Source organism: Medicago sativa, chromosome 1 (assembly GCF_051527215.1).
Source record: "Medicago sativa cultivar Bolivia chromosome 1, Bolivia_mono, whole genome shotgun sequence".
Lineage (NCBI taxonomy): Eukaryota > Viridiplantae > Streptophyta > Magnoliopsida > Fabales > Fabaceae > Medicago > Medicago sativa.
Genome location: NC_140749.1, coordinates 70,997,567 through 71,132,500, shown reverse-complemented (window position 1 = coordinate 71,132,500; position 134,934 = coordinate 70,997,567). Strand labels below are relative to the sequence as shown.

At 30.7% G+C, this 134,934-nt stretch overlaps 7 protein-coding genes, 1 long non-coding RNA gene and 2 pseudogenes across 10 annotated transcripts; 8 read left to right on the top strand and 2 right to left on the bottom strand.

The window, feature by feature from the left end:
• The first annotated feature begins 43,155 nt into the window (after positions 1 to 43,155).
• LOC146956970 (F-box protein PP2-B11-like) lies at positions 43,156 to 46,012 on the top strand. The gene is made up of 3 exons (XM_085722319.1): positions 43,156 to 43,416; positions 44,594 to 44,712; positions 45,489 to 46,012. Exons 1-3 carry the CDS (start codon positions 43,156 to 43,158, stop codon positions 45,889 to 45,891), a joined length of 783 nt encoding a protein of 260 aa, XP_085578445.1. The 3' UTR covers positions 45,892 to 46,012.
• A 23,322-nt stretch (positions 46,013 to 69,334) lies between these two features.
• LOC146956969 (F-box protein PP2-B11-like) lies at positions 69,335 to 73,208 on the top strand. The gene is made up of 3 exons (XM_085733097.1): positions 69,335 to 69,679; positions 69,785 to 69,903; positions 72,513 to 73,208. The coding sequence occupies exons 1-3, from the start codon at positions 69,410 to 69,412 to the stop codon at positions 72,928 to 72,930; spliced, it is 807 nt and encodes a 268-aa protein (XP_085589223.1). The 5' UTR covers positions 69,335 to 69,409; the 3' UTR covers positions 72,931 to 73,208.
• Positions 73,209 to 75,809: 2,601 nt separating this feature from the next.
• On the top strand, positions 75,810 to 86,713 carry LOC146956968 (F-box protein PP2-B11-like). The gene is made up of 3 exons (XM_085722305.1): positions 75,810 to 76,070; positions 76,473 to 76,588; positions 86,174 to 86,713. The coding sequence occupies exons 1-3, from the start codon at positions 75,810 to 75,812 to the stop codon at positions 86,574 to 86,576; spliced, it is 780 nt and encodes a 259-aa protein (XP_085578431.1). The 3' UTR covers positions 86,577 to 86,713.
• A 10,833-nt stretch (positions 86,714 to 97,546) lies between these two features.
• LOC146956967 (F-box protein PP2-B11-like) lies at positions 97,547 to 100,810 on the top strand. The gene is made up of 3 exons (XM_085733089.1): positions 97,547 to 97,942; positions 98,075 to 98,193; positions 100,165 to 100,810. Exons 1-3 carry the CDS (start codon positions 97,673 to 97,675, stop codon positions 100,571 to 100,573), a joined length of 798 nt encoding a protein of 265 aa, XP_085589215.1. The 5' UTR covers positions 97,547 to 97,672; the 3' UTR covers positions 100,574 to 100,810.
• A 201-nt stretch (positions 100,811 to 101,011) lies between these two features.
• On the top strand, positions 101,012 to 101,845 carry LOC146956966 (F-box protein PP2-B10-like). Its single transcript, XM_085749903.1, has 2 exons — positions 101,012 to 101,077; positions 101,348 to 101,845. The coding sequence occupies exons 1-2, from the start codon at positions 101,012 to 101,014 to the stop codon at positions 101,843 to 101,845; spliced, it is 564 nt and encodes a 187-aa protein (XP_085606029.1).
• A 961-nt stretch (positions 101,846 to 102,806) lies between these two features.
• On the top strand, positions 102,807 to 105,389 carry LOC146956965 (putative F-box protein PP2-B12). Its single transcript, XM_085733043.1, has 3 exons — positions 102,807 to 103,134; positions 103,258 to 103,376; positions 104,560 to 105,389. The coding sequence occupies exons 1-3, from the start codon at positions 102,838 to 102,840 to the stop codon at positions 105,071 to 105,073; spliced, it is 930 nt and encodes a 309-aa protein (XP_085589169.1). The 5' UTR covers positions 102,807 to 102,837; the 3' UTR covers positions 105,074 to 105,389.
• Positions 104,557 to 108,635, bottom strand: LOC146956963 (uncharacterized). The gene is made up of 2 exons (XR_015021623.1): positions 108,078 to 108,635; positions 104,557 to 105,120 (listed from the first exon to the last, which is right to left on the bottom strand). It is a non-coding gene; the product is annotated as an uncharacterized LOC146956963 (long non-coding RNA).
• On the top strand, positions 106,092 to 108,241 carry LOC146956964 (putative F-box protein PP2-B12; annotated as a pseudogene). Its single transcript, XR_015021619.1, has 3 exons — positions 106,092 to 106,502; positions 106,656 to 106,774; positions 107,526 to 108,241. The product of XR_015021619.1 is annotated as a putative F-box protein PP2-B12 (transcript).
• A 14,679-nt stretch (positions 108,636 to 123,314) lies between the features above and the next one.
• LOC146956962 (subtilisin-like protease SBT3 pseudogene) lies at positions 123,315 to 125,922 on the top strand (annotated as a pseudogene). Its single transcript, XR_015021618.1, has one exon. The product of XR_015021618.1 is annotated as a subtilisin-like protease SBT3 pseudogene (transcript).
• Positions 125,923 to 126,316: 394 nt separating this feature from the next.
• On the bottom strand, positions 126,317 to 130,629 carry LOC146956961 (putative disease resistance protein RGA1). The gene is made up of 2 exons (XM_085733023.1): positions 128,029 to 130,629; positions 126,317 to 126,684 (listed from the first exon to the last, which is right to left on the bottom strand). The coding sequence occupies exon 1, from the start codon at positions 130,602 to 130,604 to the stop codon at positions 128,064 to 128,066; it is 2,541 nt and encodes an 846-aa protein (XP_085589149.1). The 5' UTR covers positions 130,605 to 130,629; the 3' UTR covers positions 126,317 to 126,684; positions 128,029 to 128,063.
• Positions 130,630 to 134,934: the final 4,305 nt, after the last annotated feature.

The following is a 134,934-nucleotide window of genomic DNA, read 5'->3' as shown; positions in this document are numbered from 1 at the left end:
ATAATAAAAATATTGAGAATGAATGTGGAAGTGACATGTGGCATAAAAAACCTTACTTTATATATATACTATTGATTGATTGATTGATTGATTGATGTGTAGTTTGTTGAGATAAAAAATACTCAGTGCATAAGATCAAAAGTTTGTTGAGATATTTATGTTAAATAAAATAGAAAAAATAATAAAAATATTGAGAATGAATGTGGAAGTGACATGTGGCATAAAAAACCATACTTTATATATATACTATTGATTGATTGATTGATTGATTGATGTGTAGTTTCTTGAGATAAAAAATACTGAGTGCATAAGATCAAAAATTTGTTGAGATATTTATGTTAAATAAAATAGAAAAAATAATAAAAATATTGAGAATGAATGTGGAAGTGACATGTGGCATAAAAAACTTTACTTTATATATATACTATTGATTGATTGATTGATTGATTGATGTGTAGTTTGTTGAGATAAAAAATACTGAGTGCATAAGATCAAAAGTTTGTTGAGATATTTATGTTAAATAAAATAGAAAAAATAATAAAAATGTTGAGAATGAATGTGGAAGTGACATGTGGCATAAAAAACCTTACTTTATATATATACTATTGATTGATTGATTGATTGATTGATGTGTAGTTTGTTGAGATAAAAAATACTGAGTGCATAAGATCAAAAGTTTGTTGAGATATTTATGTTAAATAAAATAGAAAAAATAATAAAAATGTTGAGAATGAATGTGGAAGTGACATGTGGCATAAAAAACCTTACTTTATATATATACTATTGATTGATTGATTGATTGATTGATGTGTAGTTTGTTGAGATAAAAAATACTGAGTGCATAAGATCAAAAGTTTGTTGAGATATTTATGTTAAATAAAATAGAAAAAATAATAAAAATATTGAGAATGAATGTGGAAGTGACATGTGGCATAAAAAACCATACTTTATATATATACTATTGATTGATTGATTGATTGATTGATGTGTAGTTTCTTGAGATAAAAAATACTGAGTGCATAAGATCAAAAATTTGTTGAGATATTTATGTTAAATAAAATAGAAAAAATAATAAAAATATTGAGAATGAATGTGGAAGTGACATGTGGCATAAAAAACCTTACTTTATATATATATACTATACTATTGATTGATTGATTGATTGATTGATTCATGTGTAGTTTGTTGAGATAAAAAATACTGAGTGCATAAGATCAAAAGTTTGTTGAGATATTTATGTTAAATAAAATAGAAAAAATAATAAAAATATTGAGAATGAATGTGGAAGTGACATGTGGCATAAAAAAACCTTACTTTATATATATACCATTGATTGATTGATTGATTGATTGATTGATGTGTAGTTTGTTGAGATAAAAAATACTGAGTGCATAAGATCAAAAGTTTGTTGAGATATTTATGTTAAATAAAATAGAAAAAATAATAAAAATGTTGAGAATGAATGTGGAAGTGACATGTGGCATAAAAAACCTTACTTTATATATATACTATTGATTGATTGATTGATTGATTGATGTGTAGTTTGTTGAGATAAAAAATACTGAGTGCATAAGATCAAAAGTTTGTTGAGATATTTATGTTAAATAAAATAGAAAAAATAATAAAAATGTTGAGAATGAATGTGGAAGTGACATGTGGCATAAAAAACCTTACTTTATATATATACTATTGATTGATTGATTGATTGATTGATGTGTAGTTTGTTGAGATAAAAAATACTGAGTGCATAAGATCAAAAGTTTGTTGAGATATTTATGTTAAATAAAATAGAAAAAATAATAAAAATATTGAGAATGAATGTGGAAGTGACATGTGGCATAAAAAACCATACTTTATATATATACTATTGATTGATTGATTGATTGATTGATGTGTAGTTTCTTGAGATAAAAAATACTGAGTGCATAAGATCAAAAATTTGTTGAGATATTTATGTTAAATAAAATAGAAAAAATAATAAAAATATTGAGAATGAATGTGGAAGTGACATGTGGCATAAAAAACCTTACTTTATATATATATACTATACTATTGATTGATTGATTGATTGATTGATTCATGTGTAGTTTGTTGAGATAAAAAATACTGAGTGCATAAGATCAAAAGTTTGTTGAGATATTTATGTTAAATAAAATAGAAAAAATAATAAAAATATTGAGAATGAATGTGGAAGTGACATGTGGCATAAAAAAACCTTACTTTATATATATACCATTGATTGATTGATTGATTGATTGATTGATGTGTAGTTTGTTGAGATAAAAAATACTGAGTGCATAAGATCAAAAGTTTGTTGAGATATTTATGTTAAATAAAATAGAAAAAATAATAAAAATATTGAGAATGAATGTGGAAGTGACATGTGGCATAAAAAACCATACTTTATATATATACTATTGATTGATTGATTGATTGATTGATGTGTAGTTTCTTGAGATAAAAAATACTGAGTGCATAAGATCAAAAATTTGTTGAGATATTTATGTTAAATAAAATAGAAAAAATAATAAAAATATTGAGAATGAATGTGGAAGTGACATGTGGCATAAAAAACCTTACTTTATATATATATACTATACTATTGATTGATTGATTGATTGATTGATTCATGTGTAGTTTGTTGAGATAAAAAATACTGAGTGCATAAGATCAAAAGTTTGTTGAGATATTTATGTTAAATAAAATAGAAAAAATAATAAAAATATTGAGAATGAATGTGGAAGTGACATGTGGCATAAAAAAACCTTACTTTATATATATACCATTGATTGATTGATTGATTGATTGATTGATGTGTAGTTTGTTGAGATAAAAAATACTGAGTGCATAAGATCAAAAGTTTGTTGAGATATTTATGTTAAATAAAATAGAAAAAATAATAAAAATATTGAGAATGAATGTGGAAGTGACATGTGGCATAAAAAACCTTACTTTATATATATACTATTGATTGATTGATTGATTGATTGATGTGTAGTTTGTTGAGATAAAAAATACTGAGTGCATAAGATCAAAAGTTTGTTGAGATATTTATGTTAAATAAAATAGAAAAAATAATAAAAATATTGAGAATGAATGTGGAAGTGACATGTGGCATAAAAAACCTTACTTTATATATATACTATTGATTGATTGATTGATTGATTGATGTGTAGTTTGTTGAGATAAAAAATACTGAGTGCATAAGATCAAAAGTTTGTTGAGATATTTATATTAAATAAAATAGAAAAAATAATAAAAATATTGAGAATGAATGTGGAAGTGACATGTGGCATAAAAAACCTTACTTTATATATATACTATTGATTGATTGATTGATTGATTGATGTGTAGTTTGTTGAGATAAAAAATACTCAGTGCATAAGATCAAAAGTTTGTTGAGATATTTATGTTAAATAAAATAGAAAAAATAATAAAAATATTGAGAATGAATGTGGAAGTGACATGTGGCATAAAAAACCATACTTTATATATATACTATTGATTGATTGATTGATTGATTGATGTGTAGTTTCTTGAGATAAAAAATACTGAGTGCATAAGATCAAAAATTTGTTGAGATATTTATGTTAAATAAAATAGAAAAAATAATAAAAATATTGAGAATGAATGTGGAAGTGACATGTGGCATAAAAAACTTTACTTTATATATATACTATTGATTGATTGATTGATTGATGTGTAGTTTGTTGAGATAAAAAATACTGAGTGCATAAGATCAAAAGTTTGTTGAGATATTTATGTTAAATAAAATAGAAAAAATAATAAAAATGTTGAGAATGAATGTGGAAGTGACATGTGGCATAAAAAACCTTACTTTATATATATACTATTGATTGATTGATTGATTGATTGATGTGTAGTTTGTTGAGATAAAAAATACTGAGTGCATAAGATCAAAAGTTTGTTGAGATATTTATGTTAAATAAAATAGAAAAAATAATAAAAATATTGAGAATGAATGTGGAAGTGACATGTGGCATAAAAAACCATACTTTATATATATACTATTGATTGATTGATTGATTGATTGATGTGTAGTTTCTTGAGATAAAAAATACTGAGTGCATAAGATCAAAAATTTGTTGAGATATTTATGTTAAATAAAATAGAAAAAATAATAAAAATATTGAGAATGAATGTGGAAGTGACATGTGGCATAAAAAACCTTACTTTATATATATATACTATACTATTGATTGATTGATTGATTGATTGATTCATGTGTAGTTTGTTGAGATAAAAAATACTGAGTGCATAAGATCAAAAGTTTGTTGAGATATTTATGTTAAATAAAATAGAAAAAATAATAAAAATATTGAGAATGAATGTGGAAGTGACATGTGGCATAAAAAAACCTTACTTTATATATATACCATTGATTGATTGATTGATTGATTGATTGATGTGTAGTTTGTTGAGATAAAAAATACTGAGTGCATAAGATCAAAAGTTTGTTGAGATATTTATGTTAAATAAAATAGAAAAAATAATAAAAATGTTGAGAATGAATGTGGAAGTGACATGTGGCATAAAAAACCTTACTTTATATATATACTATTGATTGATTGATTGATTGATTGATGTGTAGTTTGTTGAGATAAAAAATACTGAGTGCATAAGATCAAAAGTTTGTTGAGATATTTATGTTAAATAAAATAGAAAAAATAATAAAAATATTGAGAATGAATGTGGAAGTGACATGTGGCATAAAAAACCATACTTTATATATATACTATTGATTGATTGATTGATTGATTGATGTGTAGTTTCTTGAGATAAAAAATACTGAGTGCATAAGATCAAAAATTTGTTGAGATATTTATGTTAAATAAAATAGAAAAAATAATAAAAATATTGAGAATGAATGTGGAAGTGACATGTGGCATAAAAAACCTTACTTTATATATATATACTATACTATTGATTGATTGATTGATTGATTGATTCATGTGTAGTTTGTTGAGATAAAAAATACTGAGTGCATAAGATCAAAAGTTTGTTGAGATATTTATGTTAAATAAAATAGAAAAAATAATAAAAATATTGAGAATGAATGTGGAAGTGACATGTGGCATAAAAAAACCTTACTTTATATATATACCATTGATTGATTGATTGATTGATTGATTGATGTGTAGTTTGTTGAGATAAAAAATACTGAGTGCATAAGATCAAAAGTTTGTTGAGATATTTATGTTAAATAAAATAGAAAAAATAATAAAAATATTGAGAATGAATGTGGAAGTGACATGTGGCATAAAAAACCTTACTTTATATATATACTATTGATTGATTGATTGATTGATTGATGTGTAGTTTGTTGAGATAAAAAATACTGAGTGCATAAGATCAAAAGTTTGTTGAGATATTTATGTTAAATAAAATAGAAAAAATAATAAAAATATTGAGAATGAATGTGGAAGTGACATGTGGCATAAAAAACCTTACTTTATATATATACTATTGATTGATTGATTGATTGATTGATGTGTAGTTTGTTGAGATAAAAAATACTGAGTGCATAAGATCAAAAGTTTGTTGAGATATTTATATTAAATAAAATAGAAAAAATAATAAAAATATTGAGAATGAATGTGGAAGTGACATGTGGCATAAAAAACCTTACTTTATATATATACTATTGATTGATTGATTGATTGATTGATGTGTAGTTTGTTGAGATAAAAAATACTCAGTGCATAAGATCAAAAGTTTGTTGAGATATTTATGTTAAATAAAATAGAAAAAATAATAAAAATATTGAGAATGAATGTGGAAGTGACATGTGGCATAAAAAACCATACTTTATATATATACTATTGATTGATTGATTGATTGATTGATGTGTAGTTTCTTGAGATAAAAAATACTGAGTGCATAAGATCAAAAATTTGTTGAGATATTTATGTTAAATAAAATAGAAAAAATAATAAAAATATTGAGAATGAATGTGGAAGTGACATGTGGCATAAAAAACTTTACTTTATATATATACTATTGATTGATTGATTGATGTGTAGTTTGTTGAGATAAAAAATACTGAGTGCATAAGATCAAAAGTTTGTTGAGATATTTATGTTAAATAAAATAGAAAAAATAATAAAAATGTTGAGAATGAATGTGGAAGTGACATGTGGCATAAAAAACCTTACTTTATATATATACTATTGATTGATTGATTGATTGATTGATGTGTAGTTTGTTGAGATAAAAAATACTGAGTGCATAAGATCAAAAGTTTGTTGAGATATTTATGTTAAATAAAATAGAAAAAATAATAAAAATATTGAGAATGAATGTGGAAGTGACATGTGGCATAAAAAACCATACTTTATATATATACTATTGATTGATTGATTGATTGATTGATGTGTAGTTTCTTGAGATAAAAAATACTGAGTGCATAAGATCAAAAATTTGTTGAGATATTTATGTTAAATAAAATAGAAAAAATAATAAAAATATTGAGAATGAATGTGGAAGTGACATGTGGCATAAAAAACCTTACTTTATATATATATACTATACTATTGATTGATTGATTCATGTGTAGTTTGTTGAGATAAAAAATACTGAGTGCATAAGATCAAAAGTTTGTTGAGATATTTATGTTAAATAAAATAGAAAAAATAATAAAAATATTGAGAATGAATGTGGAAGTGACATGTGGCATAAAAAAACCTTACTTTATATATATACCATTGATTGATTGATTGATTGATTGATTGATGTGTAGTTTGTTGAGATAAAAAATACTGAGTGCATAAGATCAAAAGTTTGTTGAGATATTTATGTTAAATAAAATAGAAAAAATAATAAAAATATTGAGAATGAATGTGGAAGTGACATGTGGCATAAAAAACCTTACTTTATATATATACTATTGATTGATTGATTGATTGATTGATGTGTAGTTTGTTGAGATAAAAAATACTGAGTGCATAAGATCAAAAGTTTGTTGAGATATTTATGTTAAATAAAATAGAAAAAATAATAAAAATATTGAGAATGAATGTGGAAGTGACATGTGGCATAAAAAACCTTACTTTATATATATACTATTGATTGATTGATTGATTGATTGATGTGTAGTTTGTTGAGATAAAAAATACTGAGTGCATAAGATCAAAAGTTTGTTGAGATATTTATATTAAATAAAATAGAAAAAATAATAAAAATATTGAGAATGAATGTGGAAGTGACATGTGGCATAAAAAACCTTACTTTATATATATACTATTGATTGATTGATTGATTGATTGATGTGTAGTTTGTTGAGATAAAAAATACTCAGTGCATAAGATCAAAAGTTTGTTGAGATATTTATGTTAAATAAAATAGAAAAAATAATAAAAATATTGAGAATGAATGTGGAAGTGACATGTGGCATAAAAAACCATACTTTATATATATACTATTGATTGATTGATTGATTGATTGATGTGTAGTTTCTTGAGATAAAAAATACTGAGTGCATAAGATCAAAAATTTGTTGAGATATTTATGTTAAATAAAATAGAAAAAATAATAAAAATATTGAGAATGAATGTGGAAGTGACATGTGGCATAAAAAACTTTACTTTATATATATACTATTGATTGATTGATTGATTGATTGATGTGTAGTTTGTTGAGATAAAAAATACTGAGTGCATAAGATCAAAAGTTTGTTGAGATATTTATGTTAAATGAAATAGAAAAAATAATAAAAATGTTGAGAATGAATGTGGAAGTGACATGTGGCATAAAAAACCTTACTTTATATATATACTATTGATTGATTGATTGATTGATTGATGTGTAGTTTGTTGAGATAAAAAATACTGAGTGCATAAGATCAAAAGTTTGTTGAGATATTTATGTTAAATAAAATAGAAAAAATAATAAAAATATTGAGAATGAATGTGGAAGTGACATGTGGCATAAAAAACCATACTTTATATATATACTATTGATTGATTGATTGATTGATTGATGTGTAGTTTCTTGAGATAAAAAATACTGAGTGCATAAGATCAAAAAGTTGTTGAGATATTTATGTTAAATAAAATAGAAAAAATAATAAAAATATTGAGAATGAATGTGGAAGTGACATGTGGCATAAAAAACCTTACTTTATATATATATACTATACTATTGATTGATTGATTGATTGATTGATTCATGTGTAGTTTGTTGAGATAAAAAATACTGAGTGCATAAGATCAAAAGTTTGTTGAGATATTTATGTTAAATAAAATAGAAAAAATAATAAAAATGTTGAGAATGAATGTGGAAGTGACATGTGGCATAAAAAACCTTACTTTATATATATACTATTGATTGATTGATTGATTGATTGATGTGTAGTTTGTTGAGATAAAAAATACTGAGTGCATAAGATCAAAAGTTTGTTGAGATATTTATGTTAAATAAAATAGAAAAAATAATAAAAATATTGAGAATGAATGTGGAAGTGACATGTGGCATAAAAAACCATACTTTATATATATACTATTGATTGATTGATTGATTGATTGATGTGTAGTTTCTTGAGATAAAAAATACTGAGTGCATAAGATCAAAAATTTGTTGAGATATTTATGTTAAATAAAATAGAAAAAATAATAAAAATATTGAGAATGAATGTGGAAGTGACATGTGGCATAAAAAACCTTACTTTATATATATATACTATACTATTGATTGATTGATTGATTGATTGATTCATGTGTAGTTTGTTGAGATAAAAAATACTGAGTGCATAAGATCAAAAGTTTGTTGAGATATTTATGTTAAATAAAATAGAAAAAATAATAAAAATATTGAGAATGAATGTGGAAGTGACATGTGGCATAAAAAAACCTTACTTTATATATATACCATTGATTGATTGATTGATTGATTGATTGATGTGTAGTTTGTTGAGATAAAAAATACTGAGTGCATAAGATCAAAAGTTTGTTGAGATATTTATGTTAAATAAAATAGAAAAAATAATAAAAATATTGAGAATGAATGTGGAAGTGACATGTGGCATAAAAAACCTTACTTTATATATATACTATTGATTGATTGATTGATTGATTGATGTGTAGTTTGTTGAGATAAAAAATACTGAGTGCATAAGATCAAAAGTTTGTTGAGATATTTATGTTAAATAAAATAGAAAAAATAATAAAAATATTGAGAATGAATGTGGAAGTGACATGTGGCATAAAAAACCTTACTTTATATATATACTATTGATTGATTGATTGATTGATTGATGTGTAGTTTGTTGAGATAAAAAATACTGAGTGCATAAGATCAAAAGTTTGTTGAGATATTTATATTAAATAAAATAGAAAAAATAATAAAAATATTGAGAATGAATGTGGAAGTGACATGTGGCATAAAAAACCTTACTTTATATATATACTATTGATTGATTGATTGATTGATTGATGTGTAGTTTGTTGAGATAAAAAATACTCAGTGCATAAGATCAAAAGTTTGTTGAGATATTTATGTTAAATAAAATAGAAAAAATAATAAAAATATTGAGAATGAATGTGGAAGTGACATGTGGCATAAAAAACCATACTTTATATATATACTATTGATTGATTGATTGATTGATTGATGTGTAGTTTCTTGAGATAAAAAATACTGAGTGCATAAGATCAAAAATTTGTTGAGATATTTATGTTAAATAAAATAGAAAAAATAATAAAAATATTGAGAATGAATGTGGAAGTGACATGTGGCATAAAAAACTTTACTTTATATATATACTATTGATTGATTGATTGATTGATTGATGTGTAGTTTGTTGAGATAAAAAATACTGAGTGCATAAGATCAAAAGTTTGTTGAGATATTTATGTTAAATAAAATAGAAAAAATAATAAAAATGTTGAGAATGAATGTGGAAGTGACATGTGGCATAAAAAACCTTACTTTATATATATACTATTGATTGATTGATTGATTGATTGATGTGTAGTTTGTTGAGATAAAAAATACTGAGTGCATAAGATCAAAAGTTTGTTGAGATATTTATGTTAAATAAAATAGAAAAAATAATAAAAATATTGAGAATGAATGTGGAAGTGACATGTGGCATAAAAAACCATACTTTATATATATACTATTGATTGATTGATTGATTGATTGATGTGTAGTTTCTTGAGATAAAAAATACTGAGTGCATAAGATCAAAAGTTTGTTGAGATATTTATGTTAAATAAAATAGAAAAAATAATAAAAATATTGAGAATGAATGTGGAAGTGACATGTGGCATAAAAAACCTTACTTTATATATATATACTATACTATTGATTGATTGATTGATTGATTGATTCATGTGTAGTTTGTTGAGATAAAAAATACCGAGTGCATAAGATCAAAAGTTTGTTGAGATATTTATGTTAAATAAAATAGAAAAAATAATAAAAATATTGAGAATGAATGTGGAAGTGACATGTGGCATAAAAAAACCTTACTTTATATATATACCATTGATTGATTGATTGATTGATTGATTGATGTGTAGTTTGTTGAGATAAAAAATACTGAGTGCATAAGATCAAAAGTTTGTTGAGATATTTATGTTAAATAAAATAGAAAAAATAATAAAAATATTGAGAATGAATGTGGAAGTGACATGTGGCATAAAAAACCTTACTTTATATATATACTATTGATTGATTGATTGATTGATTGATGTGTAGTTTGTTGAGATAAAAAATACTGAGTGCATAAGATCAAAAGTTTGTTGAGATATTTATGTTAAATAAAATAGAAAAAATAATAAAAATATTGAGAATGAATGTGGAAGTGACATGTGGCATAAAAAACCTTACTTTATATATATACTATTGATTGATTGATTGATTGATTGATGTGTAGTTTGTTGAGATAAAAAATACTGAGTGCATAAGATCAAAAGTTTGTTGAGATATTTATATTAAATAAAATAGAAAAAATAATAAAAATATTGAGAATGAATGTGGAAGTGACATGTGGCATAAAAAACCTTACTTTATATATATACTATTGATTGATTGATTGATTGATGTGTAGTTTGTTGAGATAAAAAATACTCAGTGCATAAGATCAAAAGTTTGTTCAGATATTTATGTTAAATAAAATAGAAAAAATAATAAAAATATTGAGAATGAATGTGGAAGTGACATGTGGCATAAAAAACCATACTTTATATATATACTATTGATTGATTGATTGATTGATTGATGTGTAGTTTCTTGAGATAAAAAATACTGAGTGCATAAGATCAAAAATTTGTTGAGATATTTATGTTAAATAAAATAGAAAAAATAATAAAAATATTGAGAATGAATGTGGAAGTGACATGTGGCATAAAAAACCTTACTTTATATATATATATACTATACTATTGATTGATTGATTGATTGATTGATTCATGTGTAGTTTGTTGAGATAAAAAATACTGAGTGCATAAGATCAAAAGTTTGTTGAGATATTTATGTTAAATAAAATAGAAAAAATAATAAAAATATTGAGAATGAATGTGGAAGTGACATGTGGCATAAAAAAACCTTACTTTATATATATATATATACTATACTATTGATTGATTGATTGATTGATTGATGTGTAGTTTGTTGAGATAAAAAATACTCAGTGCATAAGATCAAAAGTTTGTTCAGATATTTATGTTAAATAAAATAGAAAAAATAATAAAAATATTGAGAATGAATGTGGAAGTGACATGTGGCATAAAAAAACCTTACTTTATATATATACTATTGATTGATTGATTGATTGATTGATTGATGTGTAGTTTGTTGAGATAAAAAATACTGAGTGCATAAGATCAAAAGTTTGTTGAGATATTTATGTTAAATAAAATAGAAAAAATAATAAAAATATTGAGAATGAATGTGGAAGTGACATGTGGCATAAAAAACCTTACTTTATATATATACTATTGATTGATTGATTGATGTGTAGTTTGTTGAGATAAAAAATACTGAGTGCATAAGATCAAAAGTTTGTTGAGATATTTATGTTAAATAAAATAGAAAAAATAATAAAAATATTGAGAATGAATGTGGAAGTGACATGTGGCATAAAAAACCTTACTTTATATATATACTATTGATTGATTGATTGATTGATTGATGTGTAGTTTGTTGAGATAAAAAATACTGAGTGCATAAGATCAAAAGTTTGTTGAGATATTTATGTTAAATAAAATAGAAAAAATAATAAAAATATTGAGAATGAATGTGGAAGTGACATGTGGCATAAAAAACCATACTTTATATATATACTATTGATTGATTGATTGATTGATTGATGTGTAGTTTCTTGAGATAAAAAATACTGAGTGCATAAGATCAAAAATTTGTTGAGATATTTATGTTAAATAAAATAGAAAAAATAATAAAAATATTGAGAATGAATGTGGAAGTGACATGTGGCATAAAAAACCTTACTTTATATATATATATACTATACTATTGATTGATTGATTGATTGATTGATTCATGTGTAGTTTGTTGAGATAAAAAATACTGAGTGCATAAGATCAAAAGTTTGTTGAGATATTTATGTTAAATAAAATAGAAAAAATAATAAAAATATTGAGAATGAATGTGGAAGTGACATGTGGCATAAAAAAACCTTACTTTATATATATATATACTATACTATTGATTGATTGATTGATTGATTGATGTGTAGTTTGTTGAGATAAAAAATACTCAGTGCATAAGATCAAAAGTTTGTTGAGATATTTATGTTAAATAAAATAGAAAAAATAATAAAAATATTGAGAATGAATGTGGAAGTGACATGTGGCATAAAAAACTTTACTTTATATATATACTATTGATTGATTGATTGATTGATTGATGTGTAGTTTGTTGAGATAAAAAATACTGAGTGCATAAGATCAAAAGTTTGTTGAGATATTTATGTTAAATAAAATAGAAAAAATAATAAAAATGTTGAGAATGAATGTGGAAGTGACATGTGGCATAAAAAACCTTACTTTATATATATACTATTGATTGATTGATTGATTGATTGATGTGTAGTTTGTTGAGATAAAAAATACTGAGTGCATAAGATCAAAAGTTTGTTGAGATATTTATGTTAAATAAAATAGAAAAAATAATAAAAATATTGAGAATGAATGTGGAAGTGACATGTGGCATAAAAAACCATACTTTATATATATACTATTGATTGATTGATTGATTGATTGATGTGTAGTTTCTTGAGATAAAAAATACTGAGTGCATAAGATCAAAAATTTGTTGAGATATTTATGTTAAATAAAATAGAAAAAATAATAAAAATATTGAGAATGAATGTGGAAGTGACATGTGGCATAAAAAACCTTACTTTATATATATATACTATACTATTGATTGATTGATTGATTGATTGATTCATGTGTAGTTTGTTGAGATAAAAAATACTGAGTGCATAAGATCAAAAGTTTGTTGAGATATTTATGTTAAATAAAATAGAAAAAATAATAAAAATATTGAGAATGAATGTGGAAGTGACATGTGGCATAAAAAAACCTTACTTTATATATATACCATTGATTGATTGATTGATTGATTGATTGATGTGTAGTTTGTTGAGATAAAAAATACTGAGTGCATAAGATCAAAAGTTTGTTGAGATATTTATGTTAAATAAAATAGAAAAAATAATAAAAATATTGAGAATGAATGTGGAAGTGACATGTGGCATAAAAAACCTTACTTTATATATATACTATTGATTGATTGATTGATTGATTGATGTGTAGTTTGTTGAGATAAAAAATACTGAGTGCATAAGATCAAAAGTTTGTTGAGATATTTATGTTAAATAAAATAGAAAAAATAATAAAAATATTGAGAATGAATGTGGAAGTGACATGTGGCATAAAAAACCTTACTTTATATATATACTATTGATTGATTGATTGATTGATTGATTGATGTGTAGTTTGTTGAGATAAAAAATACTGAGTGCATAAGATCAAAAGTTTGTTGAGATATTTATATTAAATAAAATAGAAAAAATAATAAAAATATTGAGAATGAATGTGGAAGTGACATGTGGCATAAAAAACCTTACTTTATATATATACTATTGATACTATTGATTGATTGATTGATTGATTGATGTGTAGTTTGTTGAGATAAAAAATACTGAGTGCATAAGATCAAAAGTTTGTTGAGATATTTATGTTAAATAAAATAGAAAAAATAATAAAAATATTGAGAATGAATGTGGAGGTGACATGTGGCATAAAAAACCTTACTTTATATATATACTATTGATTGATTGATTGATTGATGTGTAGTTTGTTGAGATAAAAAATACTGAGTGCATAAGATCAAAAGTTTGTTGAGATATTTATGTTAAATAAAATAGAAAAAATAATAAAAATATTGAGAATGAATGTGGAGGTGACATGTGGCATAAAAAACCTTACTTTATATATATACTATTGATTGATTGATTGATTGATTGATGTGTAGTTTGTTGAGATAAAAAATACTGAGTGCATAAGATCAAAAGTTTGTTGAGATATTTATGTTAAATAAAATAGAAAAAATAATAAAAATATTGAGAATGAATGTGGAGGTGACATGTGGCATAAAAAACCTTACTTTATATATATACTATTGATTGATTGATTGATTGATTGATGTGTAGTTTGTTGAGATAAAAAATACTGAGTGCATAAGATCAAAAGTTTGTTGAGATATTTATGTTAAATAAAATAGAAAAAATAATAAAAATATTGAGAATGAATGTGGAGGTGACATGTGGCATAAAAAACCTTACTTTATATATATACTATTGATTGATTGATTGATTGATTGATGTGTAGTTTGTTGAGATAAAAAATACTGAGTGCATAAGATCAAAAGTTTGTTGAGATATTTATGTTAAATAAAATAGAAAAAATAATAAAAATATTGAGAATGAATGTGGAGGTGACATGTGGCATAAAAAACCTTACTTTATATATATACTATTGATTGATTGATTGATTGATGTGTAGTTTGTTGAGATAAAAAATACTGAGTGCATAAGATCAAAAGTTTGTTGAGATATTTATGTTAAATAAAATAGAAAAAATAATAAAAATATTGAGAATGAATGTGGAGGTGACATGTGGCATAAAAAACCTTACTTTATATATATACTATTGATTGATTGATTGATTGATTGATGTGTAGTTTGTTGAGATAAAAAATACTGAGTGCATAAGATCAAAAGTTTGTTGAGATATTTATGTTAAATAAAATAGAAAAAATAATAAAAATATTGAGAATGAATGTGGAGGTGACATGTGGCATAAAAAACCTTACTTTATATATATACTATTGATTGATTGATTGATTGATTGATGTGTAGTTTGTTGAGATAAAAAATACTGAGTGCATAAGATCAAAAGTTTGTTGAGATATTTATGTTAAATAAAATAGAAAAAATAATAAAAATATTGAGAATGAATGTGGAGGTGACATGTGGCATAAAAAACCTTACTTTATATATATACTATTGATTGATTGATTGATTGATGTGTAGTTTGTTGAGATAAAAAATACTGAGTGCATAAGATCAAAAGTTTGTTGAGATATTTATGTTAAATAAAATAGAAAAAATAATAAAAATATTGAGAATGAATGTGGAGGTGACATGTGGCATAAAAAACCTTACTTTATATATATACTATTGATTGATTGATTGATTGATTGATGTGTAGTTTGTTGAGATAAAAAATACTGAGTGCATAAGATCAAAAGTTTGTTGAGATATTTATGTTAAATAAAATAGAAAAAATAATAAAAATATTGAGAATGAATGTGGAGGTGACATGTGGCATAAAAAACCTTACTTTATATATATACTATTGATTGATTGATTGATTGATGTGTAGTTTGTTGAGATAAAAAATACTGAGTGCATAAGATCAAAAGTTTGTTGAGATATTTATGTTAAATAAAATAGAAAAAATAATAAAAATATTGAGAATGAATGTGGAGGTGACATGTGGCATAAAAAACCTTACTTTATATATATACTATTGATTGATTGATTGATGTGTAGTTTGTTGAGATAAAAAATACTGAGTGCATAAGATCAAAAGTTTGTTGAGATATTTATGTTAAATAAAATAGAAAAAATAATAAAAATATTGAGAATGAATGTGGAGGTGACATGTGGCATAAAAAACCTTACTTTATATATATACTATTGATTGATTGATTGATTGATGTGTAGTTTGTTGAGATAAAAAATACTGAGTGCATAAGATCAAAAGTTTGTTGAGATATTTATGTTAAATAAAATAGAAAAAATAATAAAAATATTGAGAATGAATGTGGAGGTGACATGTGGCATAAAAAACCTTACTTTATATATATACTATTGATTGATTGATTGATTGATTGATGTGTAGTTTGTTGAGATAAAAAATACTGAGTGCATAAGATCAAAAGTTTGTTGAGATATTTATGTTAAATAAAATAGAAAAAATAATAAAAATATTGAGAATGAATGTGGAGGTGACATGTGGCATAAAAAACCTTACTTTATATATATACTATTGATTGATTGATTGATTGATGTGTAGTTTGTTGAGATAAAAAATACTGAGTGCATAAGATCAAAAGTTTGTTGAGATATTTATGTTAAATAAAATAGAAAAAATAATAAAAATATTGAGAATGAATGTGGAGGTGACATGTGGCATAAAAAACCTTACTTTATATATATACTATTGATTGATTGATTGATGTGTAGTTTGTTGAGATAAAAAATACTGAGTGCATAAGATCAAAAGTTTGTTGAGATATTTATGTTAAATAAAATAGAAAAAATAATAAAAATATTGAGAATGAATGTGGAGGTGACATGTGGCATAAAAAACCTTACTTTATATATATACTATTGATTGATTGATTGATTGATGTGTAGTTTGTTGAGATAAAAAATACTGAGTGCATAAGATCAAAAGTTTGTTGAGATATTTATGTTAAATAAAATAGAAAAAATAATAAAAATATTGAGAATGAATGTGGAAGTGACATGTGGCATAAAAAACCATACTTTATATATATACTATTGATTGATTGATTGATTGATTGATGTGTAGTTTCTTGAGATAAAAAATACTGAGTGCATAAGATCAAAAATTTGTTGAGATATTTATGTTAAATAAAATAGAAAAAATAATAAAAATATTGAGAATGAATGTGGAAGTGACATGTGGCATAAAAAACCTTACTTTATATATATATATACTATACTATTGATTGATTGATTGATTGATTGATTCATGTGTAGTTTGTTGAGATAAAAAATACTGAGTGCATAAGATCAAAAGTTTGTTGAGATATTTATGTTAAATAAAATAGAAAAAATAATAAAAATATTGAGAATGAATGTGGAAGTGACATGTGGCATAAAAAAACCTTACTTTATATATATATATACTATACTATTGATTGATTGATTGATTGATTGATGTGTAGTTTGTTGAGATAAAAAATACTCAGTGCATAAGATCAAAAGTTTGTTGAGATATTTATGTTAAATAAAATAGAAAAAATAATAAAAATATTGAGAATGAATGTGGAAGTGACATGTGGCATAAAAAACTTTACTTTATATATATACTATTGATTGATTGATTGATTGATTGATGTGTAGTTTGTTGAGATAAAAAATACTGAGTGCATAAGATCAAAAGTTTGTTGAGATATTTATGTTAAATAAAATAGAAAAAATAATAAAAATGTTGAGAATGAATGTGGAAGTGACATGTGGCATAAAAAACCTTACTTTATATATATACTATTGATTGATTGATTGATTGATTGATGTGTAGTTTGTTGAGATAAAAAATACTGAGTGCATAAGATCAAAAGTTTGTTGAGATATTTATGTTAAATAAAATAGAAAAAATAATAAAAATATTGAGAATGAATGTGGAAGTGACATGTGGCATAAAAAACCATACTTTATATATATACTATTGATTGATTGATTGATTGATTGATGTGTAGTTTCTTGAGATAAAAAATACTGAGTGCATAAGATCAAAAATTTGTTGAGATATTTATGTTAAATAAAATAGAAAAAATAATAAAAATATTGAGAATGAATGTGGAAGTGACATGTGGCATAAAAAACCTTACTTTATATATATATACTATACTATTGATTGATTGATTGATTGATTGATTCATGTGTAGTTTGTTGAGATAAAAAATACTGAGTGCATAAGATCAAAAGTTTGTTGAGATATTTATGTTAAATAAAATAGAAAAAATAATAAAAATATTGAGAATGAATGTGGAAGTGACATGTGGCATAAAAAAACCTTACTTTATATATATACCATTGATTGATTGATTGATTGATTGATTGATGTGTAGTTTGTTGAGATAAAAAATACTGAGTGCATAAGATCAAAAGTTTGTTGAGATATTTATGTTAAATAAAATAGAAAAAATAATAAAAATATTGAGAATGAATGTGGAAGTGACATGTGGCATAAAAAACCTTACTTTATATATATACTATTGATTGATTGATTGATTGATTGATGTGTAGTTTGTTGAGATAAAAAATACTGAGTGCATAAGATCAAAAGTTTGTTGAGATATTTATGTTAAATAAAATAGAAAAAATAATAAAAATATTGAGAATGAATGTGGAAGTGACATGTGGCATAAAAAACCTTACTTTATATATATACTATTGATTGATTGATTGATTGATTGATTGATGTGTAGTTTGTTGAGATAAAAAATACTGAGTGCATAAGATCAAAAGTTTGTTGAGATATTTATATTAAATAAAATAGAAAAAATAATAAAAATATTGAGAATGAATGTGGAAGTGACATGTGGCATAAAAAACCTTACTTTATATATATACTATTGATACTATTGATTGATTGATTGATTGATTGATGTGTAGTTTGTTGAGATAAAAAATACTGAGTGCATAAGATCAAAAGTTTGTTGAGATATTTATGTTAAATAAAATAGAAAAAATAATAAAAATATTGAGAATGAATGTGGAGGTGACATGTGGCATAAAAAACCTTACTTTATATATATACTATTGATTGATTGATTGATTGATGTGTAGTTTGTTGAGATAAAAAATACTGAGTGCATAAGATCAAAAGTTTGTTGAGATATTTATGTTAAATAAAATAGAAAAAATAATAAAAATATTGAGAATGAATGTGGAGGTGACATGTGGCATAAAAAACCTTACTTTATATATATACTATTGATTGATTGATTGATTGATTGATGTGTAGTTTGTTGAGATAAAAAATACTGAGTGCATAAGATCAAAAGTTTGTTGAGATATTTATGTTAAATAAAATAGAAAAAATAATAAAAATATTGAGAATGAATGTGGAGGTGACATGTGGCATAAAAAACCTTACTTTATATATATACTATTGATTGATTGATTGATTGATTGATGTGTAGTTTGTTGAGATAAAAAATACTGAGTGCATAAGATCAAAAGTTTGTTGAGATATTTATGTTAAATAAAATAGAAAAAATAATAAAAATATTGAGAATGAATGTGGAGGTGACATGTGGCATAAAAAACCTTACTTTATATATATACTATTGATTGATTGATTGATTGATTGATGTGTAGTTTGTTGAGATAAAAAATACTGAGTGCATAAGATCAAAAGTTTGTTGAGATATTTATGTTAAATAAAATAGAAAAAATAATAAAAATATTGAGAATGAATGTGGAGGTGACATGTGGCATAAAAAACCTTACTTTATATATATACTATTGATTGATTGATTGATTGATGTGTAGTTTGTTGAGATAAAAAATACTGAGTGCATAAGATCAAAAGTTTGTTGAGATATTTATGTTAAATAAAATAGAAAAAATAATAAAAATATTGAGAATGAATGTGGAGGTGACATGTGGCATAAAAAACCTTACTTTATATATATACTATTGATTGATTGATTGATTGATTGATGTGTAGTTTGTTGAGATAAAAAATACTGAGTGCATAAGATCAAAAGTTTGTTGAGATATTTATGTTAAATAAAATAGAAAAAATAATAAAAATATTGAGAATGAATGTGGAGGTGACATGTGGCATAAAAAACCTTACTTTATATATATACTATTGATTGATTGATTGATTGATTGATGTGTAGTTTGTTGAGATAAAAAATACTGAGTGCATAAGATCAAAAGTTTGTTGAGATATTTATGTTAAATAAAATAGAAAAAATAATAAAAATATTGAGAATGAATGTGGAGGTGACATGTGGCATAAAAAACCTTACTTTATATATATACTATTGATTGATTGATTGATTGATGTGTAGTTTGTTGAGATAAAAAATACTGAGTGCATAAGATCAAAAGTTTGTTGAGATATTTATGTTAAATAAAATAGAAAAAATAATAAAAATATTGAGAATGAATGTGGAGGTGACATGTGGCATAAAAAACCTTACTTTATATATATACTATTGATTGATTGATTGATTGATTGATGTGTAGTTTGTTGAGATAAAAAATACTGAGTGCATAAGATCAAAAGTTTGTTGAGATATTTATGTTAAATAAAATAGAAAAAATAATAAAAATATTGAGAATGAATGTGGAGGTGACATGTGGCATAAAAAACCTTACTTTATATATATACTATTGATTGATTGATTGATTGATGTGTAGTTTGTTGAGATAAAAAATACTGAGTGCATAAGATCAAAAGTTTGTTGAGATATTTATGTTAAATAAAATAGAAAAAATAATAAAAATATTGAGAATGAATGTGGAGGTGACATGTGGCATAAAAAACCTTACTTTATATATATACTATTGATTGATTGATTGATGTGTAGTTTGTTGAGATAAAAAATACTGAGTGCATAAGATCAAAAGTTTGTTGAGATATTTATGTTAAATAAAATAGAAAAAATAATAAAAATATTGAGAATGAATGTGGAGGTGACATGTGGCATAAAAAACCTTACTTTATATATATACTATTGATTGATTGATTGATTGATGTGTAGTTTGTTGAGATAAAAAATACTGAGTGCATAAGATCAAAAGTTTGTTGAGATATTTATGTTAAATAAAATAGAAAAAATAATAAAAATATTGAGAATGAATGTGGAGGTGACATGTGGCATAAAAAACCTTACTTTATATATATACTATTGATTGATTGATTGATTGATTGATGTGTAGTTTGTTGAGATAAAAAATACTGAGTGCATAAGATCAAAAGTTTGTTGAGATATTTATGTTAAATAAAATAGAAAAAATAATAAAAATATTGAGAATGAATGTGGAGGTGACATGTGGCATAAAAAACCTTACTTTATATATATACTATTGATTGATTGATTGATTGATGTGTAGTTTGTTGAGATAAAAAATACTGAGTGCATAAGATCAAAAGTTTGTTGAGATATTTATGTTAAATAAAATAGAAAAAATAATAAAAATATTGAGAATGAATGTGGAGGTGACATGTGGCATAAAAAACCTTACTTTATATATATACTATTGATTGATTGATTGATGTGTAGTTTGTTGAGATAAAAAATACTGAGTGCATAAGATCAAAAGTTTGTTGAGATATTTATGTTAAATAAAATAGAAAAAATAATAAAAATATTGAGAATGAATGTGGAGGTGACATGTGGCATAAAAAACCTTACTTTATATATATACTATTGATTGATTGATTGATTGATGTGTAGTTTGTTGAGATAAAAAATACTGAGTGCATAAGATCAAAAGTTTGTTGAGATATTTATGTTAAATAAAATAGAAAAAATAATAAAAATATTGAGAATGAATGTGGAGGTGACATGTGGCATAAAAAACCTTACTTTATATATATACTATTGATTGATTGATTGATTGATTGATGTGTAGTTTGTTGAGATAAAAAATACTGAGTGCATAAGATCAAAAGTTTGTTGAGATATTTATGTTAAATAAAATAGAAAAAATAATAAAAATATTGAGAATGAATGTGGAGGTGACATGTGGCATAAAAAACCTTACTTTATATATATACTATTGATTGATTGATTGATTGATGTGTAGTTTGTTGAGATAAAAAATACTGAGTGCATAAGATCAAAAGTTTGTTGAGATATTTATGTTAAATAAAATAGAAAAAATAATAAAAATATTGAGAATGAATGTGGAGGTGACATGTGGCATAAAAAACCTTACTTTATATATATACTATTGATTGATTGATTGATTGATTGATGTGTAGTTTGTTGAGATAAAAAATACTGAGTGCATAAGATCAAAAGTTTGTTGAGATATTTATGTTAAATAAAATAGAAAAAATAATAAAAATATTGAGAATGAATGTGGAGGTGACATGTGGCATAAAAAACCTTACTTTATATATATACTATTGATTGATTGATTGATTGATTGATGTGTAGTTTGTTGAGATAAAAAATACTGAGTGCATAAGATCAAAAGTTTGTTGAGATATTTATGTTAAATAAAATAGAAAAAATAATAAAAATATTGAGAATGAATGTGGAGGTGACATGTGGCATAAAAAACCTTACTTTATATATATACTATTGATTGATTGATTGATTGATTGATGTGTAGTTTGTTGAGATAAAAAATACTAAGTGCATAAGATCAAAAGTTTGTTGAGATATTTATGTTAAATAAAATAGAAAAAATAATAAAAATATTGAGAATGAATGTGGAGGTGACATGTGGCATAAAAAACCTTACTTTATATATATACTATTGATTGATTGATTGATTGATGTGTAGTTTGTTGAGATAAAAAATACTGAGTGCATAAGATCAAAAGTTTGTTGAGATATTTATGTTAAATAAAATAGAAAAAATAATAAAAATATTGAGAATGAATGTGGAGGTGACATGTGGCATAAAAAACCTTACTTTATATATATACTATTGATTGATTGATTGATTGATTGATGTGTAGTTTGTTGAGATAAAAAATACTGAGTGCATAAGATCAAAAGTTTGTTGAGATATTTATGTTAAATAAAATAGAAAAAATAATAAAAATATTGAGAATGAATGTGGAGGTGACATGTGGCATAAAAAACCTTACTTTATATATATATTATTGATTGATTGATTGATTGATGTGTAGTTTGTTGAGATAAAAAATACTGAGTGCATAAGATCAAAAGTTTGTTGAGATATTTATGTTAAATAAAATAGAAAAAATAATAAAAATATTGAGAATGAATGTGGAGGTGACATGTGGCATAAAAAACCTTACTTTATATATATACTATTGATTGATTGATTGATTGATTGATGTGTAGTTTGTTGAGATAAAAAATACTGAGTGCATAAGATCAAAAGTTTGTTGAGATATTTATGTTAAATAAAATAGAAAAAATAATAAAAATATTGAGAATGAATGTGGAGGTGACATGTGGCATAAAAAACCTTACTTTATATATATACTATTGATTGATTGATTGATTGATTGATGTGTAGTTTGTTGAGATAAAAAATACTGAGTGCATAAGATCAAAAGTTTGTTGAGATATTTATGTTAAATAAAATAGAAAAAATAATAAAAATATTGAGAATGAATGTGGAGGTGACATGTGGCATAAAAAACCTTACTTTATATATATACTATTGATTGATTGATTGATTGATGTGTAGTTTGTTGAGATAAAAAATACTGAGTGCATAAGATCAAAAGTTTGTTGAGATATTTATGTTAAATAAAATAGAAAAAATAATAAAAATATTGAGAATGAATGTGGAGGTGACATGTGGCATAAAAAACCTTACTTTATATATATACTATTGATTGATTGATTGATTGATTGATGTGTAGTTTGTTGAGATAAAAAATACTGAGTGCATAAGATCAAAAGTTTGTTGAGATATTTATGTTAAATAAAATAGAAAAAATAATAAAAATATTGAGAATGAATGTGGAGGTGACATGTGGCATAAAAAACCTTACTTTATATATATACTATTGATTGATTGATTGATTGATGTGTAGTTTGTTGAGATAAAAAATACTGAGTGCATAAGATCAAAAGTTTGTTGAGATATTTATGTTAAATAAAATAGAAAAAATAATAAAAATATTGAGAATGAATGTGGAGGTGACATGTGGCATAAAAAACCTTACTTTATATATATACTATTGATTGATTGATTGATTGATGTGTAGTTTGTTGAGATAAAAAATACTGAGTGCATAAGATCAAAAGTTTGTTGAGATATTTATGTTAAATAAAATAGAAAAAATAATAAAAATATTGAGAATGAATGTGGAGGTGACATGTGGCATAAAAAACCTTACTTTATATATATACTATTGATTGATTGATTGATTGATTGATGTGTAGTTTGTTGAGATAAAAAATACTGAGTGCATAAGATCAAAAGTTTGTTGAGATATTTATGTTAAATAAAATAGAAAAAATAATAAAAATATTGAGAATGAATGTGGAGGTGACATGTGGCATAAAAAACCTTACTTTATATATATACTATTGATTGATTGATTGATTGATGTGTAGTTTGTTGAGATAAAAAATACTGAGTGCATAAGATCAAAAGTTTGTTGAGATATTTATGTTAAATAAAATAGAAAAAATAATAAAAATATTGAGAATGAATGTGGAGGTGACATGTGGCATAAAAAACCTTACTTTATATATATACTATTGATTGATTGATTGATTGATTGATGTGTAGTTTGTTGAGATAAAAAATACTGAGTGCATAAGATCAAAAGTTTGTTGAGATATTTATGTTAAATAAAATAGAAAAAATAATAAAAATATTGAGAATGAATGTGGAGGTGACATGTGGCATAAAAAACCTTACTTTATATACAGGGCCGGCCTTGAGGGGGTGCAAACAGCTCAACCGAGCTGGGCCTCCCCCAAGGATGGGCCTCAAAAAAAAAATTATACCCAGTAGTATACTATCCAGTAGTACACTATCCTGCAATAAAGGGGGTGCAAACAGCGCATGACTTTTGATTGTTTTGTGCAGGTTTAATTTTCCTCTTGCTTTTGGTGTTAGGTGGGGATTCCTCATGTATACGGTAGTTATTTTTACCTATGGGTGTACCGCATATATACGGCACGTTGTATTTATCTTTTAAAAAATATAAATAGAGCATTGCTCTTTTAAAAAAAAATACGTTTTGATTTTATCACTGGCCTCTTTTCATTCCTAGAGCCGAGCCTCCGAATTCTCAGGGACGGCCCTGTTTATATATATACTATTGATTGATTGATTGATTGATGTGTAGTTTGTTGAGATAAAAAATACTGAGTGCATAAGATCAAAAGTTTGTTGAGATATTTATGTTAAATAAAATAGAAAAAATAATAAAAATATTGAGAATGAATGTGGAGGTGACATGTGGCATAAAAAACCTTACTTTATATATATACTATTGATTGATTGATTGATTGATGTGTAGTTTGTTGAGATAAAAAATACTGAGTGCATAAGATCAAAAGTTTGTTGAGATATTTATGTTAAATAAAATAGAAAAAATAATAAAAATATTGAGAATGAATGTGGAGGTGACATGTGGCATAAAAAACCTTACTTTATATATATACTATTGATTGATTGATTGATTGATTGATGTGTAGTTTGTTGAGATAAAAAATACTGAGTGCATAAGATCAAAAGTTTGTTGAGATATTTATGTTAAATAAAATAGAAAAAATAATAAAAATATTGAGAATGAATGTGGAGGTGACATGTGGCATAAAAAACCTTACTTTATATATATACTATTGATTGATTGATTGATTGATTGATGTGTAGTTTGTTGAGATAAAAAATACTGAGTGCATAAGATCAAAAGTTTGTTGAGATATTTATGTTAAATAAAATAGAAAAAATAATAAAAATATTGAGAATGAATGTGGAGGTGACATGTGGCATAAAAAACCTTACTTTATATATATACTATTGATTGATTGATTGATTGATTGATGTGTAGTTTGTTGAGATAAAAAATACTGAGTGCATAAGATCAAAAGTTTGTTGAGATATTTATGTTAAATAAAATAGAAAAAATAATAAAAATATTGAGAATGAATGTGGAGGTGACATGTGGCATAAAAAACCTTACTTTATATATATACTATTGATTGATTGATTGATTGATGTGTAGTTTGTTGAGATAAAAAATACTGAGTGCATAAGATCAAAAGTTTGTTGAGATATTTATGTTAAATAAAATAGAAAAAATAATAAAAATATTGAGAATGAATGTGGAGGTGACATGTGGCATAAAAAACCTTACTTTATATATATACTATTGATTGATTGATTGATGTGTAGTTTGTTGAGATAAAAAATACTGAGTGCATAAGATCAAAAGTTTGTTGAGATATTTATGTTAAATAAAATAGAAAAAATAATAAAAATATTGAGAATGAATGTGGAGGTGACATGTGGCATAAAAAACCTTACTTTATATATATACTATTGATTGATTGATTGATTGATGTGTAGTTTGTTGAGATAAAAAATACTGAGTGCATAAGATCAAAAGTTTGTTGAGATATTTATGTTAAATAAAATAGAAAAAATAATAAAAATATTGAGAATGAATGTGGAGGTGACATGTGGCATAAAAAACCTTACTTTATATATATACTATTGATTGATTGATTGATTGATTGATGTGTAGTTTGTTGAGATAAAAAATACTGAGTGCATAAGATCAAAAGTTTGTTGAGATATTTATGTTAAATAAAATAGAAAAAATAATAAAAATATTGAGAATGAATGTGGAGGTGACATGTGGCATAAAAAACCTTACTTTATATATATACTATTGATTGATTGATTGATTGATGTGTAGTTTGTTGAGATAAAAAATACTGAGTGCATAAGATCAAAAGTTTGTTGAGATATTTATGTTAAATAAAATAGAAAAAATAATAAAAATATTGAGAATGAATGTGGAGGTGACATGTGGCATAAAAAACCTTACTTTATATATATACTATTGATTGATTGATTGATTGATTGATGTGTAGTTTGTTGAGATAAAAAATACTGAGTGCATAAGATCAAAAGTTTGTTGAGATATTTATGTTAAATAAAATAGAAAAAATAATAAAAATATTGAGAATGAATGTGGAGGTGACATGTGGCATAAAAAACCTTACTTTATATATATACTATTGATTGATTGATTGATTGATGTGTAGTTTGTTGAGATAAAAAATACTGAGTGCATAAGATCAAAAGTTTGTTGAGATATTTATGTTAAATAAAATAGAAAAAATAATAAAAATATTGAGAATGAATGTGGAGGTGACATGTGGCATAAAAAACCTTACTTTATATATATACTATTGATTGATTGATTGATTGATTGATGTGTAGTTTGTTGAGATAAAAAATACTGAGTGCATAAGATCAAAAGTTTGTTGAGATATTTATGTTAAATAAAATAGAAAAAATAATAAAAATATTGAGAATGAATGTGGAGGTGACATGTGGCATAAAAAACCTTACTTTATATATATACTATTGATTGATTGATTGATTGATTGATGTGTAGTTTGTTGAGATAAAAAATACTGAGTGCATAAGATCAAAAGTTTGTTGAGATATTTATGTTAAATAAAATAGAAAAAATAATAAAAATATTGAGAATGAATGTGGAGGTGACATGTGGCATAAAAAACCTTACTTTATATATATACTATTGATTGATTGATTGATTGATGTGTAGTTTGTTGAGATAAAAAATACTGAGTGCATAAGATCAAAAGTTTGTTGAGATATTTATGTTAAATAAAATAGAAAAAATAATAAAAATATTGAGAATGAATGTGGAGGTGACATGTGGCATAAAAAACCTTACTTTATATATATACTATTGATTGATTGATTGATTGATTGATTGATGTGTAGTTTGTTGAGATAAAAAATACTGAGTGCATAAGATCAAAAGTTTGTTGAGATATTTATGTTAAATAAAATAGAAAAAATAATAAAAATATTGAGAATGAATGTGGAGGTGACATGTGGCATAAAAAACCTTACTTTATATATATACTATTGATTGATTGATTGATTGATTGATGTGTAGTTTGTTGAGATAAAAAATACTGAGTGCATAAGATCAAAAGTTTGTTGAGATATTTATGTTAAATAAAATAGAAAAAATAATAAAAATATTGAGAATGAATGTGGAGGTGACATGTGGCATAAAAAACCTTACTTTATATATATACTATTGATTGATTGATTGATTGATTGATGTGTAGTTTGTTGAGATAAAAAATACTGAGTGCATAAGATCAAAAGTTTGTTGAGATATTTATGTTAAATAAAATAGAAAAAATAATAAAAATATTGAGAATGAATGTGGAGGTGACATGTGGCATAAAAAACCTTACTTTATATATATACTATTGATTGATTGATTGATTGATGTGTAGTTTGTTGAGATAAAAAATACTGAGTGCATAAGATCAAAAGTTTGTTGAGATATTTATGTTAAATAAAATAGAAAAAATAATAAAAATATTGAGAATGAATGTGGAGGTGACATGTGGCATAAAAAACCTTACTTTATATATATACTATTGATTGATTGATTGATTGATGTGTAGTTTGTTGAGATAAAAAATACTGAGTGCATAAGATCAAAAGTTTGTTGAGATATTTATGTTAAATAAAATAGAAAAAATAATAAAAATATTGAGAATGAATGTGGAGGTGACATGTGGCATAAAAAACCTTACTTTATATATATACTATTGATTGATTGATTGATTGATTGATGTGTAGTTTGTTGAGATAAAAAATACTGAGTGCATAAGATCAAAAGTTTGTTGAGATATTTATGTTAAATAAAATAGAAAAAATAATAAAAATATTGAGAATGAATGTGGAGGTGACATGTGGCATAAAAAACCTTACTTTATATATATACTATTGATTGATTGATTGATTGATGTGTAGTTTGTTGAGATAAAAAATACTGAGTGCATAAGATCAAAAGTTTGTTGAGATATTTATGTTAAATAAAATAGAAAAAATAATAAAAATATTGAGAATGAATGTGGAGGTGACATGTGGCATAAAAAACCTTACTTTATATATATACTATTGATTGATTGATTGATTGATTGATGTGTAGTTTGTTGAGATAAAAAATACTGAGTGCATAAGATCAAAAGTTTGTTGAGAGATATTTATGTTAAATAAAATAGAAAAAATAATAAAAATATTGAGAATGAATGTGGAGGTGACATGTGGCATAAAAAACCTTACTTTATATATATACTATTGATTGATTGATTGATTGATGTGTAGTTTGTTGAGATAAAAAATACTGAGTGCATAAGATCAAAAGTTTGTTGAGATATTTATGTTAAATAAAATAGAAAAAATAATAAAAATATTGAGAATGAATGTGGAGGTGACATGTGGCATAAAAAACCTTACTTTATATATATACTATTGATTGATTGATTGATTGATGTGTAGTTTGTTGAGATAAAAAATACTGAGTGCATAAGATCAAAAGTTTGTTGAGATATTTATGTTAAATAAAATAGAAAAAATAATAAAAATATTGAGAATGAATGTGGAGGTGACATGTGGCATAAAAAACCTTACTTTATATATATACTATTGATTGATTGATTGATTGATTGATGTGTAGTTTGTTGAGATAAAAAATACTGAGTGCATAAGATCAAAAGTTTGTTGAGATATTTATGTTAAATAAAATAGAAAAAATAATAAAAATATTGAGAATGAATGTGGAGGTGACATGTGGCATAAAAAACCTTACTTTATATATATACTATTGATTGATTGATTGATTGATGTGTAGTTTGTTGAGATAAAAAATACTGAGTGCATAAGATCAAAAGTTTGTTGAGATATTTATGTTAAATAAAATAGAAAAAATAATAAAAATATTGAGAATGAATGTGGAGGTGACATGTGGCATAAAAAACCTTACTTTATATATATACTATTGATTGATTGATTGATTGATTGATGTGTAGTTTGTTGAGATAAAAAATACTGAGTGCATAAGATCAAAAGTTTGTTGAGATATTTATGTTAAATAAAATAGAAAAAATAATAAAAATATTGAGAATGAATGTGGAGGTGACATGTGGCATAAAAAACCTTACTTTATATATATACTATTGATTGATTGATTGATTGATGTGTAGTTTGTTGAGATAAAAAATACTGAGTGCATAAGATCAAAAGTTTGTTGAGATATTTATGTTAAATAAAATAGAAAAAATAATAAAAATATTGAGAATGAATGTGGAGGTGACATGTGGCATAAAAAACCTTACTTTATATATATACTATTGATTGATTGATTGATTGATTGATGTGTAGTTTGTTGAGATAAAAAATACTGAGTGCATAAGATCAAAAGTTTGTTGAGATATTTATGTTAAATAAAATAGAAAAAATAATAAAAATATTGAGAATGAATGTGGAGGTGACATGTGGCATAAAAAACCTTACTTTATATATATACTATTGATTGATTGATTGATTGATTGATGTGTAGTTTGTTGAGATAAAAAATACTGAGTGCATAAGATCAAAAGTTTGTTGAGATATTTATGTTAAATAAAATAGAAAAAATAATAAAAATATTGAGAATGAATGTGGAGGTGACATGTGGCATAAAAAACCTTACTTTATATATATACTATTGATTGATTGATTGATTGATGTGTAGTTTGTTGAGATAAAAAATACTGAGTGCATAAGATCAAAAGTTTGTTGAGATATTTATGTTAAATAAAATAGAAAAAATAATAAAAATATTGAGAATGAATGTGGAGGTGACATGTGGCATAAAAAACCTTACTTTATATATATACTATTGATTGATTGATTGATTGATTGATGTGTAGTTTGTTGAGATAAAAAATACTGAGTGCATAAGATCAAAAGTTTGTTGAGATATTTATGTTAAATAAAATAGAAAAAATAATAAAAATATTGAGAATGAATGTGGAGGTGACATGTGGCATAAAAAACCTTACTTTATATATATACTATTGATTGATTGATTGATTGATTGATGTGTAGTTTGTTGAGATAAAAAATACTGAGTGCATAAGATCAAAAGTTTGTTGAGATATTTATGTTAAATAAAATAGAAAAAATAATAAAAATATTGAGAATGAATGTGGAGGTGACATGTGGCATAAAAAACCTTACTTTATATATATACTATTGATTGATTGATTGATTGATGTGTAGTTTGTTGAGATAAAAAATACTGAGTGCATAAGATCAAAAGTTTGTTGAGATATTTATGTTAAATAAAATAGAAAAAATAATAAAAATATTGAGAATGAATGTGGAGGTGACATGTGGCATAAAAAACCTTACTTTATATATATACTATTGATTGATTGATTGATTGATTGATGTGTAGTTTGTTGAGATAAAAAATACTGAGTGCATAAGATCAAAAGTTTGTTGAGATATTTATGTTAAATAAAATAGAAAAAATAATAAAAATATTGAGAATGAATGTGGAGGTGACATGTGGCATAAAAAACCTTACTTTATATATATACTATTGATTGATTGATTGATTGATGTGTAGTTTGTTGAGATAAAAAATACTGAGTGCATAAGATCAAAAGTTTGTTGAGATATTTATGTTAAATAAAATAGAAAAAATAATAAAAATATTGAGAATGAATGTGGAGGTGACATGTGGCATAAAAAACCTTACTTTATATATATACTATTGATTGATTGATTGATTGATTGATGTGTAGTTTGTTGAGATAAAAAATACTGAGTGCATAAGATCAAAAGTTTGTTGAGATATTTATGTTAAATAAAATAGAAAAAATAATAAAAATATTGAGAATGAATGTGGAGGTGACATGTGGCATAAAAAACCTTACTTTATATATATACTATTGATTGATTGATTGATTGATGTGTAGTTTGTTGAGATAAAAAATACTGAGTGCATAAGATCAAAAGTTTGTTGAGATATTTATGTTAAATAAAATAGAAAAAATAATAAAAATATTGAGAATGAATGTGGAGGTGACATGTGGCATAAAAAACCTTACTTTATATATATACTATTGATTGATTGATTGATTGATTGATGTGTAGTTTGTTGAGATAAAAAATACTGAGTGCATAAGATCAAAAGTTTGTTGAGATATTTATGTTAAATAAAATAGAAAAAATAATAAAAATATTGAGAATGAATGTGGAGGTGACATGTGGCATAAAAAACCTTACTTTATATATATACTATTGATTGATTGATTGATTGATGTGTAGTTTGTTGAGATAAAAAATACTGAGTGCATAAGATCAAAAGTTTGTTGAGATATTTATGTTAAATAAAATAGAAAAAATAATAAAAATATTGAGAATGAATGTGGAGGTGACATGTGGCATAAAAAACCTTACTTTATATATATACTATTGATTGATTGATTGATGTGTAGTTTGTTGAGATAAAAAATACTGAGTGCATAAGATCAAAAGTTTGTTGAGATATTTATGTTAAATAAAATAGAAAAAATAATAAAAATATTGAGAATGAATGTGGAGGTGACATGTGGCATAAAAAACCTTACTTTATATATATACTATTGATTGATTGATTGATTGATGTGTAGTTTGTTGAGATAAAAAATACTGAGTGCATAAGATCAAAAGTTTGTTGAGATATTTATGTTAAATAAAATAGAAAAAATAATAAAAATATTGAGAATGAATGTGGAGGTGACATGTGGCATAAAAAACCTTACTTTATATATATACTATTGATTGATTGATTGATTGATTGATGTGTAGTTTGTTGAGATAAAAAATACTGAGTGCATAAGATCAAAAGTTTGTTGAGATATTTATGTTAAATAAAATAGAAAAAATAATAAAAATATTGAGAATGAATGTGGAGGTGACATGTGGCATAAAAAACCTTACTTTATATATATACTATTGATTGATTGATTGATTGATGTGTAGTTTGTTGAGATAAAAAATACTGAGTGCATAAGATCAAAAGTTTGTTGAGATATTTATGTTAAATAAAATAGAAAAAATAATAAAAATATTGAGAATGAATGTGGAGGTGACATGTGGCATAAAAAACCTTACTTTATATATATACTATTGATTGATTGATTGATTGATTGATGTGTAGTTTGTTGAGATAAAAAATACTGAGTGCATAAGATCAAAAGTTTGTTGAGATATTTATGTTAAATAAAATAGAAAAAATAATAAAAATATTGAGAATGAATGTGGAGGTGACATGTGGCATAAAAAACCTTACTTTATATATATACTATTGATTGATTGATTGATTGATGTGTAGTTTGTTGAGATAAAAAATACTGAGTGCATAAGATCAAAAGTTTGTTGAGATATTTATGTTAAATAAAATAGAAAAAATAATAAAAATATTGAGAATGAATGTGGAGGTGACATGTGGCATAAAAAACCTTACTTTATATATATACTATTGATTGATTGATTGATTGATTGATGTGTAGTTTGTTGAGATAAAAAATACTGAGTGCATAAGATCAAAAGTTTGTTGAGATATTTATGTTAAATAAAATAGAAAAAATAATAAAAATATTGAGAATGAATGTGGAGGTGACATGTGGCATAAAAAACCTTACTTTATATATATACTATTGATTGATTGATTGATTGATGTGTAGTTTGTTGAGATAAAAAATACTGAGTGCATAAGATCAAAAGTTTGTTGAGATATTTATGTTAAATAAAATAGAAAAAATAATAAAAATATTGAGAATGAATGTGGAGGTGACATGTGGCATAAAAAACCTTACTTTATATATATACTATTGATTGATTGATTGATTGATTGATGTGTAGTTTGTTGAGATAAAAAATACTGAGTGCATAAGATCAAAAGTTTGTTGAGATATTTATGTTAAATAAAATAGAAAAAATAATAAAAATATTGAGAATGAATGTGGAGGTGACATGTGGCATAAAAAACCTTACTTTATATATATACTATTGATTGATTGATTGATTGATGTGTAGTTTGTTGAGATAAAAAATACTGAGTGCATAAGATCAAAAGTTTGTTGAGATATTTATGTTAAATAAAATAGAAAAAATAATAAAAATATTGAGAATGAATGTGGAGGTGACATGTGGCATAAAAAACCTTACTTTATATATATACTATTGATTGATTGATTGATTGATTGATGTGTAGTTTGTTGAGATAAAAAATACTGAGTGCATAAGATCAAAAGTTTGTTGAGATATTTATGTTAAATAAAATAGAAAAAATAATAAAAATATTGAGAATGAATGTGGAGGTGACATGTGGCATAAAAAACCTTACTTTATATATATACTATTGATTGATTGATTGATTGATGTGTAGTTTGTTGAGATAAAAAATACTGAGTGCATAAGATCAAAAGTTTGTTGAGATATTTATGTTAAATAAAATAGAAAAAATAATAAAAATATTGAGAATGAATGTGGAGGTGACATGTGGCATAAAAAACCTTACTTTATATATATACTATTGATTGATTGATTGATTGATTGATGTGTAGTTTGTTGAGATAAAAAATACTGAGTGCATAAGATCAAAAGTTTGTTGAGATATTTATGTTAAATAAAATAGAAAAAATAATAAAAATATTGAGAATGAATGTGGAGGTGACATGTGGCATAAAAAACCTTACTTTATATATATACTATTGATTGATTGATTGATTGATGTGTAGTTTGTTGAGATAAAAAATACTGAGTGCATAAGATCAAAAGTTTGTTGAGATATTTATGTTAAATAAAATAGAAAAAATAATAAAAATATTGAGAATGAATGTGGAGGTGACATGTGGCATAAAAAACCTTACTTTATATATATACTATTGATTGATTGATTGATTGATTGATGTGTAGTTTGTTGAGATAAAAAATACTGAGTGCATAAGATCAAAAGTTTGTTGAGATATTTATGTTAAATAAAATAGAAAAAATAATAAAAATATTGAGAATGAATGTGGAGGTGACATGTGGCATAAAAAACCTTACTTTATATATATACTATTGATTGATTGATTGATTGATTGATGTGTAGTTTGTTGAGATAAAAAATACTGAGTGCATAAGATCAAAAGTTTGTTGAGATATTTATGTTAAATAAAATAGAAAAAATAATAAAAATATTGAGAATGAATGTGGAGGTGACATGTGGCATAAAAAACCTTACTTTATATATATACTATTGATTGATTGATTGATTGATTGATGTGTAGTTTGTTGAGATAAAAAATACTGAGTGCATAAGATCAAAAGTTTGTTGAGATATTTATGTTAAATAAAATAGAAAAAATAATAAAAATATTGAGAATGAATGTGGAGGTGACATGTGGCATAAAAAACCTTACTTTATATATATACTATTGATTGATTGATTGATTGATGTGTAGTTTGTTGAGATAAAAAATACTGAGTGCATAAGATCAAAAGTTTGTTGAGATATTTATGTTAAATAAAATAGAAAAAATAATAAAAATATTGAGAATGAATGTGGAGGTGACATGTGGCATAAAAAACCTTACTTTATATATATACTATTGATTGATTGATTGATTGATGTGTAGTTTGTTGAGATAAAAAATACTGAGTGCATAAGATCAAAAGTTTGTTGAGATATTTATGTTAAATAAAATAGAAAAAATAATAAAAATATTGAGAATGAATGTGGAGGTGACATGTGGCATAAAAAACCTTACTTTATATATATACTATTGATTGATTGATTGATTGATGTGTAGTTTGTTGAGATAAAAAATACTGAGTGCATAAGATCAAAAGTTTGTTGAGATATTTATGTTAAATAAAATAGAAAAAATAATAAAAATATTGAGAATGAATGTGGAGGTGACATGTGGCATAAAAAACCTTACTTTATATATATACTATTGATTGATTGATTGATTGATGTGTAGTTTGTTGAGATAAAAAATACTGAGTGCATAAGATCAAAAGTTTGTTGAGATATTTATGTTAAATAAAATAGAAAAAATAATAAAAATATTGAGAATGAATGTGGAGGTGACATGTGGCATAAAAAACCTTACTTTATATATATACTATTGATTGATTGATTGATTGATTGATGTGTAGTTTGTTGAGATAAAAAATACTGAGTGCATAAGATCAAAAGTTTGTTGAGATATTTATGTTAAATAAAATAGAAAAAATAATAAAAATATTGAGAATGAATGTGGAGGTGACATGTGGCATAAAAAACCTTACTTTATATATATACTATTGATTGATTGATTGATTGATGTGTAGTTTGTTGAGATAAAAAATACTGAGTGCATAAGATCAAAAGTTTGTTGAGATATTTATGTTAAATAAAATAGAAAAAATAATAAAAATATTGAGAATGAATGTGGAGGTGACATGTGGCATAAAAAACCTTACTTTATATATATACTATTGATTGATTGATTGATTGATTGATGTGTAGTTTGTTGAGATAAAAAATACTGAGTGCATAAGATCAAAAGTTTGTTGAGATATTTATGTTAAATAAAATAGAAAAAATAATAAAAATATTGAGAATGAATGTGGAGGTGACATGTGGCATAAAAAACCTTACTTTATATATATACTATTGATTGATTGATCAAAAGTTTGTTGAGATAAAAAATACTGAGTGCATAAGATCAAAAGTTTGTTGAGATATTTATGTTAAATAAAATAGAAAAAATAATAAAAATATTGAGAATGAATGTGGAGGTGACATGTGGCATAAAAAACCTTACTTTATATATATACTATTGATTGATTGATTGATTGATTGATGTGTAGTTTGTTGAGATAAAAAATACTGAGTGCATAAGATCAAAAGTTTGTTGAGATATTTATGTTAAATAAAATAGAAAAAATAATAAAAATATTGAGAATGAATGTGGAGGTGACATGTGGCATAAAAAACCTTACTTTATATATATACTATTGATTGATTGATTGATTGATGTGTAGTTTGTTGAGATAAAAAATACTGAGTGCATAAGATCAAAAGTTTGTTGAGATATTTATGTTAAATAAAATAGAAAAAATAATAAAAATATTGAGAATGAATGTGGAGGTGACATGTGGCATAAAAAACCTTACTTTATATATATACTATTGATTGATTGATTGATTGATTGATGTGTAGTTTGTTGAGATAAAAAATACTGAGTGCATAAGATCAAAAGTTTGTTGAGATATTTATGTTAAATAAAATAGAAAAAATAATAAAAATATTGAGAATGAATGTGGAGGTGACATGTGGCATAAAAAACCTTACTTTATATATATACTATTGATTGATTGATTGATTGATGTGTAGTTTGTTGAGATAAAAAATACTGAGTGCATAAGATCAAAAGTTTGTTGAGATATTTATGTTAAATAAAATAGAAAAAATAATAAAAATATTGAGAATGAATGTGGAGGTGACATGTGGCATAAAAAACCTTACTTTATATATATATACTATTGATTGATTGATTGATTGATTGATGTGTAGTTTGTTGAGATAAAAAATACTGAGTGCATAAGATCAAAAGTTTGTTGAGATATTTATGTTAAATAAAATAGAAAAAATAATAAAAATATTGAGAATGAATGTGGAGGTGACATGTGGCATAAAAAACCTTACTTTATATATATACTATTGATTGATTGATTGATTGATGTGTAGTTTGTTGAGATAAAAAATACTGAGTGCATAAGATCAAAAGTTTGTTGAGATATTTATGTTAAATAAAATAGAAAAAATAATAAAAATATTGAGAATGAATGTGGAGGTGACATGTGGCATAAAAAACCTTACTTTATATATATACTATTGATTGATTGATTGATTGATTGATGTGTAGTTTATTGAGATAAAAAATACTGAGTGCATAAGATCAAAAGTTTGTTGAGATATTTATGTTAAATAAAATAGAAAAAATAATAAAAATATTGAGAATGAATGTGGAGGTGACATGTGGCATAAAAAACCTTACTTTATATATATACTATTGATTGATTGATTGATTGATGTGTAGTTTGTTGAGATAAAAAATACTGAGTGCATAAGATCAAAAGTTTGTTGAGATATTTATGTTAAATAAAATAGAAAAAATAATAAAAATATTGAGAATGAATGTGGAGGTGACATGTGGCATAAAAAACCTTACTTTATATATATACTATTGATTGATTGATTGATTGATTGATGTGTAGTTTGTTGAGATAAAAAATACAGAGTGCATAAGATCAAAAGTTTGTTGAGATATTTATGTTAAATAAAATAGAAAAAATAATAAAAATATTGAGAATGAATGTGGAGGTGACATGTGGCATAAAAAACCTTACTTTATATATATACTATTGATTGATTGATTGATTGATGTGTAGTTTGTTGAGATAAAAAATACTGAGTGCATAAGATCAAAAGATTGATTGATTGATTGATGTGTAGTTTGTTGAGATAAAAAATACTGAGTGCATAAGATCAAAAGTTTGTTGAGATATTTATGTTAAATAAAATAGAAAAAATAATAAAAATATTGAGAATGAATGTGGAGGTGACATGTGGCATAAAAAACCTTACTTTATATATATACTATTGATTGATTGATTGATTGATTGATGTGTAGTTTGTTGAGATAAAAAATACTGAGTGCATAAGATCAAAAGTTTGTTGAGATATTTATGTTAAATAAAATAGAAAAAATAATAAAAATATTGAGAATGAATGTGGAGGTGACATGTGGCATAAAAAACCTTACTTTATATATATACTATTGATTGATTGATTGATTGATGTGTAGTTTGTTGAGATAAAAAATACTGAGTGCATAAGATCAAAAGTTTGTTGAGATATTTATGTTAAATAAAATAGAAAAAATAATAAAAATATTGAGAATGAATGTGGAGGTGACATGTGGCATAAAAAACCTTACTTTATATATATACTATTGATTGATTGATTGATTGATTGATGTGTAGTTTGTTGAGATAAAAAATACTGAGTGCATAAGATCAAAAGTTTGTTGAGATATTTATGTTAAATAAAATAGAAAAAATAATAAAAATATTGAGAATGAATGTGGAGGTGACATGTGGCATAAAAAACCTTACTTTATATATATACTATTGATTGATTGATTGATTGATGTGTAGTTTGTTGAGATAAAAAATACTGAGTGCATAAGATCAAAAGTTTGTTGAGATATTTATGTTAAATAAAATAGAAAAAATAATAAAAATATTGAGAATGAATGTGGAGGTGACATGTGGCATAAAAAACCTTACTTTATATATATACTATTGATTGATTGATTGATTGATTGATGTGTAGTTTGTTGAGATAAAAAATACTGAGTGCATAAGATCAAAAGTTTGTTGAGATATTTATGTTAAATAAAATAGAAAAAATAATAAAAATATTGAGAATGAATGTGGAGGTGACATGTGGCATAAAAAACCTTACTTTATATATATACTATTGATTGATTGATTGATTGATGTGTAGTTTGTTGAGATAAAAAATACTGAGTGCATAAGATCAAAAGTTTGTTGAGATATTTATGTTAAATAAAATAGAAAAAATAATAAAAATATTGAGAATGAATGTGGAGGTGACATGTGGCATAAAAAACCTTACTTTATATATATACTATTGATTGATTGATTGATTGATTGATGTGTAGTTTGTTGAGATAAAAAATACTGAGTGCATAAGATCAAAAGTTTGTTGAGATATTTATGTTAAATAAAATAGAAAAAATAATAAAAATATTGAGAATGAATGTGGAGGTGACATGTGGCATAAAAAACCTTACTTTATATATATACTATTGATTGATTGATTGATTGATGTGTAGTTTGTTGAGATAAAAAATACTGAGTGCATAAGATCAAAAGTTTGTTGAGATATTTATGTTAAATAAAATAGAAAAAATAATAAAAATATTGAGAATGAATGTGGAGGTGACATGTGGCATAAAAAACCTTACTTTATATATATACTATTAATTGATTGATTGATTGATTGATGTGTAGTTTGTTGAGATAAAAAATACTGAGTGCATAAGATCAAAAGTTTGTTGAGATATTTATGTTAAATAAAATAGAAAAAATAATAAAAATATTGAGAATGAATGTGGAGGTGACATGTGGCATAAAAAACCTTACTTTATATATATACTATTGATTGATTGATTGATTGATTGATGTGTAGTTTGTTGAGATAAAAAATACTGAGTGCATAAGATCAAAAGTTTGTTGAGATATTTATGTTAAATAAAATAGAAAAAATAATAAAAATATTGAGAATGAATGTGGAGGTGACATGTGGCATAAAAAACCTTACTTTATATATATACTATTGATTGATTGATTGATTGATTGATGTGTAGTTTGTTGAGATAAAAAATACTGAGTGCATAAGATCAAAAGTTTGTTGAGATATTTATGTTAAATAAAATAGAAAAAATAATAAAAATATTGAGAATGAATGTGGAGGTGACATGTGGCATAAAAAACCTTACTTTATATATATACTATTGATTGATTGATTGATTGATTGATGTGTAGTTTGTTGAGATAAAAAATACTGAGTGCATAAGATCAAAAGTTTGTTGAGATATTTATGTTAAATAAAATAGAAAAAATAATAAAAATATTGAGAATGAATGTGGAGGTGACATGTGGCATAAAAAACCTTACTTTATATATATACTATTGATTGATTGATTGATTGATTGGTGTGTAGTTTGTTGAGATAAAAAATACTGAGTGCATAAGATCAAAAGTTTGTTGAGATATTTATGTTAAATAAAATAGAAAAAATAATAAAAATATTGAGAATGAATGTGGAGGTGACATGTGGCATAAAAAACCTTACTTTATATATATACTATTGATTTATTGATTGATTGATGTGTAGTTTGTTGAGATATTTCTCCTACATAAAATATTAGAAATTCAATAAAAATTTAAAGAAAATACTGAGTACATAAGATCAAAAGTTTGTTGAGATATTTATGTTAAATAAAATATTGGTTTTTAAAAATAGAAAAAATAATAAAAATATTGAGAATGAATGTGGAAGTGAGACGTGGCATAAAAAACCTTACTTTATATATATACTATTGATATATATATATATATATATATATATATATATATATATATATATATATATACACTATTGATGATTGATTGATATTGATAATTATTTAGAAATACAAACGACTGTGATTGGTTTGTTATTTAGAAACGACTGTGTGTTCCTATACACTATTGGGTTCACGGTGTCCGCTATATTGGCCTGCACCAATTATGAATGTCCGCTATACTGGGTTCACGCACAAAACAACATAAAAGATCAACATAAACAAAAATACATATTGCTAAACTACGGAACTGGTGAAATAATAATAAAATAATAATAACTAAATAATAATAATAATAATAATAATAATAATAATAATAATAATAATAATAATAATAATAATAATAATAATAATAATACAAAATAGGAATGGATGCCACAAACTCAATTATGAATTATGAATAACAATGGAGAGAAGAGCGTTACTGTTGAATCGGAAAAAGAAAAAAAAACAATAGTATAGATGTTAGTTCAAGGACCTGAAACAGAAACTATAGTATATGTGTTAGTTCAAGGACCTGAAACTCGTAGGTGTTTGTAATGGATACCAGAAACAATAGTTCAAGGACCTGAAAGAAAGAAAAAAACAATCAGTAAACTCACTCGTAGATGTTAGTTCCATCTTATATTATATATATAAAAATAAAAATCTAAGCATGAGTAGAAGAAACGATAGTATAGGTGTTTGTCAAACATGAAGAAAAAAAAGCTTAGATCAAAAGAAGGTTTGAGTTTCGGTTTCTGCTCAAAATATGTGATTTTGGTGATTAACAAAATCTAATTTATTTATAGTTAAAAAAAAAAAAACAAACCGAAGCCTTTTTTTTCCTTAATGAAAAAACTAATTGAATAATATGGTGCTAAAAGATTATATAATAACTAATTGAAACTTCTTTTCCTAAAAAAAAGAAGAAGAAAAAAAGGAAGATTTAATGGATAATATTGAAAGTATTATATATAGTTTGTTGAGATATTTTGGCTACATAAAATATTAGAAATTAAATATAAAATTAAATAAAATATTTAGTGGATAAGATTAAAAGTTTGTTGAGATATTTATGTCAAATAAGATGTCAAATAAAATATAGAAAAAAAATAAAAATATTGAGAATCAACGTGGAAGCGACACGTGGCATAAAAAACCTTACTTTATATATATACTATTGATATTTTAAAGGGTTAAATATGTTTTGGTTCATATATATATATATATATATATATATATTCAGAATTTCGGTTTTAGTCTCTACCAAAATAAAATCACACTTTGTAGTCCCTGTCGTTTAGTATTTTTATGGACCAAAAGTGTTGACGAAAAATTTTATAGGGACTAAAAATGTTGATGGAAATTTTTTCCTTTAATATATATAATGGTTAAGTTTAAGAAAAAACTTCAACAATATCAATAATGAAAGATATATTATATATAAAAAACTTAATAAGTCGATCTGACGGGTTTAATAAGCTTTCTTGTAAGCCTTAGTCTGACCTATTTAAGTAAATATGATTTAGAAAAAGCTTGAGTCTAGTCTTTTTATTTACAGAGTTGGGCCAATCTAGGTTTTAAATAGACTACGTTGTATCTTTAAAAAAAAAAATAAACTATGTTGTAGGCCCTTGTAGGACGGTCTAGCTTGTTCCCACCCCTAAGGAAGAAGAACGGCGTGCAAGTGAAAGGAAAAGAAAAATTGAGTGCAAAAGGTGCATCATAGGAATAAAACATTTTTTTTAATAAATATGAATAAAATATTTATTGCCATTGAATTTATTTTAAATAGTATTGCATTTGGGATATGGTACACAATTTCTATTATTTATATACACTAAATGTCACTGTAAACATCAAAGAATGACAAGGTTTGAAGAATTGTCCGAAGGGTGTATTGCCATCATACTCTCTCGCACGACTCCAATTGATGTTGGCAAATTCTCCATCCTTTCTAAGATTTTTCGATCTGCCGCCGATTCTGATGATGTCTGGAATCGTTTTCTTCCTCCTGATATCTCACCTATCCTCTCACAATCTCCTTCACTTGCCAACATTCCAACCAAAAAGGCTCTCTATCTCGCTCTCTCTGATCGTCCTATCATCATCGATCATGGTCAAATGGTACTATTCTTCATAAATAATCGATTTCTCGAATATTAGGGTTTATCATCATATCTGACATAAATAAACTAAAAATTTTGTTTGATTTGTTTGTGCTTTTAAATTGGCAACCCTACACTTTTAGTCCCTTAACTTAATTTTAAGTAAGAGTTTGGTTTTTTATCTTTTTTATTTCAATTTTGTCCTTTTGGTCCATTTGTATATGTTTGCATCTGTATTTACATGAGAATATTAGATTTGAAACTTGAAAATACTTATGAAAATAAACCAAAATGATAAAATTGAAATGAAAAAAAAGATAAAGGATTGAACTATTATCTGAAATTTAGTTAAGAGACTACAACTGTAATTTTATCTTTAAATTGTGCTCTATAATCTACTCCGTCCGTCCCTATATCTAAGCCCCTTTTGCATTTTTCACATTTCTTAAGAAAAGTTGTTAGTGTAATTAATGTGTATATTTTGTGTGTTAATATTACCAATCTGTCTTTTGTTTGTACTATATGTGTTAAATTTGATATTTCATATTTCAAGACAAGTTAGTAGTACTCCCTCCGTTTCAAAATGAGTGTCGCTTTAACTAAAAAAAATTGTTTCAAAATGAGTGTCGCTTTCAGTTTCCAATGCAATAATAACTTTTTCTTTTCAATTGTACCCTCCAATTAATACTATGCACACTACTTCCAAAGTATTACTTTTAAAACTGACCAATAGTTAATAAGGATAATTTGGTAAAATAATCATTATCTTTCTTTTAATCATTGCATTTCTTAATATGTGTGTAAACACCTAAAACGACACTCATTTTCAAACGGATGGAGTATTAATTAGGGGCACGTTTAGGGAAAAAATAATAAATGTATCTAGTAATTTGAAAAGGGGTTTACATTTAAGGACAAAAATAAAGTTAAAGGAGTGCTTAGATATAGTGTCGGAGGAAGTATAAGATTTCAACAATTTAGCATTGTAAAATTTATCTGCCGAAGAAACTCTGGTGCTAGAGTTTGAGAAAGAAAATAGTGAAACCATTAGTTTAATAAAAAACTTAAGGCATAAACCAATATTTTCTACAGCTACATACGAATGCTCAATTGATTGTTGTAAAATATAGTATTGTGATTTTTGAAATGTTTAGTTCAGAATGCTGGTGATAAGCTTTGGAAATATTGAAATGCAGAGCTTTCAATTGGATAGAAAGAGTGGAAAAAAGTGTTACATGCTTTCTGCTAGATCTCTCGCCATTGGTTGTGGTGATGATGGTCGATCTTGCAGCTGGATTCATGTGCCTGATTCTAGGTTAGCTCTTAACTTTTCAATTTATTTTATTTTAATTGTGTTCATTAACTTAATGATAAGTAACTCCCTAATAAAAACTTAATGATAAGTAATAACCAACCAACCAATATATCATTTATTATGAATGCGTTCTCCGATTTTATTTCTCACTTTTTCTCATGTTTATTGCCTTTCTTCACCTTCTCGCTTGTATGTTTTAACTCTATTCTTTCTCCTTTCCTGGCAAATTGTTCATTCCATTTACTTGAATATTTCATAGCCGAGTTCACCTGATTGTTTCTATTCCCTCCATCAAGTAAAGTTTCAACTATGCATGATAAAAAAACGGGAGAGGTTGAATATGCCCATACCAAGAAGGCTTTTCTTTTATGCAAGATGAAAAACATATCCATAAAGAAGTTTAATGAAAATATTTTCTATTTCTACTTCTCTCACTTTCCTTGTTTTTTCTTCCAAATGAACACTTCTTGTTAGACTACGCAATCCCAAAGTTAACAAGACAGCCAAATTTGAACTTCAATTGCAGGAATGGTGGTCTGATAAATCTTTGTAAATAACAAACAATGTAGCTTCTCAACTGAGAAGTTTATAACAATCATTTTCACTTGAAATAATTTAGTTATCATTGGTTTACAACTTCAAAATTTTTGTTGACGAGCTTGCATTGTTAGTGTATCTACAACCGTCTAAATACTCCATTTGTGACGTTATGAATCTCTTTCAACTTTTTTGTCAATTCATGTATTCTTATTTCGGTAACTTTTTGTGTTGGACAGGTTTCACGAGGTTGCTTGTCTTTGTTATGTGTGGTGGCTTGGTATTCGTTGGATGATAAATATCCTTGCCTTGTCTCCAAATACTCAGTATGCGGCTTATCTTGTGTTCAAGATGATTGATGCCGAAGGATTTCAGAACTGTCCGCTGGAGTTATCAGTTGGTGTCGGAGGTAGCCATAGTAGTACTAAAATTTTCTGTTATTATCGAAATGTGGAAGGTAGGCTGCACAACAGAGTAGCAGGATCGCAATGTCCTAGTGTGAGAAGTGATGGGTGGTTGGAGATTGAGATCGGAGAGTTCTTCAATTCAGGCCTAGAAGATGTAGTCCTGATGAATGTTAAGCAGACAGATTATTGGAAGAAAGATCTCTTGCTTGAAGGAATAGAAGTTAGGCCTAAGTAAGACCAGTAAGGTGGAACATAAAACGAAAAAGGATCGACACTCCTTTCCTCATTCACTAGTCTGTGATAGAATGTGCTTGAGTAACAATATTGATTAAAATGGAACCAATGCCTTAAGTGGAGTAGAATTCAAATCACTGCAAAATATAAGAATTGGTGTGTTTAATGGTATGAGTGAATTAAAACATAAATCTATGTACAAAATACTAAAAAAGACTCCATTTAAATAATAAAAGATTATGGAGACTAAACCTATTTTTTTCATTGTTTTAATTGATTGATCAAAATAGAAGCGACATTTGTGTATGATTTTATTGGTGAGTTTGATAGAATTACAATGAGCAATTGTAATTTTACAAAAGTTACATTATAGAGTTTTTACAAAATCACGATGTCAATGTGATCTCAAGAAACTATAATGTCTATACTCTATTCTGCCACTTTGCTCCAGTTAGCTAAGTTTACAAAGAATATATCCATCTCTTCCATTTATCTATTGCGTCCAAATTCAACTTGGAATGGAGCACTCTGATCTTTCATCCTGTAGTCCATCATCTGCACCAATTTCTTTCTTGAATAGGCCACATGTGTTGCATCTATCCACATTTATCATGAACGTAAATAATTGGATGTCTTTTTGTGAGGAAGAAGATGAATGTTGTCGTTCTCAACTGTGTTTCCAGTAATTGCCGTCCCACTGATGGGATTCCACTTTATTTTCCTATGATCTTGAGAGGAGGCGGGGTATTATTGTAACAACCAATATAACTTATTAACTGAAAAAATTCTAATTTTTTCCCGAAAATATTGTCAAAATTTTTTACCCATTTTTGGAAAATTTTATTAAAAAAATATGAAGGTTAGACATGAGTTGACTAAAAAGTAGGGACTAATTTCATGGATGAAAATTTTTATAGGGACCAAAAATCTAAGAAATATTTTATGAGACTAAAATCAAATGTTGGTATATTTAGAGAGACCAATTACGTATTTAACCCTAATAATTTTAAGAAGTGGCATAAATAAATACTAAAATACCAGTATGCAAGTTTTTTAACATTGCACACGTTCCGCTGTCAAAATGGTGTATAAAAGATGAGGAGTGTTATTTGAACAACCATTTGGTAGACAACTAATGGGACAACCATTATTTATAAAGAAGAATTAGGTATTGACACGAAAATCAAAGCAATAGAGAGATAAAGTAAAAAATAATGTGAGTATGAGAGAGAAAGTTGTCACAAAAGTTGTCAAAAAATAGATGTTCAAATATCATTTCTCATAAAAGATATGCATATAAAAAAATATAAGGTGTTTATCTACAAAAAAAAAAAAGTAAAATGGATAAATTTATAAAAGAAAAATTTATAAAAGAAAATATAAGTTTAAAAAGAATGAGCCACCTCGAAAATGAAGTTGTTGTGTATTGTTATAGAAAATTGTTCTTTCCTTTTTAAAATTGTTCATTTTCATCTCGAATTTTCACAATTAACACCCACAACCCAATTCGCTCACCAATACTACACACAACAAGCAAACAAAATCCATAGCACCAACCGTATCAGTCCCCCACCATAGCCTTCTACCGAATACAAACATATAAACCCTCCAATACAACAATCATATATTGAATATTGTGCAGAAATAGTTTTGATTTATATTGGATGTAAGTGTAAACTTAAACAAATTCATTAAACTCTTTTTTAGAAGAAGAGAAAAACATATTTAAACCTAACAAAATAAAAATTTAACCCTAAAAAATAGTATAAATGCTCCAAAGATTATCAATTTTCACCTTTACGGTTCAATGGTATTTAGGGTACACAAGTGATAGAATTTGTGTAGCATACACACACATCCTTAGCACCTTTGATTTAATTTTGAAAAAATCAATGGCCTAGATGTTACATTTATATGGTGCATCTTTCTACGCTCAAACTTTTTTCCTTTTATCTTACTCTCTATATTGTTCATCTTCTTCCTCCATACACCCTCTCCCTCTTTTTCTCGTCTTTGATATTCACATATCAAGTTCTCCAACATGATTAAGTAAGATTATGTGAATTTTATTTTTTACACAAAGCAACAACGTCCAACAACAAACCCCCATATTTATCATTTTCTTCCATTTTGGGGTAGAAAAAATAAATAAAACAAAAGAGAAAAGATTTGAAGGACTAGAGCCACATTTACGTTTGAGTGAGGATTTAGAGTACACATGCATCTTTTACATTGTTGAATTCTCAATTTTGCAGAAGCAATCAGACTCATAGTAACAATAAGAACAAGAAGGTTTATTTAGGTTTTTAATAAAAAGACCCCAAATAAAACCAAAATTAAATAATAATGATGATGAGGAGAAAGTGAACCGAGAAAGGAATTGTGTGATAATTTCATCAATTTTATAATATTCATTCTTCGTATTCGTCTTTCATCGGCCATCTTGTTCTGATATGTGAAAGGGAAACAATATTGAAGAGAAAATATGTGAGACTCATGAGAGGGAAGGAGAATTTTTGTTTGGGAGTTTGGAGGAGATGGGAAGGGACGACTTAAGGGGGTGGGAAATATATAGATAAATGGAAAAATCTTTCATATTTATTTTTTGAAAATGATAAACTAATACTTTTGATTAATATATTTTTAAGTTTAGGAATACTATAACAACGTAGATTGAATTTGAAAAAGGACAAAACTTACGTTTCCATTGGTCTAGTTTTTACTATTTGCCAATAGAATTATGACACGTGGATAATTTAATTTAATTTCCTTTAAATGACTTAACGCCGTTAGTTTGCTCTGCCAACCATTTTCCCTTTGTAATCTATCAATGGGGACTTCTACCGACCGTCGTGTCCGTCGCCACCTACATTGTCAACGAACCAGATGAATTGTTGCCCAAAACTTGAAGATACTGAAAAGATTATGATGAGTCTCGGGGTTATGTTTCTCGTTCAGCGAATTGGAATCTGGAGAAAAAATCTATCTATTTCTAACGGTGTTTATCAATTAAAATAAATAATACACATGTTATATTTCTATTGTCAAACGGTAAAAACTAGATCTATGGAAACGTAGGTAAGTTTTGTCCTTTGAAAAAATCATATCAATCCTCGAAACTCCCCAAAACCCTCACCAATACAATTTTCAAGTACCGTCAATACAATTTTTTAGTTCCCTAAATGAAGGGGTTTTGTATTATGAATAAAAAAAATCAACCCCAAATCCCCCTCCTCTCAATATCTTCGCTTTCTTCCACTTATTCCTTCCTTTTTTCAAAACTCTTCCCTCTCCTTTTTGGGTTTGATTGTCAAGTTTCTTAAATAAAGAAGAAGGTTAAAAAATATTAGCTATTGGAGACGTCCCACATCTCTTAGTGTGGTGAAGTAAGGGGAAGACCAAGCCTATATATTGGAGGCCAAATACCTCCCTGGGTCCTTTAAGTTTCACGTTTGTAACAGATATGTCCTTTAAGTTTCAAAGGTTACAGATAGGTCCTTTAAGTTTCTAAGGTTTCAGATAGGTCCTTTAAGTTTCGAGTTTGTTTCAGATAGGTCCTTTCTATCAACCTCCGTTAAGGACCTATCTGAAACCTTAGAAACTTAAAGGACCTATCTGTAACCTTTGAAACTTAAAGGACCTATCTGTTACAAACGTGAAACTTAAAGGACCCAGGGAGGTATTTGGCCTATATTGGACCTATGTTCTTCTTTTTTTTAGATGCACCAGTCAGCAGCACTTTAAGCTTATATCTGACTTAGTTTAAATATTTTCTTTGTGAGTGTATGGTTGTACTGGGTCATTGGGGTGAGAGTAAGAGAAGTCTATGTGTTGTAGAAAATTTCACATATCCATTTAGTATAATTTTGGCAAATCCCGTGACAAATAAGATGATCTATTATTAGGTCGAAATGGAATGGGCCTCCGTTGAAACATTGAACACAAGGACAATAAAACCTTCCATTATTCTCAAGAAGTTTTTCAAAAGCAAATTCTATAAACTCTTCCACTCCTTTCCTATACTCTTCACTAGCACGGTTAGCGTTCATCCAACTACGATCCATAACTACTCACCGAAAAAACCTACATCCACAAAGACTATATTAAGGTGCTTACTTGGACTAACATAGTGAAGATATTCACTATGTTCTAGGAAAGGAGAGGGGACAGAAAGTTAAGAACAACTAGTAAAGAGCAGTTTAATGTGAAAGTGACTCAGATAAGTCACTGGTGCAGCAACTCACATCAGACACTATAATTGTGGCGGGGATAATTGAATACAAAATCATACAGACGACTATCCTTGTCCCTTGATGTATGTAATGACATCTTGAAAACAATAAGTGATTGATGTCTTTGTTGGATGATACTACCTCCGTCCCTTATTATAGGACCCTTTTGAAAAAAAAATAATTGTCCATTTTTATAAGACCCTTTTACAATTGTCAACTACATTAATGATTTCTTTACAAAATTACCCCGATTTACTCTACATATTTTTTTTGAAAAGCAATTAATTCTTTTTTTCTTTGACAAAAGAACAACATTATTAAATTTTAACGTGGGAACTTTCATTCATGAGAAAAAAGAGTAGTCCAGTAACTCTCATTCATGCACCATTCTTCATTCTTTGAAGGTGCCTTTATAAAGGTTTGTTTTACTCCTAATGTCAATCAAAGAGCTTGCAAAATGGCGCCTCCTAATCTCTATATGTATATACTCCTAGTGCACCGAATACACACTAAAACCCCAGGAACCGCAAAAATAATCCCACCTCACACCTAGTCCTGAAGCTAAAACAGTAACCAAATTGGTTTGAACAGAACACTAAAACCCATATAAGCATACTATTGCTTCAAACACTAGCTCCCAAACCAAAAGTAAGGCGCTGACAGCACAACATCAGTGAACCAGAAAGAAAAAAACCAAATTACCTTAATTCATAATTTATCCAGTTTCATAAATAAGCACATCCACTAATCAAAAATCACATGCTAAAGAAGATGCAAAGGGAAGGAGAAGGAATGAACCTGAGATTTGTTTGGATGTGGCACGACAACAACAAAACATGATTTTGCGGCGACGACAACGGAATACTTTCACGGAGACTGTGAGATATCTGCTGAGAAAGAATTTCAAAACGAAAATCACACAGTGGGATCAAAGAAAACACGATTGAATTTAGTAAGAAGAATTTCAGATAAAAAAAAACGAATATCTAATTTCAGAACAAAAAAAAAACGAAAATATAAATAAAAAAAAAGCAAAAATCGAATTTCACAACAAGATTGAAGTAAGTTGAAGAATAATTTGAGTTCTATGTTACCTTTTTGAGGAAAAGAGACGGTGAAGAGGCTAGTTGAAACAATTAGGGTTTCACTGTGTTTTGGGTTCACGATTGAGTTATCATTACCTTTTTAAAACAATTTTACAAATCTTTTCTCCCTCTCCTACTCATTCCGTTTTCAAAATCGATGTTCAACAAAGACAAAACATTCAAACTAGATCCAAACTTAAAACGTGAAAAGCAATTTATACCTCTTTACCTTTGTAGATTTGGTTCGCTTCTCCTTCTTCACGCTTCTTCACGAGTTGGATTCGGTTTTGTGAGCGTCCAGTTGTTGAATATCCGGTTCGGTTGGACCGTTCCTTCTTGCTCCTTGCGATTTGTATTAGCTTCTGGACACGTTAGTTTGTGATTGTGTTGTTGAGCTTCGATTCTGAGAGGGAGAGAGAAAGAGATGGTGTTCGATTGAGGATGGTTAGAGGGATGGTGTTTGATTCTGAGAGGGGTTTGGAGTTTCACGATGGTGTTTGATTCTGAGAGGGGTTTGGAGTTTCACGACTGAAGAGGAAAGGGGAAAAGGAAAAGTGAAAAGGGAAAAGGGGAAAGTGGGAGGGATAATGAAAAGTGAAATTTTTTTAGGAGGGGGCACTTAGCGCTACATTGGTTTTAACTTTGAATTTTGATAAATAGTTTTTAAATTGGGTCAAATAATTTAATATCATTAGCAGTTAAAAATTTTCCTTACACCCAGCTTTTTAAATCATGTGGATAGCACCCCATTTAAAATCCTTGATTTAGTAAGTGTTTTTTGTACTAGTGATGGCAATGCTTCTCATCCGTCTACTAGTAAACTTGCACAAGAGTTTCACGACATCGGCAATGTCGGATCTAATACATTCAGTGGCATACCTAAGTGCTGCCAATGATGCTCGTATATTCTGTTTTTCTAACTCCATCTCAAGTGTTCTTACACTTGGATCATAATATATGGATGCAAGTTTACGGTGAAATAATTACATTTCCTTTAGATCTTCTCAACTTTGTGAGATTTATCAAAAAAGTTCTCTTTTCTGATCTAGTAATCTTGAAACCAAGAATTACTTCAACTTTGTCTAGGTCTTTCTTATCAATGTTGTTGATAAACAATGATTTCACATCATTCATAACATGAATCTTTAAATCAAATATGAGCAAGTCGTCTTTATAGAGACATATGATCGTGCAAATATTATTTGTCACTTTCATTCACTTTATACTCATTCGATAACATTAGAATGTCAAATTTTTCATGCCATTCCTCAGGAGTTTATTTTAGACCATACAAATAATTATCTAACTTACAGACTTTGTTTTCTTGTCCATGAATCACAAAACCTTCAGGTTGTTTAATATAGATTTCTTCTTCTATTCACCACAAAAAGGCAACTTTCATATCCATTTGGAGTACTATCGAGTTATGAACAACGGCTAAATGGACTACTCTTATGGATATGATTCTAATGACTGGTGAAAGAGTATTGAAGAAGTCTATATTTTTCTCTCTGTCTAAAACCTTTGACTACAAGGAGAGCCTTGTATTCATCAACCGTACCATCATGTTTTAGTTCCTTTTTTCCAAAATCCAAATACAACCGATTGATTTTGCAACTATGAGGCAAGTCAATCAAGTGACATGTTTTGTTAGACTCTAGAAAATCCATTTCATCGTTTATTGTTTCTTGCCATAATTCAGCATCCAATGAGGATATAGCTTCTTTAAGGCTTAATGAATTTTCTTTCAATGTATAAACCAAGTTCATATTCTTTAGCAATTCTTGCTTTCTTACCTCTTCGAGGTTCTATAACATCTCGTACGATGTTTTCATAACTATTTCAGATTAATGAAATATGATCAAATATAGTACCCCCACTAGTTCTTAATATAATATACAAGGGGAATTTAGTTTACCCCCACTAGTGCCCCCACTATTATTTAATTTACAGGGGTACTTACTTCATAGAAATCAACATCTTTTAATTCTATGATCACTTTAACATTTAGGTCATAAAACCCATAAGCTTCACTAATTATAGCATACCCAATGAATACAAATTCATAGGTTCTACTTGAAGTAGATAATATAGTCACAAGGAAGGGGGGTTTGAATTGTGACCTTTTAAAATTAAACCTGTCACTTAAAATTTTATTCTCAAGTTGAAAACTTGGAATGGTTAAGTTAACTGACAGACTTCAGAACGTTCTGAAGTGTTAGTCTGAAAAAACAGTTTAAATAGTTAGGTTAATTAAACGTGTTTGTGTGTGTGTTGTGTTTACTGAAATTAAAGAGTAAAGAGAAGAGAAGAAGGACACACAGAAATTTATAGTAGTTCACCCAATGTGGGCTAGTCTACTCCTCACAGTTTTGTGAGATTTTCCACTATGATGCTTGAGATAACTTCTCAAATCCTGCACCGTACAACTCTGTTCTCCTGAACAATTACACAACCTGTATTCTCTAAGCCTCAGCAGGCTTACACCTTTCTTGCTAAGTTACCTACTTAGACTTTACACCTTTCTGCTCAACTTAACACTTTAGTACCCCTAAAGCTAGATGAGACTCTTGTTTACAATTTGTATGGAGTTTGTATGGAGTTTGAATGATACAGATCAGACAAAAAAGAAATGGAGGAAGGGATTTATCTTTAAAAAGATAAGAGAGATATTGATGTACACTTTGAAGACTTCTTGGAATCTTTGTGATGATCAATGTTTTTGCTAAAGCTTCAAACACTCTTATGTTGTTTTCTTGTATGCTTTGCAAAGGTGTGTGTTATGCTGAGGCCTTGATCTCTTTTTATAGAGTTTCTTGAACCTTTGTAGCCGTTGGAGAGTGTCCACTGGTCTTGTGCCACGTGTCATGGGACCCACCAACTTACACTTGAATTCTGGGCAAAACTGATATACTTCAGAATGTTGTTGTGTTCTTGAGAATACTTCAGAATGTTGTTGTGTTCTTGAGAATTTTCCAGAATATTGTTGTGTTCTTGATGATCTTCATCTGGGTTCATGTGAATTGACGGTCAGATGTGCATCTGGGCTTTTTGCAGATGAATGTCACATGAATTTCTGGGTTGTACTTGAAGATTTGCTTTGTACGACTTCAGAATGTTCCTTGGTCAGATTTTCTTTGCAATCTGCCTTGGAACAAGTGCAGGATCTCATAAAGTGGAGCTGTCACTTTCATTCCATGCTTTAGGGGATTTGGTTTGCTTTGTACAGTACCAACTCCCTTATGTGTCGAAATCTTGTTGAAAAAGATTTGATCTTGCTTTTGTCTTTGCCTTTTTCTTTCCAACAACTATACTGTTCATGTCAGAAAAAGCATGGAGCAGGATCGAACTTTCTGAACTCAGGGGACTTCAGAATGTTCCTTTTTGTTTCACTTAGGATGATTTGTAAGACTTTCATTTGATGTAATCAAATCCTAATAGTGAAACATTTATGAAGTGCAGCTTAGAAAACATCTAGGATGATATTCTTGATGGAATATTCCTGATGTTTTGTACTTCAAATGTTCATAGTCTTGAATGAACATTGAAGATGCCCTCTTTGACTTTAATCAATTAAATGCCTTTATTCCTTGATTGATATTAGTCATTGTACTTTACTGGGCTTTTATTTAAGTCACGTAGACCTTGCATGTTCTTCATTTTGTTCATGAATATCTGGGCTTGGTTCTTGATGTTCATCATGAACAACCTTCTGAACTCTGTCCAACCTTCTGAACTCATTTTAACTTTCTGAACTCTGACTGAGTTCTTAAGTCTTTATGTCCTTTGATTCTTTGTTTCTTGGTATGGATTGAAACTTGTTCCTGTCTTAATTAACCACTCAAGAGCACAAGTTAAATACCAACAAATTAATCAAAGTCCATTAATTCCTTAATCATCAAGGTTTGTTATCTTTAAAATTATTTAGGGATTTTGCCTCAACAATCTCCCCCTTTTTGATGATGACAAACCTATGATTTAGGATAATGGATTTTGATTATATATATGAGGAGTTTCAGAGCTGAAAAATTTATTTTGCTGCTCCCCCTCATTTTTATAATTCATGCAGTGAGTTTTTAAAAGCTTTATAAAGCTCCCCCTCACTTTTATAATTTATGGCATAAATAAAAACATTCATATTTGAACCAAAATCATATTCATTCTCATTGATATTATGCATTCAGTACAATTTTATGATTCCTATGGTTCAAAAACAAAAAAGAAATTATAAATGCATATGTGATCAAACAAAAGGCAAAAAGGTGAAGTTTTAAGAACTTCAACCAACAAGTTTTGATCACTGACCTACTTAGGGCCTTAACCTAGAAACTTAAAGACATAATTATAATTATCCTAAAGCTTCTCCCCTTTTTGTCATCTGCAAAAAGTTAAGGAGGTATAAGACAAGACCAGAGAACTAAGGGGTGGAATCCCCAGAGTCAGAAGAGGGCTCAGAGTCAAATACACAGGATCTTCAAAAATAGGAGGGTCCATGGCAAGACCAGGAGCTTGAACATCAACTGTCCATTTAGCTAGCACACAAGCAATCTTATGAGTCTTAGTGGAGACCCTAAGAGCCCTGGCAGCCATTTTCTCAGCTCTGGATGGTTTAGCAGAGGGAGCAGGAGCAGATGCTTCAACCTTTTCCTTAGAAGGACCATCTTTGGTGACAAAAGTATCCAAAGATTCAAAGAGGTCAGGAATGTTTGGCAGTTTGCTAGTGTTTTTGTTTGTGACTGGTGGTGGAGAAGGTACCACATTTGGAGTGGGCAGAGGAGAAACAAAAAACTTTCCAACTTCTGATTCCATGGTGGAAGTGGAGAAATTAAGATTCTGATTTTGAGGAGTTTGTTGAGCCATGAGCTGGACTTCAGCAGAAGGTAGTGATCCTGATGCTTGAGGAATGGGGTCAATAGACATTTCATTTTCTTGAGGCAGATTTGGTTCAGCAGTTGCATTTGTCTGAACATTCTGAACTATGATTGCAGGATTTTCTTGAAGTTCCTGAATCATTTCCTGAGTCTCCTGAAGCACTTCCTCATTGTTATCAAGCTGTGCATCTTGGTATACATTCAAATCAGAGCTGGGATCTTCCACATTTAGATCAAAACCAGCTTGATTTTCTTCTTGCTCAATCTCTTGAGAGTCCATGTTATCATGTCCCTCACTCATCCTTTGAGAGACAAGAATTTCAGCCACATCATGCATGTCTTGGTCATCTTCCTGAGATGCTTCTTTAAGATCATCAGCAACTTTCTGAGCTGTTTTCTCAGTATTTTCTTCAACTCTATCAACTTTCTGAAGTTGATCAGCATGTGAAGCAGTAACATTCTGAACTGCAGCAGCAATGGTTGAATCATTTTTCAGAGGTTCTTCTCCAGGGTTTGTAGCAATCTTGGATGCTTCTTGAGTTGACTCTTCTCCTTTCTCATGAGAGACAATTTCATCTTGGATCTCCCTTTGACCAGCAACTTCATCTTCCTTCAGAGATTCCTTAACATTCTGATCTTCTGCATGCTGTCTGAGAATGTTCTTTGCACATTCTGCAACTCCTTGGAAGAGACTAACAACTGGGGGTTCATCTTCCTTTGGAGGAGAATCAGCCATGTCATCATCAGAGGCTTCATTTTCTTCTTGCCTATGAATACTTGACAAGTTCCTGACTTTTTCAAGTTTTCTCTTCTTTGTTACCTTAACCTTCTGATCTGAGTGCCTTTTCACAGATCCAGTAGTTTCTGAGGCTGTAGGAGTTGGCATGTTTGAGGTGGTTATGTGAAGTTGAGCTAGAGTCTTTGAGGTGAATCTCATGAAGGTGTAGTCACCTTCTTCTCCTTCAAGATCAACTTTAGCAGCTCTAAGAATGGGGGTGATATGCATACCATAAGCAAGGGCAGCATTTGATTGTTTAGGATTCATACATGAGTCTATCATGTGTTGAAGAATGATATAGCAGAGATTCAACTTCTTCTTTGTGATTAGGTGATACATGATGCAGAGATCTGTGTCTGTGACTGCTTCAAAAGTACCACTCCTTGGAAGCAGGGTGTGCCTAATCATATTGTGTAGAATCTTTGGGACATCTCTTAGATTGGTGGAGTTGAAAGGGTGGTCAGGTTTGGTGTACTCAACTATGAGTTTTCTACGACTGACTTTCATCTTATCAAACCAGGAAGGAAAGAAGAGTTCATTACCTTCATTAGGGATTCTCAAAGCTTTTGAGAGGAATTCCTTGGTAATCTTGATTTCCACTCCCTTGACAGTGGTGATGAGCATCTTTTCTTTCTTCTTATCCTTGATTCTCATTGAGCTATAGAACTCTCTTACTAAATCTTCAAAGGTGAGGTCTTGGAGGGACACAAAGTGGGTCCATTCTTGAGAATCAGTGTATTCTCGTAGGTTCCAGTTTTTCTTCTTAAGATCAGCAAAGTCAAAATATTTTGATTTGCTTACTGGTCTTTGAGATTGTTTTGCTTCCTTCTCAGCCTTCATCAAGGATGCAATCAGTTTGACATCCTTCCCTTTTCCATGCTTGGGAGGGTCAGCTTCCTTCTCTTCTTCTTCTTCAGATGAAGTGGAATTCTTTTCTGAAGGTTCAGATGCTGGAGGAGTCTCAATCGCTTGAGTCTTTCCTTTCTTCTTCTTAGACTCAGCTTTTGAAGCCTTCATGAACTCAGAGAGAGTTTCGTCACTATCATCCTTTTCTACGGAGTCTGTGAGATCTACGTGAGAAGCCGTTTTGGTTTTGGAGGATGAGGATCCAGACATAATCCTTGAGGATTTTCTAGTTGCCTTAGGTTTAATGACCTTCTTCTTGGTCTTAAGTTTGGAGTGAGGAGTTAGTGAAAGGAGTAGTTGGATATATAGAAGTGAACGTGTGAGAGTGGAGAAGTGGAAGAAGTTTGATGATGGCAGTTTATATGGGGAAAGAGGAAAAAAAACGGAACAGAGAGGAGAGAGAAAAAGTAGCCGTTAAAGGAGGGAAGTAGAAAAGGTGTAGTTGACCTTTTTACTATCACCTAGTGGTTAAAAACCAAAAGAGGTTCCTTTTAGGTTAGCATTAAATGCTAGAGATATGGAAGGATCCTAAAGGAAGTAAATAATCATTTTATAAATGAATTATTTAATTTATCAAGAATGTCAGTTCTGAACCTTTTTATCAGATGCGAACATTCTGAACTTGGTTGAACATTCTGAACTTTGCAAACATTCTGAACTTTGCAAACATTCTGATCTTAGTTGAACTTTCTGATTTTGGATCAGAGAGCATCAAGGGGGTTGGTCTATGGCCCTTAGTGTTTACAGTGATCAACCTTTGTTGGGATTTTTCATGATTAACAATTTTTCTTTAATAAAATTGAATCTATCCTCAACTAATGGTTTTGTAAAAATGTCAGCTAGTTGATTTTCAGTATCAACAAAGCTTAATGTAATATCCTTTTTCTGAACATGGTCTCTAATGAAATGATGCTTAATTTCAATATGCTTAGACCTAGAATGTTGAATTGGATTTTTAGAAAGATTAATAGCACTTGTATTATCACACATAATAGGAACATTTGTGTACCTTAGTGAATAATCTTCCAGCTGATTTCTGATCCACAAAACTTGAGAGCAACAACTTGCTGCAGAGACATACTCAGCTTCAGTTGTGGAGAGTGCAATGGTGTTTTGCTTTCTGCAAGACCATCCAATCAAAGCTTGTCCCAAGAATTGACAGGTTCCACTTGTACTCTTCCTCTCAACTTTGTCTCCAGCATAATCAGCATCACAATAGGCTACAAGATCAAAACTAGAACCTTTTCTATACCAAAGGCCAAGATCAGTAGTACCTACTAGATATCTAAAAATCCTTTTAACTGCAGTTAAATGAGATTCTTTTGCACATGTTTGAAATCTAGCACATAAACCTACTGCAAACACTATGTCAGGTCTGCTAGCAGTTAAATATAATAATGAGCCTATCATGCCTCTATATTCTTTTTCAGAAATAGACTTTCCACTTTCATCCTTATCTAAACTTGAAGATGGATGCATGGGGGTGACCATGATTTTTGCCTCATTCATTTTGTATTTCTTAAGAATGTCTTTAACATACTTTTCTTGACTTATGAAAATTCCATTTGGATGTTGCTTGATTTGTAAACCAAGGAAAAAACCAAGTTCACCCATCATGCTCATCTCAAATTCACTTTGCATGAGATTGGAACAGTCTTCACACATTTTTATTTTTGTAGCTCCAAAAATAATATCATCTACATAAACTTGGACAATAAGTAAGTCTGAGTTATGAGTTTTTCTAAAAAGTGTGGTATCAATTTTTCCTCTATAAAATCCATTTTCAATTAAGAATGTGCTAAGTCTGTCATACCAAGCTCTAGGGGCTTGTTTAAGACCATAAAGTGCTTTAGTTAGTTTAAAAACATGGTTTGGTTTTTCTTTATCTATGAAGCCAGGAGGTTGACTTACATAAACTTCCTCATTTAGAAAACCATTTAAAAATGCACTTTTTACATCCATTTGAAAAAGTTTAATGCTTTTATGAGCAGCATATGCAAGAAGTATTCTGATAGCTTCTAACCTTGCCACTGGTGCAAAAATCTCATCATAGTCAATACCTTCTTGTTGGTTATAACCTTGAGCAACTAACCTTGCTTTGTTTCTGACAACCTTACCATTTTCATCAAGTTTGTTTCTGAAAACCCATCTTGTTCCAATGATGGTTTTCTCTTGATTATTTGGAACCAGGTTCCAAACTTTGTTCCTTTCAAACTGAGAAAGTTCTTCCTTCATGGCCTCAATCCAGGAGTCATCAATAATAGCTTCATTTATTGACTTAGGTTCCATTTGAGAGATCATTGCCATGTTGGTATCTTGGAATGACAATCTGGTTCTTACACCATCAGTTGTGCTTCCAATGATTTGATCTACAGGATGATCTCCTACCATTCTCCAACTTCTAGGTGGACTTTGGAGAGTCTGATCCTGAATATTTTGATCATCTTCTATCTCTACTTGACTGTCAGTGTTCTTACTGGGAACATTCTGAAGTTCAGGAACATTCTGAAGTTCTGGCACTTCTGTGTCTTCACTTTCTTTTGATTGAGAATGCTCATCATATTCATCAAATATGACATGCATACTAATTTCAACTGTCTGGGTTTTTAGATTGTACACTCTATAACCTTTAGAAGTTGTAGAGTATCCTAAAAAGATAGCTTTATCTGATTTAGGATCAAACTTACCCAATTTTTCTTTATTGTTCAGAATGTAGCAATAGCAGCCAAATATGTGAAAGTAAGATATGCTAGGTTTAATGTTTTTCCAGAGTTCATATGGGGTTTTATTAAGAACTTTTCTTATTGAGACTCTATTCAAAATGTAGCAAGATGTGTTAATGGCTTCTGCCCAAAAATAATTTTCAACATTTGATTCATTTAACATTGTTCTAGCCATTTCTTGCAAAGTTCTATTTTTTCTTTCAACAACTCCATTTTGTTGTGGAGTTCTTGCACAAGAAAAATTATGTTTAATACCATTTTCATCAAAGAATGTTTTGAAGGATGCATTTTCAAATTCTCCTCCATGATCACTCCTAACTGTGATGATATTAGAACCTTTTTCATTTTGAACTCTTTTGCAAAAGTTTTGAAATGCTTCAAAAGATTCATCTTTGTGTTTTAAAAATAGAACCCATGTAAATCTGGAAAAATCATCAACAATAACAAAACCATATCTTTTGCCATTTAGACTTGCAGTTTGAACTGGACCAAAAAGATCAATGTGAAGAAGCTCTAAAGGTTTCTGAGTTGAAACAAACTCAATGGTTTTGAAACTACTTTTGACTTGTTTTCCTTTAACACAAGCTTCACAGATCTTGTCCTTTTCAAAACTGATCTTTGGCAAACCTCTAACTAGATCAAGTTGAGAAAGTTTAGCAATGGTTTTCATACTTATATGACCAGTCCTTTTGTGCCAAATCCATTTGTCTTTTTCAAGAGACATAAAACAGGATTCTGCAGGCATATCATTTAGTTCTAAAACATATAAGTTCTTTCTCCTTGATCCAGTGAAAAACAACTTGTTAGAGGAAGTTTGTCTTATTTCACATATGTTAGGTTTAAAGATCACTTCAAATCCACTATCACACAATTGACTTATGCTAAGTAGATTGTGTTTTAAACCTTCTACATACTGAACATTTTCTATTTTAGCAGAGTTAGGCTTACCTATAGTACCTTTACCTCTGATCTTACCCTTGTCATTATTTCCAAATGTCACCAGTCCTCCATCCTTCTTTTCAAAGGTCAGAAAACAGTTCCTGTCACCTGTCATGTGTCTAGAACAGCCACTATCCAAGTACCATGGCTTTGTTCTTGCACCTTGAGGCAGGACCTACATTTGACAAGACAAAAACTTTAGGTACCCATGTAATGTTGGGTCCTTGAGGGTTAGTTCTTCTAAGAGATCTTTTCTGATTGTAACTTTCTGTCTTGTATGATCAGATTTGTTACAACAGGAACACATCTTCTTAGCTTTCTCAGCCTTTTGTGAACTCTCTGATCTATTGAGATGAGAACGTTCTGAACTAAGATTAATTTTATTTTTTCTAATAAAATTCTTCTTATGAAAGCATACAGAGACATCATGTCCTAATTTATCACAGTAAGAACATTTCAATTTCATTTCAGCCTTTTGAGGTACAAAACTTTTAATAAGATTCTTGTTTGGATCCTTGAATCCTAATCCAGATTTTTCATCACTTTTGCTTTGTGATCCCAAAATGTTTTGAAATGTTTCTGTAGACTTTATGAAACATGTAAGATCATTTTTTAATTCCTCAACTTCCTTTTTCAAAAGAGTGTTTTCCTTTTGTACCTCAGAAGGTTTGGAATGAATGTTCTTCTGTTTCTTGTTTAACTCTCTTTGTTGTTCAGACATTTTAAAATGAGAGTCCTGTAAGGTCTGTATAATTTTTCTAGATTCATCATATTTGTTTTGAAGTTCTTCCTTCTCTATTTTTAGTTCAGAAAGTTCCTTAATTAATGATTGACATCTATTAGTTAAGAAATTGGAATCATATAAAAGACTATCAAGTTTACTTTCAAGATCTTTATATAAAGGATGAGTTTTATAGACAATTACCTCTTCTTCATCATCTGTTTGAGCCATCAAACTCAAGTTGGCTTCCTCATCTTCTTGTGGTTCTGTTTCTTCCATGTCATCCCAAGTGATCATAGCTTTCTTCTTGAAAGGTGGCTTTCTTTGCACCTTTTTATTGTCAGGGCATTCACTTTTGTAGTGTCCAGTTTTGTTGCATCCAAAACAGGTGACCTGACTTTTGTCAGCTTCTGATCTGGTGTTGTTTGTGTTGGGAAATTTCTTCCTGAGTTGATTTCTTCTCATCATCATTCTTTGTATTCTTTTGGAGATTAGTGCAAGTTCATCTTCAGCTTCTTCTTCATGAACTTCCTCAATTTCTTGTGTTTCTTGCACATCATCTTCAGTTACTGATGAGGTTTGCTGAGAGGCTTTCAAGGCAAGTGACTTGACCTTCTTTACTGGTTTGTCTCCTTGAAGTACAACTTCATGAGCTCTTAGTGAGCCAATGAGATCTTCCAGGTTCATAGATTTTAAATCTTTAGCCTGAGTAATTGCAGTGACCATAGGTCTCCACATACTTGGAAGGCATCTCAATATTTTTCTGATTCTCTCATGAGTGGAATATGCTTTTCCAAGAGATCTCATTTCATTTACTATTGTAGTAAATCTGGCATACATCTCATCAATGGTTTCATTTTCACTCATTTCAAAGACTTCAAACTTTCTGACTCCAATGTCAATTCTAGTTTCTTTGACATGAGATGTACCTTCATGATGTATTCTCAAAGTATCCCATACCTCTTTGGCATTCTTGCATTCATCAACTCTTTCACTTTCTTCCATGGTTAGTGCACATGATAAAAAGAGTCTAGCTTTAGAGTTTAGTAATACCTGAGCTTTTTCATCAGTTGACCATGCACTCTTATCTTTGATGGTGTTTTCTTTGGTCTTTGGAACAAAGTCTCCATCTGTGATTACTGACCACATGTCATTGTCTTGAGATCTGAGAAATAGTTCCATCTTGCCTTTCCAGAAGTAGTAGTTTGATCCATCAAAAAGTGGTGGTCTGTTTGATGATCCTCCTTCAGCTATGTATTTGACTTTAGACATACTTCCTTCCTGAATCTTTTCTCTAACACTTGTTTAAGTGTTCAAACCCTTAGAACCGGGCTCTGATGCCAATTGAAGTAGATAATATAGTCACAAGGAAGGGGGGGTTTGAATTGTGACCTTTTAAAATTAAACCTGTCACTTAAAATTTTATTCTCAAGTTGAAAACTTGGAATGGTTAAGTTAACTGACAGACTTCAGAACGTTCTGAAGTGTTAGTCTGAAAAAACAGTTTAAATAGTTAGGTTAATTAAACGTGTTTGTGTGTGTGTTGTGTTTACTGAAATTAAAGAGTAAAGAGAAGAGAAGAAGGACACACAGAAATTTATAGTAGTTCACCCAATGTGGGCTAGTCTACTCCTCACAGTTTTGTGAGATTTTCCACTATGATGCTTGAGATAACTTCTCAAATCCTGCACCGTACAACTCTGTTCTCCTGAACAATTACACAACCTGTATTCTCTAAGCCTCAGCAGGCTTACACCTTTCTTGCTAAGTTACCTACTTAGACTTTACACCTTTCTGCTCAACTTAACACTTTAGTACCCCTAAAGCTAGATGAGACTCTTGTTTACAATTTGTATGGAGTTTGTATGGAGTTTGAATGATACAGATCAGACAAAAAAGAAATGGAGGAAGGGATTTATCTTTAAAAAGATAAGAGAGATATTGATGTACACTTTGAAGACTTCTTGGAATCTTTGTGATGATCAATGTTTTTGCTAAAGCTTCAAACACTCTTATGTTGTTTTCTTGTATGCTTTGCAAAGGTGTGTGTTATGCTGAGGCCTTGATCTCTTTTTATAGAGTTTCTTGAACCTTTGTAGCCGTTGGAGAGTGTCCACTGGTCTTGTGCCACGTGTCATGGGACCCACCAACTTACACTTGAATTCTGGGCAAAACTGATATACTTCAGAATGTTGTTGTGTTCTTGAGAATACTTCAGAATGTTGTTGTGTTCTTGAGAATTTTCCAGAATATTGTTGTGTTCTTGATGATCTTCATCTGGGTTCATGTGAATTGACGGTCAGATGTGCATCTGGGCTTTTTGCAGATGAATGTCACATGAATTTCTGGGTTGTACTTGAAGATTTGCTTTGTACGACTTCAGAATGTTCCTTGGTCAGATTTTCTTTGCAATCTGCCTTGGAACAAGTGCAGGATCTCATAAAGTGGAGCTGTCACTTTCATTCCATGCTTTAGGGGATTTGGTTTGCTTTGTACAGTACCAACTCCCTTATGTGTCGAAATCTTGTTGAAAAAGATTTGATCTTGCTTTTGTCTTTGCCTTTTTCTTTCCAACAACTATACTGTTCATGTCAGAAAAAGCATGGAGCAGGATCGAACTTTCTGAACTCAGGGGACTTCAGAATGTTCCTTTTTGTTTCACTTAGGATGATTTGTAAGACTTTCATTTGATGTAATCAAATCCTAATAGTGAAACATTTATGAAGTGCAGCTAAGAAAACATCTAGGATGATATTCTTGATGGAATATTCCTGATGTTTTGTACTTCAAATGTTCATAGTCTTGAATGAACATTGAAGATGCCCTCTTTGACTTTAATCAATTAAATGCCTTTATTCCTTGATTGATATTAGTCATTGTACTTTACTGGGCTTTTATTTAAGTCACGTAGACCTTGCATGTTCTTCATTTTGTTCATGAATATCTGGGCTTGGTTCTTGATGTTCATCATGAACAACCTTCTGAACTCTGTCCAACCTTCTGAACTCATTTTAACTTTCTGAACTCTGACTGAGTTCTTAAGTCTTTATGTCCTTTTATTCTTTGTTTCTTGGTATGGATTGAAACTTGTTCCTGTCTTAATTAACCACTCAAGAGCACAAGTTAAATACCAACAAATTAATCAAAGTCCATTAATTCCTTAATCATCAAGGTTTGTTATCTTTAAAATTATTTAGGGATTTTGCCTCAACAATCTCCCCCTTTTTGATGATGACAAACCTATGATTTAGGATAATGGATTTTGATTATATATATGAGGAGTTTCAGAGCTGAAAAATTTATTTTGCTGCTCCCCCTCATTTTTATAATTCATGCAGTGAGTTTTTAAAAGGAGAATTTTAATTTTGAACATGCCATCTTTTTCCAACAAGAGTGCATAGCACACAAGTCTCTCTTTAAGTCTGAGTCAACTCGGTCTTATTCAATAGAAATCTGAAATTCAGATTCTTTCTTATTTATACGAAACATTTGGAACAAATTTCTCGTATAATTTCCAGTTCATCGAAAAAACCTTTTTGAATAAGTTCATTCTCTGATTTTTCAATGTTCACATTTTGTACATGCAACAGGGACCAGTTAGATTGTAAATTTGCCTTTCTTGTTTCACGCAAATTTACATCTATTCAACAAATTCATTTTTTATTATAACTGAACCATTCAGTAGCAACTCCAAGAAGTGACGGAAAGCAAAACCGCTTTATAGTCCATAACTAAGTTAATAGTTATTGCATAAATAACAAACCGAGGGACATTTAGTTTTATAAAAAATAAAACTTTATCATTTTCCATTCTTTGTTACTATTTTGTAACAAATGGAACTAAATTATTTTATCTTGTTACTGTTTTGTAACAAAAATTACGCGACGCTCGCATTATAAGCTCCAAACGTTTTTCTCATGTTTTGTAACAATCAAAACTTGTTTGGTTCTGTAACTAATAACTTGTTTTGTAACAAATTATTGTTTTCATCAAATAAATTTTTAGTGTTGTTGATTGAAACAACAATCACTTCATCGTTTCAGTCGAAAGATGTAAATTCAATAGCTTGATTTATCCTTAATGTATTTAGGGACAATTGAACCTCAATAAGTAACTTCTTCGGTAGACATAGCATAACGAAACGTCTTAAAATTGTTGTTTTTGGATTTCCAAATTATTGTATTTGGATTTCCAAATTCTATTATCTACCGAAGTTGTTACTAGGTTGAGTCACGACCAGGTCGCTCTCTTTAAGACGTTTCGTGGCACTACCCAAAATTGTGCAAGGTAGACTATCAACCACGCCGCCTCCAGGATAAAACAAGCGCAGCTACAACTGTTCGATTAACTACTGCACTGTAGAAAATCGTTTGAGAATTACACCTTCAAATATGGTACTAAGACCACTCTTTAATACTGAAACCACTTTACTAAGGTATTATTACCATTCTATTATGGTGCTAAGACCACTCAAATATGGTGTTTCCCCCATTCTAACCTTTAAGTTCTCCAAACTATCAATATGGTACTATGACCACTCAAATATGGTGTTACCACCATTTCTCCTCAAATAGAAAAAATATTATTATAATATTTATATACCTTTAAGATCATTCTTGATTCCGACGGGACATTATTATTCCAAATAGGGACTATGATCTTAAAAGTACTCGGACATATATTACCGAAGGGACTATGTTTTTAAGACCATTCTTAATTCCGAATGGACATTAAACCGAAAAAGGGACTATGGTCTTAATAACACTCTTAATTCCGAAGGGACAGAAAGGAGTAGAAAAAGGAGAAGGACTTGTTAAACAAGTCGAAGGAGGGAGAAGAGATGAAAGACTCGTCAACACAAGTCAAGAAAGGGAAAAGAGAGAAAGAGTTCCCGACAACTCAATGAAACTCTTTGGTGTGTGGAATGCACTGTGTGAGCTCTCTATTTATAGAAAAAATTCACAACTAATAAGTGAGAAACTTTGGGAACAAGTAATACATTACTTTGTCATTAAGTAATTCACATATTAGATCTAGTACAAAAATATCTCAATTGAGTACCAAAATATATTATATTCAGTACAAAAATATATTATATTATGTACCAAAATATATTTCAGATTAAGCACTAAAATATATTAGATTGCCTACCCAAATATTTCAGATTGTGTTCCAAAATATTCTAGATTGCGTTCCAAAAATATTTTAGCAAAACTTGGGGACTAAGAAAGCACTTTCTAATAATGATTAAATTAATTATTTAATTTATCATTTCCAAATAATAAAATATATATCAATATATATTTTTCTCTAGTGCTTATGTACCCCCATTAATTAGAGGTACATCCCCACTATATAAACACTACTAATGTGTGTGTTCCATCCGAGGTGAGACTTCCACTTTTTTCAATTCACACAACACTAGTTCTACCCAACATGGGAATTTGTGTTTAGTATTTTTACTCAATTTCCACACATGTTCCAACACGAATGCTCAATTGATTGTTGTAAAGTATATTATATTGTGATTTTTGAAATGCTTAATGCTAATAATAAGTTTTGAAAATATTGAAATGCAGAGCTTTCAATTGGATAGAAAGAGTGGAAAAAAGTGTTACATGCTTGCCGCTAGATCTCTCGACATTGCTTGGGGTGATGATGATCGATATTGCAACTGGATTGTTGTGCCTGATTCTAGGTTAGCTCTTAACTTTTCAATTTGTTTTATTTGAATTGTGTTTATTAACTTAATAGCCTCGTCAATCCTTGAATATTTCATATATGAGTTCACTTGATTGATCCTATTCTCTCCATCAAGGAAACTTTCAACTATGCATGATAAAAAAAAAAAAAAAAAAAAAGGAGAGGTCGAATATGCCCATACCAAGAAGGCTTTTCTTTTATGCAAGATGAAAAACATTGAGAGGTCGAATATGTATAAAGAAGTTTAATGAAAATATTTTCTATTTCTACTTCTCTCACTTTCTCCTCGTTAAAACTTCTGGTTAGACTACGCAATCTCAAAGTTAACTATACACCCAAATTTGAACTTCAATAACATTAACGGTAGTCTACTGTCTGATAAATCTTTGTAGATAACAAACAATGTAGCTTCTTAACTGGGAACCAAGGTTTTAAATAACGGTCGCGGTCGCGTTAAGGTTTTCGCGATTTCGGCTGTAATGGACTTTGCGATACCAATAACGGTCTTCGCGGTGTGAAATAATCACAAAGTTGCACATATCTTATTAAAACCATTTATATTAGCATATAATGTATCATAACTTAAATTAATCTTTTTTTCCCATTGTTACAACATGTTTAAGTAAATATAATAAAAATAGGCTACATTCAAGATTAAAAAAACCATGACCTCGTCCTATTATACATACAATCTAATTTTTTTCCAACATCACACACGTACAACAGCACAAAACACACTAAACAAAACAACAGAGTCACAGAGAAACAAAAAACGCAGTACACACACAAAGAGGGTCACTCACTCTCTAACTATATCTATCACTATTCATGTATTCTCTGTTTTTTTTTACCATCACAACACAATCAGAACCCCAATTTCTTTTTCTCTAAAATTACATCGAATATTTTGCTACCAAGAGTCAATTTTAAATTGCCTTAAGAAGATCTGGAATATGGAAAGATGAAACAACTACAAGCAACTTTAAATTTCTGCTTTTCTGCAGTTGTAATGATGTTTCGCGGCCGTAACGGCTTTTCGCGTTCGTAACGTTGTTCCGTAACGGCGTTTCGCGTTCGTAACGTTGTTCCGTAACGGCCATAACGGAGTTTTTCTGTGAATTTCTTTCTCAGCGTTAAAAGGGGCAAAAACGGTAACGGCCGCTGCCGATACCGTTTTGTAACGGCCGTTTTTGCGAAATATTCGAAGAATAAGTTACATTGCTTATGCGAAAAAGAATGAATATAATTGTTCAAACTCGTGCAAGGATGACTATTTCTTATGCTAGTCATTGTATCAAATAATGATAGGAGTTAAAATTGTGTTTTGATAAAAAAGAAAAAAAAATTGAACTTAAAAAATAACTTTTTTTTAGGGATTATGTGGGGAAACATTTTTTTTTTTTATGTCACGTGGGGAAACATGTTTAAAATATGAATTTATAAATAAATACTAAAAAAAAATTATAAGACCGATTATGGTTGAATTGACTTGAACGTGAACGTTGAGCCTTCAGTTCACACTCTTTTTCTTCTCTTCTTCATAACTCAAAAAAGCAAAAGAATGACAGAGTTTGAGGAATTGCCGGAAGGTTTCATTTCCGCCATTCTCTCTCGCACAACTCCGGCTGACGCCGGCAGACTCTCCGTTGTTTCCAAGGCTTTCCTTTCTGCCGCCGATTCCGACGCCGTCTGGAATCAATTTCTCCCTTCTGATTCTCATTTCATCGACTCTATCATCTCACACTCTCCTTCTCTTGCCAACGTTCCTACCAAAAAAGCTCTGTATCTTGCTCTCTCTGATCGCCCTATCATCATCGACAATGATCAGAAGGTATTCTTCTCTTTTTTGTAACGGTCAATATCTCTTATATTAACTTTGGATTGATTGTTGTGCAAAAAGCTATTGATGATAAGCCTTGGATGTGTTGAAATTCAGAGCTTTCAATTGGATAGAAAGAGTGGAAAAAAATGTTACATGCTTTCAGCTAGATCTCTTGCCATTGATTGGGGTGATGATCAACGCTATTGGAACTGGATTTCTATGCCTAATTCCAGGTTAGCTTAGATATTAGGGGGGTGTATTGGATTAGGATTTTAAAGGACAATTTTTGCTTAAAAAAGTCTCAAAATTTTAAAAGATTTTGTAGGATTTTAATGACTTTCATGATTTTAAATGACTGTCAGGATTTTCAATTTGGATTTCAATGGATTTAAAGGATTTACATCATAAGATTTTAAAGGATTTTAAATGATTTTATGGATTTATAAGATTTCAAAAGATTTTATGAATTTTAAGGACTCGTTGAAAAGAAATGATTACATCACACTCTCTATCATAATATTTTCAATACATACTCTTATTTTTTATTTTATTTTTATGAGAGATAGAGAAAGGGGGGAAGAGAGAAGGGAGAAAAGAGAGGAGTGAGAGAGGGAGAAGAGAGAGAGAGAAGGGAGAAAAGAGAGGAGATATATATATATATATATATATATATATAGAGAGAGAGAGAGAGAGAGAGAGAGAAGGGAGAAGAGAGAGAGACGAAGAGAGAAGGGAGAGAGAGATGAGGGAGAAAAGAGAGGAGAGAGAGAAGGGAAAAGAGAGAAGGAAGAAGGGATAAGAAAGAGATAGTAAACTTTTAAAGAAAAACAATCCCAATAAATCTTATGTCTTCATGAAAGACTTTTTCTTGTTAAAATTTCACTGGAAAATCCCACAAAATCCATCAAAATCTAATTTATTAAACAATCCTTTGAAATTTGAATGATTTTGAATACCATTAGACTTTTTTTAAGTGATGAAAAGTCTTGATTGAATACCTCAAGACTTTTTTTAAATGACAAAGAATCTTAATTGAATACCAACTTTTTCATAATTAAAAAGTCGTTTTAAATCCCTCAAAATCCTAATCCAATACACCCCTAAGTTTTCTATTTTTTCTCATGTGTTAATAATACTACTATTTTCTATCACCACCCAATATATTTTCATTAACAGTTATATTATTACGCCGCTTTTATGAATACAAAATTTAGTTGAGGCAAATGGATAAGTGGCTATTGATACTAAAATCGAGGAAGGATTTCCAATGATTGTTGTGTTGAGATTCCAATTTCAATTTTATTTAAGTTGTGCTTCTCTGTTTCTCTCTTACAATTCTCCTCATTTTCTGGTTCCTTTGATTATTGAATTTCCCATGTTACTCCACGTAGCTATGCCCTCGATTTCAAACCCAAATTTAAAGCACGTTCAGTCAAACCGGTGCTTGGACAAATATTTGATGTCCCTGTGGCTTAAAATGTGTTTCTCAATATCACTTCCAGTGTTGTCAAATATTGGCTATGGTGGCGCCGTGGCGTTTAGTGGTGGCTAAAAAGTGTATACTTTTTTCTTTGTGCCGTGGTCTGCCATCCACCATCGATAGCACATCACTTCTGCTAAGTATCAGCGGCACGTATCCATGCTATTCACTCATCTATCTCTTTCATCCAAGTTCACCTTGAACACCAAGATCCTTCATCTTTAATGATGCAGTTATTGCTTCATTTACATAGGTTTTTTATCCTAATTGTCGCGACAGCCAAATCCTATTTATTTTTCAATGTATCATTTTACCAAATTTTTAAAATCTCTGCTCAATTTGTTTGTTAGTTTACAACAAAAGACGCTGCTCCTTTTTTAAGCCTTGGTATTGCTACACATTGTTCTTGATGAATTGAATTTTCATGATTTGTTTCCAGTTCCTATATTCAAGTTCAAATTGATTTATATAATAAATTCATTGCTATAAACTTATACTTATTTTGATATTTTATATGCTGAGTCCTTCATCAACAAGGACATCAGATGGTCTTTGAGGAAGATTATGATGACTGATGACGTTCATGGTTACCTTGTCTGCCATGCTTATTACATTCAAGTTGTATTGAATTCCCCATTTTTTGACATCCCTTCCATAATTAAGTTTCAAATAAAGTGTGACAGTGTACTCATTATTCTCGAGTTGACTATTTGTCTTCAAAATGTTTTTTACTTCTTAATGTATACAAGTTGAACACTATTATACTGGACAATTTCTAGATTTGCATCTGTTATGATGTCAACAAAATGAGTCAGCTTGTGTCTAGGCCTTGTAGTCCTCATCTTGATATAGTCTATTATCTGTTCAGATATTTGAAATGCGCACATGTCTACGGTGTTTCTATTTTCTGCAACTTCTTCCTTACCCTTGCAGCTGAAGACCTATGCAGTAGCTGACTAGGCCACTTGCATAGACACTGGACACACACCCGCAGATGCACTGCATCTTACCAATACCATGTTTTCTTTGAAATTTACTTTTGACTTGGAATCCAAGCAATCTACTGTCAGACCTCACTCAGACGTTCATTTGTGGAGGCTGAGTATCTGTCCTTAGCAGCTGTGGCTAGTGAATTACCTTAACTATTATTATTATGTCTTTTCGTATAACAGCATATATAACTTATTAACTGGGTAGGTCAAATTGTTTGGGCTAAGGGTTGGAAGAGTTAAAGAAGAAAAATGCTAATATACTAACTAATTACTAACATTTGCTTGTCCCAAATAAAAAATAGAGATGTAATGAATCACTTTCAGCTTTTCTCTTAGTTCCTATATTCTAATATTTGCAACTGTTGGATAGGTTCCCTGAAGTCGCTGAGCTTCTTGTTGTTTTTTGGCTTCATATTAGTGGGATGATAAACATGTTTGCATTGTCCCGAAACACTCAGTATGCAGCTTATCTTGTGTTCAAGATGATTGATGGCTATGGATTTCAGAATCCAAACTATCCCGTGGTGTTATCAATTTGTGTCGAAGGTGGCCATGATAGTACTAAAATTGTCTGTTTGGATCCAAATGTGGAAGGTGGGCAACATAACAGCGCAGTAGGATTGCAACGGCCTAGTGTGAGAAGCGATGGGTGGTTGGAGATTGAAATCGGGGAGTTCTTCAATTCAGGCCTAGAAGATGAAGAAGTTCAAATGAATATAAAGGAGATAGATGATTATAATTCGAAATGTGGTCTCTTTCTTGAAGGAATCGAAGTTAGGCCTAAGTAAGACAATTAGTAACATACTATTCTGGTGGAAGTTTGAAGATTGTCAACATACTATGTTACACATATCTTTGTTCCAAACTGTTTCTCTCTAAAGCATGTGTATGTACAACTTTTGTTACTTGTCATGGTTCAATATATTGGAATAGTTGTGTTTATATCACTTATTGTGATTTAATATATTGGGATTGGGATAGCTGAGTTTTGGATATCAGCTTACTGTTGATTGTTTGAACTATATAATATACTTTGATGCAATATGAATTTGCTGCCATTTATTGATTTGGAACCCTCAACTATGAACGTTGGGGATGGAATTTATTCCAGTGATTTAAATTTTGGTCTGTTTAAGGCATTGGTTCTATTTTAATCAATATTGTTACTCATGAATAGGAAGCTGAAACGTATTATGAAGGATTGACTCTCCTTCCAGTACTCACTACTCTGTGATAGACCATGGTTGAGTAACAATATTGATTTAAATGGAAGCAATGTCTTAGGTGGACTACAATTTAAACCACTGCAAAATACTCCCTCCGTTTCAAAATGAGTGTCGTTTTAGCCAAAAAAAATTGTTTCAAAATGAATGTCGCTTTCAGTTTCCAATGCAATAATAACTTTTTCTTTTCAATTATACCCTCCAATTAATATTCTGCACACTACTTCCAAAGTATTACTTTTAAAACTAACCAATAATTAATAAGGATAATTTGGTAAAATAATCATTCTCTTTCTTTTAATCATTGCATTTCTTAATATGTGTGTAAACACCTAAAACGACACTTATTTTGAAACGGAGAGAGTATAAGTTTTGATGGTATGAATGAATTAAATTATAAACCCAAGTTCAAAGTAATAAAACGACTCGATTTAAATAATTATTAAAAGTTATGGAGACTGCACCTCTTTTTTTTTTTCTCCATATTTTTAATGGATTGATTAAAATAGAAGCAAAATATGTGTATGATTTTAGAGGTGAGTTTGATAAAAATACGATGAGCTAGCATGATTTTACAAAAGTTACATTTTTGAGTTTCTACAAAATCATGATGTGAGTTGGTGAGTGTGATTTCTGCAAATTCACAGTGATACCAATTATAGAAGGCAAAAGCTACAATTTCTAACTTTAAGTTGAATCAATTCTCCTTCAAATCATTCAAATATGATAAAATCAATTCTTCAACCTATAGAATCAATTTTGGCCCTCCAAATTTAAAATCAAACATGCACTACATAGACCTTACATGTAAAATGTCAAGTTTCAAACCTAATCTATCATCTATTACGGGCTTTGTTTCACCCTCCAAATGCTTGGATTCCACATACACCAAATACGACATGCTATTACCTTTGAGAACTACTCTTTACCCAAAAGTTTTTGTTCATTCGAAGTGAAAAGACCAAAATACTCCTGCGTGAGTTAACTCACGTTGCATGAGTTAACTCACGCTAGTGTTAAATTTGTGTGAGTTAACTCATGCTGCGTGACTTAAGTCACGCAGAAAACACACACACTAAAACTCAGTGTGAGTTAACTCAAGCTAGTTTCGTTTCATCCATATTCCAACTTTTTCACACATTGTGTGGTTAAGAAAATGTGTGATGGTTATTGATTGTACTATGTTAAAACTGACGTTTGACCTTTTGGACTTATACATAAATAATGTGGAGCCATGTGAAGAGGATGATGATTAATCAATGGCAGATGTACATGGCGCATTAATTGTACTGTGTAAAGCTCTTACTCCCTCCGTTTCAAAATATAAGCAAAATTCACTTTTTAGGTTCATTCATTTAATGATGTATGTGAATCATAATATGGACCACATACATCATTAAATGAATGAACCTAAAAAGTGAATTTTGCTTATATTTTGAAACTGAGGGAGTATTAATCAATGACATGCCATGTTGTTGTCCCACCACTACTTTTTAGTGGAATCAATAGCCATCACACATTTTCCTAGCCACGCAGTGTGTGAAAACGCTGGAATATAGATGAAACAAAACCAGCGTGAGTTAACTCACGCTGGGTTTTAGTGTGTTTTTCCTGTTAACTCTTGCAAATTTAACACTGACGTGAGTTAACTCATGCAGGGCTATTTTGGTCTTTTCACTTGTGAATGAGCAAAAACTTTTGGGTAAAGAGCAGTTCTCATTACCTTTTTCATCATATGAGTTTCTCACACACCCTAATTTTTTTACAAAAATACTCTTGGTTCGGATTATTAATCCGAACATTTTTTAGTGATTATCGGATTATAAAATCCAAAATATGCAAACCCTATAACTTATAAGTAACAAACAAAATCTCTCATATTTCACTAGCTTTGAACTTTGCTTTTAAAAAAAAAAAACATGTCAAATAAAATTAGAAAGGTATAACTTTGCAACTAAAGATGAAGTTCCTGTTTTAAGCCTTGGTATTGATACACATGTTCTTCATCAATTGACTTTGCATGATTTATTTTAGAGCCTACGTTAAATTTCAAATTCCTTTCTATAAATTCATTGCTATAAACTTAGACTTAGTCAATTATTTTATTTGCCAAGTCCTTACTACTAGTCAGGACAGCAGGTGGTCGTTGAGGAAGACTACGAATACTGATGATGTTTATGGTTACCTTGTCAACCATGCTCATTAGTCATTACATTCAAGTTGTATTGAATTCCCTATTTTCTTACATTCCTTCCGTAATATAGTTTCAAATAAAGTGTGAGTGTGTGACAATGTACTCGGTATTCTCATATGAATAAATGCAGAAGGTGCATCATATGAATAAAACATTTTTTTAATAAAAATGAATAAAAATCAACCACTAAGATTGCATTTGGGATATCTATCATTTGTGTATATTGAATGTCACCAGAAAGAACAAAAGAATGACAAGTTTTGAAGAATTGCCTGAAGAGTGTATTGCCACCATACTCTCTCGCACGACTCCTATTGACGTTGGCAGATTCTCCGTCCTTTCTAAGACTTTTCGATCTGCCGCCGATTCTGATGATGTCTGGAATTGTTTTCTTCCTTCTGACATATCATCTATCCTCTCACAGTCTCCTTCACTTGCCAACGTTTCAACCAAAAAGGCTCTCTATCTCGCTCTCTCTAATCGTCCTATCATCATCGATCATGGTCAAAAGGTATATTATTCTTCATAAATCATCGATTTCTCAAATATTAGGGTTTATCATTATATCTAACAATTTTGTTTAATTTGTTTGTGCTTTTAAATTGTGCCTTGTAAATGTAGATAATTAGGTAAATAGGATGAAATATTAGTTATGCATAAAAATGTCCTTAATTCGTATTATCATCAAATATCTTTAAGATTTCATCAGTTTATGCATTGTGAAATATATTTGTAGAAGAACTCTGCTGCTAGAGTTTAATAAAGAAAATAGTGAAACCATTAATTTAAAAAACATAAGCCAGATGCCAATATTCTCTACAGCTACATACGAATGCTCAATTGGTTGTTGTAAAATATATTTTGATTTTTGTAATGCTTAATGCTAATAAGCTTTGGAAATATTGAAATGCAGAGCTTTCAATTGGATAGAAAGAGTGGAAAAAAGTGTTACATGCTTTCTGCTAGATTTCTCACCATTGCTTGGGGTGATGATCGATATTGCAACTGGATTGTTATGCCTGATTCTAGGTTAGCTCTTAACTTTTCAATTTGTTTTATTTTAATGAGGACTGCTATTTATAGCGACAATTATTATCAAGAAATGCTCAAGAAATTAAGTTAACCTATCAAATTCTATTATGGGCGGCAAACACGGAGGGGAAGCAGCAAATCACCACATGCCAAGCAAATCACTACATGCCACCTCATGTCGGGAAAATGTCGTGAAAGCACTTGTCGCTGGATCTAACCAGCCAATAATGATAAGTAATAACCAGCCAATATATCATCATCAATTTAATTAAATCTTAATTGAAAGTTATCTGCACCTTTGTGAATGCCGCGCTCTCAGATTGTATTTCTCAATGTCCTACACTTTTTCTTTACATCATGTAAACTTTCAACTATGCATGATAAAAAATCGGGAGAGGTTGAATATGCCATACCAGGAAGGCTTTTCTTTTTTGCAAGATGAAAAAAATTGAGAGTTTGAATATGTATATAGAAGTTTAATAAAAATATTTTCTATTTCTACATCTCTCACTTTCCCCGTTTTTTCTTCCAAGTGAACACTTCTTGTTAGACTACGCAATCCCAAAGTTAACAATTGTTGTTTTTGGATTTCCAAACTGTTATATTTGAATTTCCAAATTCTATTATCTACTGAAGTTGTTACTAGGTTGAGTCACGACCAGGTCGCTCTCTTTAAGACGTTTCGTGGCACTGCCCAAAATTGTGCAAGGCAGACTATCAACCACGCCGCCTCCAGGATAAAACAAGCTCAGCTACAACTATGCGGTTAACTACTGTACTGTAGAAAACCGTTCGAGAATTACACCCTCAAATATGGAACTAAGATCACTCTTTAATACAGAAACCACTTTAATATGGTACTGTTACCACTCTATTATGGTGCTGAGACCACTCAAATATGGTGTTACCACCATTCTAATTATTAACTTCTCTAACTATGATACTATAATCACTCAAATATAGTTTTACACCATTCTAACGTCTAACATCTTCAAGAATCGAAGAAGAATATATTTTAAGATCATTCATAATTTTGAAGGGACATTATACCAAAAAAGGGACTATGATCTTAAATTATTATTTATTCCGAAGGACATAAAATTATCGAAGGGACTATGAACTTAAGACCATTCTTAATTCCGAAGGGACATTAAACCGAAAAGGGATTATGGTCTTAAGAACACTCTTAATTCCGAAGGGACAAAAAAGGGAGATGAAGAGAAGAAAGACTCGTCAACACAAGTCAAGAAAGGGAGAAGAGAGAAAGAGTTCCCGACAACTCAATGAAACTCTTTGGTGTGATTTTTGAACTAGGTGAGCTCTCCTTTTATAGGGAGAGTTTGTAACTAATTTGGAGAAACTTAAGAATTAAGTAAACTTAAAAATTAAGCAACCAAAGATCAGCTCAAGTAACAAACTAATCAGATAAGTTCAAAAAGAAACAAATCCACTAACGAAGGAAAGATAGGAAATTCAGTTGGATTTTCAATCTTATCACAATCAACATAAACTAAAATTATGGGGAGTGATATCCATGAATTAAAAATAATAATTACTATTATTTTCATCATTATCGGGTATTTAAAATTAAATACCGCAATTTAAACACTACTAATGTGTATGTTCTATTTTATGTGGGACCCTCACATTCTATTTTTTTAATTCACACAACACTAGATCAAAGTTTAATTACTTAGTGTTTAATCTTCCAACCTTCCAATTTCTTTACACCTTCACACCAATGTTCCAACAATCCCCCGCTTGAATTTAAAAAATGGTTTCAATAATAACGTCAAAACGTTTCTATAAGGTTGCTAATAAACAAAGGTGTCGCCTACAACTTGAACCTTTGCATAGCGGTTAATATTCCGATTTACAAGAGTTGCTTACAGCATTGAACTCTATCTCAGACATAGAACCCACACACAAACCTTTTCATAAGGTGTATTCTAAAAGCCCGTGCGTTTATGGCCCTGCACGTGTATCCCGGTTTTAACGAACGCTCTAGGTATTCTGCCCCGAATACCATAGGAACCGGCCTCTGTTCCACATTCGTATAGGTGAGTCTATCAAGAGTACTCATGTAGCTATGTACTCCACTCAACATAGAGTATAGATCTCATTAAGAGTTTCTATTATCTCATCCTTCTGTCGCTGCAGGATTCATGCTTTCTTAATTTTTCTCATAGCATGTTCTATCACTCATGACTTGTTATTACCCATTGAACCTATTTCTTGGGATCTCCAGTCATGTAGGTCGGGTTATCATCACTTGTGACCTTTGGGCATTAGTCCCATCCTATTGGATGTGTTTAGGACTTTCCTTCTAGTAATTCCTTTCGTCAAAGGATTAACTAATTCTTTATCAGTACGTACATGATCTACTTTAACCGTTCCTTTTGAGAGTAGCTAGCTCTCTAACCCTTTATGTGTTCATGAATTAATAATCGTCTTTTACCATTGTGGTAACAATTCTCAATTTTGTAATAGCTGCAGACTATCACAACAAATTAACACTTCGGACAACGGTTTCACCCACTAAGGGTTCTCAGCTAGCAAGTATCTTATCAACTTGCTTCTTCACTAGTTTTCTCTAGTGTTCTCATCCCAGATACATTCCATAGTGGACTGAGTCAATATCGTTTGTTTCAACAAACAACTCTTACAGTGATGCTCAATGTGCAGTCACTGGTCGCTTTAATACTCATCTGAAGGATGTTCTATTTTGTATCTTGTACCATTCAAGTACGATATAATACTTCTCATTTGTATCTTGTACCATTTAAGTACAATAGGTTACTCCTCGTAAATCCTAGAGTCATAGTCTTCTTATGGCACCTCATGACTCTTTATATAGCATGACAATGCTTCTCATTCGTTTACTAGTAAACTTGCACAAGAGTTTCACGACATCAACAATGTCGGTTCTAATATATTCAATGGCTTGCCTAAGGACTGCCAATGATGCTCGCATATTATGTTTGTTTAACTCCATCTCAAGTGTTCTTACACTTGGATCATAATATATGCTTGCAAGTTTACGCTCAAATAAGAACATTTCCTTAATATCTTCTCAACTTTGTGAGTTTCATCAAAAGGTTCTCTTTTTTGATCAAGTAATCTTGAAACCAAGAATTATTTCAACTTTGTCTAGGTCTTTCTTATCAATGTTGTTGATAAACAATGATTTCACATAATTCATAACATGAATCTTTAAACCAAATATGAGCAAGTTGTCTTCATAGAGACATATGATCGTGCAAATATTATTTGTCATTTTCATTCACTTTATACTCATTCGATAGCATTGGAATGTTAAATTTTTCATGTCATTCATTAGGAGTTTATTTTAGACCTCACAAAGAATTATCTAACTTACATAGCTTGTTTTCTTGTCCATGAATCGCAATAATTTTCAGGTTGTTCCATATAGATTTGTTCTTCTAGTTCACCATAAAAAAGGCAACTTTCACATCCATTTGGAGTACTATTGAGTTATGAACGGCGGCTAAAGGGACTAGTACTCTTATGGATATGATTCTAGTGACTGGTGAATGAGTATAGAAGAGGTCTATATTTTTCTCTTTTTCTAAAACCTTTGACTACAAGGAGAGCCTTGTATTCATCAACCGTACCATCAGGTTTTAGTTTTTTTTTCTTTCAAAAATCCAAATACAACCGATTAGTTTGCAACTATGAGGCAAGTCAGCCAAGTGTTGTAACACCCCGTTTTCCCAACGTAAAAATTACATAATTAAAAATCAGAGTAATTCAACTTTAAACAGAATGCTACACTTCTTAAAAATTCATAAACTAAATGAATAACAATTTATTCTTCAAAATCATTTAACATAAGTAATTCAAAACTTCGCAGCGGAAATTAGTTCAACAATAAAAATAATCTTTGGCACGCAGGCCTCATCATAAAAATCTCATAAGTCTTGTTCAACATTTACTCATAAAAATCCATAAGTAATACGTAAGGAATAGAAATAGAAGACACAATCTCATCCCGTTACGTATCAGAGCACCTAAAGACACTGTGAGAGATAGCCACCCACGACTGCAGCTAATCTTGATTACCTGCAAGTTACCCATACGAAGAGCAACATTTCCAAGCAGAGGGGTGAGATTTCTCAAACAATAATATTAAACATATAAATCATATAAAGTACATTCAACAACTTAAACATCTTATAATTCATTAATCATATCTAACAACTTAAACTTCCTTAACTAGTGTCATTAATCTTCTTATATTAGTCATATACTTCATCAAATAACCTCAATTATTAATCATAAAACATCATCACATGTCATCAAATAATAGTCACAAACACCTTATCATAAATCACATAACATCTTATCATAAATCACATAACATCTAACATCAATAATAATCATAAGCATCAACATCTAACATCAAATATAATCATAAGCATCATCATGTAATTCACATAAGTATCATTATCAAAACATAGAATTACCGAAAACAACTTCATAATCAATTCGTAATCAACTTCATATATCAACATAATTATAACTCACGTAACATCTTATCATAAATCATTCGTCTTCATTCATCATAGCACTTCATTAATAACTTATCAACTTGACATCTTAACAACTTGACAACTTGACATCTCAACATCTTAACAACTTCGACTCGACCATGCAACTTCTACTTCTCAAATCATCTTAAATCATCTTAGACATCTTCATTATGCATGTGGTACCACCAGGGCATTGAGCCCCCATCTCTAAGGTCATAAAGGACCTGTCGGGCATTGAGCCCCCATCTCTAAGGTCATAAAGGACCTGTCGGGCATTAAGCCCCCATCTCTGACTATGCAACGACACAACTCTAATGCAACGACATAACTTTCGTACCACTTAGACAACTTCATGAACATCTATGACATCCTAACATCTTGACAACATAACATCTTAAGAACTTGATGACTTCATAACGACTCGACGACTTAACAACTCTTATCATCTTAACATCTTAGCATCTTGACAACATATGGATCACATAAATAATTCATGTCATATCATAATATAACAATATCAAATGATAATAAACAACATCTTAAAACATCATATTAATCAATCATAAACAACTTCATATAACATCGTATTTAAACATCAACAATAATTCACTATTTATCTTTGTAAAAACATAATAAATTATCCACAACATATTTTCATGTCAAACCAAAGCTACTGGAAAGATATCACAAATATCAACAACTTTCATGTTTATAACAAAGATCAATTCAAAATAGAAACATATGAACAAAACGCAAAAACATGAAACAGAGAATGTTGTCACCGTACAATTTCGCTAAGACCTCCCTGTAGTATTTTCATCATAACTCAAAGACCAAACATCATTTTCACGTCAAACCAAAGCCACTAGAAAGCTAACAAAATTATCTAAAACTTTCATGTTTACGCCTAAGACCAATTATGTACCAATCAATATCAGTTTTCATTTTAAATTCGGAAAAGTTGTGCTGAAAGTCCATAAAAATTCACTGTGACCTACGTGCAGTAATTTGACCATAACTCAAGTTCTAGAAATCGTTTTGACGTGAGACCAACGGCATTAGAAAGCTAACATCCATACCTACAACTTTCGTGTTTACACCTAAGACCAATTTCACACCGATCAATACCAGTTTTAATATCAAAATTCGGGCAGAATGCAGATTTTCTTCAAGTTTCACCTAATCTCATGGTGCTAACCTCAAAACTACTTCCAATAATCATCCTATGGATTATCTAGGGTCTGTACACAATTTCTACATCAATTCAACAAGTTTTCATCATCCAATCATCAAATCTCTCTCAAAACCCTAATTCTCAAATTCTCACAAACTCTCCCCAACTTGTTAGATGTTATCTAATGATTTAACAACTTAATATTAATGCAAGATAGTCTCACCCTCACCTTAGATTAATTCCTGAACCAGCAGCAGCGTTCTTCTTTCCTAAGGTATTTTCCTCTTCTCTTGACTTTTCTCTTCTCTTCTCTTCTCTTCTTTCTTGTTCTCCTCTTTTCCAAAAAGCGGTTTAAGGTAAACTCTTTCCAACCTAAGCTTCTCTATTTATAATACTAAAATATTCTTCCCAAATCTATTTAGGCCCAACAACTTATTCTTCTTTCTATTCTAACACCCAAATCCACTCACACTAATAATCCTCATATTCTAATAAATAATATTTCTCTACTAAATATATAATAATACACCAAATAACAAATATATATCTATAACAATTAACAAATATATTATGCTAGTAAATACCAACATATAACATAACAAAATATCACTCAACAAAATATATTAACTAAATTAGAAAAAGACATCTAATCTCAACAAATCATATATCCCTTATATACATCATATAAATATATAAATATATTCTAAAACTAATTAAAATAATTAAATAAAAAGGAGGGCGTTACAAGTGTCATGTTTTGTTAGACTCTAGAAAATCCATTTCATCGCTTATTGCTTCTTGCCATAATTCAGCATCCAATGAGGATATAGCTTCTTTAAGGCTTAGTGGATATTCTTCCAATGTATAAACCAAGTTCATACTCTTTAGCAATTTTAGCTTTCTTACCTCCTCGAGGTTCTATAACATCTCGTACGATGTTTTCATAACTATTTCTGATTACGGGAATGTGATCAGATTTAGTGCCCCCACTAGTTCTTAATTTTTAAAAGGGAATTTATTTTGCCCCCGCTAATGTCGTGCTCCCACTAGTGCCCCACTATTCTTTATTTACAGGGGTATAAATTTTACATAGAAATCAACATCTTTTAATTCTATGATCACTTTAGCATTTAGGTCATAAAACCTATATGCGTCGTTGATTATAACATACCCAATGAATACACATTCATAGGCTCTACTAGTGAGTTTAACTTTCTTGGGGTCCAGAATCCAAATATAGTCCAGACAATCCCAAGTTCAAAAATAAGACTAGTTGGGTTGTCTTTTCTTCAAAAATTTCTTAATTATAATTTTTGTTCTTAGACTTGGGTACTCTATCCATCATAAATTTCAATTTTCCTTATAAAAATTGAACATATCAAACATATCAATTTTATTTTCAAAATTCACAGTCATCAATAAATATGATAAAAATATCATTTTATCATTTCTAATTTATGTGCCATCAAATTCACATATCATAATTTATTATGTTTAGAGATTCATATTCTCTAAATTCTGATTTATATGAACTTTTGGTTCATATATCTTGACTGCAATAAATAAAATTGTCTAATTATAACGTTGGAATTAAATCCAAGTTACTCAAGTTTAAAATTATACGCTTGTTCACATGATAATTGTTGGCATGTCAAATATTAAAAATCACACAACTAATAAAATAGAAGGAGATTTTAATTTTGAACATACCATCAAAGCCGCAATCTTTTCCCACAAGAATGCAAGGTACACAAATCTTTCTTTTAAGTCTGAATCAATTCAGTCTTATTCAATAAAAATCTGAAATTAAGATTCTTTCTAAACATTAAAGTATAATTTCACAATTTCATTTATCTTCATTGCACAATTGTAGGTTTGGGGCTCTTGCGGCCAGTGGGTCTCTGGTTCATCTCTAGTGCCCATTATTCCTATAATGTTAGTGCGCCTGGCTTGGAGCATGGAACAATTAAAATTGTTAGCAGCTTACCTTTGTACCAATTTTTTTTTAAATGAAGTGTCAGCAATTTGTCCACATGACAAATCATAAAACAGTAAGCCAACATACGTATAAACCAGATGCAATTAGCTTATTTCAATTTTTTTCTTTTCAAATCGACATCCCCTCAACACAGTAGGCTGCAAACATCATCATGCATCATAAGAAATTTGGGAATATATGTGTCAAGGAGAAGTTATAATTATCCACAATTAACTCCATACTTTACGATTAAAAAGGATTTGTGAATTTCTTAGTGTTGTTGTTACACCAACAAACACTTCATTGTTTCAGTCGAAAAATGTATTTCTATAACTCGATTTATCCATAATGTATTTAGGGACAATTTAACTTTAATAAGTAATTTCTTCGGTCGAAATAGCAGTTTGAAACGTTTTAAAATTGTTGTTTTTGGATTTCCAAACTGTTATATTTGAATTTCCAAATTCTATTATCTACTGAAGTTGTTACTAGGTTGAGTCACGACCAGGTCGCTCTCTTTAAGACGTTTCGTGGCACTGCCCAAAATTGTGCAAGGAAGACTATCAACCACGCCGCCTCCAGGATAAAACAAGCTCAGCTACAACTATGCGGTTAACTACTGCACTGTAGAAAACCGTTCGAGAATTACACTCTCAAATATGGAACTAAGATCACTCTTTAATACTGAAACCACTTTAATATGGTACTGTTACCACTCTATTATGGTGCTGAGACCACTCAAATATGGTGTTACCACCATTCTAATTATTAACTTCTCCAACTATGATACTATGATCACTCAAATATGGTTTTACACCATTCTAACGTCTAACTTCTTCAAGAATCGAAGAAGAATATATTTTAAGATCATTCATAATTTTGAAGGGACATTATACCGAAAAATGGACTATGATCTTAAATTATTATTTATTCCGAAGGACATAAAATTATCGAAGGGACTATGAACTTAAGACCATTCTTAATTCCGAAGGGACATTAAACTGAAAAGGGACTATGGTCTTGAGAACACTCTTAATTCCGAAGGGACAGAAAAGGGAGATGAAGAGAAGAAAGACTCGTCAACACAAGTCAAGAAAGGGAAAAGAGAGAAAGAGTTCCCGACAACTCAATGAAACTCTTTGGTGTGATTTTTGAACTAGGTGAGCTCTCCTTTTATAGGGAGAGTTTGTAACTGATTTGGAGAAACTTAAGAATTAAGTAAACTTAAAAATTAAGCAACCAAAGATCAGCTCAAGTAACAAACTAATCGGATAAGTTCAAAAAGAAACAAATCCACTAACGAAGGAAAAATAGGAAATTCAGTTGGATTCTCAATATTATCACAATCAACATAAACTAAAATTATGGGGAGTGATATCCATGAATTAAAAATAATAATTACTATTATTTTCATCATTATCGGGTATTTAAAATTAAATACCGCAATTTAAACACTAATAATGTGTGTGTTCTATTTTATGTGGGACCCTCACATTCTATTTTTTTAATTCACACAACACTAGATCAAAGTTTAATTGTTTAAACTTCCAACCTTCCAATTTCTTTCCACCTTCACACCAATGTTCCAACAATACACCCAAATTTAAACTTCAATAACTGGAATGGTGGTCTGCTGTCTGATAAATCTTTGTAAATAACAAACAATGTAGCTTCTTAACTGAGAAGTTTATAACAATCATTTTCACTTGAAATAATTTAGTTATCATTGGCTTACAACTTTGAAATTTTTGTTGACGATCTTGCATTGTTAGTGTATCTACACCCGTCTAAATACCCCATTTGTGACGTTATGAATCTCTTTCACCTATTTTCCCAATTCATGTATTCTTATTTCTGTAACTTTTTGTGCTGGACAGGTTCCCCGAGGTTGCTTATCTTCGTCTTGTGTGGTGGCGTGATATTCGTTGGATGATAAATATGCTTGCCTTGTCTCCAAATACTCAGTATGCGGCTTATCTTGTGTTCAAGATGAATGATGCCCAAGGATTTCATAACTATCCTCTGGAGTTATCAGTTGGTGTCAGAGGTAGCCGTAGGAGTACTAAAATTGTCTGTTTGGATCCAAATGTGGAAGGTAGGCAGCACAACAGAGTAGCAAGATCGCAACGTCCTAACGTGAGAAGCGATGGGTGGTGGGAGATTGAGATCAGGGAGTTCTTCAATTCAGGCCTAGAAGATGAAGTCCAAATGAATGCTAAGGAGACAGATTATTGGAAGAAAGGTCTCTTTGTTGAAGGAATAGAAGTTAGGCTTAAGTAAGACCATTAAGCAACATATTGTGAAGGTCTTGCGTCTTCGGTGGCATAACATGTTTGATGATTGTTAACCTACTATGTTTACATTTTGTTTTAGAGTGTTTCTTTGTCAACTTTTATTACTTGTCATGGTTCAATATAGTGGGATAATTATGTTTACATTACTTATTGTGGTTTAATATATTGGTTTGAACTATAGGTGGTATTTATGGTGGGAGAGTTCTTTAATTTTTCCATGATGGGAAAGCTCTAATTCATCATTGATATATTATTGGGTTAATAGGCTTTTACCCCCCTGCCATTTGCGGGTCTTTTGGTTTACCCCCCTATGGAAAAAAAACTTGGAGATTCCCCCTTGCCATTAGAAGATTCTTTGGTTTTCAACCCTGATGGCATATGACTGGACAAATACGATGATGTGGCATGCTGATTGTGTAACGGTGGATGACGTGTCACTGACACGTCAGATTTAATATTAATTTTTATTTAATTTTTTTAACACATCATAATAATATATTTTTTTTAAATAATAAATATTGTTAAAAATTGAAAAACCTAAAATACCCTTAGTGTTAATTAAAAATCTAGATTTCTTCTCTCTTCCCTCTTCCTGCAGCACGTTTCCTCTCTTCCCTTCTTTCATTAAACCCAATCTCCAATTTTTTACCTCATCATCTTCTTCCCCAATCTCATCTTCTCTTTCAAGAACACAACCCAACAACAAACACAAACCCACAAACACAAATCTTCATTTCCTCTCAAATCACAGCAACAAAAACAACCCACAACAACAAACAACCCACAACAACAACGCGGAAAAACAACAACCCAACAAAAACAACATGCAATAATCTTTAACAAACTCATTCATCTTCCCAAATTCATCATCTTCCCTCTATCAACAACACAAACACATCTTAAAAAAAATGGAAACACAATAGCAAAACAGGAACAACAACAGTTCATCATCTTCCCCTTCAATTGAAACTTGTATAAAAAAAATTGAACCTGCAAAAATTGAAACCTGTACAAATCGAAACCTGCAAAAATAATTGAAAATTCAATCAACACACAAATTCAAACCTATTCATGAAATTGGATTTAATCCAAAACACAAAAGGGCAAAACGCGACAATAAGAAGAAAGAAGGATGAGATGATTTTGGGTTTTTAGGTTGATGATTTTCTGAAATTGAGTGTTTTGGTTGATGATTTTGGAAGTGGAAGTACTCAAAATGATGATAAACATTACACGCATTTTTTTGCTTTCCTGGTTTTTTTTTTTCTTCTTTGTTCATCTCTTTCTTTGTGTTTGAGATTTGGAGAAGAAGTTGAATGTTTCTTTGTTCATGAAGTTGATGTAGGAGGAAAGAGATGATAGAAAAAGAGGAATTTGAAAGAAAGAACAGTGAGGGAAGAAGAGAGGAAGATGGATCGATGGAGAAGGAGAAAGAAAAAGAATTGGAATTTTTAGGGGTACTTTAGGTATTTCAAATCTTTAATATTAATTTTTTTAAAAAAATTATTTTGTATGCCACGTGGAAATTCAAAAAAAGTAAAAAAATAAATAAATACCCAGTCAACAAGCCACATCATCTCATTTATCCAGTCAAATGGCCTTAGGGGGGTAAACCAAAGAATCTTTATTTTACAGGGGGGAATCTCCAAGTTTTTTTTCCATAGGGGGGTAAACCAAAAAACCCCCAAATGGCAGGGGGGTAAAAGCCTATTAACCCTATATTATTAAGACAAAATTATATTAGGGGCTAGGGTTGGAAATGAGTCGAGTCAAGTCGAACCTGTCTGAGCTCGACTCGATAAGAATTGGTTCAGCTCGAAACTCGACTCGAGTTCGAAACGAACCTTTTTTTTAACTCGAGTTCGGCTCGTTTAAAGTTCACAAACAGTTTGGTTCAGTTCGTTAGGTTCAACTCGTTTGCTTGAATTTCATATTTCAATAGCTTTTTTTGATCTTCAAATAATATGTCTTTGACCTTTTTTTCCAAAAAAACAAAAATCTCGAAATAGAATAAAACTATTAGGCATGTTACTACCTAGAAAGGTGTAAGTTACTACTGTAGCGCATTTCCTATGCCAGTGTAAGTTCTACCTTGTGAATCTGAATGCACTTCTATTATATATATAACACTTCTCCTCTTTAATGTTTACAAAACTCCCCGATGTGGGACTATTTGAGTGTACATGTTTGTTTAAAAGTCTGCACAAGGTACTAACTTCTTTTTTTTCGCTTTCTCTATTATTATATAAATTACATATTGTATAAAAAAATACAAGATAATATTATATATATATATATATATATATATATATATATATATATATATATATATATATCGAGTTGGTTCATGAACCAAACGAGTCGAGCCTTACTTAGCTCAAGTTCAACTCATTTATTTAACGAGTTTGGTTTTCAACTCAAGTTCGACTCATTTGGTTCGTGAACCAAGTTCAACGAATCAATTATCGAATCGAATCACGAACTATTTTCGAGTTGGTTCGGTTCATTGTCAGCCCTAATTAGGGGTCTTTTATCTTATTTATTTGTAACATTTTGGTCCTTTATCTATTTTGTTTTCGTTTAGGTCCTTTATCTTTTATAAAAGCACATATAAATCCTTTTTCTCATTTTTTATTAAAAAATACATAATTTTATTTTATTAAACAAATAGATAAAGGACCAAAGTGTTACAAATAAATAAGATAAAGGTACCAAATACAATGCTTATTTATAAATGTGCCCCTACACCTTAAACAATTTTTTTTTGGCAAATTTTTTTATGATGAAATGTCCAGCATATGTTTATCTCGATTACAACTATTCTCTAGAAAAAGGGTACGAGATTTGTGCCAATAAATATACTTATGCCCAACATACTCATTTATGAGATTTTCCGTTTTATCAACCAAAAAAAATGCCTAGAATATGATTGAGTTTTTTCAAATACCCATTTGCCTCTATCTAGGACCTGTTTGTGGATTAAAATAAAAATGATTTCACATAGAGATTCTATGAAAAATCAGAATTTATTCTGTGTTTGTTTACCCTAATAAAAATCATTTAAAAAAAATTAGTTTGTTTGGGTACAACTATGTAAAAGCGATTTTTTGTTACAAAATTCGTTCAATTTTTTAATCCATATTTTCTCTCTTAATCTATTTTTAAGAAGCTGCTTAACAGCTTCTCATTTGAAGTTGTTTTCAGATTTTTTTTAGTTTCTGATTTTTTTTAAAAAGTTGTAACAAATGGATGCAATACTCTTAAAAGTGATTTTTTCCTTAAAAAAGCTATAACAACACAGGCTCTTAGGGTCCGTTTGTTATGGATTAAAATAAAAATGATTTTGATATAAAATAATTTAGAGATTTTATGAAAAAACAAAATCTATTTTGTGTTTGTTTACCGTAATAAAAATCACTTTTTTTTAAACAAATTAATAATCTAGTTTGTTTGAATACAACTATATAAAAGGGAATTTTTGTTACAAAATTAGTTCAATCCTTTAAACAATATTTTCTCTCTCCTCTAAAAAAAATATATTTTATGAGAAACTGCTCTTAACAACTTCTCATTTGAAGCTGTTTTTAATTTTTTTTTAAAAAGCTGTAACAAACGGACTCTTAGTCTAAACAAATAACAAATTAATTTTATCGATCAAAATTTAACAAAGAGTTTATTAGTGTCTAATAAAGAGTGAGTTAGTATCTAATACCCATTTAAAAATTGGTTCACCATATTGTAAGAATCTAATTCATTTGTTTGGCTGAACTTTCATTTTTTTTTTAATGAAAAATATTAGTAGTTTGTCATATTAATGTCTACTCATACATTCAAGTTTAAACTCAGAACCGGTCAAATTGGATGAACTAGCAAACCCCCTATACTCAATTTTTGTTGAATTTGTTTAACAAGTAGTCATCTTAACCGAAATCAAAGAAGTTACATGAAAGTTTGGCACATTACATCCAATTCCCAACAAAAGAGGTTTGGCCAAGTTTCAACCCTAATCTATCATCTATCATGCTTAAATCTATTATGCACATGTATTACGTACAGTTTTTTTTAATTAAAAAATTGATTTTTATTTTATGTAGTATGAATAGCTAAATAAACTACGTATCCAAATTATCTTTATAAACTCCGAGTACGGATATCATTATTTCCATGTAGTAGTTAAGTCATCCACTTAATGCCTATGGTAGCTTTTATCCACGGCCACGCATATCATACTTATATTTTATGACATGGGTAATAACTGCCACTATAACCATTATTTTTTTAAGGGTTAATTATGTTTCTAGTCCCTATAAAATAGCGACCTTGTAAGTTTAGTCCTTACTTAATTTTAATAGCATTTTTAGTCCTTAATTTTGTTTTTTTGCCTTGAGTATTAGTCCCTGCTCAATTCAAATTTGTTTAATTTATGCTTAAACTCTTAAATTTTTGAACAATTTTTTGCAGACATGTTTAGAACATTACTAAAAGTTCCTCCGCAAAAAATTATCGCAAAATTTGATTTCTACATCCAGATTTTATTACTTTTTATCTTTAACTTTTGTCGTTTTAAAAAATTCATATTTAATTCATTTCATGTCTGAAAATTCTAAATTTTAGTAAACGAACCTTTCATAGTGTTCTAATTTTGTCTCAAAAAAATCGTTCAAAAATTTAAGAGTTTAAGGATAATTAATCAAACTTTGTTTTAGCAGGGACTAAAATTATAAGTAAATTTTTTTTTTTATAGGGACTAAAAATGCTATTAAAATTAAGTAAGGACTAAACTTACAAGGTCGCTATTTTATAGGGACTAAAAACATAATTAACCCTTTTTTTAAAAGGTCTATTATTTTCTTTTTGCATGAACCGAATATCCTCTAAGTGCAACTGAATAGACTAATCAATCGAACTAGGTAGGAGCACGATGATTTGCGAAATTCTCCTCGAGATTTGACATTGTTGTATTCCTAGAGTTGGAATCAAACCCAATAACCCATAACTTCTGATTGCTGGAATATATCCGTTACCATCTCATCGAAATGCTTTTGGGTAACAAGTCTATTATAATTTTATTTATTAAGGTTAAATATGTTTTTGGCCCCTATAAATATGTCAACTTTTCATTTTAGTCCATCTAAAAAATTTCTTCAACTTTTAGTCCCCCAAAATTTTCCGTCTTCACTTTTGGTCCCTCCTTTAAAGTAAATTCATAATTTTGAATAGAATTTTGCATAAAAATTTAGGGTTAATTATGTTTCTAGTCCCTATAAAATAGTGACCTTGTAAGTTTAGTCCCTACTTAATTTTAATAGCATTTTTAGTCCCTATAAAAAAAATTTACTTATAATTTTAGTCCCTGCTAAAACAAAATTGATTAATTATCCTTAAACTCTTAAATTTTTGAACGATTTTTTTGAGACAAGATTAGAACACTATGAAAGGTTCGTTTACTAAAATTTAGAATTTTCTGACATGAAATGAATTAAATATGAATTTTTTAAAACGACAAAAGTTAAAGATAAAAAGTAATAAAATCTGGATGTAGAAATCAAATTTTGCAATAATTTTTTGCGGACGAACTTTTAGTAATGTTCTAAACATGTCTGCAAAAAATTGTTCAAAAATTTAAGAGTTTAAGCATAAATTAAACAAATTTGAATTGAGTAGGGACTAATACTCAGTGCAGAAAAACAAAATTAGGGACTAAAAATGCTATTAAAATTAAGTAGGGACTAAACTTACAAGGTCGCTATTTTATAGGGACTAGAAACATAATTAACCCAAAAATTTATTATATTATAAGAATCTCTCTAAAAAAAATAATTTTTTTTAACAAAACATAAATTAAATATGAATTTTTATATTTTTGACGGTTAAATATTGTAGTTCATATTTTTTAACAAAACATGAATTACAATATTCTACATATTTCTGAACATACAAAACTTAACTTAAAAAATAGGGACCAAAAGTAGTGATTGAAAATTTTATAGAGAACAAAAGTTGAAGGAAAATTTTAGAGAGATTAAAATGAAAAGTTAGTATATTTATAAAGACCAAAAACATATTTAACCTTTATTATTATTATTATTATTATTATTATTATTATTATTATTATTATTATTATTATTATTATTATTATTATTATTATTATTATTATTATTATTATTATTATTATTATTATTTTATAGAGAACAAAAGTTGAAGGAAAATTTTAGAGAGATTAAAATGAAAAGTTAGTATATTTATAAAGACCAAAAACATATTTAACCCTTATTATTATTATTATTATTATTATTATTATTATTATTATTATTATTATTATTATTATTATTATTATTATTATTATTATTATTATTATTATTATTATTATTATTATTGTTGAACTATACATTTAGTTTTAGTTAAATAATATAATTTTTGATCCTTCACGATCTTCTTTCTCCTTTCACGTGAGTGCTTCTGATCACCAAATTCCAAATTGGTTTACTGGCTTCTGATCACCAAATTCCAATTGGTTTCTACTCTAACAACATTCTCCATTCACGTGAGTGCTGCCACCGTTCACGTATTGGATTTTGGGGTTCCTGCCCACCAACTGTTTGTGAAATTGCTGAATTTTATTTCGTGTGATTGCACCAATTTCCCTTACTTCTCCACTGGTACTGGTTCTTACAATTGGAGTCGCGCAACCGCGTTAATGCTTTCGAGCATTACAAAGGTTGATCTACGTGTGCTTTGATACTAGAATCAGTTCTGTTGGATTGTTACACGCATGGCATTTGAGTGCCAATGGCCGTGCGTTTCAGACTCCTATCCGTCTACTGCTTTGGTGCGTTCTACTCCAGCAATGCAGGCTGCTCCAGCTCAAACCCTCTCTTTTGCAGCTGCACTTGCTGGGTCTGCTGTATCGGATGATGTTCCTTTCCCTACACCTTGCATCAAGGGTGACGCTTTAAGCATAAAAATTGGCCAAGAAGAATACCACAAGGGACTGGATGACTGTAAGAAGGCGTTACGGGCTCGCTTGACCCTCAACAAAGGAGACAAGCCTTACGCGGCAAGAGATCTCAGTGCTAAAATTGGGAAAATATGGAAGACTACTGCGAATTGGAAGATGGTCCCTCTAGGTAAAGGGTACTATGATTTTCATTTTAACTCGGCGGAAGATTTAAAAAAAATATGGGCTGCCGGTACGGTTAATCTTAAGCCGGGCTTGTTGAGATTTTCACAGTGGACTAAGGACTTTAAATTTCAGGCACAGAAACAGACTCATGTTTCACTTTGGATACGTTTGGTGGAATTACCGCAAGAATATTGGCGGGAGAGAACTCTGAAGGAAATTGCAAGTGCAGTTGGAACTCCGATTGATATTGATGGTCCAACAAGAAACCGTACCTTTGGTCATTACGCTCGCATTTTGGTGGACGTAGATTTATCGAAGAAAATTTATGATGAGGTTCTCGTTGAACGTGATGATTTTGCTTTCATGGTGGAAATTCAGTATGAGCGGCTGCCTTTATTTTGCCGTCACTGTTACTCTATTGGACATAATATCACTACTTGTCGATGGTTAAAACCACAAGAAGCCCAGGAACGATTGAATCGTGGGAAACAACCGGTCAAAGAAGTTAGTGCTGCGCCCCCGAAAGCACCGCAATTTAAAGATAGGGGCGCATCCACTTCAACTGGAGCGTGGATCCCTGTCAATTCCACAGTTGTTACTACTACCCAGGTGGTACCAGTTCCTCAGATACCACAGGCTTCATTAGTACCAGTTAGCATTGCTTCTGAATCTATTCCGGTTCCTGCAGTACCGTTGAAAGATTTATCCACAAGCTCCTTCAGTTTGCCGCTTCATAATGTTTTTGACCGTATAGATCGTATTGAGACTGAGGAGTTAGATGTGACTAGACCGGTGTTGGAGGAGGTTGTTTCCCCTGATGAGCACGTTGATGTGCAACCTGTAGATGCGGGAAAGTATCAGCAGACATCGCGGGAGGTGTTGGAGAACCCCAAGGTGTCTGCAGTTACTAACACGCATCTGGATGATGTGGGTCACAATCATGCGAGTCATAGGGAGGTGTTGGTGGATTCCGATGTCTCTATTGAGCGTATCACACATTCATCCCCTCTTGGGCGTGAGGGCGTACGACCTGACGGAGTGGAACAGACAACTCAGACATCGCGGGGGGATTTGGAGAACCCAACAGTCAATGATGTTTCTGAACCGCTTCAGGATGGTGTGGAACTTGATTATGTGAGCCCTCGAGAGCTGGAGGAGAGTCCCAAGGGTGCTCGTGAGATTTTTCCAAGACCACCCAGTGTTGAGCATGTTGGCATGCGAGAGGTGTCAGATGATTTTCAGGACCATCAAGCAAATTCTGCCCGGCCTTCTGTTGATAACTTAGATAGGTTTCTGAAAGACACCATTGAGGTACTTGCTGGTACTAATGCGCAAGTGCAAGAGGAAGCTGTTTTACAAAGGCAAGAGGTTCACCCTAGTAAAAATATTCAGGATGGCATGGATTTGTGGGCAAGAGTGCGGGAGTATGACGCAAGATCAGCAGCTGAAGCTGAAGCCGCAGCTTCTAAGGGTATAAAGCAGGTTCTTACAAGAAATCAAAAACAGAAGATTAAGGTTCAAAGTGTTATACCAAAGCAGTCATCTAAATCCCGTGCACGGGGTGAAAATCAGAAGTCTGTTCAATGAATAACATTAATAATAGAGCTCCATTATTGCCTAATCTTTGGGCTCTCTGGGGTAAGGATCTTCTAGCTACTGTTGCGGACTTTTTGGCAAATTTGGGACACTCTATGGTTGGAACTAATTGGCTTGATACTCTTCCAAGTGCCTTACGGTTTGATTTCTTTAGAGACAGATGTGGTTTGCCTAATTACAGATTTCCTTACTCTGTTCTCTGGCTGTTTTAGTTTCTGTTTTTAGTTCGTTTTTGCTGTTTCTTTGGTGGGTTTTGGCCTAGTCCCCCCCACTATTTGTATATATTTTTCCCCCTTTTTTAATAAATTTTCTCAGAGTGTGGCGGCATAGGATGGCGGTGTCTCGGGGTGCCAACCTAGTTGGGATGTCGACGATGCCGTTTGATGCCTGTCCTCTCTCCTTGCTTATCAAAAAAAAAAAAAATTATTATTATTATTATTATTATTATTATTATTATTATTATTATTATTATTATTATTATTATTATTATTATTATTGATTATATATATAGACACACACAAATTTTACTGTTCTTTTTAAATATAATCCACATGTTTATCGGTTTTATCATTCATTAAACTTTAGTTTAAATTGTATTAAATTCAACATAGCTTTTATCAAATTTAATAGATATTTGACAATAAATGTTGACTTAGTTGGTAAGGAGTTGATAAGAGAGTTTTACAATTTTGAATAATAATCCCAAATTATGTAACGTCATGTCTTGGAGATAAAAAAAAACTATCAACCACTCTCTTCGCATCTAGCTCAAAATCAATAGATTTCAGATTAAGCTCATGAACTCATTCCAAAGCGGATAATAAACAAAGAACTTGTCCAATACGTACCTCACAAATTGGACTAAACCATTTACTTTTAGCAAGAACAAAAGTACCTCTCGTCCCTAATGCAAATACCTATTCCAACCGTACCCTTAAAATTTTATTAATCAAATAAATAAACAATTTTGTTTCATTTGTCTGTGCTTTTGATTGTGCGTTATAAATGTATATATACAAATAAATAAGATGCGATATTGGTTATGCACTGTAAAATGTCCTTAATTCGTATCAACATCCAACATCTTTAAGATTTCAACCCGTTTATATATTTGCAGAGTTTCAAATCTGCCACTAGAGTTTAAGAAAGAAGATTGTGAAACCATTGATTTCAAAACATTTAAGGCAAATGCAGTATTTTTTACAGCTTCATACGAATGCTCAATTGATTGATGTAAAATAATCATGAGTTTTCAAAATATTATCATATCAACTTTCTCATATATCGACATAAAAATTTGTTTTCACACACACACACACACACACACACACACACACACATATATATATATATATAAGTAAATAAAATCCATAACTGTTGTGACATAATTATTTAACAATTTTTTGTATATATAAGAGAAAAATATTTAATAAAAACATTACATTAATACTCATAATTTTTATTTATTATCTATAAACATTCTACAATCTTAACAATCTAATTATTTTTTATATAATTATTGCAATTTTACTAGTTTATAACATTATTACTACTTTGCCTCTTCAAAAAAAAAACATTATTACTACTTTGTCAATGATATGAGTTAAATTTGTGCTTTGGTAAAAAGAAAAGAAAATTAACTTAAAAATAAACTTTTTTGGGGGAACCCGGCGCCAGAACTTACCTTAAAAATAACTTCTACACGAACAATTTTAGTCTAGAAAAAGAATATGTGGGGACACATGTTTATTAAATGGGTTGTGTTAACCAATACCCGGGGCATTGGTTAAGGTATCTAAAAAAGGAAAAATTAAATTAAAAAAAGATACTTTTTTGACTTTTGAAGCCTTAATTACACAATTTTCAAAGCAAAAGCTTCTACATTTGCTTCCTTAATCAGTGCCCAGGGCACCGGTTAACATTTTCCTTATTAAATACTTCATCCGTTTCAAAATACATGTCCAAGTCAACCACTTCACATATGTCAATGCACAATTTTGACCGTTAATATCTTTAATTATTTAAAGTAAAAAATTATAAAAATTTAATATTTTGAAAATATTTGTCGAGACAAATCAAATAATATCTTACATGCTAATATTCGTATTTATACATTGGTAAAAAAGTATGGTCAAAATAAGTCAAGTGAATAGTGCATATTGCAAAAATTGGACATGTATTTTGTAACGGAGGGAGTATATGAATTTGTAAATACTAAAAACAAACTATAAAGTTGACTTGACTTGATTGTTGAACCTTCTTCCTTCACTCACACACTTGCTGCAACAACTACAACTATTTCCACCTCTCTCATTCACTCTTCTCATTCTTGTTTTCTTCTTCAGAATTAAAAAAGTAAAAGAATGACAGAGTTTGAGGAATTATCGGAAGGATGCATTTCCGCCATACTCTCTCGCACAACTCCGGCTGACGCCGGCAGACTCTCCGTTGTTTCCAAGACTTTCCTTTCTGCCGCCGATTCCGACGCCGTCTGGAATCAATTTCTCCCTTCTGATTCTCATTTCATCGACTCTATCATCTCACACTCTCCTTCTCTTGCCAACGTTCCTACCAAAAAAGCTCTGTATCTTGCTCTCTCTGATCGCCCTATCATCATCGACAATGATCAGAAGGTATTCTTCTTGTAATCTCCGGGAAAGGGAGAAAATGTGAAATTTGGATTTATTTTCGAGAAAAAAGCTATTGATATTTTAAGATGTTTTTAGTTCAGATTGCTAATAAGCCTTGGATGTGTTGAAATGCAGAGCTTTCAATTGGACAGAAAGAGTGGAAAAAAGTGTTACATGCTTGCTGCTAGATCTCTCTCCATTGCTTGGGGTGATGATAGACGCTATTGGAACTGGATTTCTATGCCTAATTCCAGGTTAGCTTAGATATTAAGTTTTCTATTTGTTCTCATGTGTTAATAATACTATTATTTTCTATCACCACCCAATATATTTTCATTAACAGTTATATTACTACGCCTTTATGAATACAAAATTTAGTTGAGGCAAATGGATAAGTGTCCAGTGATACGCTATTGGTTCTTTCTCCTTTCTCTGTGAATTTTTCATTACTGATCCATGGAAGATGCCTTATGCCTTTCTTTTCTTCACCAATCTCCGTAAATTGCCTTTCGAATTTCCAGTTGCACAAGGAATTGATGAATCTTTCTTGTTGGCTAAATCAAGCCACTACTGGTTAGCATTTACTCTAAAATTGAGTATGTCATGTCTTTTTCTTCTAAAAATCAATTGTCTTTTGCAATCATATTTTCAACTGCCTCCTGGTGAATATTCTAATCCAAGTTAGTGAAGAATGAATGACCACAAGGTGCCACCGTAGTGTTCAAAGCCACGCCGTATATCAAAACACATAGCTACTCCTTGGGTTCAAACCCAGATTTAAAGCACATTTTGTCAAACCAGTGCTTGTACAAGTTTCTGTTACCCGTAGCTTGTAATTTGGAGTCTGTTCTTCCATATCACTTCCAGTATTGTCTAATATCGGCCATGGCGTTTTTTTTTTACAACCACTATGGACAATTTGTGAAGGATGGCTGCACTGTGGTGTTTTATGACGGCTTAATATGGAGGATTTTTTCCTTTCCACCATGGTCTGCCATCCACCATCGATAACACTTCACTTCAGCTAAGTATCAGCAGCATGTATCCATACTCTTCACTCTTCTATCTCTTGCATCCGAGTTCAGCTTGAAGCACAAAGGTCCTTCATCTGTAATTCTGTTATTTCTTAATCTGCATAGTTTCTTTTTTTGGTACTAGTTGCTCCGACAAACAATCCTATATATTTTTCATTGCATCATTTCACCACATTTTTAAAATCTCTGCCCAATTTGTTTGTTACTTTACAACTAAAAATGCAGCCCTGTTTTAGGCCTTGGTATTGCTACACATGTTCTTGATTGATTGACTTTGCATGATTTGTTTTTAGTTCCTAAATTAAATTTCAAATTCCTTTCTATAAATTCATTGCTATAAATTTAGACTTAATCCATTATTTTATTTGCTAAGTCCTTAACTAGTCAGGACAGCAGGTGGTCGTTGAGGAAGACTATAAAGACCGATGATGTTTTTGTCAACCATGCTCATTACATTCAAGTTGTATTGAATTCCATATTTTCTGACATTCCTTCCGTAATTCAGTTTCAAATAAAGTGTGACAATGTACTCAGTATTCTCAATTCGACTATTTGTCTCCAAAATGTTTTTACTTCTTAAAAAATAAAGTGTGACTGTTGCAATACTATTATACTGGACAATTTCTAGATTTGCATCTGTTGTGCTGCCAACAAACCGAGTCAGCATGCGTATGGGCCTTGTAGTCTATAATCTCCTCAGATATTTGATAGGCACATATGGCTACGGTCTCCTATTTTTTGGAACTTCATCCTTACACTTGCAGCTGCAGGAATATGCGGAAGCTGACTAGGCCACATGCATAGATACCTGGACACAGACCTGCATTTGCACTACATCTTACCAATACCATGTTTTCTTAGGAATTTACTTTTGTTGTAGAATCCAAGCAATCTACTGTTAAACGTTCATTTGTGCCATTGTGGAGACTGAGTATCTGTCCTTGGCAGCCGTGGCCAGTGAATTACTTTGTCTATTATACCTTTTCCTATAACAACATATATAACTTAAACTTATTAACTGTGTAGGTCAACTTGGTTGGGTTATGGGCTGAACGAGTTAAAGGAGAAAATACTATTATGACAACTAATTACTTACATTTGCACAAATAGAAAAATAGACATGTAATGAACCACTTTCAGCTTTTCACTCAGTTCCTATATTCTAATCATTGCAGAACTACTTTTGGACAGGTTCCCTGAAGTTGCTGAGCTTCTTGAAGTGTGGTGGCTTGGTATTCGTGGGACGATAAATATCCTTGCCTTGTCCCCAAATACCCAGTATGCGGCTTATCTTGTGTTCAAGATGATTGATGCCCAAGGATTTCAGAACTGTCCTATAGAGTTATCAGTTGGTGCCGAAGGTGGCCACAGTAGTACTAAAATTGTCTGTTTGGATCCAAATGTTGAAGTGGAAGGTATGCATCATAACAGAGCAGTAGGATTGCAACGTCCTAGTGTGAGAAGCGATGGGTGGTTGGAGATCGAGATTGGGGAGTTTGTCAATTCAGGCCTAGAAGATGAAGTCCAGATGACTGTTAAGGAGACAAATAATTGGAAGAGAGGTCTCTTTCTTGAAGGAATAGAAGTTAGGCCTAAGTAAGACCATTCAGCAACATTCCACGAACTATGCAAGGGGTCCTGCGTCTTAGGTGGCGTAACATGTTTGAAGACTGACAACCTACTATGTTTACATTTATATTTTTGTCATGGTTCAATATACTGGGATAATTGTGTTTATATTACTTATTGTAGTTTGATATATTGGGATTGGATAACTGTTTTGGATATCAATTTACTCTTGTTTGTTCGAACTATTTAATATATTGTGATGCAATACTTATTGATTTGGAACCCTCAACTCTGAACGCTGGGGATGAATGTACTCCAGTGATTTAAATTTTGGTCTATTTAAGGCATTGGTTCGATTTTAATCAATATTGCTACTCATGAACAATAAGCTGAACCGTATAATGAAGAAGGACTGACTCTCCTTCTCCAGCACTCACTAGTTTGTGATAGATCGTGCTTGAGTAACAGTATGGATTTAAATGGAAGCAGTGTCTTAAGTGGACTTGAATTTAAATCACCGCAAAACATAAGAATTGTTATTTTAACGTTAGAATGAATTAAATTAAAATATAAGTTCAAAATAATAAGCTCAATTTAAATATTTAAAAGTTATGGAGAGCGAACCTATTTTTATTTTTCTCCACTTATTTGAGCAGGGAGTTTGACAGAATTACGACGAGCTGTTTGCAAAAGCTATGTTTTAGATTCAAGGTTAACCCTTAAGTTTTCTATTTGTTTTATTTTATTTTTGGTTTTTTCTCACTTGTATTCTCATCTTTGCAACTTTTTGCATAAATTTTGACAGGTTCCTGAAGTTGCTAAGCTTTGTTGTGCACATTGGTTTGAAATATGTGGGATGATTAAAACTCTTCCATTGCCTCTATATACTCAGTATACTGCTTATCTCGTGTTCAAGTTGATCGATGCCCAAAGATTTGAGTACGTGCCTGTGGACTTATCCGTTAATGTTGAAGGTGGCCATAGCAGCTCTAAATCTATCTGTTTGGATCCAAATGTGGAACATAGGCCGCACGACAGAGTAGTAACAAGCAACCATCATGAGAGGAGCTCGTATGCCAGGAAAGTATATTGCAAAAGTCTTGGTCCTGGATGGAGCATGTCCAATATAGCAGGATTGCAATGTCCTTGTGTGAGAAGTGATGGGTGGTTGGAGATTGAAATGGGGGAGTTCTTCAATTCAAGCCTTGAAGATGAAGAAGTTCAAATGAGTATTATTGAGAACAAAAGTGTTCATGAGAAGAAAAATTTTATTGGAATAAAAAACGAAAGTTCAATTTTATAGGAACGAAAAAAATTTAAATATTAAGAAATAGTATAAAGTGTTCATAAATGTAAGGGTTAAATATGTTTTTGGTTCATATAAATATGTCAACTTTTCATTTTAGTCCTTTTAAAAAATTCCTTGACTTTTAGTCCCCAAAAGTTTTCCATCTTCACTTTCTTTTTAAATAAACTCATACGTAGAATTCATATTTTTGAATAAAATTTTACAGAAAAATTTATAATATTGTAAGAATTTCCCCCAAATAATTAGAATTTTTTAATAAAACATGAATTAAATATAATTTTTTTTATATTTTTTGCGGTTAAAAATTCATATTTAATTGATGTTTTGCTAAAAAAAATTAACTTTTTTGGTAGAGATTTTTACAATATTCTACACATTTCTTCATAATTTTATTAAAAAATATAAAATTTAACTTAAAAATAAGGACAAAAATAGTGTTTGAAAATTTTATAAAAATTGAAAAAAAAATTTAGAAAAATTAAAATAAAAAATTAACATATTTATAGAGACCAAAATCATATTTACCATAAATATAAGATGGAGGGACAAAGAAAAAAGAGATTAGGCATGACAAATTTAGTTTATCTTTTGGGCCCAGTGCCCTTATTTTCCCAAAAAGGAAAAGTAAAGCATGCAAATATGTAAAACAATTGATGAGCATTTTCAATTTTGTAGTTCGGTTAGGAGGTGATGGAAGGTCCTACAAGTTGATTAACTAAAAAGAATTGAATGACACGACACTACACATGTGTAGAAGACACAATAGTGATGAATCTAATCTTCTATAAATAAAAGAAGATAAAGATAAAGATCCATTCGCATAATTACCCTTTTTACTAACTTTACTCGTCCAGATTGTGTGGCACAAATACAAAATACGAAACTCCCAGACTTAACCGCTAAGCTTCCCTTCAACCCGCTTCCTATAAAAAACCAAAACAAGAACCAAATTTTCATCCCTCATTTTTTTTCTTCTTCTTTTCAATATGGTTGTTGTTATTGAAGAAGAAGGTATTGAATTTCATGATCTACCTGAAGGTTGCATTGAAAACGTTCTTTCTTTCACAACACCACGTGATGTTGCCAGACTCTCTTTGGTTTCATCAACTTTCAAATCCGCCGCTGAATCTGATTCCGTTTGGGATAAATTTTTGCCTTCTGATTATCACTCGATTATCTCTAAATCTGATGCGGAAATTGATAATTCACTTTCTGTCCTTCCTAAGAAGGATCTTTATGTTAATCTCACTCAGAAACCGCTTCTTATAGAGAATGGCAAAAAGGTAGTTTCCTACCTCCAATTTTTTTTTTTTTTTTTCGAGTCTCCGGTTTGAATATCGACATTGTTACTGTTAATTTATATTTTTCTCGGCTAATTCGTGGTTTGTTGTGTTATGTGGAATTAGAGTTTTCAATTGGATAAAGTTGATGGGAAGAAATGCTATATGTTATCGGCGAGGAGTTTGTTTATTGTATGGGGAGATACTCCGAGGTATTGGAGGTGGATTCCTGATCCAGATTCAAGGTAATTATTGAAAGTTTAATTACTATGAGTTAATCATTGATTTATTTTTGAAATTGTAGGTATTGGTTAATTTTGCATGTGAAATTGTTGAAATTATGAAATGATTCATGAAATTGAAAATATTAAATCATATTAATTCTTTTTCATGTGTTAGATCCTATGAAGCCCTGATACGGAGATACGATACGGGTATGCGAATACGTCAAAAATTTCAAATTTAGGATACGATACGGCTTGGATACGTTTACAATTTTTTTTAATATATATATTAGGCATAAACGCACAAAAAATAAATAGCGTGAAATCTTAAAGATAATCATACCAAGGTATCCGGGAGATAGTCACCAAAACATACCATATAAACAACCTTTAAGATATCCTTTAAGATAGTCATACCAAGGTAGTATGAAGATAGTCACCCTTTTCAAGTAATGGCCAATATAATGATCCCAATTTACAAAAATTAATACTTGTGATCAAAATACAAATAAAAATTTTAAATAAAAATTAAATTAAATCATTCGGATACTTCTGGGATACGTATCCTTAAGGTATCCAATATATTTTTAAATAAAAATTAAATTAAATCATTCGGATACTTCTGGGATACGTATCCGGGAGTATCCGCGGAGTATCGGTATCCGATACGTATCCGACACGGGTACGGCACCATTTTGGAGTATCCGGGCTTCATAGGTTAGATCACATTAAATAATGTAGGTATTGATAAACTTTTTGGATTGACTTATTTGAAATTGTCTACTAACATAAATACTCTCTCTCTCGAGCATTTGTGAGACGGTGTAGGATAGCTTATAATTTTTTTTATGATATGTATGCCCATAAGCTGTTTTTTTTTTTATGATATATATGCCCATAAGCTGTTTTCAGCTTATTTTCATAAGTTCTCCATCATAACTTATGAAAACAGCTTATAGCTTAAATAAAAATTGTTTGATTTTATTTTATATTTCGTTTATATATAAGCATGTATGTTTATCATACTATAAACATTTAATTAAGGTGTTTGATCCGTGCTTATTAGTATTTTAAAATCAATCAATTTAGTCAGGAAATTGTCCTTGAAGAATAATGCGTTTGATGATTTTATTCTAGAGATTACTTCCATATTCACTAAATTGACCAGTGATTGAACAAAATCTAAGCAATTCAAAAAATGCAGATTTCCTGAGGCGGCTGAACTCGTATGTGTGTGTTGGTTTGAAATCCGGGGCTGGATCAACACTATCATGTTATCTCCAAAGACTTTGTACGGAGCATACCTTGTATTTAAGTCGTGTGCTTCTGGATCCCATGGATTTGAATATCAGCCATGTGAAGCCTCCATTGTCATTGCTGGAGGTGATACTGTGGAGCGAAATGTATTCTTGGATGCGGAAAGAGGACGAAGGCTAAGATACCAGATTGTTCCTCGCTCCCGTACTACTGGGATATTCACTCGACTTCGATCTCCTGTAGAAGCACCAGTCGAACCGACAGAAAGTGTAGACGATTTGCAGAAGTATCCAAAGGAGAGAGCAGATGGGTGGTTGGAGATGGAACTGGGAGAGTTCTTCAATGAAGGAGGAGATGATAAGCAGGTGGACATAGGTGTTTGTGAGGTCAAAGGTGGTGGTTGGAAGGGTGGTCTTGTTGTTCAAGGAATTGAAATAAGGCCTAAGACTAAATCATGTTGAAAGAATGACTAAAACCAAGTTAACATGTTTGGATTGCATCTAGTTGCCTTCACTGCCGGTCAAACACCGACTTCAACGTGCGGTGCAAATCCAAACATAGACATATTCATGCTTATGCTCATAGACCTTCCTATTAAGAGTATGTTTATTCCTAAATGCAGTCAATGCTGACAACATTAGCATCTCCATTTAGGAATGTCACCCCAATCAATAGGAATCGGGAGTGATGAGGTTGTTTGTAACTTTTTTTACCTAGTCATATCTATTTATATTTAAATTAATAAATTATAAATAAACAATATGGTAATATTTTTCATTGTTTCTGTGCAAGATTGATTTTCTAGTAGTATCATTCATCTTTATCATATCAGTTGGCAGGAAATTTAAATGATTTACCTTTTGTTTGACTTAATGCGCCTATTGAGTGAAGCCTTATGCAAAATTCTTGTCAGCAAATATATATTGTATTTTGTAAATGCATAAAAATGATCAACTTTAGATGATTACTGTCACTATCTATGATTATGATAATGCTCATGAGGTTGTGAACTTGATCCTTTTTTCAAGCCACTAGAACTAGATGAAATTCAACAACTTTTTCGAAGAGACAAAGGCATGCATAAACTATTTATTTTTTAATGCTGAGCTACTAACCAGAAGCTTTCATGTATGATTTCACAAAAATCATGATGTTATAACTAGTTATATGTCAATTAATTGAGAGTAGTAGTTTTGCAGACTGTAGAATGAGAAGCGCCCAATGACAAACTTAGGATCAAACCCAGAAGCTATAAAAACTATAAATAGGAAAGCTCTAATAACAATAGTTTCAAAACCCTCTTTAATATCAAACTTCATAAAGTATATTGACTCCAAAGTATCCATCATGATGCAATAAAAACACAAGCAGACTTCTATCAGCCCTTTATAAATTAATTATAATCCTTATTTGTTTCTAAGAAATGATTTTGAAGGAAATAATACTGTAATAGATAACTATCAGCAGGCATTACTACTTTAGTGAGCAAAGAGATATAACGAAACTCCAGACTTAACCGCTAAGCTTCCCTTCAATCCACTTCCTATAAAAAACCAAAACAACAAACAAATTTTCATCACTCATTTTATTTTTCTTTTCAATATGGTGGTTGTTATCGAAGAAGGTGGTGTTGAATTTCATGATCTACCTGAAGGTTGCATCGAAAACGTTCTCTCCTTCACAACACCACATGATGTTGCGAGACTCTCTTTGGTTTCATCAACTTTCAGATCTGCCGCTGAATCCGATTCAGTTTGGGATAAATTCTTGCCATCTGATTATCACTCAATTATCTCTCAATCTGATGCAGAAATCGATAATAACTCGTTATCTGTCCTTCCTAAGAAGGTAATTTACTATCTTCTTGTCTTGGATTCAAACTTAGTGAAGGTGTCTGGTCTAGCAATATCATTGTTGTCATTTGAGTTAGTCTATACAGATGTGTCGTTTTTATTACCGTTAATAGCAAAGATATGTTTAGGTGTGTATGTTAATGTGAATTTTCTTAGCTAATTCGTGGTTTATTGTGTTATGTGGAATTAGAGCTTTCAATTGGATAAAGTTAATGGGAAGAAATGCTATATGTTATCAGCGAGGAGTTTGTTTATTGTATGGGGAGATACTCCGAGGTATTGAAAGTGGATTTCTGTTCCAGATTCAAGGTAATAATCAAAGTTTAATTACTAAGAGTTAATCATTGATTTTTTAAAATAAGAGTTAATCATTGGTTTATTCTTGAAGTTGTAGGTATTGGTTAGCTTCAGTTGTGAAATTAACGAAATTATGAAATGATTTATGAAATTTAAAATATTAGATCTCATATTAATCCTTTTTCATGTATTCAATCATATTAAATTATGTAGGTATTGATCAATTTAGTTTTGAAAACTTTTTCTTATACTTCACGCATGTTTGGATTGACTTATTTGAGCTTGTCTACCAACATAAATACTCTGAAATATTTGTGAGATGGTGTAGGATAGCTTATAATTTTTTTTATGATATATATGCCCATAAGCTGTTTTCGGCTTATTTTCATAAGTTCTCCATGATAACTTATGAAAACAGCTTATAGCTTAAATGAAAATTGTTTCATTCTATTTTATATTTGCTTTATATATAAGCATGTATGTTTATCATACTATAAACGTTTAATTAAGGTGTTTATCTAAACACGGCCTAAATTGATCCATGCTTATTACTTATTAGTACATTAAGATCAATCAATTTAGTAAGAAAATTGTCCTTCAAGACTAATTTGATTGATGATTTTATTCTAGAGATTACTTCCTTAGTCACTAAATTGACCAGTGCTATAGTTTCAATAACTAAATTTGGTGATTTATTCTTTAATTTGTTACCTATATATTTCAATGGTAATTGAACAAAATCTAATCGATTCAAAAAATTCAGGTTTTCTGAGGTGGCTGAACTTGTAAGTGTGTGTTGGTTCGAAATCCGGGGCTGGATCAACACTATCATGTTATCTCCAAAGACTTTGTACGGAGCATACCTTGTATTTAAGTCGTGTGCTTCTGGAACCTATGGATTTGAATATCAGCCATGTGAAGCCTCCATTGTCATTGCTGGAGTCGATACTGTGGAGCGAAATGTATTCTTGGATGCGGAAAGAGGACGAAGGCTAAGATACCAGATTGTTCCTCGCTTCCGTACTACTGGGATATTCACTCGACTTCGACCACTAGTAGAACCAATAGAAAGTGTAGATGATATGCAGAAGTATCCGAAGCAGAGAGCAGATGGGTGGTTGGAGATGGAATTGGGAGAGTTCTTCAATGAAGGAGGAGATGATAAGGAGGTGGAGATAGGTGTTTATGAGGTCAAAGGTGATGGTCGGAAGGGTGGTCTTGTTGTTCAAGGAATTGAAATAAGGCCTAAGCCTAAATCATGTTGAATGAATGACTAAAACTAAGTTAACAACTTGTTTAGATTGCATCTAGTTGCCTTCACTGCTGGTCAAACACAGACTTCAACATGCGGTGCACATCCAAACACAGACTTAAATTTTTGTCACATGTCTTTTGTATTAGGATCTGTTTATGTGATATTGTCATCCTCATCTTCATGTGAGTACAGACAAATTGAAGCTTATGCATAGATCTTCCTATTGAGAGTATGTTTCTTCCTAAATACAGTCAATGCTGACAACATTAGCATCTCCAATCAATAGGAATTGGGAGTGATGATGTTGTTTGTAACTTTTTTACCTAGTCATATTTATTTGAATTAATAAATTATAAATAAACAATATAGTAATATTTTTCATTGTTTCTGTGCAAAATTGATTTTCAAGTAGTATCATTCATCTTTATCATATCAGTTGGCAGAAAATTTAAATGATTTACCCTTTGTTTGACTTAATGCGCCTATTGAGTGAAGCCTTATGCAAAATTCTTGTCAGCAAAATATATGGTGCTATTGTAATTTGTTTAAAATTGATCAACTTCAGATGATTATTGTCACTATGATACTGCTCATGAGGTTGTGAGCTTGATCCTTTTTTTCAAGCCACTATACTGGATGAAATTCAACAACTTTTCTAAGAGACATAGAGCATGCATAAAATATTTACTCCCTCCGTTTCAAAATGAGTGTCGCTTTAGCGAAAAAAATTTGTTTCAAAATGAGTGTCGCTTTCAGTTTCCAATGCAATAATAACTTTTTCTTTTCAATTGTACTCTCCAATTATACTCTGCACACTACTTCCAAAGTATTACTTTTAAAACTAACCAATAGTTAATAAGGATAATTTGGTAAAATAACCAATTTCTTTCTTTTAATCATTGCATTTTTTAATATGTGTGTAAACACCTAAAACGACACTCATTTTGAAACGGAGGGAGTATTTTTTAATGTTGAGCTACTAACCAGAAGCTTTCATGTACGATTTTTTTTTTGGTGGCGGCTGGGTTTGATCTCCGGACCTTGCATATATTATGCATTGTCCATACCAACTGAGCTAAGCTCACGAGTCAAAGACCTTTCATGTACGATTTACAAGTTATTTAGGTCACTCTTTAGTGCTTTCACAAAAATCATGATGTTATCTACATAAAGAACAGAACATATCTAGGAGTAGTATTGATTCCTGTTAGCCTATGGCAGAATATATCTAGGAGGAGTATTGATTCCTGTTAGACATAGGCTGCAACTCACTTGTTTAGTTGTGTTCATTTAAAGGAGAATGCCTCTTGTCAAAGACATTTTCCTCTAAGAAAAAAATAGGAGAATAAAGGTTTCTCTGTTATAACTACTCTTTTTAAAAGAGAAAACACCAATTGCATGTCCATTAATTGAGAGTAGTAGTTTTGCAGACTGTAGAATGAGAAGCGCCCAATGACAAACTTAGGATCAAAGCCAAAAGCTAAAAACTACCAAAAGGAAAGCTCTAACACAATAGTTTCAAAACCCTTTTTAATATCAAACTTCAAAATTATGTTGGCTCCAAAGTATCCAACATGATGCAATAAAAAAAAAAATCAAGCAGACATCCACCAGCCCTTTATAAAAACCTATTTGTTTCTAAGAAATTATTTTGAAGGAAATAATAGATAACTATCAGCAAGCATGACTACTTCAGTTTCTAGCTTAAACTAAAAGTGAGCAAAGAGATATACGTCTATAACTGTCAACTCTATTAGCAATGCACTATAGAATTTGGAAAGCAAAACACTGCAAACACTACATTAGTGATCAAGCTAGATCTATTCTACAGCAAGAATCTGCCGTACCAAACTTAACACGTTCACACTAATGATATCCCAATTTTAATTTTTCAAAGGCAAAATCTAATGATAACCCAATAAGTTTGATAAAAGCAACCATGAGAGATATCATTTTCCTTTTGGCCATATAAAAAAATCAAGGGTACCATTGTTGTTCGTAGAAAAAATTGCCAGTTTTACCATTGAGGCAAGTTAATTAATCATATAGTTTTGTTCATATATTTAATTTAGACTAAATATCCATTTTGGCCCTCAATAGTGATCCAAATTAGTTTCTCACAAAAAGCAATACTCATATTAGTCCTTTACAATTAGTTTCCCTATTAATTTTAGACTCATTTGACTTGTGATTGTCAATGACAAACAATCACTTAGAATTGACACATCAACAATCAACCAATCAAATATCAGTTAAAATTAATAGATTGTTTGTCCTTTGTATAAAAGTCTAAGTGATTAATTTGAGTATTACTTTTGTGAGTGATTAAATTGGGTCTCTGAAAAACTATGAAAGATCAAAATGGGTCTTTAATTTAACCATTTTTAATATACCAATATGATAAAATTAAATTTTTGTATATTTGTTAAATTCACCATCAAAATTGAGTATTATTGTGTAGTGTCAACTGACAAGTAATATGTAAATTCACTTTGTAAAATATTTGATTGCTTATGAATAATTGTGGCTATAAAAACACACATTCTCTCTTCGCTTTTTGTAGATCCTCTGGTTATCGGAGATGATCCAATACCCTAAAATGGAAAACTCTATGGTGGATGGTCTTAAATGGGTCTTTCATATCTGACAACTTTTTTGCCATACCTAGAACCTTGTTTTGGTGTTGCTGTTGCTGCGGCCGGTAGGGATCTTCCATTGGTTTTGGATTGCCGATATCTTGTTTCCTTGCCGAAATTAGATAAGTTTCAAATTGGATACTTTTGGCGTTACATACAGTGTGTATGTGTGTGTAAAATTCACCGAATAACAAAATAATATTTCATTTCAAGGCAAATGCATGCCTACATTATTTTTTATTTTTTTTGAGGGAATGCATGCCTACATTATTGTCAACAAGAACTAAATTAATTCCTAAAAAAGAAAACACAAGAACCAAATGAACAAAAATCAATTAATATGCTGTCGGCAATAAAAAAATATAAATACTTAAAGGTTAATTTGTTTAATGCATTGCAAAGGGATTTGATAATTTCAACACAAGATCAGTCCAAAAAAGATAATCAACACGAGAAACACTTGTTTTATACGTCTTGTATACCTGAAAAAAACACTTGGGTTTAGATATGGTTCGATTAACGTAGCTTGCATTTCATTTTTTGTGCGCGCGCTAAAGATGTACATGTACATGTTGCATGTACATCTATCTCTCATTTCCTTGTGTATAAATAGTATTGTATCTCTTTCAAAATTAATACAATATTCATAATCTGAATGTTCTATTCAAAACCAATGAAACTAGGAATGCACTGTGTTGTTAACAAGAATAAATTTAGAAATACATTGTTTAACCCTCTTTTCAATACACTCTATTTTATTAGTCATACCAAATTCATATGAGATCTATACATGATTTGGTAAAATCCATATAAAGTTTAACCAATAAAAGATCGTGTATAGTGTGTTGAAAATTGTGAGTTGTTAGTCTTCTTTATATTAGCAATTAACAATATTTCAAAGTGACATAATATGGAATTGTAAAATGTCAATTAAATTCATCTCATTAACAATTACGTGCATAATATTATGGACACATTTGATAACAAATTTGGATAGAGAGACTAATTTGATTAACATTTTACAATTCTACAGATCAGTTTAAAATATTATCCACGTTTAAAATGTGTAAGTCTTGCAACTAAATTATATATTTACTCATACCTCTCAGAGGATACTAGTTGCATATTACTACTAATTCTTTTTTATATTTCTGTTAAAAAAATAGAAAACTTCACAAATTCTTGGCCGGCTTGTGTAATTCAAAAGTGGATATGTTATTGTCCTTCTAATAAGAACATAAGGAGTACGAAAAATATATCAAGATCAATGCGACACCACACTTTATTCTAAATTTGACATTTACGAAGTTTGAAGTTACAAATGCCAGTTAATATATAATATTGTATACCTAACATATACTAATACTATATGCATTTTTTTTTTTTAGGGAACTAATACTTATGCATTTTTATTTTAGTTACTGGAAATCCAGTATGTGCAAGAGCATCAATACTAAAAAAAGTTGATTAATAAGCTGATTTGATTAAGCTAAAGAATATTACTACTATTGCTAACCACAAATGAAATCCGATTACACTCCCTGATCATTACTATTAACGAAAAAAATAATTCTTTTATGTTTTTATTGAATATCTTGTTCTCCTTGTTTTTTGAAATTAGTTTACAATTGTTCTCCTTGTTTATTATTCTTTTACAAGATAGTCAACATTATTTTGCAATTTTTATAAAACTACAATGTAACTAAACATCAATTTTTATGAAGACATCGACATTAAATTGAGCCGAGTGGAACTGAGCTAAGATTCCCAAAACAATATTACAAATTTGAATCTTTATTGAAGATAAAAATGCAATTAAGAGAAGAGATCCATTAAAAGTTGGAAGTAAATATTTTACCGATAAGGGTTCTCTTCCGGCTTTGTTAGAGATTATGTGTTTGAAGCTAGTCATGAATGCAACAATGTTAAATATTTTGATAGAGAGGTTTTGTCATCCATTGTATCATACTCGACTCGAAGGATTAATATTTGCAATTACACGAAAAGAATATCTGCATCACGTCAAAAAGATATTTTATCCGCAAAGCCAACATATACTTTGCACCTATAAAGTAATAAAAGTAAAATCTTTTTAGGAAGACAAAAAAAAAGCTTATTCCCCATACAAACAATAATGATATAAATATCTATCCACTCAATATGGACACACTATTTGTACACCCACTCAATACACCTTGTTAATCATGTTAAATGATTAACAAGAACGTATTTCTATTCTTGATGCCAAAGGGGAGCAAGTTGATCTTTTACTGGATGAAGTTGAGGAATTACACTCTCTTTCAGCAAATTTGCATTCATTATCTCACATCAACACCAGCATGCAATGGCAGAAATCCAGATTACTTTGGTTGAAAGAAGGAGATGCTAACACAAAGTTCTTTCATAACATTATGTCTTCCAGGCGACGTGCGAACTCAATATTTTCTTTAACAGCTAATGGTTATACTATTGAGGGAGTGCAAGGTATCAGAGGATTGGTGTTCACCCACTTTTCATCTCATTTTCGATCTGTGGCTGTTGAAAGACCTAGCATTGAGAATCTCAATTTTAATACGCTTAGTGTAGGTCAATGTGGAGATTTAATCAAACCTTTCTCAGTTGAGGAAGTCAAGCAAGCTGTGTGGGATTGTGATAGTTTTAAAAGTCCTGGACCAGATGGTGTGAATTTGGGTTTTATTAAAGATTTCTGGCCGGAACTTCAGGAAGATTTTATGCGCTTTATCTCAGATTTTCACAGGAATGGAAAGTTATCAAAAGGTATCAACAATACTTTTATTGCTTTAATTCCTAAAATTGAGTGCCCGCAGCGCCTAAATGATTTCAGACCTATTTCTATGGTTGGAAGTTTATACAAAGTTCTATCAAAGGTCCTCACCAATAGATTGCGAAGGGTTATGTCTAGTGTTATTTCATCAACACAATCAACTTTTATTCATGGTAGGCAAATTCTTGATGGAATTTTGATTGCTAATGAGTTGGTGGAGGATGCTAAGCGTCTAAAAAAGGACTTGCTTCTATTCAAGGTCGATTTCGAGAAGGCTTTTGATTCTATTGATTGGTACTATCTTGAAGCAGTCATGAAAAAAATGAATTTTCCTACCTTATGGCGCAAGTGGATTATGGAATGCATTAGTACGGCTTCAGCTTCAGTTCTAGTTAATGGTTGCCCAACTGATGAATTCAAATTTGAACGGGGGTTGAGGCAAGGAGACCCGCTTTCACCTTTTCTATTCTTAATAGCAGCTGAAGGTTTGAATGTTATGATGAAGGCGTTAGTAGAGGCTGGCCTTTTCTCTGGTTATAAGGTGGGCTCTAATAACCTTCTTTCCATCACTCATTTACAATTTGCTGATGACACTTTGTTAATTGGGGATCGTAGCTGGGCAAATATTAGAGCTCTGAAAGCTTTGCTCCTTCTTTTTGAGGCGACTTCAGGTCTTAAAGTGAACTTCCATAAAAGTATGTTATTTGGTGTTAATATTCATGATTCTTGGTTGGCAGAGGTAGCTTCTGTTATTAATTGTAAATTGGGCAGACTTCCTTTTCTCTATCTGGGGCTGCCTATCGGTGGTGATCCTCGTAAAATAAAATTTTGGGAACCTTTGATTGACCGCGTTAAGTCAAGATTATCGGGTTGGAAGAGTAAAAATCTATCATTGGGTGGCCGATTAGTACTTTTGAAGTCTGTCTTGTCCTCTCTTTCGGTATACTTTCTTTCCTTCTTCAAAGCTCCCGCAGGTATGATAAGTGTTTAAAAGTGATATATTTCATATGGGAGTTTAGGCATTTTAGTGACTTGTTTTGCAAGATTCTTTATGGAAAACTCCAATTATTGTGTAAATATGTCATTTATGCTTTTGAGCCTTATTCTACCCTTTTTGTGCAGGAAAATACAAGCAAGGAGCAAGAAACGTCAAAGTTCAAGGTCCCACGCTATTAGCGTGTCCTACGCTATTAGCGTGATGAAGAAATGGCCAAGGTCAGAGAGATACGCCATAAGCGTACCTGGAGCGTAGCAGACCATGAAGAATTACGCTATTGGCGTAATATACGCTATTAGCGTAAATACTCCAGAGAGCTACGCTAATGGCGTGGCTGGAGCGTAGCAGCAGGGCAAGGCCAACGTGGCACACTCCTATTGGCCAGATTATAGGCCGCCTTACCACGCTATTAGCGTGAGTTGCGCTATTAGCGCAGGTGCAAAAACACAGGCCATTTAAATAGCATTTTTACCTCTCTTTTAGGTATTCACTATTCCATTGAGATTTTCATACATTCTAGAGAGAGGTTAGAGCTATTTCAAAGAGAGAAACACAAAGCAATTGGTTTAGGAGTAGATTCAATTCAAGATCGCTTTGGACACGAAGGATCTTGACATGGAATCTTCATCTTTCTTCATCTCTTGCATAGTTTACATGTCTATGTGTAGCTATCATCTACTTGTAGTATTGAGGTAATCAAACAAGCTATTATGTAATCTTTTGATCTTTTAATGTATAAGGTTCTAGCTTAATGATTCAATATTGTTGTTATTCTTATGTTTAATGCTTTCAAAGAGATTCAAGATGATTTGGACACGAACTCTTGAATCTAGAACTAGAATAACAAACTATCTTAAGTTATATCACTCTTGACAAGTTTGTAAACCTTTGATAATTGCTTTTAATCAAGAATTTAATGCTTTCGGATACTTAATCAGGCTGGACACGGTCGATTAAGTTATCCGATCGACTTTGTTATTGTTTAAGGGATTTGGACACGAATGTTTAAACGATAATTTAGAAATAATGATATCGCTTTGGACACGAAGGATGTTGTAGAAATGATTGTGATAATATTGGTTATAAAGCTAGAGTCTGTTAATCGATCAAGAGATTGCTGCTGTTATGCTTGCTCGTTATCTTATACCGCAAGCGAAATAGTTCGATCTCATCTCGTTTTTACTTTTATGTCGTTTAGGAACATAGTTTTACAAACAAACAATTTATATCCAAACCCTTAATGTGAACTATTGTGAAAATGCTTATGATATACGCAACTCCCTGTGGAGACGATATTAAAATACTTACTTTGTTTGATGAAAAATTACTACATCAAAATGGCGCCGCTGCCGGGGAGTAGCGGATAATTTCATAAGTATCGAAACAATTTTGTCATGTTAAGCAATTTTGCACAACAAACTGATTCTTGTAAATTTGTTATACATATATATACATATACTTTCTTTTATGTTACTAATCACTTGGTCAAGTCGATGTGTCCAATCGAGAATTCAAAGGAATCTTAGAAAAGAAGGTCGTGTTGGCATCACGAATAGATTGGTCATTAAAGCTTGATGAGGCATGTGAAAGTCGTGTCACTTGCCGGTTGAACTAGAGCACAAAGCGTTTTGTGCGCACAAAGCGTTTTGATTTCTTAATTTTGACCAAGAGTAAGTGGGCGAATAGAGGAAGGTTCAAATACAAGAATGCGGAGAAATGCGCGACAAGTGTTGAATCCTCTAAAGTGTACAAGGAGAAGGTGAGCGCTATCATGGCAAGAGGATTGTGAAACAAAACTTTGAGCCCGGACAAATGGTGTTAATGTGTAATTCATGATCTCGGTTAATCCTGGGAAAGTTCAAGTCTAGGTGGTCTAATCCGTTTACAATCAAAGAAAAAAAAGCCTTATGGAACGGTAGTGTAGAATTTCCAATGACAAAGTCCGACTGGACGGGGAATGGGTAAAGATTGAAGCCCCACTTTGGTGGTGAAGTTGTTCGACAAACGTCGACAATTTCACTAATCTAGCCATGAATTCTTCATCGATAAAGGCGTCGAGTTAATGACGTAAAACAAACGCTTGCTGGGAGGCACCCAGTTTTGTAAGTATTTTTATGTTTATTGCATATAGTAGTAGTACATATACATTTACAAGCAGAAATGAAAGACTTTGAAAAACTGATCCTGAAGCCTCACGCTATTAGCGTATTTTTCGCTATTAGCGTGAGAGCTCCAGAGAGCCACGCTATTAGCGTGAGGAAAAAATTTTTTGTGGGCCCAAGGGGAGTAACTCCCCTTAACTGCCCACAACCCACTCCCCTTATTCCTTTTACGGTTTCATTTGCCCTTTTCTCACTCTCACACACAAAACAACTTCTCTCTCACATACAACCCTAATTCACAAACCCACTTTTCAATTGGTTTCAAGCATCCATTTTTGCATCAATTCTTCTTGCATTTGTGTTGCTTCTCTCTTCATTAACAAGATTTGATCTTTTCTTCCTATCTTTGTTCTTGAATTTAAAAAAATCTATGTTTTTGACATGATTAGAGATGGTTAGGTTAGGGTTAGAGTTTTGATTTGTGAATAGAGATTGTTCTTCATTGATAATAGTTGGAAAAGGAACAATAATCATAACCCACATGCAACAAACATTCATCTTTTGATTTTGACCCATTTTGTAAATTTGAAAAATAAGGGTTTTGAATGATTTGTATGCCAATGTTGTGATTTTGATTCCTTTTCATGATTCTATTGTGTTTTAGAGACATAGGATGAAACCTAGGGTTGAAATTTGCTGGTTGGTGTTGTGAAATTGCAGGAACAAAGATTTTGAAAATTTCGCTAATAGCGCAACTTTTCCAGAAAAATTTCGCTAATAGCGTACCCTACGCTAATAGCGAAATTTTCCCAGAAAAATTTCGCTATTAGCGTGGCAGGCGCTAATAGCGTAGATCTTCATACTTGCCCAGATTTTCAAAATTTTTGATGTTTTTAAATAACCAATTCTACTTTGTGCTAATATTTTCTATGCAATATGTTGGTGTTTCCTGGTTTTGTTGCAGATGGCACCGAAAAATGTTGAAAAAACTACCGGGACTAAACGTCCTAGAGGCAAAGGTGCCTCTACCTCTGCTGCACCTGCAATCCCAAACCGTTTCCCCACCCCTGCCCACTCTGCCAGGTTTAAGAAGATGGCACAGTACAAAACCTGGCACGAGAAAACCTTTGACATTCACCCTAGTGGTGAGCATGCTGATATGCTCCACATTTTCACTGGTCGCAAATGGACCAAAATCCTTGTGCCCGCAACTGAGATTAACACCGACCTAATCAGGGAGTTCTATTGTAATGCTGTCCCTGATGCCTCACCCGCTACCTTTGCTGAGACTTTCTCTTGGACTTCTTATGTCCGAGGAAAGCAAATCCCATTTGATAGGGATGCAATCAATGATTTCCTTGAAAATGCCTTAAACCTTGAGCCATCTGAGGACCCCACAATGCCCACCTTGTGTACCTATGCTAAGAGAAACGCTCAAGGAAATTGGAAATTTCAGCAAATTGAGCGTGATATCATGAACAAGGGTAGGCACTTTGTCAAGAATGACAAGGGAGAGATTAGGCATGCACTTACCAAGGAGATGACCGCTACTGCCCGCTTAGTTTTCCAATTCCTTGTCCACAATGCCCTTCCTAGAGCCCATACATCCGATGCCCCAAAAGCCGTTCTACCACTCATCTGGTGCATTATGAAAGAAGTGCCTGTTGATATTGCTCGCATCATAGCCAATGAGATGAAGGCTGTGGCTTTGAAAGTTGCCACAGGTGCTAAGAAGGTGGCATTGTTCTACCCGGGTTTGATTATGGGATTGCTTAAGGCTAATGGAGTGCCCATTTCTGGACCCTATGATGAAGATATTGAAGGGGCCATTACTGACACTCATATTCGCACCTGGGAGAAATCAGAGCAGAGGGCAGCCCAATACCATTTCTCTGATGATGAAGGTGGCCCATCTGAGGGTGCTGGTTCTTTTGATTTTTCAGGTTTGCAGACCTTTATGCTGGAGCAGCAGATGCATAACCAGTACGTGAGGGACCAGAACAGCTTCTTAATGGATCAGAATGAGGCAATTTGGAGGAGCAACATGGGCATACACCAGGACCTCTACAATGCTCACATGCATCCGGGAAATGCTGAGTACCCGGTTATGACTCCTGAGCAGTACCAGGCTTATGTTCATTGGCCTGAGGGCAGGCCAAATCCTTATGTGGGGGTGGCTGATGCTGTTGATGATGAGGCGACACCTGATGATGCTGGAGTTGTGGGTGATGATGATGTGTACCAGGATCTTGATATGGATGATGCTAGAGAGGATGATCAGTGATATTTTGGGTTTTTAGTGATGTTTTTCTTTTTGCTTTCTAACTCTTTGTTTTTATTTCATGTTGGAACAGTTGTTTATTTGGTTGTATTTTGTACTCTTCAAGCATTGTGGTTTTAGTGCTTGATTTGTTACTTTGTTACTTTATATTTGGTTTAATAACTTAGCTTTTTGGTTTAATAACTTATGCTTTGGATGAATTTTTTTTGTTTACATCTTGCTTGTGTCTCTCAAAAGAAAATTGCTCATGAACAATAAATTTTAAAGTGCTCCATGGAGCCATGTTTGAGCAAAAGCAGGTGAGTGATAATGATATTACTTGTGAGAAAGCGTAAGGCCAAGGTATTGGTTTCCTGTTATTCTAGGTTTTTAATAAGAATTTGAAACTTGTACGTACTTTGCACAAAATATATATCATGTAAGTCTTTTCATAAACATAAATATCTTTGAACCACTTAGTACTTAACCTAAATGTGAGGTAGCTTCAATCTGTTGTATATATGTTGGAGACCGATAATCATCGTCTAACTTGTTTTAGTTATGTTAAATCTGATAATTATTTTGAATTGTTTGAAAGCATGGAAAGGATCAAGGCACTTTTTGAATTGAGAGTAACCTACTTGACCACATAAAGCCTACCTGTGAGAAGAGCGAGTATCCGATACCCCAATCTGAGCCAAATGAATCAAGTCCTCAAACATGAACTGTCAATATTCATAAGCACAATGCTTGTTGAATTTGCCTGAAATTTTTCAAAATAGTTAATAGTTCATGGTTGAATCTTATAGGACTTTGATAATTTTACTTTGTTGAACCCTTAACCTTTTTGTACTTTGTCCCTTGCCTTAGGATAGGGGAACATTCAATTAGAGTTTTGTTGTATTCAAGTTGGGGAGGAAAAGGAGGCATTATATGTTAAGTTATGGTGAAGTTGTAAAATAACCTGACAACATTGAATCAAAGAAAAAAAAAATTGTAAAAAGAAAAGAAAAGAAAAGAAAAAGAAAGAGAAAAATCAAAAATAGAATAAGTTGTCAAGGTTATAAGTTTGATTGTTAATCACCAAAGGTTTTAATTCTTGGTAGGGAAGTATATGGATTTCAAGTTGTGATACAAAAAAAATGTTCCTCTTTGATAGGCTTTCTGATCAATTGTCCCACATATGACATTTCTTTTGTAGCCCGGCCAAGTTATAACCCTTGCAAGACCTTTTGATCCATGCTTTTATGCTTTTTGAGACAATATTTGGATGGACACCTAACTTAAATAGGATGTTAGCATGATTGTTGGATGTGTGTTCATTACCTCATTCATTGTTATCATTATATTGCATTTACTTTCAAAGAAGTGTGTTAGGTGTGGTTCATAGATAGATATGTTTATGTTTTGAAGTTTATGATGTATAGTTTGTGCTTAGGACATTTTTCGCATTCTTAGTTTGAACCTAGAGTAGCGGAGGACTTCATGCTTGTCCACGCGTTCATATTTGAATCACCATTGTTTATTTTTGTTTTGAATTGTTTGACACCATGTTGAAAACCTTGTCCAAAGCCTTGTTAGTTTCCTTTTTAATTGATTTGTTTGAGGACAAACAAAAAGCCAAGTTGGGGAGAGTTTGATAAGTGTTTAAAAGTGATATATTTCATATGGGAGTTTAGGCATTTTAGTGACTTGTTTTGCAAGATTCTTTATGGAAAACTCCAATTATTGTGTAAATATGTCATTTATGCTTTTGAGCCTTATTCTACCCTTTTTGTGCAGGAAAATACAAGCAAGGAGCAAGAAACGTCAAAGTTCAAGGTCCCACGCTATTAGCGTGTCCTACGCTATTAGCGTGATGAAGAAATGGCCAAGGTCAGAGAGATACGCCATAAGCGTACCTGGAGCGTAGCAGACCATGAAGAATTACGCTATTGGCGTAATATACGCTATTAGCGTAAATACTCCAGAGAGCTACGCTAATGGCGTGGCTGGAGCGTAGCAGCAGGGCAAGGCCAACGTGGCACACTCCTATTGGCCAGATTATAGGCCGCCTTACCACGCTATTAGCGTGAGTTGCGCTATTAGCGCAGGTGCAAAAACACAGGCCATTTAAATAGCATTTTTACCTCTCTTTTAGGTATTCACTATTCCATTGAGATTTTCATACATTCTAGAGAGACGTTAGAGCTATTTCAAAGAGAGAAACACAAAGCAATTGGTTTAGGAGTAGATTCAATTCAAGATCGCTTTGGACACGAAGGATCTTGACATGGAATCTTCATCTTTCTTCATCTCTTGCATAGTTTACATGTCTATGTGTAGCTATCATCTACTTGTAGTATTGAGGTAATCAAACAAGCTATTATGTAATCTTTTGATCTTTTAATGTATAAGGTTCTAGCTTAATGATTCAATATTGTTGTTATTCTTATGTTTAATGCTTTCAAAGAGATTCAAGATGATTTGGACACGAACTCTTGAATCTAGAACTAGAATAACAAACTATCTTAAGTTATATCACTCTTGACAAGTTTGTAAACCTTTGATAATTGCTTTTAATCAAGAATTTAATGCTTTCGGATACTTAATCAGGCTGGACACGGTCGATTAAGTTATCCGATCGACTTTGTTATTGTTTAAGGGATTTGGACATGAATGTTTAAACGATAATTTAGAAATAATGATATCGCTTTGGACACGAAGGATGTTGTAGAAATGATTGTGATAATATTGGTTATAAAGCTAGAGTCTGTTAATCGATCAAGAGATTGCTGCTGTTATGCTTGCTCGTTATCTTATACCGCAAGCGAAATAGTTCGATCTCATCTCGTTTTTACTTTTATGTCGTTTAGGAACATAGTTTTACAAACAAACAATTTATATCCAAACCCTTAATGTGAACTATTGTGAAAATGCTTATGATATACGCAACTCCCTGTGGAGACGATATTAAAATACTTACTTTGTTTGATGAAAAATTACTACATCAAGGTATCATTTCCTCTTTTGAATCTATTTTTAATTGTTTTTTTTTGGGGATGTGAGGAGGTTAGGAAAATTTCTTGGATTAACTGGGACACTATTTGTTCCAAAGAAGAGAACGGAGGTTTGGGGGTGCGGAGGATAAGGGAGTTTAATTTGGCATTACTTGCTAAATGGTGTTGGCGGATGAGGGTTGATAATAGGAGTTTGTGGTATAGAGTTTTAGCATCTCGATACGGGGAGGTAGGAGGAATAATCGCCGAGGAGGGGCGATTTAACTCTGTTTGGTGGAATAATTTGATTAATATTAAAAATGGGGCTGGTGTGGGAGGTGGTCGATGATTTGATACTAATGTTGGGCGGGAGGTAAGAGATGGTACACAAACTTTATTTTGGTGGGATCCTTGGATTGATGGTATGGTTTTAAAAAATAGTTTTAGCCGCCTTTTTGATCTTGCTACTAACAAAATGGCTACGGTGGCTGAAATGTATTCGCTTGGGTGGGGGGAGGAGGGCGAAGCTTGGAAGTGGCGGCGTCGCTTGTTAGCTTGGGAGGAGGAGAAAGTGCGGGAGTGTTGTTATTTTTTATCTAATTTTATTTTGCAGCCTACTCATTCTGACAGGTGGATTTGGCATTTACATGCATCCAACAAATATAATGTTACAAGTGCTTATAACCACTTGTTGTCATCAACAAACAACAATTTGATAGCTGATCACATAACTGAAATTTGGAATAAGGAAGTGCCTTTAAAAGTCAGTCTCTTTGCTTGGCGTCTGATGCGTAATAGGTTGCCAACAACAGACAATTTAGTTAAAAAAACAAATTTTACAACCAAATGCTCAACTTTGAGTGGGTGGATGTGGCATGATGGAAGACGCAAAACACTTGTTCTTCTCTAGTGATTTTTTTGGTAAACTGTGGTATGGTATTTCTCACTGGCTCAAGTACCACATAGTGTTTCCTGAACATGTGTCAGATCATTTGTATCAATTTGGCACCTTAGGCGGGTTTTCCAAAAGCAACCGCTCAACTTTTAATCTCATATGGCTTTCTTGTGTGTGGGTAATTTGGATAGAAAGAAACGCCCGGGTCTTTCATCAAAAAGAGGTCCCGTTACATCAATTACTAGATAAAATTAAACTTCAATCATACTGGTGGCTGAAAGCGAACCGTCCTAGCTTTGCTTTTTCCTATCATTTGTGGTGGTTGAACCCTTTACCTTGTCTGGGTATTTATCTGTAATGGGGGGTTTTGTCATTTGATCTTGTTATTTTGTTACCCTTTGTTATGTGGTTGTAATTTGATACTCTTTCAGTTGGGGTTTTTGCACTTCTTGTGCTGAAATTTCCAGTCTACAGTAATTTATTTTATTTTAGCTTCTTCAAAAAAAAATCATGTTAAAAAATGTGGTTGAATCACTAGAGTAGACGGTTAATTCAATTCACAACTAAAATTATGGTTAACTAAGCTACATGAAATTTAACCACAATTTTCAACGTAAGTTGAATTAAATATATATCCAACTGAATTAACTATATTTTTGTATATGATTAACCACGTGTCGCAGGTGTGTGTAAAAGGGGTGTCCATGAAACATTTTTCTATATAAATCACTAAGCTGCTTGTATTTCAAAACCAAAGCAATTTTTCCTGTTTAGCTGCATGATGGAGCCTACCTTGAATGTTTCGCTTCCATTAGTGTTGCTAATTATTACTCCTTTTCTTTTACTCCCTCTCCAAGCCAAAGATGAAACCTCCACCTACATAGTCCACATGGACAAATCTCTCATGCCTCAAGTTTTCACAAGCCATCATAATTGGTATGAATCCACCCTTCATTCCACAACAACACAAAGTGATGATCATGTTCATTCATCAAAGAAATTGGTGTACACTTACAATCATGCCATGCATGGTTTCAGTGCAGTCTTATCACCAAATGAGTTAGACAACGTCAAAAAATCTCATGGTTTTGTCACAGCTTACCCTGACAGAACAGCAACAATAGACACAACACACACTTTTGAGTTTCTTTCATTGGACCCTTCCAAAGGGTTATGGAATGCATCAAATTTAGGAGAAAATGTTATTGTTGGTGTTATTGACTCTGGTGTTTGGCCTGAAAGTGAAAGCTTTAAAGACGATGGCATGTCGAAAAACATTCCAACAAAATGGAAAGGAAAATGTCAAGCAGGACAAGATTTCAACACTTCTATGTGTAACTTGAAGCTAATTGGAGCTAGATATTTTAACAAAGGTGTGATTGCATCAAAACCAAATGTCAAAATCAGTATGAACTCAGCTAGAGACACACAAGGACATGGCAGTCACACATCATCAACGGCAGCCGGAAACTATGTCAACGATGCGTCTTTCTTTGGTTATGCAAAAGGTGTGGCTAGAGGTATTGCACCAAAAGCTAGAATTGCAATGTATAAAGTACTTTGGGACGAAGGTCGTCTAGCTTCTGATGTTCTTGCAGGAATGGAACAAGCTATTGATGATAATGTTGATGTTATCTCAATCTCATTAGGTTTTAATAGTGTTCCACTTTATGAAGATCCAGTTGCAATAGCTTCATTTGCAGCAATGGAAAAAAATGTGGTTGTTTCATCTTCTGCTGGAAATGAAGGTCCACATCTTAGTACTTTACACAATGGAATCCCTTGGGTTATAACCGTTGCGGCTGGTACAATCGATCGCACATTTGGTAGTTTGAAACTGGGAAGTGGTGAAACTATTGTTGGTTGGACTTTGTTTCCTGCTACTAATGCTATAGTAGAAAATCTTCAACTTGTTTACAACAAAACTTTATCATCGTGCAATTCATATAGTCTTTTAAGTGGAGCTGCAACAAGAGGGATTATTGTTTGTGATGAATTGGAATCAGTTTCAGTTATTAGCCAAATCAATTCTATTAATTCAGCAGGTGTAGTTGGTGCTGTTTTTATATCAGAAGATCCAAAACTGCTTGAAACAGGAACAGTTTTTTCTCCAAGTATTGTTATTAGTCCAAAAGATAAAAAAGCACTTATCAAGTACATAAAAAGTGTTGAATTTCCAACTGCTAGCATCAATTTTCGACAAACATTTGTTGGAACAAAGCCAGCACCAGCTGCTGCTTATTACAGTTCAAGAGGTCCATCAAAAAGCTATCCAAGAATCTTAAAGCCTGACATTATGGCACCTGGTTCCAATGTTCTAGCTGCTTTTGCTCCGACTATATCATCGGCTAGAATCGGAACAAACATTTTTTTATCGAATAATTACAATTTACTTTCAGGTACATCAATGTCATGTCCTCATGTATCAGGCGTTGCGGCTTTGTTAAAGGCCGCAAAGCCTGATTGGAGTTCGGCTGCTATAAGATCAGCAATAGTTACAACAGCTAATCCATTTGATAACACGCAAAATCCGATTATGGATAATGGTAATCCATCTCAATTCGCTTCGCCTCTTGCTATGGGAGCTGGTCAGATTGATCCTAACAAAGCATTGGATCCTGGTTTAATATATGATGCTACACCACAAGACTATGTTAATCTCCTATGTGATTTTGGTTATACACATAGTCAAATATTGACTATTACAAGATCGAAAAAATATAATTGCGATAACCCTTCGTCCGATCTTAATTATCCTTCTTTTATTGCTTTGTATGCTAACAAAACAAGGTCAATTGAGCAGAAGTTTGTGAGGACTGTGACAAATGTTGGAGATGGTGCTGCCAGTTACAATGTGAAGGTGACAAAACCAAAGGGTTGTGTTGTTACTGTGGTTCCTGAGAAGCTATCATTTAGTGTTAAGAATGAGAAACAAAGTTACTCTCTTGTTGTAAAGTATAAGAGGAAGAATAAGAAGGAATTAAATGTGTTATTTGGTGACATTGTTTGGGTTGAACAAGGTGGTGGTGCACATAATGTTAGGAGTCCTATTGTAGTAGCACCAAGTGCATTTGTATGAGTGTTGTTCAAGTTTTTAGTTTTTTCTTCTAACCATCATTTTGTAGTGTACCCCTTTTTGGGACTACAAAAAATAACTAATAAAATTGATGGTTGTCTCATTCACAAGGATTGGTGCTAGTTGACAAAAACATTGGTATCAATGAATTGGATTGGTTGTTTTTATGCACAAAACATGGGTCTTGCCACTGGATCTTGTTTCCTTCGCTTATTATTTCTATGATGTCTTTTTTGGACAAACAAACTTATAAATATAGTATCATATCATTCATCATTCATAGTAGCTTGGTAAATACAATCCCAATATATGTAGTCACTCTAGGAAATATAGTTTAACCAATTCAATTTTCATACACTTTATGTTCAAAAATTTCCACTACCAATCCCAATATATTTCATGTGTAATTTTTAATAAATTAAAATTATAGTTAAAGTCAGACATTTCTAATAATCGAATTACTATAATTGATGTTTGGATGAATTTGAATGCCACAACAAATGGATTCACGCCCAATTGTAATTGTGGTGATGAAATCTGAAAAAAATTATGAGTGAATTGACAGGCTAGTAAAGAGATACTTAAAATCGATCAAATGAAATAAAAGTAGTACAAATTATGCAGGTCTTTCAAGTTTTTTATTTTTTTGAACTAAAATAAAATATCCAATCCAAAACACAAGTGTGTAAAACTCAAAGTACATTCATCAAACAAGAAAAAACACAAAGTTGATGGCCAAATTCCAACATGCGATGCAAAGTGCAGAACAGAAGCAACCAGTGAAGCTTGGGGTATCACATTGACATTGCATTGCAAGTTTGCAACCAGACCCTTTTTCTGTGGTAGGTGAAGGATTTCCAAACCCACGACTCTTGCAAATCATTTAATACACCAGCTAGCTACAACACACAGTTTTTGTCTCGCATGCAATCCATTATCTGCAAAAGTCCATAAACTATTGTCAATTTGACATTCACTGATTTAAATCTAATATAGTTTACTGATTTAAATCTAATATAGTTTATTAGTAAAAGGAAATGATTTTAAACTATAGTTAGTTGCCCATTTTAAACTCAATTTGATTACATAAGAGGGATGAATGCATTATCTACCGCCTATGAAACCCAGAAACATAGTATAACTGCAAGTACAATACGTACAGAGATACGTGAATTTTTTAAAATTTAAGATAACAAAAAATTTATAATAAAACTTGTAAACATGTAAAATACTTGAAAGAAATATACATTGATTACTCTTAGTTAATATATAATTATAAAGATCGCAATTTGCAAAATAATAATAATAATACCTCCGTCATTAATATAAGATCTTTTTGGGAAAAAATTGTCCCTTTTTAAAAGACTCTTTCGTTATTTTCAATTACATTAATTATTTCTTTACCAACATACCCTTATTTATTTTACATATTTTTCTTCGATCAACAATAAATATTATGTTGAAAATATAAACTAAATCTCTCTTAAAAGATATAATTGCAAAAACAATAGTAATTACAAACAAAATCAATACTATAATAAATTTTTTTAATTTCCGTGCTTTTGTCAAAATTAATACTATAATAATTTTTTTTTATTTCCGTGCTTTTATCAAAATAGAAAATATATATAATTTTCTTACAAATCATATTCTATTTTCATTCTTATATTACTTTGTCAGGATATCAACAATAACACAAACAATACATGCTCGAATGAAGGAAATAGAATGAAATATGAATAAACGGTTGATATTGAAAATATTTTAAATGCTAGAATTTTTATTTTTTTTAAGAAGCTAAACTAGCCCACTTAAATTGGTACCGGGAAAAATTGAACCTGAGACCTTGAGGAGGAGCATACTCCAGGGTCCCAAGCCAACACCATCAGACCAACCCAGGTGGGTTTAAATGCTAGAATTTATTTATTTATTATACAAACATAAACATTAAAGCATATAGATAAGAAAATCACTTCCTTATATTTTAAAAAAGACAATCTTCTAGACAATAATTGAATAAACCATCAATTTAATCTTCAAACAATTAATTCCACTTCAATTTAGTCCCTAAAGCATGTAAATATAATTAATTTGTAAAGTATATAAGTCCGTCAAATTATTCCTTGCAATTAAGATGTTCAGGACTATATTAGTTTAGGGATTTTTTTTTTTTGACCAAATATTAGTTTAGGGATTAAATTAGAGAGAAAGTGATAATTTATAGACTAAGTTGATGGCTCATTCAACAATAATTGATAATAAAAACAAGAGAAAATAAGTACCTTCAAATTTTGATTTTGATACCCATGAATTCCATTTAATCTTCTAGCTCGGGTGATTCAATAATAACTTGTTTGATGTGTGATATCTTGGACCAATCCTGTCCAACTTTTGTTTCGTATCTTCTACATAATTCAGGACAACCTTCAATTTTCAAATATTCAAGGTCTGGGAGGTGATGCACACCATCTGGGAGCGAAAGCAGTGTTGGACAATCTTGGATTGAAAGTGTTTTGAGATAAATCATAGTTGACAGCCACTCAGGAAGATCCTTGAGATGGTCACAATCAACAATTACCAAGGACTGTAATGTGTTTGCACATCCTTGCAGCCACTCAGGAAAAGCCATCAGTTTTGGCAAAGATTCGAGATACAATAACTTTAACCTTAACTTGGCAGTTTGGTTGTCATGGCCCATCGACAAATTCAACCTATAGCAGGCATCGATAGACAAACTCTCTAAGTTTGGAATGACATGAAGAGGCACTGACCTTAGACTCTTACAAGAACCAATCTCCAAAAATTTAAGACTAGGAAGTTCTTCTATTCCTTCAAACAATGACTCCAAGTTGTCACAATCAACAAGCGTTAATATTTCTAGAAAAGTCAATTTCGCAATCTCATTGTCTGGAAACTTAGATTGCAATGTGGTTATTTGTAGTTGTTGTAGACTGATTAAGTTTCCTATTCCATTGGGCAATTTTTGTAGCTTTATGCATCCACTGAGGTTCAAATTTATTAAATTTTGGAGTTTGCACACTGAATCAGGGAGGCTCTTGAGTTTTTCATTATCTTCAAGATTGAGATATCTCAAGTGTTTTAATTTACCAATGGAGCGAGGCAAGCTCTCATATCCAGAATTATTTATTTGCAAAACCCGCAAGCATGTGCACCTTGACACCAAAGTATTCAAGAAAGCTTCGTTGTTGACTCCGACAGGGAAAAGTATGGTTCTCAAACCTCTGGGAAGTGGAGTTTTTCCAAACAAATAATTTTTAGTAAATGACAAATGTAAGGCATTTTCAGATATATTGTCACTATGGGAGTTCAACAATTGAAACTCGTCTCTTGAAACATACATTGCAAGGTCATGCACTAGATCGTGCAATTTGAATTTGCAACCACTGCCATAGTCAATAAAATCTTGAAGAAAAGATCTTGACCGTAGCTCTTGTAAAAACTGATTGCCAATTTCTTTCAAAGTGCCACCCTGGTTTGGTGATTGAAGAAAACCAAGTGCCTCCCAGAGTACAATTGTATGAAAACTGTTGAAATGGAAGTCTTTTTCAAAGAGGGAGAAGCAAGCAAAACATTGTTTTAAATAAGAAGGTAATTGATCATAACTTAATTTGATAGCTGGTAAAATGTCCTCATCTTTTTGCGGTAAATTCCAAATCTCATTGTCCCTAACAGACTTCCACTTTTGTATATCAACTTCTAAGAACAGCGAACTCCCCAATGTCCTTAGGGCCAAAGGAAGCCCTCCACATTTAGGCACAATATCTTTTCCAATCTCCATTAGTTCAGGATGTTTTCTCTCTTCTCCCTCTTTAAAAGCCCATTTTACAAATACTGACAATGAGTCCTCTTTAGAAAGCCCTTGCAAATTGTAAGTGTAAGTGGCCATCATCTTAGCTACTGTGTCGCTACGTGAAGTCACTAGTACTTTACTTCCTTGAGCACCTGCTGGTATTAAACCCCTCAATTCTTCCCATTTGACACGATTCTCATTCCACACATCGTCCAATACAAGTAAGAACTTTTGACCAGCAAGTATGTTTCTAAGATGATTTTGCAGTTGCTCCAAACTAAAGTTTTTAATGTTCTCCTGATGATTTTGGTCAGGAGCAGATTCAATAATCTTAACAAGCAGATTCTTAACATCAAAATCATCTGAGACGCATATCCACATCTTTAATGGAAAAGAGTCAACTACACTATTATCATTAAACACAAGTTTTGCAAGTGTAGTCTTTCCCATACCTCCAAGTCCCACAATAGCAACAACAGATAGACTTTTATCATCACTATCATCGAATAAGAGCTCTACAATTTTCTGTTTATCTTGTTCCCTTCCTATCACATCAGAATCATTTACATGGGAATGAGTTTCCCGCCTTTGCACAACACGATCATCAATCTCTTTGATGTCAAGGCCAAATTTATCTCTAATTTTTGCAACCTTATCGAAGCTCTCTTTGATATGTTTGATACGATGCGCCATTTTAAGGCGGTAAACAAGAGGATTAGAACTTGATAAGAAACGGCGTACCTTCTTTCTCTTACTGCCGGAAGTATCGACGACTTGTTTCCGTAGTGCCTCGCACTGAAAATCGTCAATAACGTCTTCGGCTTTGGAGAAGATGCGCTTAATCTGTCTCATCCATTCACGAAGCTCCTGGTTTTGATGCTGCTTTTTCTCAGCATCCAGCAGCACTGCTTTGATGAATGAAATGGTGTCTCTAATTTCTTGCAAATCTTGGTAGACGCCCAGCGCAAGAGAAGCTTCTTTAACAGCACAAGAAGCTAGTTTCGCAATGAACGACTCTGCAAGGCCGAAGAGGAGCGATTCAGCCATGTTTTTAAATGTGAATGACGGATTTCACTTATCAGATCTGGAGAAGATAATATAAGAAGAGAAATTATGTACACGGTTTGGTTAAGAAATTGTGCACACACGGTTTGGTTGGTCAATCATCAATGCATGAAAGTTACTACCCAGCTTGCATTGAGATTACCAAAATAACCTCCGTAGCATGTCACACAATTTTTGTTGAAAAATGATATTTGTACAATTGTTATGAATATTAGTGGATGTCCACATTCTTGATCTTCCAAGTTCTATAGTTACCTGCTAGTGGGTTTAGGATTGTTGATTCTTCACTGAGTTCCCCTTTCATTCCATCCCACTAGTGGAATGAATTGTTAGTGCTCTTTGATTGCATGTGAACATTCACTTGCTTATTTGTATCCTATAAATAGGATTCACGTTTTGATGTAAAGACACACTTTGATTGCATGTGAACATTCACTTGCTTATTTGTATCCTATAAATAGGACTCATGTTTTGATGTAAAGACACACTTGTGAAGAAAAGCAATATACTCTCTTCTTCTCCCTTTATCTCTTTCTCTCTACTATTCTATACAATGCAACTTTTGATAATACTTTTATTAATTTCATAACACGTTATCAGCACGAAACGCTGACCAACTAAGATTCAAAATTTCGGAGCATACAAGATTATTGATGCTGCTTTTTTTTTAGCATATATATAGGCTTGTGTGACTACGTTTATCCTTATTAACATTTACTATTGATGCTTATATTTATATGCTGATTATTGTTCGGAGATAATTTGATGCCGAATCATACCACACATAATTGCCGTTCCAATCAACATTCCAGCCTTTGTTTCTTCTTTGTGACCGATTCCACCATTAAGGTTACATTATTAGTTTATTCATAATGATTATTAGTTCATTCATTCTTAAAGTTTTATAACGTAGTGGTAGATGTGTGAGTCACATTCATTCTTCAATTTAGCTTTTCAATTGTTGGATTACATCTATGATCTAATGGCAGAACATATAAAGTTTAAGAATACATGAGATTAAAACTTCTTAAAGTTTATAAGGTATTCTCTTTACTTCCTTTTATGATGCTTTGTTGAGGTTGCTCATCAAATGATATTTGGTTTTAGTGGATGGTATTTTTCTTGATCCATATTAGTACAATGTAAGAAAATTTTCATTCTTCATTCATATATAAAGATCTATTTGATCTTAGTTTAAGTTGAACACAATAAAATTTGAATATGTTCCTGAAGTAGCAAATTCAAGAAAATAATATTAAGAATTGATATAGTAGAGATTATCATTTATATGATACATGCTAAGATGGTAAAAGTTTATTATGACTTATGATGATTATGATTTTTGCTACTAATGAGTTCTCAGAAGGCATATAAATTAGAGGTACTCGCAAGGCATATAAATTAGAGGTATTGTCATCTATGTCATCTTTTTGCACATTCAACACTTATAAATTGTGTTCCTCTAATGAAATAGTAAATATTATAATTGTAAATTTGCCAATATTTTTCATTTTAATAGATTAAGATTTAAGAACAATATTGTGTTTAATTGAAAATCATTTTTAGTTGTCAAAATAAATATAAAATGAAATTTGATATTTGCTACTTTTGAAACAATTAAGATTTACAAACTACATTGTTTTGAAATGGGATTCTTATTAATTGGCAGAATAACTATAAATTAGATTTGTATTATTGATTCCTTCTAAAAAGTAGGCATAAACTCTTTTGAGGTTTCGAGCAAGTATTGCTCCTAGAACTTGGATTCACTAAGGAGCACAATAATTTTATGTATATTTTGTTGGATATTGTTTGTAAATGAAAGATTTCTTATGCAAAAGACTATAAATATGTTTAGATGAGTGATACAAAGAAAACAATTTTATTATTACATTTGATGGTAAAACATAAATAAATAAAATATTGAAGGCTCCGGAAGAGCAAATATATATTGTTATATGGAGTAATAGAATTACACACTGAGAATGCATTATATGATATCCAGAAGAGCATTATATGAAACTAATTTCATAGAAATTTATTAAGTTTCAAGGATATCATTCTAAACTGATATCATATTGAAAAAAAAGGGTCAAATATCTCCATATCACGAGATATTTTATTTATCACGAGATGTTGTTCTAGTTCGTCACCAAAACAACAAAAGGTATTTTGTTTCTAAAAAACCTCATAGATTTTTTTGAAATGGAAAGGTTAGAATATTTATGCAAACTCAACAGTCAATGCTACGAGTGGCAACCAGTAAGTGGTTATGTGATAATAATTTTTATTTGAGAACAATAAAAAGCAGAAAGAAAGAAAGAAAAATAGAAAATTTCTTACTGACGTGGGTTGCCTCCCACGAAGCGCTTTTTTAATATCATTAGCTTAACGCATCAACCACTGTTAAGGTGGCATATATGATACAAAGAACGCATCATCCTTCTTCTTCCTTTTGTTGGGTAAGAACTCCATGAACTTGAAAAATAGATGATGTTGCTTTCATATCCTTTTCAAGTGGGCAGCAATGAACAAGGCATAAATGGCATCTAGGACTTCATCAATCTCTTCCTTTTTTCCTGCCTTGTTGCTAAAAAAAATTGAAGAAATGTTTTGTTGAGGAATATTTGATTGGATATCTAAGTGATGATATACGTACACCTTAAGTGGTCCACCACCTTTATACACCTTCAACTTGTCAAAACAAACTAGATCGCCGACATGTGTGATGCACAAATCACTTAGAATTTAAATGATAGTATTTTTTTATAACAATTTATATATGGTTTATTATTAACCTATGAATCTAAATTATATGACTGGGTTGCAATGATACTTTCAAAAATATCAATGTAAAAAGTCAATAAATTAGAACAAAATTAAGGAGGAGGGAATTTGTCACAAATGTATGTGTTTATTATTTTTTACAAATTCAGTATAGTAGGAATTTGTCACAAAATCAGGAGGAGAGAGTATTGTTTATAATTTTCACATGTTGATGCAATAAAAAGAGAAGATAGACGAACACGGATATCACATATATTTAGGGAGAATGTAATATAAAGTAGATGAAATTAAAACTAAATAAAATTTTGTATTTTTTAATTGATTTCGTGTAACTGTGTCACTTTATTCAAATTTATTTATTCAATAAGCAATTTTTATTCGAATTCACGCTGAGTTTAATTAGTCTTTATTCGAATTTAGCTATTCACTTTAAGAATTCAAACATTATTATCAATGTAAAGTAATAAAACGTGGAAAATGATATCGTAAAACTTCATTTTAAACTTTTCAAATAAATAAAATTTTCAATAACATGATAATATATTTAATGTCAAGAAGTATTATTTGGCTCATGAGTGACAAAGCCTATTGAGTGAAATAAACATTGTGTGTTTTTGATTTTTTAATAACATTGAACCTTATTTGCAAGAGAGTTTCTGTTGGATGCCAATCTAGTTGGGATGATTCAGACTCGCTCTGATACCTAAACTTTCTCTTGGCCTATAAAAAAAACCTTATTTGCAAAAGCTAAGAAATAAAACCATTATGATAGGAAAACATATTTTCTTATGACCTACAAAAAAATGGTTTTGTAAAAAAAAATGTAGAGTGTGTGAGTTGACTAACAATTAATTGAAAAAAAATTGGGCTTTCTTGAGCTACTCAGAGCCCAATCGGGCTAGCCTACCACAGGCCCGGGCTAAAAAAACTCTTTTCTTATTATGGCTTGAAAATTGACGTTCAAGCTCTCCATTTTTTAAAGTTCAGTCTACCCGACCCAACCTATTTTGACAGCTCAAATAAACCCATTAGTCACGATGGTTCAAAATTATTTTATTTTATTTTTTGTTACAAAGAGGACCGAAACCTAGGGTTCAAAATTATTTCAAATGATAAATACTTATTTCATGCGTTTTACGATACCAATGAAACTTTAATGTTATTTTTTCTATTATACCTTTAATTGCTTATTACTTTCTCTTCTTTCAATTATTTAATGGGAAATGCTAACTTGTGCCCTCAAGGCACAAGTTAATGAAACAAATATAGAAATAGCTCATTGGAATGTGTGCATTACATTTAATCTTTAGCTTTTTAATGAGTTGAATGCACAAAATTTTATAAAATATTTCTTCTTTTAGGTTTCTTAACATGTGCCCTAAGGGCACAAGTTAACACAACCCTTATTTAATTTATCTTTCTCATATAATTTATCAAGGACAATTTTATAAAACAACTCATAATATCTCTTTTCAATACAAATTAATTACAATTCATAATACGTTTTAAATGTTCAAAATTCATA

Bases quoted from the DNA above. Each gene is read 5' to 3' on its own strand.
- LOC146956970 (XM_085722319.1), top strand. From the start codon at position 43,156: ATGACAAGGTTTGAAGAATTGTCCGAAGGGTGTATTGCCATCATACTC. The intron at 43,417-44,593 runs GTACTATTCTTC...ATTGAAATGCAG, and splicing joins TCATCGATCATGGTCAAATG to AGCTTTCAATTGGATAGAAA. The intron at 44,713-45,488 runs GTTAGCTCTTAA...TGTGTTGGACAG, and splicing joins ATTCATGTGCCTGATTCTAG to GTTTCACGAGGTTGCTTGTC.
- LOC146956969 (XM_085733097.1), top strand. From the start codon at position 69,410: ATGACAGAGTTTGAGGAATTGCCGGAAGGTTTCATTTCCGCCATTCTC. The intron at 69,680-69,784 runs GTATTCTTCTCT...GTTGAAATTCAG, and splicing joins TCATCGACAATGATCAGAAG to AGCTTTCAATTGGATAGAAA. The intron at 69,904-72,512 runs GTTAGCTTAGAT...ACTGTTGGATAG, and splicing joins ATTTCTATGCCTAATTCCAG to GTTCCCTGAAGTCGCTGAGC.
- LOC146956968 (XM_085722305.1), top strand. From the start codon at position 75,810: ATGACAAGTTTTGAAGAATTGCCTGAAGAGTGTATTGCCACCATACTC. The intron at 76,071-76,472 runs GTATATTATTCT...ATTGAAATGCAG, and splicing joins TCATCGATCATGGTCAAAAG to AGCTTTCAATTGGATAGAAA. The intron at 76,589-86,173 runs GTTAGCTCTTAA...TGTGCTGGACAG, and splicing joins ATTGTTATGCCTGATTCTAG to GTTCCCCGAGGTTGCTTATC.
- LOC146956967 (XM_085733089.1), top strand. From the start codon at position 97,673: ATGACAGAGTTTGAGGAATTATCGGAAGGATGCATTTCCGCCATACTC. The intron at 97,943-98,074 runs GTATTCTTCTTG...GTTGAAATGCAG, and splicing joins TCATCGACAATGATCAGAAG to AGCTTTCAATTGGACAGAAA. The intron at 98,194-100,164 runs GTTAGCTTAGAT...ACTTTTGGACAG, and splicing joins ATTTCTATGCCTAATTCCAG to GTTCCCTGAAGTTGCTGAGC.
- LOC146956966 (XM_085749903.1), top strand. From the start codon at position 101,012: ATGGATTTAAATGGAAGCAGTGTCTTAAGTGGACTTGAATTTAAATCA. The intron at 101,078-101,347 runs GTTATTTTAACG...AAATTTTGACAG, and splicing joins CACCGCAAAACATAAGAATT to GTTCCTGAAGTTGCTAAGCT.
- LOC146956965 (XM_085733043.1), top strand. From the start codon at position 102,838: ATGGTTGTTGTTATTGAAGAAGAAGGTATTGAATTTCATGATCTACCT. The intron at 103,135-103,257 runs GTAGTTTCCTAC...ATGTGGAATTAG, and splicing joins TTATAGAGAATGGCAAAAAG to AGTTTTCAATTGGATAAAGT. The intron at 103,377-104,559 runs GTAATTATTGAA...CAAAAAATGCAG, and splicing joins ATTCCTGATCCAGATTCAAG to ATTTCCTGAGGCGGCTGAAC.
- LOC146956961 (XM_085733023.1), bottom strand. From the start codon at position 130,604: ATGGCTGAATCGCTCCTCTTCGGCCTTGCAGAGTCGTTCATTGCGAAA.